At 42.4% G+C, this 108088-nt stretch overlaps 4 protein-coding genes across 10 annotated transcripts; all 4 read left to right on the top strand.

Moving 5' to 3' along the window:
• Window positions 1-23398: 23398 nt before the first annotated feature.
• On the top strand, window positions 23399-44488 carry il23r (interleukin 23 receptor). The gene is made up of 17 exons (XM_035783222.2): window positions 23399-23544; window positions 24953-25033; window positions 26465-26612; window positions 26797-26969; window positions 27175-27298; window positions 27800-27966; window positions 29080-29216; window positions 29376-29586; window positions 29795-29877; window positions 30228-30435; window positions 30586-30786; window positions 34191-34289; window positions 34486-34644; window positions 37343-37471; window positions 37794-37881; window positions 38251-38341; window positions 42842-44488. Exons 2-17 carry the CDS (start codon window positions 24979-24981, stop codon window positions 43448-43450), a joined length of 2682 nt encoding a protein of 893 aa, XP_035639115.1. The 5' UTR covers window positions 23399-23544; window positions 24953-24978; the 3' UTR covers window positions 43451-44488.
• A 197-nt stretch (window positions 44489-44685) lies between these two features.
• On the top strand, window positions 44686-62853 carry il12rb2 (interleukin 12 receptor, beta 2a). Of its 6 annotated transcripts, none has more exons than XR_008061584.1 (17): window positions 44686-44853; window positions 45260-45421; window positions 46012-46269; window positions 46794-46908; window positions 47298-47497; window positions 49654-49802; window positions 50246-50387; window positions 53351-53421; window positions 55554-55755; window positions 56003-56212; window positions 56361-56462; window positions 56560-56715; window positions 56799-56930; window positions 57104-57212; window positions 57368-57455; window positions 57575-59450; window positions 59571-62853. XR_008061584.1 is itself a non-coding variant. In XM_035783229.2 (16 exons), the coding sequence occupies exons 2-16, from the start codon at window positions 45307-45309 to the stop codon at window positions 58067-58069; spliced, it is 2544 nt and encodes an 847-aa protein (XP_035639122.1). In that variant the 5' UTR covers window positions 44686-44853; window positions 45260-45306; the 3' UTR covers window positions 58070-62853. The 6 variants fall into 6 exon arrangements, 1 of the variants encoding a protein (XP_035639122.1); XR_008061576.1 differs by having other exon boundaries at window positions 59541-62853; XR_008061582.1 differs by having other exon boundaries at window positions 59481-62853.
• Window positions 62854-69056: 6203 nt separating this feature from the next.
• Window positions 69057-72812, top strand: LOC118395823 (uncharacterized). Of its 2 annotated transcripts, XM_035789790.1 has the most exons (8): window positions 69058-69292; window positions 70400-70438; window positions 70525-70824; window positions 71007-71300; window positions 71482-71724; window positions 71842-71883; window positions 71994-72081; window positions 72213-72812. In XM_035789790.1, the coding sequence occupies exons 1-8, from the start codon at window positions 69262-69264 to the stop codon at window positions 72376-72378; spliced, it is 1203 nt and encodes a 400-aa protein (XP_035645683.1). In that variant the 5' UTR covers window positions 69058-69261; the 3' UTR covers window positions 72379-72812. The 2 variants fall into 2 exon arrangements, with proteins under 2 accessions (XP_035645693.1, XP_035645683.1); XM_035789800.1 differs by lacking the exon at window positions 71994-72081 and having other exon boundaries at window positions 69057-69292.
• Window positions 72813-79960: 7148 nt separating this feature from the next.
• LOC118391708 (protein-glutamine gamma-glutamyltransferase K-like) lies at window positions 79961-107424 on the top strand. Its single transcript, XM_035783212.1, has 14 exons — window positions 79961-80239; window positions 82617-82906; window positions 83015-83206; window positions 91902-92153; window positions 102997-103115; window positions 103247-103354; window positions 103510-103687; window positions 103795-103933; window positions 104049-104241; window positions 104473-104626; window positions 104758-105042; window positions 105159-105319; window positions 105474-105610; window positions 105773-107424. The coding sequence occupies exons 2-14, from the start codon at window positions 82618-82620 to the stop codon at window positions 105915-105917; spliced, it is 2352 nt and encodes a 783-aa protein (XP_035639105.1). The 5' UTR covers window positions 79961-80239; window position 82617; the 3' UTR covers window positions 105918-107424.
• Window positions 107425-108088: the final 664 nt, after the last annotated feature.

The following is a 108088-nucleotide window of genomic DNA, read 5'->3' as shown; positions in this document are numbered from 1 at the left end:
TGTAATCACACGTGTGTCACACGTGCCGAATACAACAGGTGTCGACCTGACCGAGAAATGTTTCTTTACAAGCCCTTAATAATGCAGTTAAGAACAATAAAAGAGCAACAATAAAATGAGGCTATATACAGGGGGTACTGGTACCAAGTCAATGTGCGGGGGGGGGGGGCAATTTCATTGAACATTTGTTCCACCATCATTAGCGTTGTTGATCTGCAATATAGTAGTACCAGTTCTGGCCCAAAGGTAGAGGTGTACCACATTTACCTTTTGTATGTAGATGTTTCTGGGGGCATTTAATGGTCCTGAAATACTGCTCTGCTTGTCATGGCACATTTCACCATCCAACTGTTACGTAAAAATCAGTCATAGATTAGCCTCTGAACTGGAAAGACAAGCTTTGATGGCTGGATCATGTATAATGGGAGTTAACCATTTCAATATACACACACATTTACAGTATTTGTATTCACTTGACTGACTTGAGTCCTGTTAAAGAGCCCTTTGTGTAAGCATTTTGTGATTGCCCCTGACCAGAGAGAGAACGGACAGCTTTGTTTAGACTGGGTTTTATGTCAGTTATGTAACGATGTTCTAACTCTGTTTAGATAAATGACTGTGAATGAAACAGGGCTGCTCTTCTTGATAACGACAATAATGAAATATTCACAGGTGTTTATGAAAACAAAATACAATTTTTTTTGTTTTTTTGGGGGGGGGCATATTTACTTCAGCAGGAAGGTTACATTCATAAGGCACATAATAAAGATGCCATTGTGATTAGATGCATAAGGCACATTGTATTTTATATACAGTATACAGTATATATTTAGATCTAGAGTGTTCTAACAAACCATGGCATAGATCTGGAAGGGGTTCTAACAAACCGTGGCATAGATCTGGAAGGGGTTCTAACAAACCGTGGCATAGATCTGGAAGGGGTTCTAACAAACCGTGGCATAGATCTGGAAGGGGTTCTAACAAACCGTGTCGTAGATCTGGAAGGGGTTCTAACAAACCGTGTCGTAGATCTGGAAGGGGTTCTAACAAACCGTGTCGTAGATCTGGAAGGGGTTCTAACAAACTGTGTCGTAGATCTGGAAGGGGTTCTAACAAACCGTGTCGTAGATCTGGAAGGGGTTCTAACAAACCATGGCGTAGATCTGGAAGGGGTTCTAACAAACCGTGTCGTAGATCTGGAAGGGGTTCTAACAAACCATGTCGTAGATCTGGAAGGGGTTCTAACAAACCGTGGCATAGATCTGGAAGGGGTTCTAACAAACCGTGTCGTACATCTGGAAGGGGTTCTAACAAACCGTGGCAATGGCCTCCTGGAAACCATCCACACTGGAGTGCTTGTGCTCTCAGCAGAGGGACCAGGGAGGAAGGAGGCCGGCATTCAAAACAAAATGTATAACAGTGTATGAACCACCAAGGGTGTGTGGATCCACTTCAGGACTGTAACAGCTTGACTACCTGTCAAAATTATTACTCCACTCATTTGTTTTTGAAACCACACACTAGATCTTCTCTCCATTCTACCATAGCCAAACCGTTTTCCATAGTAAGAGGGTGGACATTCTCTATCTCAGTGAGGAAGGTGTCAATGTAGTCTCTGGGGTTGCTGGTGTTCATGTCCTGCCTGTGTATTTCCACGTCCTCCCTGATGAGTTCCTCCAGGGCCATATAGTAGCTGAACATGGTGTTGTTGAACATGGATGCAGGGTAGAAGGCTCCACCTGATAAAAGAAAGGGAGGGGATTGACCTGTTTGGTAAATCAGTCTTATGACATCACACATAGATCAGTGCCTCTGCACCTCTTCCCTCTCTTCTGTACCTGTCTCCTTCCTCTCCCCTTGTTCCCCTTTTGCTCTCTTCTTCCTACTTCTCTCCATCTCATCCTGTAGGAAGCACATCTCCTCACAGATGACCCAGGCTAAAGGTTTTCAGGGTGAACAGGGTCGAACCTTCTCTGCTTCCATGGCAGGCTCTTACTCACGAATAGACCTGTAGAGAGGGGGGCATGATGTGACTGACATGGTTTAAACTCCACAAGACTGTCTTGCTAAGCTTAAGTCTAGTCATAACCCACTGGGCACAAACTGGTTTAATCAACGTTATTTCAACGTCATTTGTCAACGTATTGTGACGTGGAATCTACATAAAAAATGCATTGGATTTGAAAAATGTCATGAACATAAACTGTTGTTTTGAGGTTGGAATTCCAACCACAGGATTGTCATCATTGTAACCAATTTTCAACATAGGCAAATCTTGTTTAAAATAGGTTGTATTTGTACCTTTGCAACGTCAGATCTTCAATGTTATGTCCACTATGAGAATAAAACAATAGGCTATGCAGCACCTCCTACTGGAGAGTTGATTTATCTACAGCTATTATTATGGCCTCCCATCCAGGGTTTTAACCAAGCCCAGATCAGATTAGAATCACTGACTACTACCAATGTGCTATTGTGAGAATGATTATTGAGCGATCTCTTAATAACTAAATATAGTCACTGTTGCTATCGAGGGGTAAATGTTACTATTTAGGCCTACAGTATAAAGCATTTGCAAAGTCATCAACAGCTTTTGTTTCAATTCATTCTAGGGTTCAACTAAAAACATACAAAACAAAATGCCTAGGGTTTCAAGCTTCGGTTGATTTCAAATGTAATCTTCAAGTTAATCATTCATATGTTGGATTTACTCCTCAATTACAAGCAAAAATCTAAGTTAAAGAATAGGACTAAATCAAATCAAACTTTATTTAAAAGGCACTTAAAGATTGATTAGATTAGATTTAGTCCTATTCTTAGATTCTTGGTTGAGATGGAGACGTGATTCCAAAATAATAATTATTACTTGTAGACAAACTGGATATTGAATTGTGTTTGGTTGTCAACGCAACCAAATATCAACATTTGAAGGAGATGTATCTTCTGCTTGGATTGTTCCATCTATACCACTGACTTGGTCTGGCTTTAGTTTCGATACAAATAAATAATTGAAATCTAAGTTAAAGAATCAAATCAAACTATAAATGAACTTTACATAAAGTTTCATTTAATTTAGTCATGTTTTTTTCAAGTTTGATTCTTGGTTGAGATGAAGACGTGAATCCAACATGTCAATTATTCAATTGTAGATGAAAAAGAAATAAAGGCAGACTAAGTCAGTAGCACAAAATATATCTCCTTCGAATGTTGATATTTGGTTGCGTTGACAATCAAACACAATTAAATATCCAGTTTGTCTACAACCAAAAATCTAAGAACAGGACTAAATTGAATCGAATCAAACTTGAAATGCACTTTAAATAAAGTTCAATATCACTTTTGCAATACAATAAATAGCCTATTAACTTGTCGACAAGTTAACAAATTATATATTGGATTCACGTCTCCAACTAAACCAAAAATAAAAGTTCAAGAATAGGATTAAGCCAGTAGCTCAGATGAAACAATACAAGCATTAGATATCCTTTAAATGTTGATATTTGGTTGCGTTGTCAACCAAACACAATTCAATATTATTTTTGTAAAACAATAAATAGCCTAAAGTTAAGGCTATCTTACAAACTACACTGAACCAAAATATAAACGCAACATGCAACAATTTCTAAGATTTTACTGAGTTACAGTTCATATAAGGACATCAGTCAATTGAAAGAAATCATGTGGGCCCTAATTTATGGATTTCACATGACTGTGAATACAGATATGCATCTGTTGGTCACAGATGCCACCATTTGCCTCATGCAGTGCTACACATCTCCTTTGCATAGAGTTGATCAGGCTGTTGATTGTGGCCTGTAGATAGTTGTCCCACTCCACTTAAATGGCTGTGGGAAGTGGCTGGCTATTGGCGGAAACTGGAACACACTGTCTTACATGTCGATCCAGAGCATCTAAAACATGCTCAATGGGTGACATCATGGTGAGTATGCAGGTCATGGAAGAACTGGGACATTTTCAGCTTCCAGGAACTGTGTACAGACTCTTGCAACATGGCCGTGCATTATCATACTGAAACATGAGGTGATGGCGGTGGATGAATGACACGACAATGGGCCTCAGGATCTCGTCACGGTATCTCTGTGCATTTAAATTGCCATCAACAAAATGCAATCGTGTTCATTGTCCGTGGCATCTGCCTGCCCATACTATAACACCACCGCCACCACGGGGGCACTGGTCACAAGGTAATCCAGTAATTGTAGTAAACAGTGCCACACTCAGGCAGAAAACTGAATGTTCTATTCTCAGAAAGGCCCATCTTTTCAAAGAAAACCTACTTTAATTATATCTATATTTGAGAAGAATAAGTAGATTTGTTGTGATCACAAGAAAATTCAAATAATTAAGTTAATAGATGACATTCAGTGCTATAAACCTGTCTCCAATATAATCGGATAGTTTACATGTGTGAAAAGGCATCCCGTGGTCTGTTTTGTTAACGAGCTCAATGTACAGTGTGTTCGGAAAGTATTCAGACCCCTTGACTTTTTAACATTTTGTTATGCCTTATTCTAAAATGAATTAAATAAATAAAAATGATCATCTATTCACAATACCCCAGAATGACAAAGTGAGAACATCTTTTTAGAAATGTTTGCAAATGTATTCAAAATAAAAACAGAAATACCTTATTTACATAAGTATTCAGACCCTTTGCTATGAGACTTGAAATTGAGCTCATGTGCATCCTGTTTCCATTGGTCATCCTTGAGATGTTTCTACAACTTAATTGGAGTCCACCTGTGGTAAATTCTATTGACTGGACATGATTTGAAAAGGCACACACCTGTCTATATAAGGTCCCACAGTTGGCAGTGCATGTCAGATCAAAAACCAAGCCATGAGGTCAAAGGAATTGTCTGAGACAGGATTGTGTCGAGGCACAGATCTGGGGAAGGGTACCAAAACATTTCTGCAGCATTGTAGGTCCCCAAGAACACAGTGGCCTCAATCATTATTAAATGGAAGAAGTTTGGGACCACCAACACTCTTCCTAGAGCTGGCAGCTCTGCGAAACTGAGCAATCAGGGGAGAAGGGCCGTGGTCAGGAAGGTGACCAAGAACCCGATGGTCACTCTGACAGAGCTCCAGAGTTCCTCTGTGGAGATGGGAGAACCTTCCAGAAGAACAACCATCTCTGCAGCACTCCACCAATCAGGCCTTTATGGTAGAGTGGCCAGACTGCTTGGAGTTGCCAAAAGGCACCTAAAGGACTCTCAGACCATGAGAAACAAGATTCTCTGGTTTGAATGTCAATCGTCACATCTGGAGGAAACCTGGCACATCCCTACGGTGAAGCATGGTGGTGGCAGCTTCATGCTGTGGGGATATTTTTCAGCGGCAGGAACTGGGAGACTAGTTAGGATCTAGGGAAAGATGAACGGAGCAAAGTACAGAGAGATCCTTGATGAAAACCTGCTCCAGAGCACTCAGGACCTCAGACTGGGGCGAAGGTTCAACTTCCAACAGGACAATGACTAAGCACACATCCAAGACAACGCAGGAGTGGCTTTGGAACAAGTCTCTGAATGTCCTCGAGTGGCCCAGCTAGAGCCCAGACTTGAACTTGATTGAACATCTCTGGAGAGACCTGAAAATAGCTTTGCAGCGACGCTCCCCATTCAACCTGACAGACCTAGAGAGGATCTGCAGAGAAGAATGGGAGAAAATCGCAAAATACAGGTGTGCCAGGCTTGTGGTGCCATACCCAAGAAGACTCGAGGCTGTAATCCCTGCCAAAGGTGCTTCAACAAATTGCTGAGTAAAGGGTTTGAATACTTATGTAAATGTGATATTTCTGTGTTTTATTAAAACATTTTTTGCAAACAATTCTATAAACCTGTTTTTGCTTTGTCATTATGGAGTATTGTGTGTAGATTGATTAAATCCATTTTAGAAAAAGGCTTTGTATTTCAAACACTGGTGGTAACCAGATCAAATCAAATCAAATGTATTTATATAGCCCTTCTTACATCAGCTGATATCTCAAAGTGCTGTACAGAAACCCAGCCTAAAACCCCAAACAGCAAGCAATGCAGGTGTAGAAGATCGATGGCTAGGAAAAACTCCCTAGAAAGGCCAAAACCTAGGAAGAAACCTAGAGAGGAACCAGGCTATGAGGGGTGGCCTCTTCTGGCTGTGCCGGGTGGAGATTCTAAGAGAACATGGCCAAGATGTTCAAATGTTCATAAATGACCAGCACGGTCAAATAATAATAATCACAGTAGTTGTCGAGGATGCAACAGGTCAGCACCTCAGGAGTAAATGTCAGTTGGCTTTTCATAGCCGATCATTGAGAGTATCTCTACCGCTCCTGCTGTCTCTAGAGAGTTGAAAACAGCAGGTCTGGGACAGGTAGCACGTCCGGTGAACAGGTCAGGGTTCCATAGCCGCAGTCAGAACAGTTGAAACTGGAGCAGCAGCACGGCCAGGTGGACTGGGGACAGCAAGGAGTCATCATGTCAAGTTGTCCTGAGGCATGGTCCTAGGGCTCAGGTCCCCCGAGAGAGAGAAAGAGAGAAAGAGAATTAGAGAGAGCATACTTAAATTCACACAGGACACTGGAAAAATACTCCAGATATAACAGACCCTAGCCCCCCGACACATAAACTACTGCAGCATAAATACTGGAGGCTGAGACAGGAGGGGTCAGGAGACACTGTGGCCCCATCCGATGATACCCCCGGACAGGGCCAAACAGGCAGGATATAACCCCACCCACTTTACTTTGCCAAAACACAGCCCCCACACCACTAGAGGAATATCTTCAACCATCAACTTACCATCCTGAGACAAGGCCGAGTATAGCCCACAAAGATCTCCGCCACGGAACAACCCAAGGGGGGGCGCCAACCCAGACAGGAAGACCACGTCAGTGACTCAACCCACTCAAGTGACGCACCCCTCCTAGGGACGGCATGGAAGAGCACCAGTAAGCCAGTGACTTGGCCCCTGTAATGGGGTTAGAAGCAGAGAATCCCAGTGGAGAGAGGGGAACTGGCTAGGCAGAGACAGCAAGGGCGGTTCGGTGCTCCAGTGCCTTTCCGTTCACCTTCACACTCCTGGGCCAGACTACACTCAATCATAGGACTCACTGAAGAGATGAGTCTTCAATAAAGACTTAAAGGTTGAGACCGAGTCTGCGTCTCTGACATGGGTAGGCAGACCGTTCCATAACAATGGAGCTGTATAGGAGAAAGCCCTGCCTCCAGCTGTTTGCTTAGAAATTCTAGGGACAATTAGGAGGCCTGCGTCTTGTGACCGTAGCGTACCGTAGCATACGGCAGGACCAAATCATAAAGATAGGTAGAAGCAAGCCCATGTAATGCTTTGTAGGATAGCAGTAAAACCTTGAAATCAGCCCTTGCCTTAACAGGGAACCAGTGTAGAGAGGCTAGCACTGGAGTAATATGATCAAAGTATTTGGTTCTAGTCAGGATTCTAGCAGCCGTATTTAGCACTAGCTGAAGTTTATTTAGTGCTTTATCCGGGTAGCCGGAAAGTAGAGCATTGCAGTAGTCTATCCTAGAAGTAACAAAAGCATGGATTAATTTTTCTGCATCAATTTTGGACAGAACATTTTTGACCATTGCAATGTTATGCAGATAGAAAAAAAGCTGTCCTTGAAACAATCTTGATATGTTCGTCAAAAGAGAGATCAGGGTCCAGAGTAACACCGAGATCCTTCACAGTTTTATTTGAGACGACTCTACACCCATCAAGATTAATTGTCAGATTCAACAGAAGATCTCTTTGTTTCTTGGGACCTAGAACAAGCATCTCTGTTTTGTCTGAGTTTAAAAGTACAAAGATGATCCCAATAAATTAGGCAGCCTCGTAAACGACGCCCCCCTCTGGTATGTTCTATTGTGAACTGTCTGGGACTCATTGTTTCCCTGTTAACTACTCAAAGATATTTAACTTATTAAGTCAAAGATGTAATTAACTGCAATAAACTGGTCTCAAATGTATTTGCATAACTAGGCTACGCAGAACCACGGTGTACCCATTGTGTAAAATTAGAGTATTTTCTCGCTTTGTGCACAGGGCACAGAGTCATCTAGAATATTATTGTATGCTGTAGCATTAAGATTTCCCTTCACGTGAACTAAGGGCCCTAGCTCGAACCATGATAAACAGCCCCAGACCATTATTCCTCCTCCTGACAGATGGTGAAGCATGATTCATCACTCTAGAGAATGTTCCCACTGTTCCAGAGTCCAATGGTGGCTTGGTTTACACCACTCCAGCCAACATTGTGCATGGTGATCTTAGGCTTGTGTGCAGCTGTTCGACCATAAAAAATGATTTCATTAAGCTCCCAGCAAACAGTTATTGTGCTGAAGTTGCTTCCAGAGGTAGTTTGGAATTCGGCAGTACAGACTATTTTTAAGCGCTATGCCCTTCAGCATTCAGCGGTCCCGTTCTGTGAACTTGTGTGTCCAGACGTTGTTGCTCCTAGATGTTTCCACTTCACAATAACAGCACTTACAGTTGACCGGGGCAGCTCTAGCAGGGCAGAAATTTGATGAACTGACTTGTTGGAAAGGTGGCATCCTATGACAGTGCCACATTGGAAGTCACTGAGCTCTAAGGCCATTCTACTGCCAGTGTTTTTCTAGGCTGATTGCATGGCTGTGTGCTCGATTTTATACACCTGTCAGCAACGGGTGTAGCTGAAATAGCCAAATCCACTAATTTTAAGGGATGTCCACATACTTTTGTATAGACAGTATAGTGCTCATATCGCTGTATTCCAATGGAATATGTCACCACACTGGCATTGTGAAAGGACGCACTCAGAACGCACAGAGCCATCATAGTATTTTGAACGGATTCTTTCATCACTTTGCCATACATCAGGGATGTAAAATGAAAAACCAGGTATACAGACATAAATGAGGGAAGTAGTTTGGGGGTGCAGGCTTGTCCACGGGTAGAAAAAAAACGTTTTGCCCACGCTGCAGACGGCTCTATAGGTCCGCTAATACAGGACTATTAGGCCCAGTGCACTACTTTTGTGAAAAAATAGAGGTGAGCTTGCTGCTCCCTCTCACCTGGCCAGTTGTGAAGCAGCAGTTTACAATCCCCTGTAATGATGTGTATCTTACAGCAATATTGATCCCTTTAGATTCCTTTATTTTATTCCCCACAAAGAGGGTGAGGACGTCTGGGAGCAAACCACCCCTAACAAGTGACCACGCCAGTCAAGGTCTTCACCCTCCACTGCCAGATCCACAATCCCCACTGCTTTCTCTAATGCTGTCTCTACTGATGGTTCAAGCTCACACCACTCCACAAAGGCCTCACTCCTCTTCCACTACCCCCACTGCAGGCCCTGGATCCACTCCCCTCTCAGCCAGTTAATCTAGAGGTGCGGAGGCAGGGGGACACCTAGGCGTCAACAGAGAAGAGGGAGGAGCAGAGGTAAGAGCATTGGAACCAACACTGGAAACAGCACAACAGAGTGAGATGAACCTGAGGACAGATGGCGTACAGTCATTGAAGATTATGTGGAGCCAGTACCACCCAGGTTCAGACCCAAACGACCTGTAGGCCCACAGTTGGACGGTACTCAAACATACCAGCTGTTTCATCTTTACTTCACCACCTCTGTGCTGGGGACACTAATTTGCAATTGTCACAATCGTCGTAAGCATACTCAGACCAAAGAGCAGCGCGATATGGGTTCCACATCTTTTTATTTGTGAAACCCACAAAAACAATAAAGAACAAACTAAACGTGAGTCAATGAAGTGCTCAAAGGCAACTACACAAAAACAAGATCCCACAAAAACCCAGTGGGGAAATGGCTGCCTAAATATGATCCCCAATCAGAGACAACGCTAAACAGCTGCCTCTAATTGGGAACCATAACAGGCCAACATAGAAATAAAACAACCTAGATTACCCACCCTAGTCACAACCCGACCTAACCAAAATAGAGAATAAAAAGGCTCTCTATGGTCAGGTCGTGACAGCAATACCAACAAGTAGGGGGAGAATAACTTGTTAGGGCTAGCTAGCAGAACCCCTCGACAACATCCGCTGAAAAGGCAGAGCGCGAAATTCAATTATTTTTTTTTTTATATTTAACTTTCATACATTCACAAGTGCAATACACCAAATTAAAGCTTAACTTCTTGTTAATCTACCTGTCCGATTTCAAAAAGGCTTTACAGCGAAAGCACACCATATGATTATCACAAGAACACATACAGCCATTTTCCTGCCAAAGAGAGGAGTCACAAAAAGCAGAAATAGAGATAAAATGAATCACTAACCTTTGATGATCTTCATCAGATGGCACTCATAGGACTTCATGTTACACAATACATGTATGTTTTGTTCGATAAAGTTCATATTTATATCCAAAAATCTCAGTTTACATTGGCACGTTATGTTCAGTAATGTTGTGCCTCGAAAACATCCGGCAAATTTGCAGAGAGCCACATCCATTTACAGAAATACTCATCATAAACTTTGATAAAAGATACAAGTGTTAGGGGGGCGGAGCTAGCATGTTGGAGTGAACGGCTGTGCGTGAGAGGCTCCTGCAACTTTTTCGCAAAATAATCTAATTTAACCTACTTTATGGCACTTTTTACAACAAACGTTTCTTTCTAATACAAGATTGTAACTTTTTATATGAAAATGCCAAGTAATAAGCGACCAAACGACAATAAATCCACAGCGGAGGCCTACTCCCCACTAAACCCACTAAATAATTTTGCACGCCCAATTTTTCAGTTTTTGATTTGTTAAAAAAGTTTGAAATATCCAATAAATGTCGTTCCACTTCATGATTGTGTCCCACTTGTTGTTGATTCTTCACAAAAAAATACAGTTTTATATCTTTATGTTTGAAGCCTGAAATGTGGCAAAAGGTCGCAAAGTTCAAGGGGGCCGAATACTTTCGCAAGGCACTGTATGTGTATATTTTAAATCAGTGTAGATTGTTATTCTGGGGTATGAATGTTTGTATGTGTATGTGTGCATATGGATGTATATACATATTCTTTAAATCTATATATGATTTTTTTGTGTGGGTATGTATACGTGCATGTATATGTATGTATATGTGTGTGTGTATGTATATATATGTGTGTGTGTATGTGTATATATATGTGTGTGTGTGTGTGTGTGTGTGTGTGTATATGTGTGTATGTATGTGTGTGTATGTATTTGTATGTATATATATATATATGTATGTATGTGTGTATATGTATGTATGTACGTATGTGTATATATATATATATATATATATAAGTTATATATTTTTATTTATTTTTTATTAAACATATTTTTTTATGGGGGGAACGTTTAATTGAACAAATCCTTGTTCTGATCTCCTGACCCACAGTATGTAAAGGTACGGCTGACTATGTCGGTTGCGGATGGTTTATTTTTTGACCGGCAGTGCTTAGCAATATAATCTTGAGGCTATATCTTGCTTATCTCTGGGATTGACCCAGGATGACGCTTAAATGCGCAATATGTTTAAGTTGCAACTTATTCGGTTTAGGTTTATTAGATGCTAACTGAACACTTAACTCGCTGGAGCCTCCTCAGTTCATATGTTAGTAGAAGTTCTAGGATAGTGAGAGGTGAACGTATAGTTGGGATTTTATTTTTGTTTTACATCTTGTTCGAGGTCGCGCCGTGCTTTTATGGCATCGGCCAGACAATGTGTTTATTATTTTTATTTTTCCCTTTTTTCCCTCCTGTTTGTACATGCCTGTTAAATGTGGGTTGATGGGGGGGTAAGTGTTGGGGAAATTAGGGGAACAGGGTGGGAAGTAAAGGTGCTTGCAGGGGGAGGGGTGGGTTGGATACTGCTCGGGTGTAGGTGCTACATATGCTGATCGTGATGGTTTGGTGCGCTTTCTTACCTTTTTATCAAGTTACATGGTATGCAGGCCACCATAGGAACTACAAACGAGAGGAGGGCGGGGCTTACATTCACTTCCTGGAATGTCAAGGGTTTAAACGAACCAATTAAGAGGGGCAAGGTCCTAGCCCACTTGAAAGCACTCTCGTCTGATATTATATTTTTGCAAGAAACCCATCTGAAGAATAACTCTCATAGCAGACTTAAGTGGAGGTGGGTGGGGCAAGTGTATCACTCTAACTTCTCTGCCAAAACGAGAGGCACAGCGATTCTGGTACGGAAAGGAAATCCCTTTCTACATAAAACCACTATTGCGGATAAAGAGGGTCGGTATGTGATCGCAATAGGAGAAATCCACTCTACCTCAGTAACTCTACTAAATATCTATGGGCCAAACATTGACAACCCCTCTTTTTTCAAAAGAGTCCTTGCCCTGATTCCAGATATCTCCCATACTAACCTGGTCATTGGAGGGGACCTTAACTGTGTGCTAGACCAATATTTGGATAGATCCTCTACCCGGCGAACCCCTACCTCCTATTCAAGCGAATTCTTGAATACCTACATAAAAAATTCTAACTTATTTGATATATGGAGGATCGCTAACCCTACGGGTAGGGAATACTCCTTTTACTCTTATGTTCACAAGGTTTACACTCGAATTGACTACTTTTTTGTTGGATGCTAGACTACTCCCCTATACCTGTAATGTGAGGTATCATGATATTATAATCTCGGACCACAGTCCACTCACCTTCTCCCTGAGATTGGGTGACATTGTACCAAACGAGAGGGTCTGGAGGTTGAATCCTCAGCTCCTCACAGAACCAACATTCTGTGAATATCTTAAAGACCAATTTACATTTTTCTTTGATACCAATGACAAGACAGAGACCTCCCCAGCATTATTGTGGGAAACACTGAAGGCTTATCTGAGAGGCTGTATCATCTCCTTTCAGGCTGCCAGGAGTAGGCAAAACAGAGGAAAACTGGAAGAACTAGAGGGACACATTCACTTACTGGATAGGGAGAATGCTAGCCACCCATCTATGGAGAAACATAAAAAGATGACCTCTTTAAAATTTGAATATAATCAGAGTCTCTCAGCTAAAATTGCTAAATCTTTTCTCTATGCCAAGCAAAAATATTTTGAGTTTGGTGACAAACCACACAAATTACTCGCCAGACAACTTTGAAAAAATGTGAGTGACCGAATGATTCACAGGGTTAAATCTGCATCTGGGGAATTACTCTCTTCCCCCAAAGACATCAATGACAGATTCCGGCAGTTTTATGAGACTCTATATACATCTAAAGCGGATCCTAACCCCTTAATTATGCAAACATTTTTGGAGGACTGTAATCTTCCTGCCCTGAACCAGGAAGATTCTAACTTCCTGAATAAGGAAATATCTCTTGATGAAATTCAAGAAACAATTAAATCTCTAAAGAGTGGCAAGACCCCGGGCCCAGATGGATACCCTGGTGAATTCTATAAAACATTCAGCAACATGCTCTCTCCCTATCTGCACAAAATGTTGATTCAGGCCAATGAGGATGGAGCTCTCCCTTCTACTTTGGACGAAGCGTTCATTACAGTTATACATAAGAAGGGTAGAGATCCAGAAGAGGTAGGGTCATACAGACCAATATCTCTCCTTAATACAGACCAAAAGATTTGAACAAAAACTCTGGCTAACAGGCTTAGCACTTTAATTGGCAAATTGGTCCATTTGGATCAGACCGGCTTTATCCCTAACAGAAACTCATTCTTCAATCTCAGGCGCCTCTTCAATATTATGTATTCTCAGAGGTTACCCAACGTGGACCTTGCCGTCATATCTCTTGATTCCGAAAAGGCCTTTGACCAAGTTGAGTGGCCCTATCTATTCAAGGTCCTACAGAAATGTAATATTGGAGATAGGTTCATAAATTGGATCCAGCTTTTATATAGGAACCCCTGTGCCAGAATACTCACTAACCAATCATTGTCGCCCCGATTTAACCTCAACAGGGGGGCAAGGCAGGGTTGTGCGCTGTCGCCTATGCTCTTCGCCCTAATTATCGAACCGCTCGCTCAGACGATTAGATCTCATGCAGCAATACACGGCTATAATACTAAAGATACTCTAAATAAGATCTCCCTATACGCAGATGACATCCTCCTCTATGTAACAGAACCCCAGGCTAGTATCCCAGCTATTATTGATGTGATCAATTTGTTTTGTACCTTCTCGGGATACAGAATAAATTGGAACAAGAGTGAATTAATGCCCATACGGTCGCAAAATACCTCCTGGCTAGAACATCTCCCATTTAAGTTATCTTCACAAAAATTTACCTACCTAGGAATTGTAGTTACCAAACAATACTCCTTACTATTTAAAGAGAATTTCCCCTCTCTGATACAAAAACTCAAAGCAAACATACTATTTTGGAGAACTCTCCCAATTTCTCTGCTCAGAAGAATTAATGCCATTAAAATGGTCTTCCTCCCACAACTGCTCTACCTATATCAGAACATCCCACTATTCATACCTAAATCCTTTCACAACTGGACTCAATAATCAATCCTTTCATCTGGGATTATAAAACACACAGGATAGGAAAAAACACCTCTGTAAATCCAAGATGGAAGGAGGATTGTCTCTCCCAAATTTTATATTTTATTACTGGGCCGCTAACCTCCGCATTGTTACGTTTCTGTTGGATGACGTACTCCCGGCATACAGCTGGCTTAGTATGGAGCGTGAGGAGTGTCACCCCTTCTCTATTGGCGCTGTGATTTTGTCGCCTGTCAATCTGGAGATGTCACTTTATTGTAACAATCCTATAATACATAGCACAGTCCGAATCTGGAAGCAAATTAAAGTCCACTTTGAGCTTAGACCAATGTCATTCATGCTCCCTGTCGCCAGGAATCCCTCCTTTGACCCTTCTAACCTTGATAACACCTTTGAGCGATGGGGAGAGTTGGCGATAAGTACCATAGGGGATTTATACATAGAAGGGACCTTTGAGTTGCTGAGGGAAACTTCTAATCTTCCCAGAAGTAATTTTTTCAGATACCTACAAATTAGAGACTACGTTAGAAAACACCTCCCAACATTTGGGAATGCTAAAACTTCCATGTTTGACGGATGCATAAAAATATGCCCCACCTCAGATAAACTGATATAGCATCTATATGATGCTTTTCAATCTGTTAGCACACCTTCTACTGATGCCATCAAGGCAAAATGGGAGGAAGAACTAGGGACTGACATCTCGGTGGCAGACTGGGAAGAGAGCTTGGAGTATATCCACACATGCTCCATTAATTCCAGACATCGTCTCATACAATTCAAGGTATTACACAGATTACACTATTCCAAAACTAAACTGCATAGGATATTTCCTGATATTCAGTACACTACTCCACTGCTTTGCCCTATGCTCTAGCTTGCATGGTTATTGGTGTGGAATTTTTAGGATCCTCTCTGAAGTTTTGGAGACTTCAATAGATCCAGACCCGCTTCTGATAATCCTGGGAGTATCTGAGTCCCTAAACGGATTAACCAACCCCCAAAAACAACTAATCTCGTATGGTCTCATCTCGGTAAAAAAACTAATCTTGTTGTTTTGGAAAAGGAGGGAAGCGCCCTCTACCAAATTATGGCTCAGTGAATTGGCAAACACTGTACACTTAGAAAGAATTAGATATATTCTGAACAATAAATGATCAACATTTGATAAAATCTGGCAGCCTTTCGTCTCCTACTTGGACGAGTTGGCGCTGTGAATTTGTACTTATTAACGCACTCTCAATTGTAATATTTTAATCTACCTTTGGGCAGCATGTGCTGGCCCTGCCACCCGAGCAGTTGAGAGGGAGGGGGAATAGGGGATGGGGGGGATAGGGGGGACATCTTCCCTCTTTCTTTCTACGTGTCCTTGTTTTGTATGTCGTGTTTTGTATTATTTGTTCTGCACCCAGAACTCTGGGTCTTGTTGTTCCTGTATGCTCTTTTATGTTTAGATAAGAATTGTATACCTGTCATGTATTTTTTTATTTTTTTTATTTCACCTTTATTTAACCAGGTAGGCTAGTTGAGAACAAGTTCTCATTTGCAACTGCGACCTGGCCAAGATAAAGCATAGCAGTGTGAACAGACAACACAGAGTTACACATGGAGTAAACAATTAGCAAGTCAATAACACAGTAGAAAAAATGGGCAGTCTATATACAATGTGTGCAAAAGGCATGAGAAGGTAGGCGAATAATACAATTTTGCAGATTAACACTGGAGTGATAAATGATCAGATGGGCATGTACAGGTAGAGATATTGGTGTGCAAAAGAGCAGAAAAGTAAATAAATAAAAACAGTATAAAAACAGTATGGGAATGAGGTAGGTGAAAAAGGGTGAGCTATTTACCTATAGACTATGTACAGCTGCAGTGATCGGTTAGCTGCTCGGATAGCTGATGTTTGAAGTTGGTGAGGGAGATAAAAGTCTCCAACTTCAGCGATTTTTGCAATTCGTTCCAGTCACAGGCAGCAGAGTACTGGAACGAAAGGCGGCCAAATGAGGTGTTGGCTTTAGGATGATCAGTGAGATACATCTGCTGGAGCGCGTGCTACGGATGGGTGTTGCCATCGTGACCAGTGAACTGAGATAAGGCGGAGCTTTACCTAGCATGGACTTGTAGATGACCTGGAGCCAGTGGGTCTGGCGACGAATATGTAGTGAGGGCCAGCCGACTAGAGCATACAAGTCGCAGTGGTGGGTGGTATAAGGTGCTTTAGTGACAAAACGGATGGCACTGTGATAGACTGCATCCAGTTTGCTGAGTAGAGTGTTGGAAGCCATTTTGTAGATGACATCGCCGAAGTCGAGGATCGGTAGGATAGTCAGTTTTACTAGGGTAAGCTTGGCAGCGTGAGTGAAGGAGGCTTTGTTGCGGAATAGAAAGCCGACTCTGGATTTGATTTTTGATTGGAGATGTTTATTGTGAGTCTGGACGGAGAGTTTGCAGTCTAGCCAGACACCTAGGTACTTATAGATGTCCACATATTCAAGGTTGGAACCATCCAGGGTGGTGATGCTAGTCGGGCATGCGGGTGCAGGCAGCGATCGGTTGAAAAGCATGCATTTGGTTTTACTCGCGTTTAAGAGCAGTTGGAGGCCACGGAAGGAGTGCTGTATGGCATTGAAGCTCGTTTGGAGGTTTGATAGCACAGTGTCCAATGACGGGCCGAAAGTATATAGAATGGTGTCGTCTGCGTAGAGGTGGATCAGGGAATCGCCCGCAGCAAGAGCAACATCATTGATATATACAGAGAAAAGAGTCGGCCCGAGAATTGAACCCTGTGGCACCCCCATAGAGACTGCCAGAGGACCGGACAGCATGCCCTCTGATTTGACACACTGAACTCTGTCTGCAAAGTAATTGGTGAACCAGGCAAGGCAGTCATCCGAAAAACCGAGGCTGTTGAGTCTGCCGATAAGAATTTGGTGATTGACAGAGTCGAAAGCCTTGGCGAGGTCGATGAAGACGGCTGCACAGTACTGTCTTTTATCGATGGCGGTTATGATATCATTTAGTACCTTGAGTGTGGCTGAGGTGCACCCGTGACCGGCTCGGAAACCAGATTGCACAGCGGAGAAGGTACGGTGGGATTCGAGATGGTTAGTGACCTGTTTGTTGACTTGGCTTTCGAAGACCTTAGATAGGCAGGGCAGGATGGATATAGGTCTATAGCAGTTTGGGTCCAGGGTTTCTCCCCTTTGAAGAGGGGGATGACTGCGGCAGCTTTCAATCCTTGGGGATCTCAGACGATATGAAAGAGAGGTTGAACAGGCTGGTAATAGGGGTTGCGACAATGGCGGCAGATAGTTTCAGAAATAGCGGGTCCAGATTGTCAAGCCCAGCTGATTTGTACGCGTCCAGGTTTTGCAGCTCTTTCAGAACATCTGCTATCTGGATTTGGGTAAAGGAGAACCTGGAGAGGCTTGGGTGAGGAACTACGGGGGGGCGGAGCTGTTGGCCGAGGTTGGAGTAGCCAGGCGGAAGGCATGGCCAGCCGTTGAGAAGTGCTTATTGAAGTTTTCGATAATCATGGATTTATCGGTGGAGACCGTGTTTCCTAGCCTCAGTGCAGTGGGCAGCTGGGAGGAGGTGCTCTTGTTCTCCATGGACTTCACAGTGTCCCAGAACTTTTTGGAGTTGGAGTTACAGGATGCAAACTTCTGCCTGAAGAAGCTGGCCTTAGCTTTCCTGACTGACTGCGTGTATTGGTTCCTGACTTCCCTGAACAGTTGCATATCACGGGGCTATTCGATGCTATTGCAGTCCGCCACAGGATGTTTTTGTGCTGGTCGAGGGCAGTCAGGTCTGGAGTGAACCAAGGGCTGTATCTGTTCTTGGTTCTGCATTTTTTGAACGGAGCATGCTTATCTAAAATGGTGAGGAAGTTACTTTTAAAGAATGACCAGGCATCCTCAACTGACGGGATGAGGTCAATGTCCTTCCAGGATACACGGGCCAGGTCGATTAGAAAGGCCTGCTCACAGAAGTGTTTTAGGGAGCGTTTGACAGTGATGAGGGGTGGTCGTTTGACTGCGGCTCCGTGGCGGATACAGGCGATGAGGCAGTGATCGCTGAGATCCTGGTTGAAGACAGCGGAGGTATATTTGGAGGGCCAGTTGGTCAGGATGACGTCTATGAGGGTGCCCTTGTTTACAGAGTTAGGGTTGTACCTGGTGGGTTCCTTGATGATTTGAGTGAGATTGAGGGCATCTAGCTTAGATTGTAGGACTGCCGGGGTGTTGAGCATATCCCAGTTTAGGTCACCTAACAGAACAAACTCTGAAGCTAGATAGGGGGCGATCAATTCACAAATGGTGTCCAGGGCACAGCTGGGAGCTGACGGGGGTCGGTAGCAGGCGGCAACAGTGAGAGACTTGTTTCTGGAGAGAGTCATTTTCAAAATTAGTAGTTCAAACTGTTTGGGTATGGACCTGGAAAGTATGACATTACTTTGCAGGCTATCTCTGCAGTAGACTGCGACTCTGCCCCCTTTGGCAGTTCTATCTTGACGGAAGATGTTATAGTTGGGTATGGAAATCTCTGAATTTTTGGTGGCCTTCCTGAGCCAGGATTCAGACACGGCAAGGACATCAGGGTTAGCAGAGAGTGCTAAAGCAGTGAGTAAAACAAACTTAGGGAGGAGGCTTCTGATGTTGACATGCATAAAACCAAGACTTTTTCGATCACAGAAGTCAACAAATGAGGGTACCTGGGGACATGCAGGGCCTGGGTTTACCTCCACATCACCCGCGGAACAGAGAAGGAGTAGTATGAGGGTGCGGCTAAAGGCTATCAAAACTGGTCGCCTAGAGCATTGGGGGCAGAGGATAAGAGGAGCAGGTTTCTGGGCATGGTAGAATATATTCAGGGCATAATACGCAGACAGGGGTATGGTGGGGTGCGGGTACAGCGGAGGTAAGCCCAGGCACTGGGTGATGATGAGAGAGGTTGTATCTCTGGACATGCTGGTTGTAATGGGTGAGGTCACCGCATGTGTGGGGGGTGGGACAAAGGAGGTAACAGGGGTATGCAGAGTGGATCTAGGGGCTCCATTGTGAACTAAAACAATGATAACTAACCTGAACAACAGTATACACCTATACAGTATATACCTATACACCATTCTTGTGTGTGTTTAATAAAAATATTTGAAACAAAGATACAAGTGTTATGCACAGAATTATAGATATACTTCTCCTTAATGCAACCGCTGTGTCAGATTTCAAAAAAGCTTTACGGAAAAAGCAAACCATGCAATAATCTGAGTACAGCGCTCAGACACAAAAACAAGCCGTACAGATACCCACCATGTTGTGGAGTCAGTAAAAGTCAGAAATAGCGTTATAAATATTCACTTACCTTTAATGATCTTCATCAGAATGCACTCCCAGGAATCCCAGTTCCACAATAAATGTATGTTTTGTTCGATAAAGTCCATAATTTCTGTCCAAATACCTCCTTTTGTTAGCGCATTTAGTTCACAAATCCAAACTCACGAGGCGCGGATAAGTCCAGGCGAAAGGTTCAAAAAGTTACATTACAGTTCGTAGAAACATGTCAAACGATGTATAGAATCAATCTTTAGGATGTTTTTAACATAAATCTTCAATGATGTTCAATCCGGAGAATTCCTTTGTCTTTAGAAATGCAATGGAACGCAGGTTGCTCTCACGGGCATATGCGTGATCAGCTCATGGCATTCTGCCAGACATCTGGTTGAAACAGCTCTCATTCTCTCCCCCTCCGCCGCCTCAAACAAGGTTCTAAAGACTGTTGACATCTAGTGGAAGCCTTATGAAGTGCAATATGACCCCATAGACACTGTATATTCGATAGGCAATGAGTTAAAAAACTACAAACCTCAGATGTCCCACTTCCTGGTTGGATTTTTTCGCTTTTCGTTTTTGCCTGCCATATATGTTATACTCACAGACATCATACAAACAGTTTTAGAAACGTCAGAGTGTTTTCTATCCAAATCTACTAATATGCATATATTAGCTTCTAGGCCTGAGTAGCAGGCAGTTTACTCTGGGAACGCTTTTCATCCGAACGTGAAAATGCTGCCCCCTATCCCAAACAGGTTTTAAGCAGCAGAGGGGAAACAAGATGCACTGGTAACATGTCACCATGGGTGACATGCTCTCCTACATCTCCCTGGTGATAAACATGGGACTGGCGAAGGTATCAAGACTAGTTGACTAGTGAAAACTGTTTCTTGGCCATCAACTGTACTCTTCACATGAATGACCCACAAAAGGATGAGGAGAATGACAATAAGAAGAGGACTGCAGGGTATGATCCTCTCGCAAGAGTCAAGCCCATTTACATTTATAATTTATATCTGTTTTCCAAATATTTCTTGCAAATAGTTCATCTTAATGTGGGACCAATACCATTTAGGCTTATTCAATGTGTAATAGCAGTGGAATTACGCCATTCTGACAATTTGGAGAGGTTGAAAGGACACTTGGATGCACCCTTTCCATATTATGTCTATATTTGATAAGCTACCCAGGAAAGGGGGGAAAACAGCCCATATTAATATATATAGCCTTAGAAATAAGGTTCATGAAATGAATAACTTGCTAACATCAGATAACCTTCATATATTAGCAATTTCTGAGACTCGGATAATTAATTTGATGATACAGCAGTGGCAATACAAGGTTATAACATCTACAGAAGAGACAGAAATGCTTATGGAGGAGGTGTTGCTGTATACACTACCATTCAAATGTTTGGGGTCACTTAGAAATATCCTTGTTTTTGAAAGAAAAGCAAAATTTTTTGTCCATTAAAATAGCATCAAATTGATCAGTAAAACAGTGTAGACATTGATAATGTTGTGAATGACTATTGTAGCTGTAAATGGCAGCTTTTTTATGGAATATCTACATAGGCGCACCAAGGCCCATTATCAGCAACCATCACTCCTGTGTTCCAATGGCATGTTGTGTTAGCTAATCCAAGTTTATCATTTTAAAAGGCTAATTGATCATTAGAAAACCCTTTTGCAATTATGTTAGCACAGCTGAAAACTGTTGTTCTGATTAAAGAATCAATAAAACTGTCCTTCTTTAGACTAGTTGAGTATCTGGAGCATCAGCATTTGTGGGTTTGATTACAGGCTCAAAATGGCCAGAAACAAATAACTTTCTTCTGAAACCTGTCAGTCTATTCTTGTTCTGAGAAATGAAGGCTAAGAAACTGAAGATCTCGTACAATGCTGTGTACTACTCTCTTCTTAGAACAGTGCAAACGGGCTCTAACCAGAATAGAACTGAGCAAGAGGACAAGTGCATTAGAGTGTCTAGTTTGAGAAACAGATGCCTCACAAGTCCTCAACTGGCAGCTTCATTAAATAGTCCCCGCAAAACACTAGTCTCAACATCAACAGTGAAGAGGCGACTCTGGGATGCTGGCCCGCTAGGCAGAGTTGCAAAGAAAAAAACTTATCTCAGACTGGCCAATAAAAATAAAATATTAAGATGGGCAAAAGAACACAAACACTAGACAGAGGAACTCTGCCTAGAAGGCCAGCATCCCGGAGACGCCTCTTCACTGTTGACGTTGAGACTGCAATGTAGCAGCCACATGGCAAAGTTGCCACATTATGACTAACTGTACAAATCATCCATGGTTTTTGGTAGCTATTGTTAGGTTTGTGCTAATGTTAGCCTTGAGCGTTGAATGTCACAAATGTTTAGGGATAACAAGTATCATTCACTTGATACATGGAGGGACTGTTGTTAATGCTGTAGGTAATGTCTATCACCTTGGGTACGAAGAGCCACACAGAGCCAACCAAAGAGCGGGAAGTCTGTCATATATGAAAATCAGTGCTCTCCCTTTCCATTACAAAGACATGGTTCCCACACCCTGCTGAACACGGGGTTTCGATTAGTTTCAAATACCACCGACACTAACATCTTCACATTATAAAATGACTCCACTGACAACTATAGGGCAAAACATCAGAAACGTCATCACTTATGACCTTTTTAATCTGAACATGGACTGTTTGAAGAGTTTTATCTCAAGTTTTTTGTGATCTGTTCTGGTTGGATTTCCCCTCCAGCCCTTTGATGATGGAGATGGAAACTGACTGGGGTAAAGAAATCAGAAATCTAGAGCAACACGACCAAGCTTCCAGCTCTCACACACGTACACTTTTCATTCACACTCTTCTCAACACACACACATGCTCGTCACAATGGAAGAGGCACATGTATAGCTTCCTAATCAATATCTGTTATATTTGGAAGCCTCACACACACACACACACACACACACACACACACACACACACACACACACACACACACACACACACACACACACACACACACACACACACACACACACACACACACACACACACACACACACACACACACACACACACACACACACACACACACACACACACACACGTATGCTGTAGTAATTACATTTTCGATCTATGGTCTCTGCATTTGGGACACCATGTGTGGAGTATGCACCTCTGATGAGGAGATGGGACTGTGAGTAGTGCATTGGATTTAACTTGACCAGCATGCAGGGTTGGTGGGGTTTTCACTTTTCAATTGATTCCATTGTAGCAAACAAACTAGATCAACGATACCATTAAACACACCATAAAATTGCATAACATGGCAGCACTTAATTATTGCAGCCATACCAACAATGATATGCAGAAATATAGTCTACTTTGTAATCTGCTAACAACACATTTAGTGAAAACAGGTATTGAGGACACCGACCTCTGAGTTAGCTGAGTAAACAGAACCGCTGTGGTTCCTTAAGTGGGGCAAAGTAACATACAACGTTTCTCATAAAATACCTCAGATCTAGGTCATTGCCTCCTTTAAAGAAGTTTCAACACCAAGTATAAGAACAAAGATGACAAAAACATCTTGAAAACAAGTCGTCAGTAGATTACGGTTTAGTAAGACCTGGAATATGCTGAATGTTAATTTTTATTGTACTTTTTGACATAATCCACAGATGTGTTATCAGTCCTCTTCAAAGAAGGGATGTGGACACTTTAACATGCTGGTGAGTAACAGTCATCCAAATGTCTTTATCTTGACATTATACCAATAAAAAAACTAGAGAGATCTGGGCAAATAGAAGACTGAAGGAGGTCGACAGACGAAGTGTCATTGTATTACTATTTCAACATGTTGCTTTCTTATTATGTACTTCATGACTTATCCTAAGGTGACTTTAAGAATGTGTTAGGATTTATGTTCTAAAATCATGTGCATACAAAGGTCAAGTTTAAAAAGGTTACATATCTCATGTGTGCAGTTCATGTGCAGACACTGTGATAAATAAAGTTGAAGTCTGAAGTTTACATACACCTTAGCCAAATACATTTCAACTCAGTTTTTCACAATTCCTGACATTTAATCAGAGTAAAAATTCCCTGTCTTAGGTCTGTCAGGATCACCACTTTATTTTAAGAATGTGAAATGGCAGAATAATAGTACAGAGAATTATTTATTTCAGCTTTGATTTATTTCATCACATTCCCAGTGGGTCAGAAGTTTACATACAGTCTATTAGTATTTGCTAGCATTGCCTTTAAATTGTTTAACTTGGGTCAAATGTTTCGGCTAGCCTTCCACAAGCTTCCCACAATAAGTTGGGTGAAGTTTGGCCCATACCTCCTGACAGAGCTGGGGTAACTGAGTCAGGTTTGTAGACCTCCTTGCTCACACACACTTTTTCAGTTCTGACCACACATTTTCTATAGGATTGAGGTCTTTGTGATGGCCACTCCAATAGCTCCAATACCTTGACTTTGTTGTCCTTAAGCCATTTTTCCACAACTTTGGAAGTATGCTTGGGGTCATTGTCCATTTGAAAGATATAGATAATTTTGTACCTGTTCCTCCAGCATCTTCACAATGTCCTTCACTGTTGTTCAGGGATTGATTTGGAATTGTGATACAGTGAATTATAAGGAAAATAATATGTCTGTAAACAATGCATAAAGTAGATGTCGTAACCGACTTGCCAAAACTATAGTTTGTTAACAAGAAATTTGTGGAGTGGTTGAAAAACTAGGTTTAATGACTCCAACCTCAGTGTATGTAAACTTCCGACTTCAACTGTATATATCTGTCATGTATCCTATTCCACTCACTTAGCTATCACGATTTCAACGAATTCATGTTATCTACTGTATACAGACATTTCTAACAGGAAGAGCATGGCCAGATCTTGTCTCTCTCTTGGCAAAAACATAACTAGTGCTAAAAGTAGCTAAAACATATCAACCAATATGTTCAGTACTCAACATTTCATTGCTCTTATTAATGACATATAATTCTGGCATTGAGATCAGGTTGGTTATTTTTGATATATGAGGCTACAGTTGTGTGTGGCCAATTTGATCTATCATCACAATCAAGATCAAATGTTCAGCTGAAAAGGATTTGTGCCAATGTGTCTGTAGACACGGAGAGCCAGAGAACAGGTGAGATGAGTCTCTTCAGAACCATTTGGAGGACTACCGTCATATTTCTCTTGTACAGATGTAAGTGATTCCTGTATTTTTGTAATATGGAAATAAATAATGTTGTGCATTACATTTTACATTCCAATAAATGTTTAGTTTAACATTGTTTAGTATTGCTTAGCATTCCAGAGTTGGTTTATTCCTCTCTAGAGAGAACTGCCCGTGACATCACAATGCGGTGCATTCGGAAAGTATTCAGACCCCTTGTATTTTTCCATATTTTGTTACATTACAACTTTATTCTAAAGTGATTAAATTGTTTCCCCCCCTCATTAATCTACACAAAATACCCCATAATGAAAAAACATTTTTGAAATGTTTTTCTAATTTAAAAAACAACAACTGACATATCATATTTACATAAGTATTCAGACCCTTTTACTCAGCACTTTGTTGAAGCACTTTTGCCAGTGATTACAGCCTTGAGTCTTTTGGGGTACAAGCTTGGCACACCTGATTTGGGGAATTCTCCCATTCTTCTCTGCAGATCCTCTCAAGCTATGTCAGGTTGGATGGGGAGCGTCGCTGCACAGCTATTTTCAGGTCTTTCCAGAGATGTTTGATCGGGTTCAAGTCCGTGCTCTGGCTGGGCCACTCAAGGACATTCAGAGACTTGTCCCGAAGCCACTCCTGCGTTGTCTTGGCTGTGTGCTTAGGGTCATTGTCCTGTTGGAACCTTCGCCCCAGTCTGAGGTCCTGAGCACTCTGGGGCAGGTTTTCAAAAAGGATCTCTCCGTACTTTGCTCCATTCATCTTTCCCTCGATCCTAACTAGTCTCCCAGTCCCTGCCGCTGAAAAACATGCCCACAGCATGATGATGCCACCACCATGCTTCACCGTAGGAGCGGTGCATTCAGGCCAAAGAGTTCAATCTTGATTTCGTCATACCATTGAATCTTGTTTCTCATGGTCTGAGAGTCCTTTAGGTGCCTTTTGGCAACTCCAAGAGGGCTGTCATGTGCCTTTTACTAAGGAGTGGCTTCAGTCTGGACACTCTACCATAGAGGCCTGATTGGTGGAGTGCTGCACAGATGGTTGTCCTTCTGGAATGTTCTCCCATTTCCACAGAGGAACTCTGGAGCTCTGTCAGAGTGACCATTCAGTTATTGGTCACCTCCCTGACCAAGGCCCTTCTCCTCCGATTGCTCAGTTTGGCTGAGCGGTCAGCTCTAGGAAGAGTGTTGGTGGCTTGGATTTTGCTCTGAAATGCACTGTCAACTGTGGAACCTTATGTAGACAGGTGTGTGCTCAATGTTGAGTCTCATAGCAAAGGTTCTGAATACTTATGTAAACATTTTTTCGGGGGGGGTATTGTGTGTAGATTGATGAGGATAAAATAGTATTTAATACATTTTAGGATAAGGCTGTAACTCAACAAAATGTGGAAAAATCAAGGGGTCTGAATACTTTCCGAATGCACTGTTTGTAACATGTTGTGTTTGTGGACAGGTACATTCCAGGTTCCAGCCAACCCCTTAGGTCCGAGAATGGGTATCATCTGTCAGGGGTCTGTGACTGTAGAACCTGGGTCACTCTTTCGCATGGGTTCCAACCTTACAGTGTACTGCACAACCACAAAGCCCAACTGTGGCCAGAGGTCTGTCTGTCGGTCGATCGGTTGGTAGATAGATAGATAGATAGGTGTCAATCGGTTAGTGTTTGTCTGCCTGCCTGCCTGCCTGCCTATATGTTTGTATATAGAGAGGAAGGAGAGAGACATAATGAAGAGAAGGGAACAGAGAGAGACATTTTGTAGTATTGAAACCTCTTTGTGTTGTCAGTTTATCTGTGGAACTGAATGGGCAGGACCAGACGGCACTAGAGATCTTGAACTGTTCCACTGTCCGGCTGAGACTGACTAACCTCCGCACACCAAACTCCATTCTGGTCTGTAGGCTGCGGCAAACAGACGGACGCATACAGACTGTTTGTGGGGTAGACCTACACACTGGATGTACGTCTACTTTAGATTCTGGATGTTATCTTTGCAGTGTTGTTTCCTCTCTGGCTGGTTGTTGTTGCAGCAAATTAGCATTACTTCTCACTTGACCAATTCTGGACTCTTATGAAATAGTAAAACAAATATTTGAGATGTTATTCAGAGCAATTGCTAGACCATGTAAGGGTGTGATGTATACTATTGCTCTACTTCCCTGCAGACCCTCCTGATGAGCCCAGTGGTATAGCCTGCCAGGCTTCCAGGGACTCAGAGGAGATCACCTGTAGCTGGAGCAGAGGACGGGAAACACACCTGGTCACAACCTACAATGTCTCAGTCAGGAGGTGAGCTGGGTGATGAGCCCTGTGGTGTGGTAAAGTCTGCTCACTGTATTTTCCTCCAACTTGGGCTAGGGTTACCACATCAGAAATATATTGTGAATAGATGTGTAGCTACACTCTTAGACAAAAGGGTTCCAAAAGGGTTATTCAGCTGTCCCCAGAGGATAACCCTTTTTGGTTCCAGGTAAGAAACATTTTTGGTTCCAGGTAGAACCCTCTGAGGAAAGAATTCTACATTGAACCCAAAACGGTTCTACTTGGAACCAAAAGGGTTCAAGCTGGATTCAACACGGGTTCTTCAAATAATTATCTTATGGGGACAGCCAAATAAACTTTTTAGGTTCTAGATAGCACCTTTTTTTCTAACAGTGTAGTATACACAAAATCAACCTTTTATATACGTGGCTTAGGCACTTAAACAGAATAATTAACAGATTCAAGGCAAGGAAAGCTTTTTCCCATTTGTCCTTCTCTGGAAAAGTAATGTGACTTGCTTATCCACAGTGTGAACAGAGCCCAGGTGTTTCACTGTGGGATCCAGGGTACTGGTGTGTTCAGTATTCCACGGTTGGAGCTGGATGAGAATGAACAGTTCCAGCTGAGTATAAGAGCTCACAACCACCTGGGAACATCACTGTCCCAACCCTTCAACTTCTCTGTCAATGATGTAGGTAGGTTCATGTCTCTGAATACATACATACATACATACATACATACATACATACATACATACATACATACATACATACATACATACATACATACATACATACATACATACATACATGTACGTACACACACACGCACGCACACACACACACACACACACACGCACGCACGCACGCACGCACGCACGCACGCACGCACGCACACACACACACACACACACACACACACACACACACACACACACGCACACACGCACACACACACACACATACATACACACATACATACACACATACATACACACATACGCACATACATACACACATACATACATACATACATACATACATACATACATACATACATACATACATACATACATACATACATACATACATACATACATACATACATACATACATGTACGTACACACACACGCACGCACACACACACACACACACACACACGCACGCATGCACGCACGCACGCACGCACGCACACACACACACACACACACACACACACACACACACACACACACACACACACACACACACACATACACACATACACACATACATACACACACACATACATACATACATACATACATACATACATACATACATACATACATACATACATACATACATACATACATACATACATAGAAGTTTTTTTATATCTTCATATATGTTGTTACCATAACGGATGTGCACACGCCACTACCACCACATCGCATCTCACTCTGGTGCTGGGAATAAAACAAATAAAAATCCATTTAAAAAATCCTTGTAAATATATACATAATGTTCTCTCATATCTGAAAACGTTTATGGGTTTTGCATGTGAAGTAATTACTCATCCTGTAACCTGTTCCTTTTAAGGACATCTTGCTGTGAAATCCTCTGATATGGTTTGAGTTTGACATTGTTTTCAAAGGATCGGCTTCCTGCATGTATTGTCTCTATGTGCTGATTAATACCAGAACTGTCAATGTTAATAAACCGTAAATGAACAGGACATTGGGGCATAACAACTATTAAATGATGAGAACATCCCATTAAGCCCATCTAGGTTTGTAATTTACATGATGTGTCTCTTGGCATTGCAGTGATACCAGACACCCCTCAGATCATGAAGCTGGAGTTTTGGAGTGGCTCCAGGGCGGCTGTATTGCACTGGAACTGCTCTGAATACCCCAAACCTTTAAGACCCCACATCAGGCTCAGAACAGGCAATGGCTCCTGGGTGAGTTATATTATATTGTCGTCATCAACATCCCCATTCCTCACCTTGGTTGCATCTAAATGTTCCAATACTGTACATGCACTCTCACAGTTGGACTAATACAAGAATAAAGAGAAGAAGTATGAGTGAATGCAATTATCAGTTGGTGTTTTTGTGCAGCTGGAGCTACACTTGGATCCTAGCAGAGGCCTGGTCAAGGTGGAGGGCCTGAAGCCCATGACGCAGTATGAGTTCCAGATCAGAGTCTGTTTCTCCATAGAGAGGCCAACCTCTACACAGAGGCCCACCCCTGCGCTCAGGCCCTCCTCCACCCAAAGGCCCCTCTGTAGTAGATGGAGCCCATCAGCTAGTAAAACAAGCCCAGGCATAGGTAAGCCCAGAGCCCAGCATGTTTTTTAAATAATGCACGTTTCAGAGAGAGCCTGTTCACACATTACAGTGAGGGTTGGAAGACACTGACAACAGATTATTTTGACAGTGTTGTGGAAGTTGTCTAAATAAAAAGTCTAAATGTAGATATTTTTACTAACCTGTAAAGTGTTGTCATCAGAGTAACTTGTTCTCCTTTATGTTTTCAGCCCCCACTAGAGAGCTGGATGTCTGGAGGGTGTTGGGTATCCCTGGGGTGGATGGGGTTCAGGATGTGACAGTACTATGGAAGGTATCTGCAGAAACACTATCAGTTTTGATTGGTTGGTTAGCACGCTTAGCAACAAAAAGCTGTTCTTTGACCCCAAGAACTTTAAAGAAGATCAAATAGCATACCATGGTGGACTATTGGTGGTAATTATATTGTTTGAGGTTGTGATTTTTCAATGGTGTTCTGTAGAGCTTTAATCCTTAAATTTTGTTTAGATGATAAACTTGGATAATACTACATGGAAAGGATATCTTTATCTATTTATCTCTCTGTCTCACCTCGCTCTGTCTCATCTCTCTGTCTCACCTCTCTCCGTCTCACCTTTCCTCTTTTCTTCCCTCTCTCCATCTGTTCCCCCTCTCTCTCCTCAGCCCCTGTCTCCAGGTGATTATAGTGGTCATGTGTTGAGGTATGAGCTGGTCTACCTGCATGAGGGTCAGAGACAGGAGGAGGTCACGTATCCTGCTGGTGTCACCCAGTGTTCTGTCCAGGTGTCACCTGGGGTTCAGGAGTTGTTTGTAAGGGCTGTCACCTCCTACGGGACATCTCCACCTGCTACCATACAGCTCAAACACACAGGTGAGAAAATATACTTGCTACCATACAGCTCACACACACACAGGTGAGAAGATACACCTGCTACTACACACCTCCCAGACACAGGTTTACTTGTTTTTCACTTAAGTAATTGTGATATGATGAACACCAACCATATTCTTTGTATTACAGGTGTGTCTGGGCCTGTTCTGAGAAGCCTCAGTCCGGCAAACGTAGAAGGAGGGGATGTAGTTGCCCTGTCCTGGTCACGGGATGGATCTAGTGGGGCTGAAGCGGAGGTACTGTTGGGCTTTTTGGTGGAGTGGAAGAGTCAACATCAGGAACTGGGCTGGCAGAGAGTGGCCAGGGAGAGAAACACAACACTCATCACAGGTAAGTACATAAGTCAGAAACACAGACACATTTCTGACCGTGTCTTTGTATACAAACTGCTGCTGATTCTGACAATGCATGTGATGCCGCGCAATGCTCATCATCAACCACAAGAGGTAGCTAGTGGAGAGAATTGACTATTTTGGACTACTGAGATAGACTCATCAAATCAAATCAAATGTTATTAGTTACATGCGCCGAATACAACAGGTGTAGACCTAACTTACAAACCTCTAACCAACAATGCAGTTAAAATGAATAAGAATAAGAAATAAAAGTAACAAGTAATTAAAGAGCAGCAGTAAAATAACAATAGCGAGGCTATATACAGGGAGGTACCAGTAGAGAGTCAATGTGCGGGGGCACCGGTTAGTCAAGGTTATATTGAGGTTATATGTACATGTAGGTAGAGTTTTCAAAGTGACTATGCATAGCATAGATGATAACAACAGAGAGTAGCAGTGGTGTAAAAGAGAGAGGGGGGGTTGGGCAATGCAAATAGCCTGGGTAGCCATTTGATTAGATGTTCAGGAGTCTTATGGCTTGGGGGTAGAAGCTGTTTTGAAGCCTCTTGGACCTAGACGTGGTGCTCTGGTACCGCTTGCCATGCGGTAGCAGAGAGATCAGTCTAAGACTAGGGTGGCTGGAGTCCTTGACAATTTTTAGGGCCTTCCTCTGACACCGCCTGGTATAGATGTCCTGGATGGCAGGAAGCTTGGCCCCAGTGATGTACTGGGCCATACGCACTTTCCCTCGTTAGTGCCTTGCTGTCTGAGGCCGAGCAGTTGCCATACCAGGCAGTGATGCTCTCAATGGTGCAGCTGTAGAACCTTTCGAGGATCTGAGGACCCATGCCAAGTCTTTTCAGTCTCCTGAGGGGAATAGGTTTTGTCGTGCCCTCTTCACGACTGGCTTGGTGTGCTTGGACCATGTTAGTTTGTTGGTGAAGTGGACACCAAGGAACTTGAAGCACTCAACCTGCTCCACTACAGCCCCGTCGATGAGAATGGGGGCATGCTCGGTCCTCTTTTTCCTGTAGTCCACAATTATCTCCTTTGTCTTGAGAGGTTGTTGTCCTGGCACCACATGGCCAGATCTCTGACCACCTCCCTATAGGCCGTCCCGTCGTTTTCAGTGATCAGGCCTACCACTTGTTGTGGCATCGGCAAACTTAATGATGGTGTTGGAGTCGTGCCTGACCGTGCAGTCATGAATGAACAGGGAGTACTGGAGGGGACTGAGCACAGGGGCCCCTGTGTTGAGGATCAGCGTGGCGGATGCGTTGTTACCTACCCTTCCTGACAGGAGTGTCCTGTCAGGAAGTCCAGGATCCAGTTGCAGAGGGGGGTCCCAGGGTCCTTAGCTTATTGATGAGCTTTGAGGGTATGGTGTTGAACGCTGAACTGTAGTCAATGAATAGCATTCTCACATAGGTGTTCCTTTTGTCCAGGTGGGAAAGGGCAGTGTGGAGTGCAATAGGGATTACATCATCTGTGGATCTGTTAGGGTGGTATGCAAATTGGAGTGGGTCTAGGGTTTCTGGGATAGTGGAGTTGATGTGAGCCATGACCAGTCTTTCAAAGCACTTCATGGCTACAGACATGAGTGCTACGGGTCGGATGTAATGATTCTCCTCTTCGTCTGAGGAAGAGTAGTCAAGATTGGACCAACATGCAGCGTGGAAAGTGTCCATGTTAATATTTTAATATAACAGAACACGCAACAAAAATAACAACGAGAATGTAAGAAACGAAACAGTCCTGTCAGGTGAAACAACACAAAACAGAAAACAACTACCCATAAACACAGGTGGGAATAGGCTACCTAAGTATGGTTCTCAATCAGAGACAACGATTGACAGCTGCCTCTGATTGGGAACCATACCAGGCCAAACACAAAGAAGTACAAAACCGAGAACAAAACATAGAATGCCCACCCCAACTCACGCCCTGACCAAACAAAATAGAGACATAAAACAGGAACTTAGGTCAGGACGTGACATCGGTAGTCATTTAGGCAGGTCCTGAATTGACGCTTTACCTATTTGATGATTCATCGGAGGGCATAGTGGGATTTATTATAAGCTTCCGGGTTAGAGTCCCACTCCTTGAAAGTGGCGGTTCTAGCCTTTAGCTCAGTGCAGATGTTGCCTGTAATCCATGGCTTCTGGTTGGGGTATGTACGTTCGGTCACTGTGGGGACAACGGCATTGATACACTTATTGATGAAGCCAGTGACTGATGTGGTGTACTCCTCAATGCCATCTGAAGAATCCCGGAACATATTCCAGTCTGTGCTAGCAAAACAGTCCTGTAGCTTAGCATCTGCATCATCTGACCACTTTTTTATTGACTGAGTCACTGGTGTTTCCTGCTTTAATTTGTGCTTGTAAGCGGGAATCAGGAGGGTAGAATTATGGCCAGATTTGCCAAATGGAGGGCGAGGGAGAGCTTTGTATACGTCTCTGTGTGTGGAGTAAAGGTGATCCAGAGTTTTTTCCCTCTGGTTGCACATTTAATGTGCTGATAGAAATTTGGTAAGACGGATTTAAGTTTCCCTGCATTAAAGTCCTCGGCCACTAGGAGCGTCGTCTCTGGGTGAGTGTTTTCCTGTTTGCTAATGGCAGAATACAGCTCATTGAGTGCGGTCTTAGTGCCAGCATCGGTCTGTGGTTGTATGTAGACAGGTAGATAGTGTGGTAGATATTGTGGTCTACAGCTTATCATGAGATACTCTATCTCAGGCGAGCAGATCCTCGAGACTTTTAGACATCGTGCACCAGCTGTTATTTACAAAAATACATAGTCCGCCGGCCCTTGTCTTACCAGACGCCGCTGTTCTATCCTGCCAGTGCAGCGTATAACCAGCCAGCTGTATGTTGATAATGTCGTCGTTCAGCCACGACTCCGTGAAGCATAAGATATTACAGTTTTTAATGTTCTGTTGGTAGTTTAATCTTCCGCACAGGTCATCAATTTTATTTTCCAAAGATTGCACGTTTGCTAGCAGAATGGAAGGCAGTGGGGGTTTATTCGATCGCCTACGAATTCTCAGAAGGCAGCCCGACCTCCGGCTCCTTTTTCTCCGCCTTCTCTTCACATAAATGACGGGGATCTAGGCCTGTATGTCAGTATGCAGTATGTCATTCATGTTGGGCTCGTCAGACTCGTTAAAGGAACAAATGATTCTGCCAGTTTGTGGTGAGTAATCACTGTTCTGATGTCCAGAAGTTATTTTCAGTCATAAGAGACGGTAGCAGCAACATTATGTACAAAATCAGTTTTAAAAATAAGTTACAAACAACGCAAATAAACAAACAAATGCAATTGGTCAAGAACACGTAAAACGTCAGCCTTCTCTGGCGCCATCTTATTCATGTATTAATATGGTGTGTTTTGTTTCAGGTCTGACACCGGGAGTGAGGTATAATGTGTCTCTGTATGCTGACACTACATGGGGTGTGTCCAACCCCTCATCTGGCCTGGTTTATTCCAGAGAAGATAGTAGGTTTACATGATTAGGAATTTGTGAAGTTATCCCTCATGTAAAATAACACATTGTGTTTTTGTTTGCTACTTTATGGTATTACTTTGCACTGCTGTTTCGTTACTATCCCATTATATAAAGTAAACATAATGAGCTGTGGATTGTTCTTATTCTCCAGTGACAGTGTTCCCTGACTCCCTGTCTGTATTTAAGAACCTGCGTCGGTACCGAAGGTGTCAGTGTTGGCCCGTGAAACCAGTCGGGTTCTGATACAATGGGAGGAGCTACCAGAGGACCAACAGAGAGGCTTCCTAACACACTACAACATCTACCTCAAGACACTGGACTCTGACACACATCAGAATCAGAGGGGTGAGAGGATAGGAGTGTGTGTGTTGTAGTGTATGCATTATCAATATGCATGTGTGTGCATTTTCGGTATGTCTAAGGTGTTCTGCGCATACTCCAGTATTACAATGGAAAAAATATGTCACCTAAAAATGAATCTCGCCCACCAGCCGGCTCTCTCTCTGTCGCCAGCAATTCGTGCCTGGGGACGGGGTTACCTAGAAATCAACCTAGTGTCATTTCTTTGATTCGCATGCCTCACAAACCCACAGCTGAGAGAGCTGACACAGAGCTGAGACAGGGCTTTCCACCCTTTCACCACACAGAGAAAGACAACACCCCTCTCCTTAGTTCCAGTAATCTGTCTCTCTGAATCACACTGAATTAAACTGCACTGTACATCAGATGTAGAGGGATTAGACTGTGATATTATAAAGTACATCTCAAGAATCTTCAGGAAGTATACTCTGGGAGCCAAATGGACCTCCTCTCAGTCAATGGAAGAGAATGGATGTCTTGTTTGTTTGTATTAGTTAGTCTCAGTTAGCTACAGTGTGCAGTTTCAGGACTTGGTGCTTCAGAGAATCAGAAGTTATTCTTAAACACCACAGCAGGATGTGGTTGTGTGCACATGCATATCCGACGCTAAAGTCAGACCTGAGTTGTTACCCAACATGCACCACTCCCGTTTGTGGACCCCTATACTGGTGCGGAAAGCAGCTAGAACAACTACTTTTCACCCTGTCCCTGTAGTGTAATGACTTGGTGTGATGAAAGCTGTGTGCAATACTGTAGTTTAACTGTTGTTGTCCTGGCCTTAACATGTTGTAGGGAATCTACAGAACCAGTCAAATGTTTGGACACACCAACTCATTCAACGGGTTTTCTTCTACATTGTAGAATACGAGGGAAGACATCAAAACTATGAAATAACACATTCATGTCATAACCAAAAAGGTGTTAAATCAATCAAAATACATTTTAGATTTTACATTCTTCAAAGTAGCCATCCTTTGCCTTGATGACAGCTTTGCACACTCTTGGCATTCTCTCAACAAGCTTCACCTGGAATGAGTTCCCACATATGTTGAGCACTTGTTGGCTACTTTTCCTTCACTCTGCGGTTCAACTCATCCCAAACCACATCAATTGGGTTGAGGTCGGGTGATTGGGGAGGCCAGGTCATCTGATTCAGCACTCCATCACTCATCTTCTTGGTAAAATAGCCCATACACAGCTTGAAGGTGTGTTGGGTCATTGTCCTGTTGAAAAACAAATGATAGTCCCACAAAGCGCAAACCAGATGGGATGGCGTATTGCTGCAGAATGTTGTGGTAGCCATGCTGGTTAAGTGTGCCTTGAATTCTAAATAAATCACTGACAATGTCACCAGCAAAGCACCCCCACACCATCACACCTCCTCCTCCATGCTTCACGGTGGGAACCACACATGCCGAGATAATCCGTTCACCTAATCTGCTTCTCAAAAAGACACGGCGGTTGGAACCAAAAATTGTGACTTTTCTTCTTATTGGTGTCCATTAGAAGTGGTTTCTTTGCAGCAATTTGACCATGAAAGCCTGATTCATGCAGTCTCCTCTGAACAGTTGATGTTGAGATGTGTCTGTTACTTGAACTCTTTATGAATTCTTTATCTGGGCTGCAATTTCTTATCTGGGCTGCAATTTCTGAGGATGGTAACTTATTCTCTGCAGCAGAGGTAACTCTGGGTCTTCCTTTCCTGTGGTGGTCCTCATGAGAGCCAGTTTCATCATAGCTCTTGATGGTTTTTGCGACTATACTTGAAGAAACTTTCAAAGTTCTTGAATTTTAGGTGACTACCTCATGAAGCTGGTTGAGAGAATAGTGTGCAAAGCTGTCATCAATGGAAAGGGTGGCTACTTTGGAGAATCTCAAATATATTTTGATTTGTTTAACACTTTCTTGGTTACTACATGTGTTATTTCATAGTTTTGATGTCTTCAGTATTATTCTACAATGTAGAAAATAGTAAAAATAAATAAAAACCCTGGAATCAGTAGTTGTGTCTCAACTTCTGACTGGTACTGTATGTTAGGGGGTCATCTTGTCTGCTCTTTTGTGGATATACATTACATTTACATTTACATTTAAGTCATTTAGCAGACGCTCTTATCCAGAGCGACTTACATTACTTATACTTACCTACACTTTGTGATAAATGCATTTGTAAAAACATTACATTTAATGTCGGAATCAGCAGTTGAAACAATAACAAAGTATTCTCCTGCCGTTTTCAGAAAAAAGCTGAGAAATGGGTCTGGAGAAGTTTAACCAAATTCATAGACAGAGCTATGGATGCAAGGACTGACCATCCATGATATCAAAATTATAGTTATAACCATGTTTTCAGGCTATATAGTGTTTATTTCCATTTACATTGTTTACAAACATTGGAATAAACCAAGCTTATATTTTGGGTTCTGACAGGGTACAACAGTTGAACTGGGACCATGAGGCATTTGCTGCAGAATGTTATATTCCTGAAGTAATACTCTTCAGGAATCAATGGGTACAATAAAAAATAAAATAAAAATGGATGAAGTATCTGCTGATTTCCCCTTTAATTGAGTTGGTGATTGATTGATAGGTTGATTGATTCATTGATTGTGTGCATGGTGAAATGCTATATATCTCTGGTCCGCCGTCTTCTCTCCAGTGACTGTATCAGTGTCCATTACAGTGTCCGGGCCCAGTCAGAGGTGGCTGGAATGTCCTGAGGGGGCCGTGGCCCTCAGAGTGTCTGCCTCCACGGCTGCAGGGGAAGGACCACAGGGGGAGTGGCTACTCTCGCACTCTCCAGTCACTGCAGGTCAGTCACATTCACTACCATGGCCATGTTCCAAACTTACTCACAACAACTCACTCCCTCCCTCAGCTCTGCAGATCAGAAACATTCACAACTAGCCTTGTACGGACATCCTGATCTCGCAAGCTTGCATTCTTATTTGCTAGAATGTAAGCTTGCAAGATCAGGATTGTCGAAGAGGCTAATTCACAACCATGGCCACGTTCCAAACCAATCACGCCTTCTCTTCACTCTGTTCCAAACACATTATGATTGCCTCTCTGATGTCTTAACCTGTTCTTACAGTGTGCTGTCGTTTACTAACATGTACCCTGTTCTTCTCTAGTTGGGTTGGTGGCTGGCATGTCGCTCGTGGCAACCATTGTCATGGTGATAGTGGCGAACCTGATGTGTTGGAGCTGTGTGAGGAAAAGGTACCAAGCTGGTGGCGCTTGCGTTTATAATCCTGTTTCAGCTGTTTATGCTTTAGTTGACATGGTAACAGACAGTGTATACTTTCTGGTACTTACTTTCCAAAGAAGTACTGTACTCTTTCTGTTTTTAAGTTTACCGTGCTATTGAGGTTGACATTTTTGACTGTGGTGAACAATGTGGTTAACACATCTGTTTGCATGTGATATTTACTGCATGCACTGTAATGCACTGTGTTGCCTAAAGAGCTGAGAAAAACTGGTCACAACAACACTATCACATAACAATAGAACCCCAATATAAGACTAAGTGATCAACAGCAAACAAGCAGTAAACAACCCAGCTCATTATGAGACTTCCATTCCCTGCAGGATCAAACAGACATGTTTATCCCTGGGTCCTGTCTGGCTTTCTGAGAACCTCCCCAAGCCTGGAAACAGCAATGCTATCAGACTACTGAAGGTAATCTACTAACAGAAAAATTGTGTCTTCACCTCCCTGTCTACATTTTCAGAATGCTATATGAATGCATCTATATCATTCAGAATGAAATATAAACACATCTAAATCTTTCAGAATGAAATATAAACACATCTATATCATTCAGAATTAAATATAAACACATAAATCTTTCAGAGTGAAATATAAACACATCTATATCATTCAGAATGAAATATAAACACATCTACATCTTTCAGAATGCAATATAAATGCAGTGCAACCTTTGACGTTATTGATCATACATTTTTATTTAAAAAATGCACTTTCTATGGCTTTACATCACCTGACATCACATGGTTGGATAGTTATTTATCCAACAGAAACCAGAGAGTGTTCTTCAAAGGAAGCTTCTCTAACATCAGATATGTACAGTTCGGTGTCCCTCAGGGCAGTTCCTTGGGCCATTACTCTTTTCAATTTTTACAAATGATTTGCCACTGGTCTTACACAAAGCTAAAATAACTATGTTGTGGAGGATTCCACAATCTACATGCCAGCACCTAAAGCTAGTGAGTTTGCAGGAGTTACAGTCAGTATCCGAATGGGTGATTAATAATAAACTGGTCTTAAATACACTGCTCAAAAAATAAAGTGAACACTAAAATAACACATCCTAGATCTGAATTAAATACTTTTTTCTTTACATAGTTGAATGTGCTAACAACAAAATCACACAAATTATCAATGGAAATCAAATTTATCAACCCATGGAGGTCTGGATTTGGAGTCACACTCAAAATTAAAGTGGAAAACCACACTACAGGCTGATCCAACTTTCATGTAATGTCCTTAAAACAAGTCCAAATGAGGCTCAGTAGTGTGTGTGGCCTCCACGTGCCTGTATGACCTCCCTACAATGCCTGGGCATGCTCCTGATGAGGTGGTGGATGGTCTCCTGAGGGATCTCCTCCCTAAACCTGGACTAAAGCATCCGCCAACTCCTGGACAGTCTGTGGTGCAACGTGGCGTTGGTGGTTGGAGCGAGACATGATGTCCCAGATGTGCTCAATTGGATTCAGGTCTGGGGAATGGGCGGGCCAGTCCATAGCATCAATGCCTTCCTCTTGCAGGAACTGCTGACACACTCCAGCCACATGAGGTCTAGCATTGTCTTGCATTAGGAGGAACCCAGGGCCAACCGCACCAGCATATGGTCTCACAAGGGGTCTGAGGATCTCATCTCGGTACCTAATGGCAGTCAGGCTACCTCTGGCGAGCACATGGAGGGCTGTGCGGCCCCCCCAAAGAAATGCCACCCCACACCATGACTGACCCACTGCCAAACCAGTCATGCTGGAGGATGTTGCAGGCAGCAGAATGTTCTCCACGGCGTCTCCAGACTGTCGCGTCTGTCACATGTGCTCAGTGTGAACCTGCTTTGATCTGTGAAGAGCAGTGGCGAATTTCCCAATCTTGGTGTTCTCTGGCAAATGAAAAACATCCTGCTCGGTGTTGGGCTGTAAGCACAACCCCCACCTGTGGACGTCGGGCCCTCATACCACCCTCATGGAGTCTTTTTTTGACCGTTTGAGCAGACACATGCACATTTGTGGCCTGCTGTAGGTCATTTTGCAGGGCTCTGGCAGTGCTCCTCCTGCTCCTCCTTGCACAAAGGCGGAGGTAGCGGTCCTACTGCTGGGTTGTTGCCCTCCTACGGCCTCCTCCACATCTCCTGATGTACTGGCCTGTCTCCTGGTAGCGCCTCCATGCTCTGGACACTACGCTGACAGACACAGCAAACCTTCTTGCCACAGCTCGCATTGATGTGCTATCCTGGATGAGCTGCACTACCTGAGCCACTTGTGTGGGTTGTAGACTCCGTCTCATGCTACCACTAGAGTGAAAGCACCGCCAGCATTCAAAAGTGACCAAAACATTAGCCAGGAAGCATAGGAACTGAGAAGTGGTCTGTGGTCCCCACCTGGAGAACCACTCCTTTATTGGGGGTGTCTTGCTAATTGCCTATAATTTCCACCTGTTGTCTATTCCATTTGCACAACAGCATGTGAAATGTATTGTCAATCAGTGTTGCTTCCTAAGTGGACAGTTTGATTTCACAGAAGTGTGATTGACTTGGAGCTACATTGTGTTGTTTAAGTGTTCCCTTTATTTTTTTTAGCAGTGTACATCTAAAACTTAAAGCATTGTATTTGGTTCAAAACATTCTCTAAGACCTAAACCTCAACTGGAGTTGTACATAAAGGGGGTGACCATTGCGCAAGTTGAGGAAGCTAAACTCCTAGGTATAACATTGGATGGTTAATTATCATGGTCAAGTCATATTGACAAAGTTGTTGTGAAGATGTGGAGGGGAATGTCTGTTAAAAAAATATGTGTTCTGGTTTTTTGACAAATCAATTGTAGTAGTTCTTCAGGCTCTGGTCTTATTACTGTCTGGTAATATGGTCAAGTGCAGCAAAGAAATACCTAGCAAAGCTGTAGCTGGTAAAGCTGCACATGTGCGTCAATCTAATTAACATGATAAACAATTCTCCATCAAAATCTACCAGTTTAAGTTAGAGATATCTGTCTTTTGCATGGGGTTCATCTCAATCCACCACAACCGCCTATGTTGGCCTTCTGCATCTGCGGTGGAAAGTGGCAGAGCAACAGCGCTGTTTGTCAGACCAGGAGACATCCCAAAAATCAGTATCCTCACGAAAATGTCTGTAGCATTCAAACGGTTTGGCCAATCTAAGGAAACATGAGACTCTCACGATGGTGTTGAATGGAAGTATGGAGGTATGGAGGTACAGTACCTTCAGAAAGTATTCAAGCCCCTTGACTTATTCCACATTTTGTTGTGTTACAGGCCTGAATTCAAAATGGATTAAATATATATTTTTTCTCATCCATCTATACACAATACCCCATAATGACAAAGTGAAAACATGTCTAAAAATATATATATATATGTATCTCATTTACGTAAGTATACACGCCCCTGAGTCAATACTTTGTAGAAGCACCTTTGGCGGTGATTACAGCTTTGAGTCGTCTTGGGTATGTCTGTATCAGCTTTGCACATCTGGATTTAGGGATTTCCCTCATCCCTCCTTGCAGATTTTCCAAAGCTATGGAGTGGCGGTGAACAGAAATCTTTAAGTCTTTACACAGATTTTCGAATGGGATTCAAGTCTAGGCTTAGGTTGGGCCACTCAAGGACTTTCACATTCTTGTTCTGAAGCCATTTCAGTGTTGCTTGGCTATATGCTTGGGGTCATTGTCCTGTTGGAACGTAAATCTTCACCTCAGTCTAAGGTCGTTTTCACACTTTACCATAGAGGCCTGACTGGTGGAGTGCTGCAGAGATGGTTGTCCTTCTTGAAGGTTCTCCCATCTCCACAGAATAATTCTAGAGCTCTGTCAGAGTGACCATCGGCCTTTCTCCCCTGATTGCTCAGTTTGGCTGGGCGGTCAGCTCATGAAAGACTCTTGGTGTTCCCAAACTTCTTCCATTTAAGAATGATGGAGGCCACTGTGTTCTAGGGGCTGTTCAATGCTTCAGAAATGTTTTTGAATTGAGGCTTTAACACAACAAAATGTGTAATAAGTCAAGGGGTATGAATACTTTCTGAAGACACGCACAGTTTTATAAAGAGCATTGGAACTCCCTTCTATCTCCAATTACTCAAGTAAACAGCAAAATTACCTTTAAAAACACAGATTAAATAACAACTCATGGAACTGCGGCAACAGTGAGGGGAAACACCTTTTTATTTGTAGTTTATTGTTTATATAAAAAATGTTGTTGTGTTATTTTTTTTTACCCTAATCTCATGATATCCAATTAGTAGTTACAGTCTTGTCCCATCACTGCAACTCCCCTACGGACTCGGGAGAGGCAAAGGTCAAGAGCCATGTGTCCTCTGAAGCATGACCTTGCCAAGCCACACTGCTCGCTCACCCCGGAAGTCAGCCACACCAATGTGTTGGAGGAACAACTTTCAGCTGGCAACCGAGTCAGCTTGCAGGCACCCAGCCCACCACAAGGAGTTGTGTGAGCGCAATGAAATCCCAGCCCGCCAAACCCTCCCCTAACCCAGAGCCAATTGTACGCTACCTCCAGGTTAAGGCTGGCTATGACACAGCCTGGGAATCGAACCAGGGTCTGTAGTGACGCCTCAAACACTGCGATGCAGTGCGTTAGACCTCTGCCCCACTCGGGAGGCCGTTGTTTTTAAGTTGTATTGTTTGTATCTTTTTGTTGTTGTATTGTTTGTATATCATTATATAAAAAAATGTGTGTGACTGTTCTTCTCTGTCAGTGTATCAGTGTTTTGTTACTTGTCATGTTTTGTGTTTCTTGTGGACCCCCAGGAAGAGTAGCTGCTGCTTCTGCAAAAGCGAGTGGGGATCGAAATAAACAAATAGAGCCCTGTCATCTAAACCAGGCCTACTAGCTTTCTAAGGCCTTGACTTCTTCACAATAACCTCTGTGTTTGTATTGTCCTCCTATAGCATGAAGAGCCAGTGGTCCCAGCTTCGTCCTGGTTGTTCACCGTCAGTGACCCACCACTGTCCCCCATTGAGGAGATCCCTCCTGGGGAGAGGGAGGAACTGTACCCCATCATCCACATCGTGCGGCTCCAGGGTGGGGCTAGGGCCGGGGAAGGAGAGGGGACAGGAGAAAGGACAGCAGCACCTCTGGAGAATATCGGATACAAACCCCAGATTACAATCACAGCTCCACGAGACAAGACGGAGAAGAAGGAATACAGGGGACACATTCCCAGCTGTGAGAGAACAGACAGATGCCCTGAGGAGTCTGGAGGACTGCTAGGAGGCTGGTTGTGTGATGTAACAGTAGATTTCTCTGGCATTTCTCCAGGACTGGATCTGAGCTCAATGGGGCGGAACACCTCCCCAAGCCCTCCTAAGATAACAAGCCTCTTCTCTGGGGACATGTGGCTGGATGAGAAGGGGTTGGAGGTGGGCCTTGGTTCTCTGGACTCAGCACAGGGACAGAAAGTGGCTCTGGAGGACCCAGTCGGCTGTCTGGCTAAGACACTGACCACCGGTTACTTCCCCCAGGCTGCTGACCTCAACACCACTACCTACAACCACTGACAGAGACATCTTTAAAGCATTATCTTCTCCATCCTTCAGTGATGAGAGGAAAGGCATTTTTCTGACCAACTGAACAAGAGTTCCAATGAATGGAATTTTATACCATTCTAGCTAAATTTACAGTCATACTAGTGTTTCAGAATGATGAACGGACTGAAAGGACACATACCTCAATGACATAATATACTATAACAGTGGATTTATAACCATTTCTACTCGCTGCTATGTAAAGATTATGGTTCACTATAAAGAGTCTTTCAGATGATAAATGTGTGCGAACCCATTACACCCCTTTGTTTATCTGATTATGCAGGTTTTACCCACCAGCCAAGCTTCTGGGAGAGCACGATGGTTCTCTTTTGATTTGTTGATAAATGTTTCCCTGTCAATCCCTGTTTGTCTATTGATGTATACTGTACCACACAATGGGTTTCGTGCCCAAAGAAGACAGATGTTGAGGACATGTTAAGTTTACAACATAGTTATATTCTGCATCTTAGAAATGAGGGATACAGTATTTGCACGCCGCTGTGTAACATGGTATAATAGTAATGGTATAGTAATGCAGGGTAAACTGACCCTAGATCTGTGCCAGGGCTGTGTTCTCCTCATAGAGCCACCTGCTGTACCAGGCAGTTATAGTGACTTCCTGAAACAGACTTCTCACTTCCTCCCTGAGAGCTTATAAAACTGAGGGTGCATCTCAATAGTTTACGATGCCTCCTCTCACCCCCTTGTCTCCTTGTATCTTCAGCTCCTTTCCTTCATTTGCTCTTATCAAAAATGTCTGGACTAATGAAATCAAATTTCCCAGGAGGCCGCCGCAATATTGCTTTAATTTGTCCTGTGTTTTAAAATAAGTGCAGATGAAGAACAGGAGAGGATTAGAGAAGATATTAGACATCCAGTCTTGTGAGGGGAGAACATCTGTAAAAAGTGTTAATCTCCAAATTCAGTGTGAGAGGGGGATCCCCTACAACTGGCAAATATCACTCACCTGGTATGTCACTATGGTTGCATTTAGAGAGGCAGACCAATTCTGATCTTTTTTCCCCAAAATGGTCTTTTGACCAATCACATCAGCTCTGAAAAATAACTGATGTGGAAATATGTGATGTGATTGGTTAAAAAAGAAAATGGTGTGAAAAAATTATCAGAATTGGGTTGCCTGTGTGCACACAGCCATTTTAGGATTTGGCTCAGATGTGTAGGCTACTTGTTGTGCTCTGTTGAACCCGCAGAGGACATAGCAGAGGAACTGAGATGAGGGTTGGTCTTGTCAAGTGTCAACTGACACACATCTCAACCAAAACAGGCTCACACGCTTTCAGCCAAACCACTGACACACACTGCAATGGACTAAGAAGATATTCAGAAATGTAGAGGAAAAATATCAAATGAGTGTAAGTAAAAACATAGGGAGCCCGTTGTGTATAATTAACGAATGCTGTTTGGTAGGGAATTATCAACTGTATGATGTCGGAGCTGGGTGAGTGGTGCTTTCTGTTTGTATAAAGCCTACATTCACATGGTCTATTTGACTCAATTGCTGCAGTTGATTATTGTAGTACAGGATCAACCATTTGAGTTATCAGAATAATCTCAATCAATAATCTGTTATGGTGTCATAGTGAACATTGAGGAATGTTCGACATGGGAAGATGTGTAGTCATTTCCTTTTTCTTTTCTTCAAAAAATAAACAAATATTGTTGTCAAAAAGATGGTGTATTTAATAAATAAGAAATAGAGTGACATTCTCATGGGGATACATTAAATGACTTGTATATTATACATGTTTATTTCTGTAGTGATACTGAAAGACCCCATGGACCTTCAGCTATGAGACACAAATGGAATGCAGCTCACCACTGGTAGTGAACAACCCAGAGGTCCAATGGCCTATTCACCCCATGGTTGGTGGTCTATCCTCATTGGCATCACTTTGCTGTGTGCCATATGGTCTAGTAGAGGTAAGTGGTCTATTCACCAATCATGTAGGCTACCTACGTAATAAGAATTATGTCAAGAGCACTTGATATTCTTCCTTAGTGATACTTCAAAGCATTTGTCCAAGATAGATTCATAAAATGTCCAAGACTTTCTACCTATCCACAGACTGTGTACTCTGCAAGTCTGCATTTGCCTTGAACTGTTCTCATATGCTGTAGGATTATGCTCGATCTTTTAATAAACACCCTATGAATATGTCTTTAATAGTATGAGTTGATTTCCTCTTGATGTCTCATTTCTCTGTGTGCCAAAAGTCACCAAACCTCAGGACAGACTGTATTGAGCGCAGGCTTTTATTCCAGCCCAGCACAAACACACCTGATTCTACAAATATATAATATATATGGTGTGTTATTGCAGGGCTAGAACAAAAGCCTGCACACCCTGTAGCTCACCAGAACCAGTGCTGGAGACCCTTGTTCTGTTGTGTTTTCTGTTCCGCTTCTATGACAATGCTGCTAAAGCAAGTATTTTTAACTTCCAGTTTACTCCTCTGTCATTCCCCAGTGAGATAGCAAGAGTTTTCTTTGTCGTTTTGTTGTGCCTCCAGCTGATAAGCCATGTACTGCATCATCCAGCATTGGGGACCTGGTCCTTCTGGGCTCCAGCTTCCAGGTGTTCTGTACCTATCAGGCCAGCTGCAGAGCTTCCAAATCAATGCACACCGACAAGAAGAAAATACGGAAAATACAGCCCTACAACTCTACAACTATATTCCTCAACGTGACAAACATAAGTAAAAACACAACGTACACCTGCCTGTGTGAAGGAGAACCTGAGCCTTGTGGACTCGATATTGATACTGGATGTAAGTATGGAACAGTATATACTCTGCAATATAGCACTCCGCAATACCAGAGCACTCTGCAATACAAAACAAGGTGTCAACAGTGACCAGAATAACTATAGGGCTGGGGGTGTGAAACCAAACTGAATGGGACAGATGGAGAAAAACAACTTCTGCCTTTTGACACTCATGAAGGAGAACACCACTCCCTGAATTAGCCAGTCAGATATGCAGTGTGACATCTTTTCATCAAGTAGTCTTTAAGTACAACATGTGGTGGAGGAGTTGCATTATAAAGTCTGCTCTATACCTCTTGGACCATCTAGTCTGACTACTAACTAGTTCAACCCATCTCAGTGTCAGCACTTCTAACAGTTGTGTCAGAGGTGCAAGTTTAAATGATACACATTTAACTCATGTCAGTGGTCTTTAAAGGAACAATACCATCACATGCTGGTTACTGGTCCAAAGCACAATGAGAAAAACACTTTGTACCAGAACACGTCCATTTGTGTTGTTGATGTATTGTCATGGTTACCTTGCAGACACACCTGACCTGCCAGAAAATGTAACCTGTGTCCAGAAAGGTCCATTTGGAGAGGTGATGTGTACATGGAGGAGAGGAAGGGAAACTCACCTGACAACCACTTCAGAGCTCTGGTGAGTTTGGAAGAGAAAGAGAAAGGGACAGACAGTACTATGCCATGCGCCACATCATAGCTTTAATAAGGAGCTGAGGAATCGCAGGGTTGGTGGTCTCTCTCACATGTTGGAGCAGAGCAGCCTTGGTGGTCAAGCATACTTCTGCTACCAACAACCCAATATGGTTTCTATGGCAAGACAACGACATGTTTAAGTAAAAACAGACTTGTCACTGTTATGTTTTGCTCAGTATAGTTTTTTCACCATACAGACTTAAATACGGAGAATTAAAGAAAAAGAGAAAAGAGAGAAAAGGAAAATGCATGAGATAGAAAAGCCAGTTGGTATGGATGAGGTGTACTGTATAGTAAGTTGTGGATTACTTGTATGTGTTTCATGTGTTTCAGGGTGAGAGCTGTGTTTGGTAACAGCACAGCAGGATCTGTATCCTACCCTGGTTCTGGTTCCAGGTCTGATCCTGGTCTATTCTCAGCTAATTTCCCTGTGTCTGGTTCTGTCCAGACGGAATACTCCGTATGGGCCAGCTCCTCCAACAAGCTAGGTTCTGCTGTGTCCACCACCCTCAACTTCACACTCGACCACATTGGTATGGCAGCTGCAAAAAACTAAAAAGAATATAACACTGATTATGCAATTTTGATCATTCTGCACCTATATGAGGAAATGTGCACCTACAGTTGAAGTCGGAAGTTTACATACACCTTAGCCAAATACATTTAAACTCAGTTTTTCACAATTCCTGACATTTAATCCTTGTAAAAAATTCCCTGTCTAAGGTCAGTTAGGATCACCACTTTATTTTAAGAATGTGAAATGTCAGAATAATAGTAGAGAGAATTATTTATTTCAGCTTTTGTTTCTTTCATCACATTCCCAGTGGGTCAGAAGTTTTCATACACTCAATTAGTATTTGGAAGCATTCCCTTTAAATTGTTTAACTTGGGTCAAACAATTCGGACAGCCTTCCACAAGCTTCCAACAATAAGTTGGGTGAATTTTGGTCCATTCCTCCTGACAGAGCTGGTGTAACTGAGTCAGGTTTGTAGGCCTCCTTGCTCGCACACACTTTTTCAGTTCTGCCCACAAATCTTCTATGGGATTGAGGTCAGGGCTTTGTGATGGCCACTCTAATACCTTTACTTTGTTTTCCATAAGCCATTTTGCCACAACTTTGGAAGTATGCTTGGGGTCATTGTCCATTTGGAAGACCCATTTGCGACCAAGCTTGTCTTGAGATGTTGCTTCAATATATCCACATAATTTTCTCTGCTCATGATGCCATCTATTTTGTGAAGTGCACCAGTCCCTCCTGCAGCAAAGCACTCCCACAACATGATGCTGCCACCCCCGTGCTTCACGGTTGGCATGGTGTTCTTCAGCTTGCAAGCCTCCCCTTTTTCCTCCAAACATAACGATGGTCATCATGGCCAAACAGTTCTATTTTTGTTTCATCAGACCAGAGGACATTTCTCCGAAAAATATGATCTTTGTCCCCATGTGCAGTTGCAAACCGTAGTCTGGCTATTTTATGGTAGTGTCTTCTTCCTTGCTGAGTGGCCTTTCAGGTTATGTCGATATAGGACTCGTTTTACTGTGGATATAGATACTTTTGTACCTGTTTCCTCCAGTATCTTCACAAGGTCCTTTGCTGTTGTTCTGGGATTGATTTGCACTTTTCGCACCATAGTACGTTCATCTCTATGAGAAAGAACGCATCTCCTTCCTGAGCGGTATGACGGCTGTGTGGTCCCATGGTATTTATAATTGCGTACTATTGTTTGTACAGATGAACGTGGTACCTTCAAGCGTTTGGAAATTGCTCCCAAGGATGAACCAGACCTATGGAGGTCTACAATTTTTGGCTGATTTCTTTTGATTTTCCCATGATGACAAGCAAAGAGGCACTGAGTTTGAAGGTAGGCCTTGAAATACATCTACAGGTACCCCTCCAATTGACTCAAATGATGTCAATTAGCCTATCAGAAGCTTCTAAAGCCATGACAACTTCTGACCCACTGGAATTGTGATACAGTGAATTTTAAGTGAAATAATCTGTCTGTAAACAATTGTTGGAAAAATTACTTGTGTCATGCACAAAGTAGATGTCCTAACCGACTTGCTAAAACTATAGTTTGTTAACAAGAAATTTGCGGAATGCTTGAAAAACTAGTTTTAATGACTCCAACCTAAGTGTATGCAAACTTCCGACTTCAACTGTATCTATCTATGCATTTAGCAATCCTTGCTTTATTTTAGATTTTTTTTGCATCCCATTACACTTAATATAAAGAAGACTGAAACATAACAGAACCGTTCGACATACAAACACTGAAGTTTTGTCTTTAAAAAAAGAAGAACGTTTATTAATTATGAAAAATATGAATAACATTCCACCACGAGGCCACTTGAGGGCGCTTTGGTCATTTGACTACTAGGCTATGTTATCCACCTAACGTTTGTTTTAGAAATGACCAGTGTAGCAGTTATGATGCATTCTAGATGAGTACTAGATGTTTGTCAGGTTTGGGTGAGTAATATCACTGGTGATATATCACTGGTGCTCTCTACACTCTAACCACAAGCATCCACTACTGTACTCTCTCAGTCCGTACTAACTGTCCTATGTGTATCCCTGTCCATATTGACTGCTCTCTCTCTCTCTCTCTCTCTCTCTCTCTCTCTCTCTCTCTCTCTCTCTCTCTCTCTCTCTCTCTCTCTCTCTTTCTTTCTCTCTCTCTATAGTGCAGCCCTTGCCCCCTGCTGTGTCCCAGGTAGAGTGCTGGTCGCTGGGCTGTAATGTCAGGGTGGAGGGGGCTCAGGGAGCTCAGCTCCTGGAGGTCCAGCAGAGAACCGCCCAGGGACCAGGACCATGGATATTACACCCACACACCGTAAGAACCACTGTCACACAGTCACCCACGCACTGTAAACATCACCTGCCATATAGGGAACTGACTGGGTATTGACCATTATATACATACAATCCAATGCTGCTTTGCTAGATGTTGAGTTGCAGAACCGTTGCAAGACACACCCTCACATGTAAGATTTGTGCTTAAATCACAAGACCTCTCGGCTGAGTCAGAAGCCGAGGCAGATTTGACTGGGGTTTGCAGATCCCTGCCTCCTGCTGTTCCGAGATGCTAGACTGCCAAAGCCAGTCAAGCATCTACATGTCTTCACTTTTTAGTAGTCCTCTCATGCCTTGTCTGCCTTGGCAGCCCCCCACATGCAAGTCTTATGATTGTGTAATGAATGTGTAATAATTGTTTAATAAATGTGTGATACATGTCTTATAAAAGTAATACTGTGTTCTGACTGCTGTGCCTCACAGGCAGGTTCAGTGTGGAACCAGTCCATTCTGTCTCTGCAGCCCTACACGAAGTATGAGTTCCAGGCCAGGGTCAGACTGAGCCATAGGAGAGGCATCTGGAGTGACTGGAGCCAACCCGTCTCTAACTGGACACAGGAGGAGGGTAAGAACACTAATACTGCACTGTGTGGGTGATTTGTTGGTCCTGCAGATGGTCTTTATAGACTGGGCAAAACAGACAGGGTTGGTTTAGATTGTTGACAACATGTTAACTATACTTCATCTCCAATGTTTATTGAAAGCATGAATAAAGTTTCACAATATGCACTTGTTGTCTAACAAAATACACCGAACAAAAATATAAATGCAACATGCAACAATTTCAACAATTTTACTGAGCTACAGTTCATATAAGGAAATCAGTAAATTGAAATACATTTATTAGGACCTAATCTATGGATTCTATATGACTGGGCAGGTGCACAGCCATGGGTGGGCCTGGGAGGGCATAGGCCCACCTACTTTGGAGCCAGGCCCAGCCAATCAGAATGAGCTGTCCATGTGGCTGGTGTCAGACAATCCCGCAGGGGAAGAAGCTGGATGTGGACGTCCTGGCATAGTTACACGTGGTCTGCGGTTGTGAGGCCGGTTGGACTTACTGCCAAAATGTCTAAAACGATTTTGGAGGTGGCTTATGGTAGTGAAATGAACATTAAATTATCTGGCAACAGAATTGATCTCCAAACTTGAGACATCTGTGGCATTGTGCTGTGTGACAAAACTTAACACTTTGGAGTGGCCTTTTATTGTCCCCAGCACAAGGTGAACCTGTGTAATGCTCATGTTGTTTAATCAGCTTCTTGGTATGCCACACCTGTAAAGTGGATGGATTATCTTGGCAAAGGAGAAATGCTCACTAACAGGGATATAAACAAATTTGTGCAATTTATTTTTTAGCAGTAAGCTTTTTTTTGCATATGGAACATTTCTGGGATCTTTTATTGCAGCTCATGAAACATGGGACCAACATTTTACATGCTGTGTGCATATTTTTGTTCAGTGTACATTGTTACAGTTGCTGGCTAGATACATAGAGAGTTTGAGCAATATTAACATAGACGTGACAAGACCCATGTCATGGTATCCAGAACAAGATAAAACTAACAAACGAGCCACTTAAGATTCCCCACATGGCAGTTTCTTGTCATTGTTGCGAGCTTTACGGTCCTCCAGAATCACAACAACACACATCCTTCTGTCCCACTGAAGTGTGCGGATCGTTTTCGTGACATTCTCAGCTAACCCATCTATAGCAGAACCAGGAATGTACAGTTACATACGCCTGGTAACTGGTGTTTTATCATACATCTCTATCAGTAACAGATTCAGTTGACATGTGTCACTTTATTAATGATGCCCTTTGGCATACTGTACTGGTTGGTTGTGACTAAGTTATTGTGCAGTTGTGTGCAGAGTATGATTTGTATTACGCTGAGTTGTATCACAGAGATGTTGTCAGATAAGCTTGTCCCTCTCCATACCTACACATACACCTACACTCACATAGAGCATTGTGAAAAGTGTATCTCAGGTTTAATCTTATCCCAGGCCAGCAGATTTCAGGTGTTTCTGGAAACACCTCATAACATCATCATACTGAGAGGAACAAAAAAGTCTCCTCATGGCCAATACTAAGCAGGATCATATCGTATAATGATTGGTATCACACATTTAGAATTGACCTGTACTGGATCATTTATCATCTGGCAAAATATGGTAACACTTCCTTCATTCAGTGAAGTTACTTCATTAATTTACAGTGAAACAACACTGTTCTTCATTTCATGTGTTGTTTTAACAACCAGTACTTATGTAGAAGTAGAAGATGAGAAAATGATGTCCCTCGGGAGTATTGAGACAGTCTTTGAGAGTGTCTTTGAGAGTGTCTCTGCACCTCTGAGCACTATCAACCACACCATCACCCTGTAGGAGAGATAGTCACAGTGTGGTAGCCTCACTATAACCTCACCTCCCTTCTCTGTCATCACTCATCTGATCTGTAAGCAACATGGCCCACTGCTGTGTGTGTGTGTGTGTGTGTGTGTGTGTGTGTGTGTGTGTGTGTGTGTGTGTGTGTGTGTGTGTGTGTGTGTGTGTGTGTGTGTGTGTGTGTGTGTGTGTGTGTGTGTGTGTGTGTGTGTGTGTGTGTGTGTGTGTGTGTGTGTGTGTGTGTGTGTGTGTGTGTGTGTGTGTGTGTGTGCACCGCAACCAAAATTCCCCCTCTCTCACTTCCTGATCATCAAGGGAGGAGTTTATTTTTCATTGAAGAAAAAGTAAGAAATGGAAAACCATTGAACAACGACACACATTTTGAAACTTAACAAGGTTAGACATGACAGGTCAACATGTATCATATAGGACAGTGAAACATTAAACTCTGAACTCCCCATTTTGTAATTATGAGCTACCCACTAATCTTGATGACATTATTCCGGTGAAATACATGAGAGATACATGAGAGAAATACATGAGACATTGTTTGCTTTTTGGAGGTGGACACCTCGTTTTTGGCATAATTTCTGGGAGATGCCATCACCGCTTTTGGAATAGCAAGAATTTGCCTTAACCCAGATAAACACCTCATGCCAGAGAAACCTTTTAGTGGCACATCTGAATTCTACTTGATGATGCTGTGTTTGTCCTGTCTGCTGACTTACAGGATGCAGATCACATCCGTCTGGAGCTGTATGTCACTTTGGGTGGCAGGGTATTATTTGATGCAAAAACTTAAACAAAAAATTGTTTCCAGGAAATATTAGTCATGTCTGAGACACATCCTTGTTCTTAGAAAAACATAATGAAGGTTGTCAGATGGTTATCAAAACACAAAATAGGCTGAAGGCTGATGGCTGATGGCTGACGGCTGATGGCTATCACAATGACCTTGTACATACAAGCTATGTACTTAATGGATAGAATAGGACTTTATTGATGCCAAACCCCCAGACATCACACAAATACACAGAAAACGTTTTGGGAGTATACATCCTTTTTGGGAGAACACGGGGTCAGCCACAGCTAACTGTTGCAATGAATAAACGGTTTGTATCCTGTGCTCTTTTACAGCACCTGCCAAGGCTCTGGATGTGTGGTACACAACCTCCAACTCTCCCAACTCCATCACTTTATACTGGAAGGTGAGCATTCAAAGAGATGTCTTAATATTGTCAGACTCTCTCTCTCTCTCCCACATGGGGAAAAAAAGACTTTAGTATACTGTAGTATTCACGGTGGTGTTTTTGTGGACATGACTGTTCTGTAGTATTTAGGATGGGACATTGATACCGGTACTCCAATGCTCCAATGCTGTTTTCAAAGCACTACTGATCCAATACAATGCACCGATGCTCATTTCAAAGTATCGTTATCGCTTGATCAATGACGCCCGAAGCTTCGTTTGATCACATGGTTTTTCAAACCGTGGTTTGCAAAATGAGAGATCCCACAGATTACATGACGGTGCTTTCTTCAATTCCAAGTTGCTTTCAAACCCCAACCTCTACTGGAAACCATACTTATAATGTACAGGATTTTGTGATGCTGTGTCACCTGAATGGTAAATAAGCAGGTAGAGTCGGGGACCATAAAACAATGAATGGGGTCGAGTCCTGGTGAAGGCTTATTATTTAGAGAATTGTTTTTATATGACACCACACTCTACACATTATTGTTCAAACAATTTGTTTTATTTAGTATGGTATAAGCGTATGTCTTAAGCATCCTAAATAAAGCGATCATTTCAGTTTTTGACAGCAACTTGTAATGGTAAATTATAGCTAGTAGGCTATTAACACCCGCAATGAAAATCTGTGTCAATGAGATTTTATGAATATTGTGGGAAAAACTTCCATATGGACACCCTCGCTGCCTTATATTGCTAATCAACAAATGTCACTAAGGTGCATTGTGTTAAAAGTTCTAAGTAATGAATTGCTGAAAGCCCCAAATGCTTCAGAAAGCCTTGGTTTCCCATCACTAGTATTTACTGTTGTGTTTTTGTTGTTGTACATATACACTGAGTGTACAAAACATTATGAACACTCGCTCTTTCCATGACATAGACTGACCAGGTGAATCCAGGTGAAAGCTATGATCCCTTATTGATGCCACCTGTTAGATCCACTTCAATCAGTGTAGATGAAGGGGAGGAGACAGGTTCATTAAGGATTTTTAAGGCTTGAGACAATTGAGACATGGATTGTGTATGTGTGCTATTCAGAATGTTGAATGGGCAAGAAGACAAAAGATTTAAGTGCTTTTCAACGAAGTAGTGTCAGGTGCACCGGTTTGTGTTAAGAACTGCAACCCTGCTGGGTTTTTCACGCTCAACAGTTTCCCATGTGTATCAAAAATAGTCCATCGCCAAAAGGACATCCAGCCAACTTGACACAATTTTGGGAAGCATTGGAGTCAACCTGGGCCAGCATCCCTGTGGAACGCTTTCGACACCTTGTAGAGTCCATACCCTGACGAATTGAGGCTGTTTCTGAGGGCAAAAGGCGGGGGGATGCAACTCAATATTAGGAAGGTGTTCTTAATGTTTTGTACACTCAGTGTATATGTTGTTTGTCATAAAATATGGTGTCTCTAGTTCTACCTGAGTAATTAGGACAAAAAATGTTACTTTCTTCCTGTTTCTGTCCTAAACTGTAGCCTTTTGTCACGTGGGTGTGTAAAGTTTTCTTAGCCGCATTAGGTAAAGGGCAAACTCAGACCACTTCTGAGAGGTGACATTCTCCCCCCCCCCTAACCTCACCCCATAGGTGTGAGAGGCTCCCTCCCCAATGATGTGTGAGACTGAAACCTGGGCCAGACACGTGACAGTTTCAGTTTACAAGAAACAGAAAAGACGAGCAGTTTAAAAGAAATGATAGATCCCTTACACACCTCTCATCTCCCAGCAGAGATGCTGCAGGGATAGCATGCCTTCTTAGCTGCTCCTGGGCAATACAATAAAGTTGAATTAAATGTTAAGCTAACACAAGGGTAGGAGCATGTTGATATAGAAACAGTCAGACTCTAGGGTAGAATCTCAATTGCATACTCCTCTCTCGTTGCCTCGTTCTTGAAACCCATTTAATGAGAAAGCCAGAGGTCTCTCTCCTTTGACATTCTCCTCCAATTGAGATTCTCCTTTGCTTTAGGATTCTATGCTGGGAAACAGAAGTGCGATGAAAACACTGATAGCCAATCCTATCACTGCATCATTTGTGATTGTTGCCCATGGAGTGGGCCTGTGTTTTATATGTGGTTCTGAATCTGATTGCAGAGGCTGAGTCACACAGAGGCCAGAGGGAAGATCAGGGGTTACAAGGTGATAGTTCACGACGCCCTGGCAGGGAAATCTGAGAGCAACACCTCCATTAATCATATTTCAGGCCTGTCCTGCTCTCGCTGTGATGTCACTGTCTACGCCCTGAACTCCAGAGGTTCCTCACCCCCTGCCCGTGTCACCATTCCCCTCAGAGCAGGTAAGGCATCTCCATTTCCTCCCCGTTTTCCCCCCTTTTCCTCCATCTTCCTATTCAAGATTCAGACTCTTCAGAAAAGTGAAAACTATAAATGCAAGAATTTGTTCCACTTCTTGGCTTCTTTAATTTAAAAGACAATTAACATTTAAAAATCACATAGACATAAATGTAACATCCAATTGACCGTAGTTGACAGGGAAGGGTGACTGCTCTACTGACAGTGTCATACACTCCTCTCCCTTCACAGCCCAGCCCCCTCAGAATGTGATGTGTACAAGTCACAGTAACCACAGCGTCACCATCTCCTGGCGGAGGCCTGTAACTGCAGGAGCAGCCAGTGGAACAGGGGATGGGGCAGTAAGTGGCTACCTGCTGGAATGGTTCCCTGTTGGCAGACAGGTGGAGAAGCTCAGGTGGAAAAGACTGGGTCCTAATGAAACCCATACTGTCATTAGAGGTACGTGTAGCGGATGGATGGCCAGCTTAGCATTGCATTAGATCTTATTGGATCCCTGAGTGATGACACAGCCAGTTGATCCCTCCTCTTGATCTCATTCCCTCTCTCTCTCGATCTCCACCCCACCCACTGTCTCTCTTGTGTGTAGATAACATTAAGCCGTTTGAGTGCTATGAGGGAGCAGTTTATGCTCTGTATGAGCAGGCAGTGGGCAGGGCCCAGTTTGAAGACTTCTACACCTTGGAATTAGGTAAGGAAACAGGAGATCACCATTTTTCCGAAGGTTTCACAACAATGGAACAGTGCCCGAGTTCGATTCCTATTTGTGGTGTGACTGTGTCCTGTAGTACCTTCCGCGGGTCCGTCTGTCCATCAGCCGGTGGTGGAGGGGGACAAAGTGACTGTTTCCTGGTCAGAGGTCCCTCAGGAACACAGGTGGGGCTGTGTCATCAACTACACCATCTATGTGAAAAACTCAGAGGGAAAAGACGTTGGAAACTACGGTATGGAGAAGAACTATCAAACACAAAGTGCATTGTGTGTGTGTGTGTGTATACTGTGTTCATGACCTGTGGTTTTGTTCTAGTCTGCAGAGCATCAGAGAGGTCCTTCACCATCAGGGACCTTCCCCCTGAGTACTACCGTCTATGGATGACCGCATCGACTGCCTCAGGACAGGGCCCCAGAGCCGGACACTCCTTCATCATCAAACCTCAAAGTGAGTATAACGAGAGAAAGAGTAAAAATAATCTGTTTCTTAGAATAATCTAGCTGAAACACTCTCAGTACTATCATTCCAGTTATGTGAAGTGTTACAATAAATACAGAATGCTTATGTTTATTATACTGTATAATGTTTACACTGTGTGCTTATTATGTGTACCACTGTAGGTTTGCTTTCAGACAGTTGGCTTTATACCATGGTCCTGGTAGGGATCACCTCCTTCCTGGTGTTCTTTGTCTTGCTGTGCCTGTACCAGGTCTCCTCGCTAAGACGACGGTAATACATTAGGAACAGGAACAGCCTCTAGTCCTAATGGGGAGTCACTAGACAGCAATACTCGAAGGAAATGGAAATATTGATTGACCGTGTTATTAACTGTGTGCTCTGTTCCTGACTCACTGTGGTTATTTTCCATGTTCTTTCCTCCTCAGAGTCTCAACACTCGTCCACTGCCTCATGCCAGATATTGTCCCTGATCCTGCCAACAGCAAATGGGCAAAGGAGTGTGCCAAAGAGAAGGTACGTTCACGCAGACGCCCGAGTGCACACATGCAAGCATGCACAAACAAACACAGTCTGAATACTTAATTTGGATCCACAGTGATACATTCGTCTGACCCCTTCCTGTCTTCCCCCAGGGTGAGTTGACCCTACACCTCTACCTCAGTGAGTCTAGTGTCAGTGAAGAGGAGGAGCCAGACACTGTGGAGGTCCAGGAGCTGCCTGAGGGCAGTTGGAGCTCATGGAACCCAGCACAGCGCACTGACATCTCCGGAACTCCAGAGGGTGCTATTCACCCCTCCTTACACCTCCTCTTCATGCCCCAGCAGATCCCTGCGACAGACCCGTCAACAACAGCCTACTTCCAGAGCTCCTACCTCAAGAGCTTCTCCCAGGAGTCAGGCTCCTCAGGCCAGACACAGGATTCCCAGGGAACAGATATGACTGTAGACTACATCTCAACACACGTCCTAGAGGGCAGAGAGGAGAAGGAAGAGGAAGGTCTGGATGTGATGGGATTCTTCTCCTGTCCGCAGAACCCCCTGAGTCCGTTCATGAACCCTTTGGTGTCTTTCGGAGGGAAGCTGACTCTGGATGCGGTCAGGATCGACTGCAGTGAGTTCTTAGACTGATGGGTTAGACTGATAGACATATAAAATAACCCAAGGAGCAGGTTGTGTGAAGACCCTGTGTAATCTTTGATTCTCACTAACCAACAATCATTATAAACAGTTATATTGCATTACAGTACAACAGTACACTATCTATCAGAGATGGGAGACTACAGACCTCGGGGTCTATAGTGGTGTAACACTTTTTCACCATAGCAAACACTAATTGCATTCTAAAATGAAGATGATGATGAGTTGATTTTTGGAGTCAGGTGTTAGCTGGGGCAAAAGTGTGACATCAATCCGGCCCCCGAGGACTGGAGTTGCCCATCCTAGATCTATGTCTTGGATAACACAAAAGATCAATACAATACAACTCACCCGTCACATTTCCCCCAGTTTACAGGGACTGTAAGCAATGAGCTTTTCTGAAATTATATAAAGTTATGTAAAGTGCACCATGAGTGCACCATGAGTTCATATCTGGAAGTGTATTTATTATTTTCACAAAGAGATAGTACTGGAATATGCAGGGTCAGCCTTAGCATAGAGTCCTGGATCCTTGCAGAGAGTACAGGTGCTCTATAGTGTAAATGTAATATTGGGGATTCTTAAAGTTTAATACATTTAATATGGGGGATTATTGTGATGAGAAAAAAGGAGACTGGAGATGCTAGTGAGGTTAGACTTGTATTTGTTATTTGGGGTCTTTGAATCAGTTACATTTCGTTATCAACAAATCAGCCTGCATCTCAAATCGACAGTTAATCAGAGCAGCAAGAAGCAAAAAACACAACCAACCCGCGGTGAGCAAACAGGCATGAATTCTGAGAAGAATAACAGATAGATATTAGGATACAGATTACAGATGGGTCAATGTATTTAGCTTTCAAACATAATTTACAATATTGTTTAACAGTGGTTTGTTATACACAAAAAGATATGTGAACCCTTTGGAATTAGCTGGATTTCTGCATAAAGTCACAGCATTAGACAAACACAGTCTGCTTAAACTAATAACACACAAACAATTATAATGTGGATGTTTTTATTGAACACACCGTGTAAACGTTCACAGTGCAGGTTGGGAAAATGATGTGAACCCTTGGATTTAATAACAGGTTGACCCTCCTTTGGCAGCAATAACCTCAACCAAACGTTTTCTGTAGTTGCGTATCAGACCTGCACAACAGTGAAGAGGAATTTTTGACCATTCCTCTTTACAAAACTGTTTCAGTTTTATAATATTCTTGGGATGTCTGGAGTGAACCGCTCTCTTGAGGTCATGCCACAGCATCTCAATCGGGTTGAGGTCAGGACTGACTGGGCCACTCAGGTTGAGGTCAGGACTGACTGGGCCACTCAGGTTGAGGTCAGGACTGACTGGGCCACTCAGGTTGAGGTTAGGACTGACTGGGCCACTCAGGTTGAGGTCAGGACTGACTGGGCCACTCAGGTTGAGGTCAGAACTGACTGGGCCACTCAGGTTGAGGTCAGGACTGACTGGGCCACTCAGGTTGAGGTCAGGACTGACTGGGCCACTCAGGTTGAGGTCAGGACTGACTGGGCCACTCAGGTTGAGGTCAGGACTGACTGGGCCACTCAGGTTGAGGTCAGGACTGACTGGGCCACTCAGGTTGAGGTTAGGACTGACTGTGCCATTCCAGAAGGCGTATTTTTTTCTGTTCAAGTCAATCTGTTGTTGATTTACTTTTGTATTTTGGGTAGTTGTCCTGTTGCATCACCGAACTTCTGTTGAGCTTCAATTTGCCGACAGACTCCTTCTACTGCAAAATGTCTTGATAAACTTGGGAATACATTTTTTCCGTCGATGATAGCAAGCTGTCTAGGCCCTGAGACGGCATAGCAGTCCCAAACCATGATGCTCCCTCCACCATACTTTACAGTTGGGATGAGGTTTTGATGTTGGTGTGCTGTGCCTTTTTATCTCCACACATAGTGTTGTGTGTTCGTTCCTTCCAAACAACACAACTTTAGTTTAATCCGTCCACAGAATATTTTGCCAGTAGCGCTGTGGAATATCCAGGTGCTCTTTTGAAAACATCAGACGTGCAGAAATATTTTTTGGGGACAGCAGTGGCTTCTTCCATGGTGTCCTCCCATGAACACCATTCTTGTTTAGTGTTTTACGTATTTTAGATTCGTCAACAGAGATGTTAGCGTCTTCCAGAGATTTCTGTAAGTCTTTAGCTGACACTCTAGGATTCTTCTTAACCTCATTGAGCATTCTGCGCTGTGTACTTGCAGTCTTGCAGGACGGCCACTCTTAGGGAGAGTAGCAATAGTGCTGAAATTTCTCAATTTATAGACCATTTGTCTTACTATGGACTGACTTTTAGAGATACTTTTGCAACCCTTTCCAGCTTCTGACATCTTTTGTTTGAGGCATGGTTCACATCAGGCAATGCTTCTTGTGAATAGCATACTCAAATTTTGTGAGTATTTTTTATGGGGCAGGGCAGCTCAAATGAATATCTCCAATCTCGTCTCATTGACTCTACTCCAGGTTAGTTGACTCCTGACTACAATTTGTTTTTTGATGTGTTCAATATGGACGAGACAAATACCAAAATGTGTGTGTTATTAGTTTAAGCACACTGTGTTTGTCTATTGTTGTGACTTAGATGAAGATCAGATCAACTTTTATGTTACATTTATGCAGAAATCCAGGTATTTCCAAAGGGTTCACCTACTTTTTCTTGCCACTATATATAAAATGGATGTATTCGTTAGCAACACACACAAGCATTCACACCATCAAATTAAAATCAATTGTATCTTCAGTTCAAGATCTTTTAAAGACCTCAATATCCAATAATAATCTGCAGTAGCGAGTTTAGCGAGAGAATATAGCCTAATAATGAAATGCACCAGAGTTAGGGAAGGTATATGGCTCTTTAGTTGATGTGAAAGTGGTTTAGGTGCATTGAAGTAAAATCACTTAATTTATGAGAACATTTATACAGAGAAAAGAGTAGAATCAGAGATGAGAAGATAATGAGAACCGCCAGAACTGCCAAAACCGCCAGAAATACTTTATTATTGTTTCATATTTACAATGTGTTACAATCCGAGTGCCGAGTTCACTATGTACATTTACTGATGTTGGTGTGTCAAAATATATATAGTGGGGCAAAAAAAGTATTTAGTCAGCCACCAATTGTGCAAGTTCTCCCACTTAAAAAGATGAGAGAGGCCTGTAATTTCTCATCATAGGTACACTTCAACTATGACAGACAAAATGAGAAAACAAAATCCAGAAAATCACATTGTAGGATTATTAATGAATTTATTTGCAAATGATGGTGGAAAATAAGTAGTGAATGACCTGCAGAGAGCTGGGACCAAAGTAACAAAGCCTACCATCAGCAAGGGCATTGAAGATGAAACGTGACTGGGTCTTTCAGCATGACAATGATCCCAAACACATCGCCCGGGCAACGAAGGAGTGGCTTCGTAAGAAGCATTTCAAGATCCTTGAGTGGCCTAACCAGTCTGCAGATCTCAACCCCATAGAACATCTTTGGAGGGAGTTGAAAGTCCGTGTTGCCCAGCGTCAGCCCCAAAACATCACTGCTCTAGAGGGGATCTGCATGGAGGAATGGGCCAAAATACCAGCAACAGTGTGTGAAAACCTTGTGAAGACTTACAGAAAACGTTTGACCTCTGTCATTGCCAACAAAGGGTATATAACAAATACTGAGATAAACTTTTGTTATTGACCAAATACTTATTTTCCACCATAATTTGCAAATAAATTCATAAAAAATCCTACAATGTGATTTTCTGGATTTTTTTTCTCATTTTGTCTGTCATAGTTGAAGTGTACCTATGATGAAAATTATAGGCCTCTCTCATCTTTTTAAGTGGGAGAACTTGCACAATTGGTGGCTGACTAAATACTTTTTTGCCCCACCCATATATATGTGTGTGTGTGTGTGTGATACCTGTTAGATATTGGTGGCTTCCTGTGATGTACTTTTGTATGTCTGATTGCTGTATAAGTGAGTTAGCTAGCATGATTGAGATGTAATGGGCACATTAGCCCCTGCTAATACAGTGTTACAGATTCATGCTATCAACAGCCATCAATATAATCAAGCCGGAGGGGATGGCTGCTGTTTTATGGGCTACTGACCAATTGTGCTATTTTGTGGGGGGGTTTTCTATTTTTTTTGTAACTTATTTTGCACATAATGTTTCTGCTACCGTCTCTTACGACCGAAAAGAGCTTCTGGATATCAGAACAGCCATTACTCATCTTTTCTTTAATGAGTCTGAAGTGAAGGATTTACTGCTTATGGTAGATAAATTACACGATTATGTTATAATACTGTTTATGCATTGAATAGCTTTGATGAATCATCTATTTAATTGAATCATCTATTTCTGTGGGACTGAGTTGGGCCTCTGGGGCTTGAGCTGATAATTTACCTACAACTGGCATTCCATAGATAAGATGTGGTCGGTGTAACCGAGATTGAGAGAGCCTGGAGGAGTAGAACAAAACCCCGTATTGTTCCTAATCATCCTGTAATTTGGATTTAAACAACACCAGGTGCAGATAACCACCAAATGAACCCAAAGTGGCTTGTGATGCCCCCCAATCTGCATGAGAGGGGTGGAACCAGCCATGACTAAGCATTCTTAGTGTGAGCTATATAAAAACCAGGATTCCTCTGTAAAGGTTAAGCTCTCGGCAACACACTCAAGAGTGTGGGGTCGACAGTTTCATTAGTGCTATAATTAATCGATATGAAATAAAGATGATTATTTGAATAATTGTCCAAGTCTCTCTCAGTGTACATGAATTTCCACGACATGCTGCTCCCGGACCAGGCCCACATCCCCGTCATTCACATGAAGAGGAGACGGAGATACAGAGACCGCAGATCCGAGTGCCTTGTGAGAATTTGTTTGCAAGTGCGTAACCCGCCTCTACCATCCTTCCTATTGGCCAACTTGCAATCACTGGAGAATGAACTGGATGAGCTCCAATCAAGACTATCCTACCATCGGGACATTAAAAACTGTAATATCTTATGTTTCACTGAGTCGTGGCTGAATGATGACATGGATCTGGATTTTCTGTGCATCGGCAAGACAGAACAGCTACTTCCGGTAAGGTGAGTGGTGGTGGTCTGTGTATATTTGTCAATAACAACTGGTACGCAATCTCTAATATAGAGAACCTCATGATAATCTGTAGACCACACTGCCTACCAATCAAGTATTTTCGTAGCTGTCCATTTACCACCACAAACCGATACTGGCAATAAGACATCACTCAACCAACTCTATAAGGCCATTAGCAAATAAGACAATGCTCATTCAGAAGCGGCTGGGACTTTAATGTAGGGAAACTTAAATCCATTTTACCTCATTTCTACCAGCGGGAAAAAAACTCTAGACCACCTTAATCTACACACAGAGATGCGTACAAAGCTCTCCCTTGCCCTCCATTTGGCAAATCTGACAATAATTATATTCTCCTGATTCCTGCTCACAAGCCAAAACTAAAGTAGGAAGTACAAGTGACTTGCTCAATACAGAAGTGGTAGGATGATGCGGATGCTAAGCTACGGGACTGTTTTGCTAGCACAAACTGGAATATGTTCCGGGATTCATCCAATGGCATTGAAGAGTATACCACATCAGTCACAGGCTTCATAAATAAGTGCATCGACGACTTCGTCCCCACATTGACCGTATGTACACATCCCAACCAGAAGCCAAGGATTACATGCAACATCTGCACAGAGCTGAAGGTTAGAGCTGCAGCTTTCAAGGAGCCGGACGCTTATAAGCAATCCCACTATGCCCTCAGATGAAACATCAAACAGGCAAAGCGTCAATACAGGGCTAAGATTGAATCCTACTACACCGGCTCTGACACTCATCGGATGTGGCAGGGCTTGCAAACCATTACAGACTACAAAGGGAAACCAGCCGTGAGTTAATAATAATAATAATAATATATGCCATTTAGCAGACGCTTTTATCCAAAGCGACTTACAGTCATGTGTGCATACATTCTACGTATGGGTGGTCCCGGGAATCGAACCCACTACCCTGGCGTTGCAAGCGCCATGCTCTACCAACTGAGCTACAGAAGGACCACAGTGACAGGAGCCTACCAAACAAGCCAAATGTATTCTATGCTCGCTTCGATGCAAGCAACACTGAAGCATGCATGAGAGCAGTAGCTGTTCCAGATGACTGTGTAAACACGCTCATAAGGCCAACATTCATAAGATCACAGGGCCAGATGGATTGCCAGGATGTGTACTAAGAGCATGCGCAGACCATCTGGCAAGTGTCTTCACAGTCTGTAAAACCTGCATGTTTCAAGCCAAGCAGACCACCATAATCCCTGTGCCCAAGAACGGCAAGGTAACCTGCCTAAACGATTACCACCCCGTAGCACTCACGTCTGTAGCCATGATGTGCTTTGAAAGGCTGATCATGGCTCACATCAACACCATTATACCAGAAACCCTAGACCCACTCCAATTTGCATACCACCCCAACAGATCCACAGATGACGCAATCTCAATTGCACTCCACACTGCCCTTTCACACCTGGACTAAAGGAACGCCTATATGAGAATGCTGTTCATTGTCTACAGCTCAGTGTTCAACACCAAAGTGCCCTCAAAGCTCATCACTAAGCTAAGGACCCTGGGACTAAAAACTTCATTCTGCAACTGCTTCCTGGACTTCCTGGCGGGCTGCCACACTGATCCTCAACACGGGGTCCCTCAGGGGTGTGTGCTTAGTCCCCTCCTGTACTCCCTGTTCATTCACGACTGCATGGCCAAGCACGACTCCAACACCATCATTACGTTTTTCCGACGACACAACGGTGGTAGGCCTGATCACCGACAACGATGAGACAGTGTATAGGGAGGAGGTCAGAGACCTGGCAGTGTGGTGCCAGGACAACAACCTCTCCCTCAATGTGAGCAAGATGAAAGATTTGATTGTGGACTACAGGAAATGGAGGGTCGAGCACGCCCCCATTCACATCGACGGGGCTGTAGTGGAGCGGGTTGAAATACCAAGTTCCTTGGTGTCCACATCACCAACAAACTACCATGGTCAAACACACCAAGACAGTTGTGAAGAGGACATGACAATTCCTATTCTCCCTCAGGAGACTGAAAAGATTTGGCATGGGTCCCCAGATCCTCAAAAAGTTCTACCGCTGAGGGGGAGCTGGTAAGCAGCAACATGCGAAGATGTGTTTTCTTGGTGCTTGTGTCCAGGGCGAACAATTTACTATTAATACTTCACCAACACCTCCCCTACCACGCTAATTTTGTAACATTTAATTAGGAATCAAACCCAACTCAGTAATTGGGCAATTTTTCCAGACATTTTTGGCCTTTTCATCATAAAATTACAGAATTACAGCCACGAGTCACAAACTTACTTCCAAGGATGAGGACCTCGAGGGAACGGTCACATTTTCCGCGTGAGAGAGGGACTCGAGACCGTAGGCGGATTGCGGCCTATCCTGTTCATAGCTAAACTGCTACTGGAAATTCTAGGCCTCGAATACGTCCCCACCCTTGACCGTGCTCATAGAAGCTTACAGTCCGCACCAAAGAATGGGGAGCCGCCCTGACCCATCATAGTCAAATTCCACTACTTTCAGGAGAAGGATATTCTCCTTAAGGCATCACGAGCGGCTCCCATCACACACAACGGCCAGAAGATTCTACTTTACCTGGACTACATGGCGGCAGTCATGAAGAAGAGGTCAGCCTTCAACGTGGTGAGGGGGCTCCTACATCGCTGTCTGGACACCAAGTTTGGCATTCTCTACCCAGCAGTGCTGAAGATCACTACTCCCAGAAGACATTCATGGACCCAACCAGGGCCAAAAAATACATTGTAGCACACCTACATCCACAGGAGGGCAGGCAACATACAACGAACAAGCCATTGTAGGCCCATGCCCCTTACACTACACTAGCCATGCTAACGCGACCAAGGACCAACTAGTGAACTCATGTACCTCCTTTTTTATATCGTTTTTTATTATCCTTCAAATATGCAAATTGAGGTGGTTCCCTCCTGAATCCTTTCCCTTTGTGTCAACTTGATTATGTTCGGCCTGGATAGACCTGAGGTTCGGTTTAACATGGTAGTATTTTGCTCTAGTCTAGGAGAGGTATTTTGTTGTTTTTAGCTGTTTTTCTTTAATTTATATTTTATTACACTGACCTTTCAGCACGCTGGCCATGTGATTGTACTAACACTAATAGCTATGACAATGCCTAATTCATATACTCTAGGCCCCACTTGCTTTATCAGCTGGAACATAAAAGGAATTAACCATGTGGTCAGTCGTAGCTGAGTGTATGCTCATCTTAAGTCTTTAAGTCCAGACATAGTTTTTCTCCAAGAGACCCATCTCTGGTCCAGCGACCATGATAAACTAAAGAAGCTTACAGTCCGCACCAAAGGGGTCGACCAAACATTTCACTCCAACTTTGGTGCTAAAGGCCAGTGGGGCAGCCATCCTTATCAGAAAAGTCCCTGTTTGTCTCCTCCAAAGTCATTTCATATACTAATGGCAGATATATTATAGTGATGGGGAACTTGTTTAGCACACAGGTTGTTTTGGCTAACCTCTATGGTTCTGGCTAACCTCTATGATGCTACATTTTTCTCTGACCTCATTGCAACAATTTAAATTGTGTATTACATCCAAGTCTAGACAAATCCCAAAAAGCCCAACAATGTCATTTCAAAATCAGGTGCAGTAATCAACTCATTTCTGGAATCCTATAATTTTCCTGATCCATGGAGGAGGAGCAATCCCATTGCTAAACAGTACTCCTTTTTTTCTCCAGTCCCACCACTCATACACTAGGGTTGACTTTTCCCTGCTGGACGATATAATTATTCCTTTTGTAACTAATAACCAATATCACAGCATCTTTATCTCAGACCATAGCCCTGTCCAGCTAGATATCCGCTTTCTTTTTTACAGATCAACTGCACCACTGATGTGTCTCATTCTACTGTGTTGGAGTCGTTAAAAGCATTTCTAAGGGGCCAAATTATTTCATACTCAGCATATGACAACAAACAGCGCACTAAATGCTCTTCGGAGCCATCTCAACTCATTCTAGACATGGACAACAGATATGCCTCTTTACTGACTCCTGAACTCTACAAAGAGAGACTGCTACACCAATCGTAATTTGTTAATCTTTCCACTAAACAAATGGAGCAGCTTCTGTTTAAGTTGAGGCAGACATTTTATGAACACGGAGAGAAAGCTGGCAAATTGTTATCTCACCAGCTTTGATAATCTGCTGCTAGCAGCACCATACCTGAAATCTGTGTTGCAACTGATTTCATTTCTACTAATCACAAAGAAATCAGCAATCAATTTCAGCAATTCTACTCTGCTCTTTACTCATCAGAGGCTCTTCCTGACACATCTCAAATGCATGGATTCCTAGACAATCTGGACATCCCCTGTCTCATTTCAGATGAACAAACTAACACGAATAACTCAATAAGTGATGATGAAGCTACTCGGGCAATTCAGTCCATGCAGAGCGGTAAAGCTCCCTGTCTGATGGCTTCCCTATTGATTTTTTAAAGCATTCTTCTCTAAACTATCTCCTATCCTTAGCTCAATGTACAAGTCCTTTCCAGTCAGAAACTGCCCCAGACACTTACCCAGGTGACTATTTTGGTTGTGCTTAAAAAGAAGAAGAATCCTTAGGCCTAGACTGTGGCTCATATCGCCCTATAAGCGTTTTGTGCGGCGATGATAAAATTCTCACTAAGGCCCTTTAGAGACAGTGATGCCAAACTGGATTAAGGGAACACTAAAGGGCGAAATGACTCACAAGGTCTTTATATGCAGACAATCTTCTTTTAAACATCTCTAACCCTGTGGAGACTATTCCCTATCTCTTGGACATGCTACAAGGTTTTGGGACATTCTCTGGATACAAGTTAAACCTAACAACAAGTGTGCTCCTCCCCATTAATCAGTTAGCAGAAGGTATTGGATATCATTTAAGGCTTTGTTTAAACATAACTTCAAAACATTCCTGGAGTGCACTAAGCAGAATTTCATAAGGTGGTCGTCTCTTCCCATTTAATTAGCAGGTCACATTCATCCTGTTAAGATGACTGTACTACCTAGGTTTTTGTACTTATTCCAAATTATTCCTATTTTTCGATGTTCAAACAACTGGACAGCTATATTTCCAACTTAATTTGGAATAAATCAAATCCACGAATGAGAAAGGTATATCTAGAGAGACCTAAGCTGGCAGATGGGCTGGGCCTTCCCATTTTTTACACTACTACTGGTCAGCAAATGTATCTAAATGTGTTTATTGGGTTTCTACATTTGGAAGACGTGTGCGAGCAAGGAGGCCTACAAACCTGACTCAGTTACACCAGCTCTGTCAGGGGGAATGGGCCAAAATTCACCCAACTTGTTGTGGGAAGCTTGTGGAAGGCTACCGGAAACGTTTGACCCAAGTTAAACAATTTAAAGGCAATGCTACCAAATACTAATTGAATGTATGTAAACTTCTGACCCACTGGGAATGTGATGAAAGAAATAAAAGCTGAAATAAATCACTCTCTCTGCTATTTTTCTGACATTTCACATTCTTAAAATAAAGTGGTGATCTTAACTGACCTAAGACAGGGAATGTTTACTAGGATTAAATGTCAGGAATTGTGAAAAACTGAGTTTAAATGTATTTGGCTAAGGTGTATGTAAACTTCCTACTTCAACTGTATGTGACTCATTGTTAGTAGTCGTTGTGACTGTATTGCCATGGCACAGGCGGAAGTGGAGGAAATGTTTGCCCCCTAGTCCCCGGCAAGATGGCCATCTTTAAAGGGGGCTGGGCGATTATTATGATGGGAGGTCCAATAGCTCCTCCTCATCCCCTGTTTCCTGTCTTTCTAGATTTTTACTGTCCCACCCTAAATCCCCATTTAGATTTTACCTCCAAATGAGTGACGTTTTTTCCCCCATTTGAAGACTGCAACCCTTGGACAATTCTGATATGGCAGGTGTAACAGTGAGTTAGCAAGATATCTCTCTGATACTTGTATTTGTATGTCTGTTTGATAGAGTCAGAAAGAGATTTGACAGGGTTTTCATTGTGTACCAGAGTAATTCAACTCGAGATAGAATGAACTCCCTCTCCGTCTATGTCATATTGGGTGAGCTCCTATACATTTTAATTTCCTCATTGACTAATTAGAATTGTCTTAATTGTTCATATACATTTCCAGTGGTGTAAAGTACTTAAATAAAAATACTTAAGTCGTTTTTTGGGGTATCTGTACTTTACTATTTATTTTTTTGACAACTTTTACTTTTACTTGACTACATTCCTAAAGAAAATAATGTACTTTTTACTCCATACTTTTCCCTGACACCCAAAAGTATTTTGAATGCTTTGCAGGACTGGAAAATGGTCCAAATCATGCACTTATCAAGAGAACACATGGTCCCCAATCCCTACTGCTTCTGATCTGGCAAACTCACTAAACACAAATACATCATTTGTAAATGATGTCTGAGTGTTGGAGTCTGCCCCTGGCTATACGTAAATGTCTTAAACAAGAAAATGGTGTCGTCTGCTTTGCTTAATATAGGGAATTTGAAATTATTGATGCTTTTACTTTTGATACTTAAGTATATTTAGAACCAAATACTTCTAGATTTTTACTCAAGTCATATTTTACTGGGTGACTTTTACTTTTACTTGAGTAACTTTCTATTAAGGTATCTATACTTTTACTCAAGTATCACAATTAGATACTTTTTCCACTACTGCGCATTTCAATGGTCAACTATTGTCATTGATAATGTGCATGATGATATAACCCGGGCTGAATTTTGATTAACTACAGGGCACTCTGCATAGGCTACATTTTTAAAATATGTTTAGTGCAGCCTATTTAGTTGAATGTGAGAATGGGGTAAAATGTCACTCTTAAGAGAACATGTTTAGGTGGGTTTATTTGAGTGCTATCTACTCTTGTATTTTTCTTGCCATAAGCTCCATGACCATGATTATAGATTGTGTGGAGTCTTGTTGTGAAGGAAAGGATCAGAAATGGCAGGAAAGGACATGCGTGTACATTCCTCCTACCCCCATGGGGATGATATCCATCTACAGACTCATTAGAGACTGTTTCCCATTCCTCTGCCCCCTGAGTGTATATGCAGTAATGTTGTTACTGCTCTATTTCCTACTCCTGAATAGTAAACAGAGTTAACTTCTGATCACATTGATCAATGATCCTTTTTTTCTTCATCAGGTCTAACAACATTGATGATCCAGACTACAGACTCTAAAGGTAAAACACACACACATACTCATATACACATACTCATATACACATACAGAAATGTCCAAAAATAATGAGCTTCCCTCTTTCTCTAGGGTCTCCCAATATCAGAGTGGTTCTGTCTGTTTGGCCCCCAGGATCAACCATCTACTTAAGGGAATCTGTGGCCCTGAGATGCAGTGTGGAAGCAGGTGCTAACTATTCTTGGACCTATCACTGGTTCAGACACACATCTCACAAACTTGTGACCCCAAACGCTAGACACATGATCAGTGGTGACAGTTACTCCATCACTGGGGTTGCCAAGGCTGACGGTGGTAGCTACTGGTGCCAGGCTGAGCGGAATGGCTCAACCACACCCTTACTCAGTGACCCCGCCCACTTGACTGTGTCAGGTGAGACAACCTTCAGTCTAATCACTGTTCACTGATTGGTTGGATGCAATATGGCTACTGCTATTGGTATCAATGCACACATAACCTCATCAAAGACGAGTAGCCATTTGGTGTTATGGCATTAGTAGAGTGAGTAATCCTGAAAATGTCACCCCCACTTATTGTACCCATCTCTCTCGCAGAGCTGACCCCACCCTCTTTGGCAGTGATCCCCAACAGCCTACAGCACTTCCAAGGGGAGCACTTCTCTCTCCAGTGCCCTGCTGTGTCTGAGAGCAACTCCACAGAGAGTAACTCCACAGACTGGACATTGTGGCAGCTCACTGACTTTGGAGTTAGGTCTGGGTGTCAGACACTAGAGGGCACTGTCAGGAACGAGGTTCCTGGAGCGTGCAGCCTCTCCTCTCTATACAGTGGGTTGTACTGGTGTGAGAGCAGCAAATGGCGCAGCAACACGGTCAAGATCACAGTGAGCTGTGAGCCATATCTGTATCACTGATGTCTGATACATTAGCAGCATTGTGATCATGTGGTTGGGGGGGAAATAATGCCATGTGCCTGTGGAAACCGAGATTATGCATAAGAAAGCAAGTAAGATGCACTATATGTAATGGTCTATGTATCTGTATCTGTAGTGTCTTCTCTTGTGTCTCACAGATGGTTCCATGATCATTGTTGGCCCTGCTCACCCTGTCACAGAGGGAGATCAGGTGACTCTGCATTGCCGGTACTGGTTCCACAAACCTAACCTGACCACCTTCTACAAAGACGGAGTAGAGGTTGTTCTGAACGTCACAGAGATGACCATTGACAATGTGAACGGTGCAGACGAGGGCTTCTACAAGTGTGCTGAACCTGAGGAGAAGTTGGAGAGCCCAGAGAGTTGGCTGTCTGTGAGAAGTAAGACCAAACGGTTGGGCACAACTGCGGCCCAAATATTTTACTGCCTCCCAATACTACTTGAAATACAGATTAACTTCATTTTACGTTGCGTTGCTTTTTATGCCTTTATTTTAGGGAACTCCACCTCAGAAGAGAGAAAGACATTGTCCTCTGAAGGTACAGTGTCTACACATAAAACCCTTCAATCACCTCAACCCCCCTCCTCCAACACACACACGTGCGTGTGCACACTCGACTTATATGGTTTCATGTTTTTCCCCATTCAGGTACCTTGATATGGGTGTTGCTGTTCTGTTGCATTGTGGTTATCCTGTTGCTTATTCCTGTTGTTATGTTACTGGTTAGTCACTACAGGTTAGTAGTTATTACCTTCAACAAATATCTCTGTTTACTAATCACAATAAATGGACATAAAACATAAAAACACTCTGTAGTAAGCAGGAAACTCTGTATGTGTCACTAACCCGTCTGTTATTGGGTTCAAGGTTGCATATGTGGTGCACCCGCAGCTGTTTCTCCTCCAAAGAAGGGCCACCCCCAGGAGAGGCACCCCAGACCAAGCAGGATGTGACTGAGGTACAGTGGGATCTGGGCTGGATGGAGATGGCCAACCTGTTGGACAAGCAGCAGTACCCTGCCACTGCCAGCTAAACTCTACCACTCAAACCAGAGACTAGTGTGCTTAACACTGTACAGAACATACCAGAGGAGGCTGGTGGGAGAAGCTATAGGAGAACAGGCTCATTGTAATGGCATAAGTGAAATAAATGGAACGGAGACACACGTGGTTTCCATATGTTTGATGTGTTTGATACTGTTCCATTTATTCCATTCCAGCCATTACAATGAGCCTGTCCTATAGCTCCTCCCACAAGCCTCCTCTAGTACAAACATATTAATTATCCTTTGTATCTGTTTCTCACTGCTTCTGTTTCTCACAAGAGTTTTTCTTTTATCTGGTCAAATTAAGAAATAAAGAGGATGTACAGTATGAGTTAAAAAACTATTGTGTACAAGCACAATATTTCCATATGTATCATTAAAGTCACTCCATCTTCATGTTACACATGTTGGTGAACTACAAATGAGTATCAGAAATGCTGTTTCTGTACAGTAAATCCCTTCCATTTACTGTAAGGTACCTCTCTACTTATGAATAGGCTTTCACTTGGCTGCTTGAGAATTTGAAAATAGAAACAGGTGTGAAATAGTAATCTTACTGCAGAAAAAAACATTTTCTATTTAATGTGAAATTTGAGGCTTACTGGGAGAAAATTCATTTTCACCGATATCTGCACAGCTCTAGTGTAACAGTATAACTTTAGACCGTCCCCTCGCGTGAACCAGGGAGCCTCTGCACACATCAACAACAGTCACCCACAAAGCATCGTTACCCATCACTCCACAAAAGCCGCGGCCCTTGCAGAGCAAGGGGAACCACTACTTTAAGATCTCAGAGCAAGTGACGTCACCGATTGAAACGCTATTTAGCGGTCACTACTGTTAAAACAGAAGAGTGATGGCAACAGCTGGTGAGTTTTACAATACTTTCAAATGTATTTTACTCACATTATTGTACTATTTTTTAAATTTGTATTTAATTTGCAAAAGCATTGACTAGAGAGTTAAATCTCTCAAATAGTAAATATAAGAATTTACACAACCACAGTTTTGCTTGTTTAAAGGGATGCAACCCTTTTTTTCAATTTTCGCATAAAATTACATACCCAAATCTAACTGCCTGTAGCTCAGGCCTGTAGCTTAAGCAAGGGTAAGCACATTCTTGATGCCATTTGAAAGGAAACACTTTGAAGTTTGTGGAAATGTGAAATTAATGTAGGAGAATATAACACATTAGATCTGGTAAAAGATCATCCAAAGAAAAAAACCTGTGGATTTTTTTTGTACCATAATCTTTGAAATGCAAGAGAAAGGCCAACATGTATTATTACAACCCAAGTGCAATTTAGATTTTGGCTACTAGATGGCAGCAGTGTATGTGCAACGTTTTAGACTGATCCAATTAACCATTTTATATCTGTTAAAAATGTTGTATCAAGACCACCCAAATGTGCCTAATTGGTTTATTAATACATTTTCAAGTTAATAATTGTACACTCTCTTCAAACAATAGCATGGTATTATTTCACTGTAGTAGCTACTGTAAATTGGACAGTGCAGTTAGATGAACAAGAATTTAAGCTTTCTGCCCATATCAGATATGTCTGTGTCCTGGGAAATGTTTTTGTTACTTACAACCTCATGCTAATCGCATTAGCCTATGTTAGTTCAACCATCCCCCAGGGGGGACAACAATCCCGTAGAGGTTTTTAAACAAATGTGGTTTCTACTGACAAATGAGATGTACAAATTTTGGCATATGGGGACGACAAGCAGATAAGAGACAATCCTTACTTAATTTCAATTAAGACATTAATGAGCAAGCAACGACGGACATAGTCAATATAACTATTTGTTCAGCACTTTTGAAATGTACAGCGACAGAATTCAGAACATGGGCTGTTCTTACAGTGTACTCCTGGTACAAGTTAGAACCGTATGATCAAATCAAATCAAATGTATTTATATAGCCCTTCGTACATTAGTTGATATCTCAAAGTGCTGTACAGAACTCCAGCCTAAAGCCCAAACAGCAAGCAATGCAGGTGTAGAAGCATGGTGGCTAGGAAAAGCTCCCTAGAAAGATCGAAACCTAGGAAGAAACCGAGAGAGGAACCAGGCTGTGTGGGGTGGCCAGTCCTCTTCTGGCTGTGCTGGGTGGAGATTATAATAGAACATGGCCAAGATGTTCAAATGTTCCTAAATGACCAGCATGGTCAAAAAATAATAAATAATAATAATCACAGGCAGAACAGTTGAAACTGGAGCAGCAGCACGGCCAGGTGGACTGGAGACAGCAAGGAGTCATCATGTCAGGTAGTCCTGAGGCATGGTCCTAGGGCTCAGGTCCCCATTGAGAGAGAGAAAGAAAGAGAGAAAGAGAGAACGAGAGAGAGCATACTTAAATTCACACAAGACACCGGATAGGACAGGAGAAGTACTCCAGATATAACAAACTGACCCTAGCCCCCCGACACATAAACTACTGCAGCCTAAATACTGGAGGCTGAGACAGGAGGGGTCAGGAGACACTTTGGCCCCATCCGATGACACCCCCGGACAGGGCCAAACAGGAAGGATAAAACCCCACCCACTTTACCAAAGCACAGACCCCAGGAGGGATATCTTCAACCACCAACTTACCATCCTGAGACAAGGCCGAGTATAGCCCACAAAGATCTCTGCCACGGCACAAGCCAAGGGGGGGCGCCAACCCAGACAGGAAGACCACATCAGTGACTCAACCCACTCAAGTGACGCACCCCTCCTAGGGACGGTATGAAAGAGCCCTAATAAGCCAGTGACTCAGCCCCTGTAATAGGGTTAGAGGCAGAGAATCCCAGTGGAAACAGGGGAACCGGCCAGGCAGAGACAGCAAGGGCGGTTCGTTGCTCCAGAGCCTTTCCGTTCACCTTCACACTCCTGGGCCAGACTACACACAATCATATGACCTGAAGAGATGAGTCTTCAGTAAAGACTTAAAGGTTGAGACCGAGTTTGCGTCTCTCACATGGGTAGACAGACCATTCCATAAAAATGGAGCTCTATAGGAGAAAGCCTTGCCTCCAGTTGTTTGCTTAGAAATTCTAGGGACAATTAGGAGGCCTGCGTCTTGTGACCGTAGCGTACGTGTAGGTATGTACTGCAGGACCAAATCAGAGAGATAGGTAGGAGCAAGCCCATGTAATGCTTTGTAGGTTAGCAGTAAAACCTTGAAATCAGCCCTTGCCTTGACAGGAAGCCAGTGTAGGGAGGCTAGCACTTGGTTCTAGTCAGGATTCTAGCAGCCGTATTTAGCACTAACTGAAGTTTATTTAGTGCTTTATCCGGGTAGCCGGAAAGTAGAGCATTGCAGTAGTCTAACAAAAGCATGGATTAATTTTTCTGCATCATTTTTGGACAGAACATTTCTGATTTTTGCAATGTTACATAGATGGAAAAAAGCTGTCCTTGAAATAAGTATTGATATGTTCTTCAAAAGAGAGATCAGGGTCCAGAGTAACACCGAGGTCCTTCACAGTTTTATTTGAGACGACTGTACAACCATTAAGATTAATTGTCAGATTCAACAGAATATCTCTTTGTTTCTTGGGACCTAGAACAAGCATCTCTGTTTTGTCCAAGTTTAAAAGTAGAAGGTTTGCAGCCATCCACTTCCTTATGTCTGAAACACATGCTTCTAGCGAGGGACATTTTGTGGCTTCACCATGTTTCATTGAAATGTACAGCTGTGTGTCATCCGCATAGCAGTGAAAGTTAACATTATGTTTTCGAATGACATCCCCAAGAGGTAAAATATATAGTGAAAACAATAGTGGTCCTAAAACGGAACCTTGAGGAACACCGAAATGTACAGTTGATTTGTCAGAGGACAAACCATTCACAGAGACAAACTGATATCTTTCCGACAGATAAGATCTAAACCAGGCCAGAACTTGTCAGTGTAAACCAATTTGGGTTTCCAATCTCTCCAAAAGAATGTGGTGATCGGTGGTATCAAAAGCAGCACTGAGGTCTAGGAGCACGAGGACAGATGCAGAGCCTCGGTCTGATGCCATTAAAAGGTCATTTACCACCTTCACAAGTGCAATATCAGTGCTATGATGGGGTCTAAAAGCAGACTGAAGCATTTCGTATACATTGTTTGTCTTCAGGAAGGCAGTGAGTTGCCGTGAACAGCCATTTCAAAAATGTTTGAGAGGAATGGAAGATTCGATATAGGCAGATAGTTTTTTATATTTTCTGGGTCAAGGTTAGGCTTTTTCAAGGGAGGCTTTATTACTGCCACATTTAGTGAGTTTGGTACACATAGGATACATAAATGGGGCATATAAACAGACAATGAAAGCTCTTACAATATTCAATGATTACATTTTTCTAAAACAGGTTATAGGCTATTTGTGCACCCCCAAGTTAGAACACTAATAGGTGAAAATAGACCACATTGAACGCCGTTTGGGTCTTTATGTGTCAAAAAAGAAACGCGTCATATAGTAAATAACACAATTATATTATAGAATGTTGTATGTGCTGAATTTGTACGTGCAAACCAAGCACCACAAATACTATCAGTAGCACTGTCAAAGCTGTACAAAAAAAGTAGCCAAACAAGCACACACCCGGCCACGAACGATGTGTTTACAATACCGCGTTTGTGAAAATAGTCCCAATTATTTGGGGGAGGCACAGTTTACTACACAATATCCACTTAGTATTACTTTCTTCGCTACAGTATACATTTCTCCCTTGCATATTACATAATTTATGCAGCAGCATACAAGGCATTTTTGGACTCATCTTTTGAAGGTGGCGTAGCGGTCCTTTGTGGGCAAATTTTGTCAACAAACTTTGTCATCAAAGTCTGGCATTCCCTGGATTTATGATGGGTACTCGGGGAATAAAACAGCCACTACATTGAATAGCAGGGTAACGTTAGTGGTTTCTTGCTATGCTTGCAGTTAGCCACTGATTCCTTCCAAACGAGTCATTGTTGTGTAATCTTTATGTACAAATGCCGAGCACCGACACGTTTTATCTATAGTTTCTCTTCATTCTTCTTCATGTGACAAGGACTAGAAAGGATTTGCCAGTAGATTGTCGACAACTGATGATGACTGCTATCTAAGACTTTGAGTCATTCTATCTGAGTTATTCTATTTGATGTCATTCTGTCTGTGGCAAGAGCAGGTATTCTCAATGTTTTGTATACTCATACTATACTTGGCATGTAGGTTTCTCACTTATGGGTGGCACAGTATCCCTGCAGGCCAACTCCTGACGGATATCCTCGCGCAGGCTGCTACGGTAGTGGTCGATAAGGGCCCTGTCATTCCATCCCGCTCCTGCGGCCAGGGTCCGAAATTCCAGGGTGAACTCCTGGGCACTCCTCGTCCCCTGCCTCAGCTGGAAAATACGTTCCGTGTAGTCGTCCAACGCCGCATTCTTCTCACGCGGTGTTAGCCCACTCCAGAGCTCTCCCTGAGAGGCACGAAATCATTCTCTCTACTATTATTTCACATTCTTAAAATAAAGTGGTGATCCTAACTGACCTAATACAGGGAATATTTACTAGGATTAAATGTCAGGAATAGTGAAAAACTGAGTTTAAGTGTATTTGGCTAAATTGTATGTAAACTTCCGACTTCAATGTATTATTTCATATTTTGTTTTATGTGTGACATAAGTGCCTTAATGTGTTTGGACCCCAGGAAGAGTAGGATTGTACAATCTCCCCAAGTTGGAAGAAGTGTCCTAGAAGACCAACAGTCTCCTTGCCTTTCTCTTTTGCCTTTCTTTTGCCTTTCTCTTTCTCTATTGTGGTAATACATTGCAATCTTTTTAATACTGTTAGAGTTGTTGTCATTTTCTTTTAACTTAATATGCATCAATATCTAAAATCTCTGACATTCAACACCTGACTTACTGCCTGAAGCTGACCGGCATTGATGTTAGTGGCAACCCTGTCACTCAGATTGCCAACATCCAATCTGAGTTGTCCAAGCTTCTGCCCTGTCACTGACCTCCTGATCTGATTGGGCAAACGGCAGGGCACATTCTATGTTTCCCTTAGACACAGATCTAGGATAAGCTTATCCTACCCCCCAAATCCTTATTCATAACTATTCTAAACAGAAAACTGACATTAGATCAGTGTCTAGGGGCAACCCCCCTATTCCCGACATACTCCCATCAGCAGAATATGTTTGTGTGTGTCTATGTTTGTGGGCATGCATGTATGTGAGAAGCAGAGGGGTGGTTTTTTAAGTGTTTTGTGTCTCTTTTCCACCATTTATTCCACTTGTGTGGGGACATGGATTTACAGTTAACCCCACTATTGTGTAAATTAACAATTTGGGTAAATATACATATACTGGCACAATCCACAACTGTTAAAGTTAAGTGATAAAATAAAGTGTGTGGTTAATCTATGTAGGGTTGAATTCTAGTGACACGCTGTATTCATTCTGAGTCATTAGGACATTCTGGCAATGATTGCCTATAAGTTTGCGTTTCATCTCCGTGGTACGTGAACCTGGGTCCTAAGAGCCATTCCACTAAATCTATTAATTCATGATAAATACTTACCCTCACTGTTGACATACAGAAATTAATTTAATTGACATTTCTACAAAATAATTTGAGATGAATGTTGAGAAATGTGAAGCATCAAGTTATGAGATATCTCACTATCATGTGATAAGGGCTATATTTGAGATAAAAATGTATTATGTTTAAACTCAAAGAGACCCATAGGGATCTTACATCACAATTGTATGTCTCAGATATGTTCAACTTTTACATGTACAGTATGTATCCCCATGAATTCTCTCAGAATGCACAGCCAGAGCTAACTGTTTTATAATATAAAATACAACAGGTCTTAACAATGTCTTAACTCATTTTCAAACTGCAGTGGTTACATATCATGTCCGAAAATGACTGCTCAGTGTTTGAAGTGTAACATTCATCTGTGTTTGGATGGGTTTGTTTGAACTTCATCTCAGGCAACTTTAAACTTGGGGTCACAAGATTTATGGAAAATCCAACTCTGAGGGGCTCACATGGATGCGAGCGTGACATCACAAGTGAACATCTGAGATGTGTTTGGGGGGAGTCAAATTTGGAACCATTTGTCTTGACTGGTGTTCAGACAGCACAGTGGTAGAGAGACATGTTGCATAGAAGCCTGCCTGATTAAATGACTGCATTCATGTGAACAGTCTCATGACATATCCCCTGTGTGTGTCAGATGCCTTTTCCTCCCTTTATCCTCTTTTTATCATTGTCATCTGGTTGTCTGGAGTGTTCACTGTTTTCTTCTGTGTTGAAATGTGTGTAGCCATTCACTTCGGTGTCAGGCTTGCTTAAAGTATCAGATTGTCTATTACTTTTAGAAAGTTAAAAGGGAAAGTCCTCGGTGGGCTGAGAGTTTAGTTTGAAGGTTCGACACAAGTTAGGCTATTCGTGGTTTAGATTTTGACATTGAATAGATAGTTTGACATGTGCACACACAATGCGACAGTAAGCAACTAAGCGGAACACACGCAACTGCACTGATTCTATTATGGGAAATGGGATGGGCCAATTTGTGGAAAGTGCCCAGACTGACTGACTTCATACTGTATCAATGGACTAGGGGAGGAGAATGAAGAGGCAAGGAATGTTTTTCTACTGTCTATCTCATAATCTTGAGCTTAAAAGTTCTCTCAAAGAGGATACTAAGTAGTTCAACACAGTGTGAAGACTGCACAATCTGTGAAGAAGAGAGGACACAAACAGCATACCACGGCAATATTAATTTGACCTGCGCACAGGACTGTTTAGTCAGCGGCTGCCAGTGGGGATTCAACAAACACTAACCCATCGGAGAACTCAACACATAGATTACAAAGTAAGTGAATATCTGTAAATGTCTGACAGTTAAAATCATGATTCATGAATTCAATTAATTCTCATCCAGATAGCCTGCTGTTTTTAAACTTAGTGGCATTTGACACATTGTGAAATACAATTCACTATGTCTTTGTTCACACCATGAGTCACAGATCATCTCATCCATTTTGAGGAAAAGGATGGGAGATGAAACTATGTCTTTGGTCGGGGTTCACCTGTGATTGGCTTCTGGCAAAGTAACATGCACCGTGAACTAATTTGTTTGGCCAATCAATTAGTGGCTTTATCAGCAGTCTATACAAGTTGTTCAGTGTCAGATAGATTCCCAATGTTATAACAAAGGTATTTGTCCACATTGAAGAACATTGTAATTTAAAGAATAGAAAAACAGATTTTCACAGAACAGAAAGGGTGACTAAGGAAAAGGACAAAAAAAACAGTATGACACGGTGTGGTAATTAGCTCGATTATTGTCTGTGCTTATTGTATGATATAGTGCTTACTGTGTGTCATTATAGTGAATTGGTCTGTTATTTTGTGACCTGCCTTGCTATTTTTAATTGCTTGTTTTCTGCAGTATTATGTCAGAAAGGTAATAACAAAGAAACAAATAATTCAAAAATAAAATGTTATTGGTCGTGCACAGATTTTGCAGATGTTATCGCAGGTGCAGCGAAATGCTTATGTTTCTAGCTCCAACAGTGCAGTAATACCTAAAAATACAAAACAATACACACAAATCCCAAAAAGAAAGCAATTAAGAAAGTTCAGAACAAGCAATAGCAAAGTCTGGAATATAAATATACATGTATATATACAGTATATATAGCACTTGTAGGCAAGAGTTCACTCACATGCATACCTCACCAGCCTACAATACTTGACTTACAGTATGACTATCTCAATCTCTCTCTTCAGTCCCACCCTCATCATATAAATACATACATCTACTACACTAGACACTACTGCACATCTACCACCTACTGTAGCTGGATCCAAGCCTGAGGGCAAACCCTATCAACAGTGATTGCTCTACAGTACTGTATGTAATCAAGTCAACCAGTGAGGGTTCATGCTTCAACGGTCTACTCCTTTCTTTGTATCAGTCAAAGTCTAGCCATGCCTAACCAACAGACATCTGAAACATGCTCACAGCCACAGGCAAAACATTCACTCCTGGCAGATTAGATGGTGAGCATATTCTTTCAGCTCTGGATAAGTGAAAATGATTCCTCAATTTCATTGGGGTGTGGTTTCTGGCCCTCCCTTGTTTCACAAAATGTCATAAAAAAATATTTAGCTGCAGTGACTCAAGCTCTGAGGTACACTCCTCCACACTTAGCGGCAATTCATTCGTTGTACATTTTCCGTCTGTCCACTGTATGTAATAATATTGCACTTACAAGCTAGATACAATACAGAGCAGGTCTACTGGACATGGCTAAATGCCACCCAGCAAGCTGGACATTCACCCATTCTCAAATGGAACACATTCCCATTCCGTACAATCCTGCCCTCAACCCATTCATATTTTTGGCACTGGGGCAGGTGGTGTACTTCTTACCCTATCATTGTGTATATGTATGAGCATGTGTCCGTATGTCTTTAATGGTTTGTGTGTGTGTGTACATATTATGTGTTTGAATGTACAGTATGTGTACATATCCATGTACATACTGCTCGTGTCAGGATTCAAGTTATCTTTGCAGTAGTTAGGTATTTCCATTTTTAGTTAGATTTCCTATATCCCACTTTTCCATCTCAGCAGTTGCTCAATTTCTATTACGAATTCAAAATCAGTGTAATGTTTTCTCACTCTCCCTTTCCCAGTTGTTTCTCAGTCTAAGGGCAGAGGTGTTAAGTGCATTAGTAATGAAGAAGAAGCATTCCTTTCTTTCTCTGCCTATAATTTATCTTCCATTTCTCCACTCCTTTCTTTGATTGTCCTCATTGGCACGTAGGTAAGGAATGAGCCGGCCCTCTTCCAGTGTTACCCCGTTGAGACTGTGATCTGTCACTATGTAGCAACAGTTAGTGAGAGGCAAGAATGCAGACAGAGTGTGGGAAAGACTTTAAGAGGGACTAAAGAAGTGACTGGATAGGCCTCTACAAAGAGGATTATGACAAAGTTGGATAAGAATGAAAGAGTTAGATGAAGGAGCAATGGGACAGGAAAACAACATACACACATGATAAGGAGATGCTAGTTAGCTTTCATGCACTCATGAGAGCACAACATTTGATTTGTGATGCAAATTGACCAATTATAACGACATCTGTTCAAAAGTTATCGGATGGATCTGGATTGATGATAGAATACTAAGCACAAGCAAAATGACAACAATACATGCTCCTCTGTTTTTTTTAATTCTCAGGATGCCTGTGGAAATGCTGTCAGTCAGACATTCTCTGTCTAATGTGGGTAGGTTCCCATCAGTCACATTGGGATGGGGGCAGGATGAGCCAGAGAAGGAGGAACCAGAGGAGGAGAACACAGAGGAGGGGGCGTGTCGACAATGGTTGCGTAAGATCTGTCCTTGCTGCTGTCAAAGACTGAGCGATGACTATGACATCACAGATATGGTCGTGACTGGGATCCCGGATGTCGACAACAATGTAGGGATGAATGGCGACAAGCCAGTCACTGGTGGAAGTGAGCTCGAAGGTAATTTACTCTTTTAAAACTATTATTATTACTATGCTAGACGTTGTGGCATTTGTGACAAAATGGTTGACATTAAAATGGCCTTCTTTCATTATATCCCTGTCTCAGAGCTGTTGTTGACAGTGCGGTCCATAGACCTGATGAAAACCAAGACGGGTCTGAACCGCCTGGAGCATCACACAGACCGTTACTATGGTGATGACCTCATCATCCGCAGGGGGAATACCTTCATGATGTGGCTTGACCTCTCACGACCTTACTACCCCAAAACAGACAGACTCCACCTGGAGCTTAAGACAGGTCAGTGAGACATTCTGCAGAATCATGATAGGCTACTATGACTCAATGGCCTCGTCGTCCCCTTTCTGGGAATCCCTAGGGCTAATAAGTGCACATGATAACAGCAAGCCCTTTATAATCAATCATGCAAACTCTGAGAGTAACTTTAAGTGGTTGTGTGTTTACGGGTATGAGCGTGTGTTTCTTTGTGTGTGCTTGTGTCTCTGAAGCCCTGTGCCTCCACTATGTTTTGGTGGTTATCGCCATGGTAACTGATTCATCCATGTGGTTGGTGGCAAGTCTCCAGTGTTTTAGAGGAGAATATCTCACAGTCCTGCTCAAATCTCCTCTTTCCACTGAGGACTAATGCCTACCATAAACAGCTTTAATAACCACCAACCAGCTCACCAACTCAATTCACAATGCCCTTTCAGCTTCTTGATTGTAAACTTTATCTTAGAGTATGAGTATGTACCATACTGTATGAGGAGATCTTAAGCTTGCTGGGTGGTAGCCAGTGTATTAATAGACAGGCAGCAAATCACCATCTACGCCATGCTGGTATTTATAGAACAGCAACATGCAGGACAGATACTGTATGGAGCTTTAGAATGAGTATACTGTGGGTGGACTGTAGGTGTGTGTGTGTGTGTGTGTGTGTGTGTGTGTGTGTGTGTGTGTGTGTGTGTGTGTGTGTGTGTGTGTGTGTGTGTGTGTGTGTGTGTGTGTGTGTGTGTGTGTGTGTGTGTGTGTGTGTGTGTGTGTGTGCGTGTGTGTGTTTGAGGAAGATATAGTTTCGCTACTTGTTTTTTCAAGCACACCCTATTGTGGCAGGACAGCACATTTGGTTCCTTGGAAGTTTTGGGAACGTACAGAATGTTTTTGGTTTCACATTGGTTGTGGGAACAAAGCCACACGTTTCCTGACTGGTAAAACTGCATGTTTTTTAAACGTTCTGAGAACAAAAGTGAAAGTCTTGCCTGTCCTGGGAATGTTTATTTTAATAGGTTGCAGGGAGGTTTTACTCTGGTTCCTTGAACGTTTTCTATAAGGGCACAAGGCCAGAACCAGACACGGGAGGCAGATGTTCTTTGATATGTATTATATTCCAAAAGGGTAGGCAAGAGAATGGTCGTGGACAGGCAAAAGGTCAAAACCAGTTCAGATTCCAGGAGGTACAGTGTGGCAGGCGGGCTCGAGGTCAGGGCAGGCAGGCAGGTACAGAGTCCAGAAAGAGGCAAGGGTCAATACCGGGAGGACTGGCAAAAGAAAATAGAAAAAGCAGGAGCACGAGAAAAACACGCTGGTTGACTTGAACAGACAAGACAATGTGGCACAGTGTCAGAGTCGTGTGTATAGGTGGCAGGGAAGTCAGGCACAGGAGAGTACAACGAGTGTAATGGAGTGGACAACCACTAAACATGCCTAAATGTACTGCCCAACCCGATAGCAAACAGCCACTGACATAAAACAATCGACAAAGACATGAGGGGAAACAGAGGGTTAAATACACAACAGGTAATGAATGGGATTGAAACCAGGTGTGTAGGAACACAAGACAAAACCAATGGAAAATGAAAAATGGATCCTAGAAGACCGGTGTTTGTCAACAGATACCTGGAGGTGGTCTTGAGAAGACGTCAACGCCAGCACCGCCCCGAACTAGGAGAGACTTCGTGAAACCGCCGAGCTCTTTTCCAGGTAAGCCGACAGCGGCGGACGAACATCTGGACTGAAGGTATGTTCACATGGGCTGATACCCCCATGGAGCATTCGAAGGGGGAGAGTCCAGTAGCCAAGCAGGGGAGAGTGTTCCTGGCATATTCCACCAGGATCAGTTACTGACTCCAGGTGATGCGATTACTGGCAACAAGACACCAGAGTGCCGTCTCCATATCTTGATTGGCTCGCTCCAACTGGCCGTTAGATTGGGGATGAAACCCAGATGACAGGCTGGCTCACGAACCGATAAGAGTGCAGAACGCCTTTCCAGATTTGGGACGAGACCTAAGGACCCCGGTCCGAGACAATGTCAACCGGGAGTCCATGGATTCGGAAGATGTGCTGCACCATAAGCTGGGCCGTCTTCTTGGCTGAAGGTAACTTCGGGAAGAAGGATGAAATGGTCGGCCTTGGAGAATCTGTCAACCACCGTGAGGATGGTGGTGTTCCCATCTGACGGAGGAAGCCCAGTGACAAAATCCAGGGAAATATGGGACCAGGGGCGATGAGGGACAGGGAGTGGCTGTAGGAGGCCAGGCGGAGCTTGCCACAGAGTCTTGCTTTGCGCATATACCATGCATGCGGTGACGAAGGTCGAGACATAAGGAACCATGATGGGCCACCAGACGCATTGATGAAGTTCGACGAGTGCCAGGATGACAAGTAAGCCTAGAAAGGTGAGGCCAAACTGAATCGGGAACAAACAGCCGGTTACCCCCCCCCCCCCTCCGGCTTCACGTTTTTTGACCCTGAGCGGTAGAAGATGGTGAAATTGAACCTGGTAAATAACAGAGCACAACGAGCTTGCCTTGGGTTGAGGCGCTTGGCAGTGCGGAGGTATTCTAAATTCTTATGATCTGTCCATACCGGAAATGGATGTGTCTCCACCTCCCATCTTTCAGCCAGTGTCTCCACCCAGGGTAGTGGGTTCTCCAGAGCCATCTTAACTGCTAGATAGTTCCCGATTTCCAACGTCATAACTCCTCTCCGAAGAGTTGAGACATGAAGGCACAGGGATGAAGCTTTTGGTCTTGGACGGATCGCTGGGAAACAACGGCCTGTCGATCCTGTCGATCCCGCTGCGGTGAGGGAGCCCGATGATCTGGTGGGGCATGACTTGGGATGGAAACCTGCCGAGCCAGCCAGGGCGTGGAAGCCCGACGAGCTGGCTTAGGCACCCCCGGTTCCATCGGCGGCGGAATCCACTCCGTCAACAACAAAACCAAAAAAACTCCTAGGCCGGCTGGGCGAACAAGACCTGACGATCCGGCTGAGGCCCGACTGGGGATGGGCGCCTTCCGAGCCAACCTGGGCAAGGAAACCTCTTGAGCAGGCTAGGGTGTGGAAGCCCGACGAGCTGGCTAAGCACCCCCGGTTCCATCGGCAGCGACCCAGGACTGACATCATCACCAACCGGAACGCCAGTACTCCCTGATGCTTTGTGTGTTGGCTGCTGCATTCTGTCACAAGGATGACACTGGAGAGGCGAATCAGATACGGGGAGTCAAACATTTAATAGGGAACAAGACAGGAACAGCGTCAGCACACGGGTAACACAGACATATCACAATCAATGCAGCAGCGGGAACAGAGCTGGGGAACTGACAAATATAGGGGAGTTAATAAAACAGGTGATTGAGTGAGTCCAGGTGAGTCCAATATCGCTGATGCGCGTGACCAGGGAAGGCAGGTGTGCGTAAATGATGGTGGCAGGAGTGTGTAGTGCAGGGCAGCCTGGCACCCTAGAGCGCCGGGGGGAAGAGCGGGAGCAGGCGTGACAGCAAGTATAACTGATCAAATGATGAAAGACAAGCATTGTAATTTTGTGGACGAGGTGAAAAAGTATTGTTGTCTATTAACAATGACAAGCCACCGAGGTCTGTCAACTTGGATGGAAAATTACTGAGGATAATAGCGAACTATATTACCACTCCTAGTTGCCATATCTTCAATTTAAGCCCACTAGAAAGCGTGTGCACTCAGGCCTGGAGGGAAGCGAAAGTTAATCCCTTACTTAAGAATAGTAAAGCCCCCTTTACTGGCTCAAATAGTCGACCAATCAGCTTGTTACCAACCCTTTAGTAAACTTTTGGAAAAAATGGTTTTACCAGATACAATGCTATTTTACAGTACAAAAAATGGACAATAGACTTTCAGCACGCTTATAGGAAAGGACATTGAACAAGCACAGCACTTACACAAATTACTGTTGATTGACTGAGAGAAATGTACGAAAAAAAGATTGTGGGCGCTGTTTTGTTATTGTTATTATTTTGACATTATTGTTCATAGTCTTTTGCTGGAAAAATGGATGTGTTATGGCTTTACACCCCCTGCTATATTGTGGATAAAGATTTACCTGCCTAACACACCACAAGAGGGTGTTCGGAAGCCTTTTCAACAAAATCCAGGTAGAATCAGATATTTCCAGGGCAGCTGTCTAGATCCCTTACTTTTTTTTTACTAACGACATGCTACTGGCTTTGAGTAAAGCCAGTGTGTCTATGTATGCGCATGACTCAACACTATACACGTCAGCTACCACAGCGACTGAAATGACTGCAACACTTAACAAAGAGCTGCAGTTAATTTCAGAATGCATGGCAAGGAATAAGTTAGTCCTAAATATAATAAAAAAACAAAGCATTGTATTTGGGACAAATCATTAACTAAACCCTAAATCTCAACTACATTTTGTAATGAATAATGTGGAAATTGAGCAAGTTGATGTGACTAAACTGCTTGGAGTAACCCTGGATTGCAAACTGTCATGGTCAAAACATATTGATACAACAGTAGCTAGGATGGGGAGAAGTCTGTCCATAATAAAGCACAGCTCTGTATTCGTAACAGCACAATCAACAAGGCAGGTCCTACAGGCCATAGTTTTGTCGTACCTGGTCTACTGTTCAGTCCTGTGGTCAGGTGCCACAAAGAGCGACTTAGGAAAATAGCAATTGGCTCAGAACAGGGTAGCACGGCTGGCTCTTGGATTTACACAGAGGGCTAACAATAATAATACGCATGTCAATCTCTCCTGGCTCAAAATTGAGGAGAGATTGACTTAATGTACTACTTGTATTTGTGAGAGGTGTTGAATGCACAGAGCTGTCTGTTTGAACAACTGGCACACATTTTGGACACCCATGTATACCTGCTAGACATGCCACCAGAGGTCTCTTCACAGTCCCCAAGTCCAGAACAGACTATGGGAGGTGCACAGTACTACATAGAGCCATGAGTACATGAACTCTATTCCACATCAAGTAACCCATGCAAGCAGTAAAAATTTGATTTAAAAATATACCTTTACGGAACAGCGGGGACTGTGAAGGCACAGACACATGCATACAAACATATGTACAATACACACACGTACACATGGATTTTGTATTGTAGATATGTGGTAGTAGAGTAGGGGCCTGAGGGCACACACTTAATATGTTGTGAAATCTATTGTTAATGTATAACTGCCTTAGTTTTGCCGCACCCCATGAAGAGTAGCTGCTGCCTAATGGTGATCTGTAACAAATAGAAATACCCCATAATGAAAAAAATGTTTTTTAGACTGAAATATTACATTTAAATAAGTATTCAGACGCTTTACTCAGTACTTTGTTGAAGCACACCTTTGGCAGCGATTACAGCCTCGAGTCTTCTTGGGTATGACACTACCAGCTTGGCACACCTATATTTGGGGAGTCTTCTCTGCATATCCTCTCAAGCTGTCAGGTTGGATGGGAAGTGTCACTGTACAGCTATTTTCAGGTCTCTCCAGAGAAGTTCGATTGGGTTCAAGTCAAAGCTGGGAAGGTTCTCCCATCTCCACAGAGAAACTCTCGGGCTCTGTCAGAGTGACCATTGGGTTCTTGGCTTGGTTTTTGCTCTGACATGTACTGCCAACTGTGGGACCTTATATAGACAGGTGTGTGCCGTTCTAAATCATGTCCAATCAATTGAATATACCACAGGTGGAGTCCAATCAAGGTGTAGAAACATCTCAAGGTCGATCAATGGAAACAGGATGAACCTGAGCTCAATGTCGAGTCTCATAGCAAAGGGTCTGAATACTTATTATTATTATTATTTTTTTCATAAATTTGCCAACATTTCTAAAAAAAAAACATTTTCGCTTCGTCATTATGGGGTATTGTGTGTAGATTGATGAGGCTAAAAAAACGATGTAATCAATTTTATTACAAGGCTGTAACGTAACAAAAATTGTGGGAAAAGGAAGGGGTCTGAATACTTTCCAAATGAAACTGTACAAAGCTGTTTGTTTCAGTCTACTCCTGGGGTGTCTAAATCATTCCGTGGAGTGCCTAGTGCAGGGTTTCCTAAACTCGGTCCTGAGGATCCCAAAGGGTGCACGTTTTGGTTTTGGCCCTAGCACTACACAGCTGATTCAAATAATCAACTAGTCATCAAGATTTGATTATTTTTTATCAGCTGTGTAATGCTAGGGCCAAAACCAAAACGTGCACCCTTTGGGATCCTCAGGACCGAGTTTAGGAAACGCTGGCCTAGTGTCTGCTGGTTTTGGGGTTTTCCTTTCAATTAGGACCTAGACATCCAGGTGGGGGGACCCCATTTCAAAAAAACATGCACTCATTAAGATCAGGTGTGGCCAATTAGTGGGTGTGGCCAACACACCTGAACACACTTAACACGATAGAGGATAGAGAGAGTTTTGTTGATGCTGAGAACAGAATGTTTGTTTTAAAATAACATAAGTTTTCTTGTGGTTTTATGGACAGTTTCCTTAACGTTCTTGGAACAATTTGAGAACATGGCTTTAAATAGAACCATGAAGAAACCTGTAGGAAACATGATGAAGTACTGACATTCCTACAGAAGAACGTTGTTTCTTTATGTTCTTTGAACAATTTCAAAGCATGACTATTAATAGAACAATGAGGAAACCTGTAGGAAATGTTATGCTGAAGTACTGAAATGCCCACAGAAGAACATTGTTTCTTAACATTCTCTGATTTATTTGATTTCAGAGAACTGTTTAAATGTAGCCATGTTTGAACTTTTAGAAAACATTCTGTTAAAGTAATAAAACACCATGAATATTCCGTTTTTTTGTGAAGTTCCTTAACTGTGCTGAGAATGTTCCAAAGCCAAGCAACTGTCCTTTACCATTCCCAGAAAGTAGTTGTGGGAAGGGTTGTTGCCTTACAACCTGGAATTAACATGGATTTTTGGGGGGGTTCGTATAATTTGATTTACACAACATGCCTATCACTTTGAAGATGCAAAATATGTTTTATTGTGAAACAAACAAGAGATAACTTGAGCGTGCATAACTATTCACCCCCCAAAGACAATACTTTGTAGAGCCACCTTTTGCAGCAATTACAGCTGCAAGTCTTTTTGGTATGTCTATATAACCTTGGCACATCTAGTCACTGGAAGTTTTTCCCATTCAAGGCAAAACTGCTCCAGCTCCTTCAAGTTGGATGGGTTCCACTGGTGTACAGCAATGTTTATGTCATACCACAGATTTCCAATTGGATTGAGGTCGTCTGGGCTTTGACTAGGCCATTCCAATACATGTAAATGTTTCCCCTTAAACCACTTGAGTGTTGCTTTAGCAGTATGCTTAGGGTCATTGTCCTGCCGGAAGGTGAACCTCCGTGCCAGTCTCGATTCTCTAGAAGACTGAAACAAGTTTCCCTCAAGAATTTGCCTGTATTTAGCACCATCCACCATTCCTTCAATTCTGACCAGTTTCCCAGTCCCTGCCAATGAGAAACATCCCCACAGCATTGATGCTGCCACCACCATGCTTCACTGTGGGGAGGGTGTTCCCGGGGTGATGTGAGGTGTTGGATTTGCACCAGACATAGTGGGGGTTTTTATGGCCAAAAATATACATTTTAGTCTCATCTGACCAGAGTACCTTCTTCCATATGTTTGGGGAGTCTCCCACATGCCTTTTGGCGAACACCAAACGTGTTTTCTTATTTTTTTCTTTAAGCAATGGCTTTTTTTCTGGAGGAGTGTACGGCTTAAAGTAGTCCTATGGAGAGATACTCCAACCTCTGCTGTGGAGCTTTGCAGCTCCTTCAGGGTTATCTTTGGTCTCTTTGTTGCCTCTCTGATTAATGCCCTCCTTGCCTGTTCTGTGAGTTTTGGTGGGCGGTCCTCTCTTGGCAGGTTTGTTGTGGTGCCATATTCTTTCCATTTTTTAATAATGGATTTAATGGTGCTCTGAGGGATGTTCAAAGTTTCTGATATTTTTTATAACCCAACCCTGATCTGTACTTCTCTAAAACTTTGTCCCTGGCCTGTTTGGAGAGATCCTTGCACTTCATGGTGCCGCTTAGTGGTGTTGCACACTCTAGGGCCTTTTAGAACAGGTGTGTATATATACTGACATCATGTGACAGATCATGTGACACTTAGATTGCACACAGGTGGACTTTATTTTAACTAATTATGTCACTTATGAAGGTAATTGGTTGCACCAGATCTTAATTAGGGGCTTCATAGCAATGGGGGTGAATACATATGTGCGCACCACTTTTCAATATATATATTTTTTTAAACGTGTTTTTCATTTTTTTATTTCACTTCACCAATTTTGACTATTTTGTGTATTGTCCATTATATGAAATCAAACTAAAAATCCATTTAAATTACAGGTTGTAATGCAACAAAATAGGAAAAACGCCAAGGGGGATGAACACTTTTGCAAGGCACTGTAGAACTCCTTTGGGAGGGAATACATTGATGGGGTTTATAACTAAGTACAGGAAATGAGCTAACGTGTGTCTGTGAAAAGTTTTATTACGATATGAAACTCTTGTTTTTGGCAGCTTTGCCCAAACAAATTTCAAGATAGCAACAAATGACAGCAACTTCATGTCATTTTTTGCAAAAAGTGATCAATTCAGTTAAAATAGTAAGAGATATTGCACCACAGAATTACACCACATTTTGTTCTTATCCCACTGAGTAATATGTCTGTGTGTTTATGGGACAGGATCCCTGCCTACAGTGGCAAAGGGCACCCATGTCATCATCCCATTGGTTGAGGAGCTGGAGGATGACCGTTGGGAGGCCAAGATCGTGAAACAGGACGGCAACAGGATCAAGCTGTCTGTTAACTCCCAGCCCACTGCCATGATTGGCCGATACCAGCTCACTGTGGCAACGCATAGCCCGAAGGGCAAGGCCACATCTACACATGACCCAGGGAATGACATCCGCATGCTGTTTAACCCTTGGTGTGACGGTGAGAGAGAGAGATTAAATTAGTTAATACAAAGAGAGCTTATCCCTGTTCTCAGCCCACTGACTCTTAAAAATAATACTCACACCCAACATAATAGATCTCTGGGTGGTATAATGAAACATAATCTAACCGGTCAGGTAAGCCATATATTTGTGTAATAAAGGAAATATGCGTCATTCAGAAGATCTAGTCTTACACCCTTCTGTAAACTCAGAGACTCTCCATAGTCCACTCCACCCTTATTTCAGGCTGATGTTAAAGGAATTAAATTGCTCTATGTTTTAATACCCAATTAAAATTAAACACTCTGTCAATTCATAAGGATTTGTAAGACCCTTATTCTATAATAATGGACAGAGCCCAGTCTTAAAGTCAAACAGCAGAGTTTATTCACGAGAGTACTGAATACGATACAGTTTACCACAGGTTATAAACTGAAAATTATGTCATTAGTTTCAGCACCAACCAGTGCCATCTCCGTTCCAGTACAAAGGCTGTATCTCAAGCCTTCCCACATCTGTCTCCCTACCAATTTAATATAATTTACGGCTGAGCCAAGGTTTTCCGGTGTAGATAAGCATTCTAGCCAGTCTGAAGATTTAGTTCATTCATTCCTACCAAGGAACAGACCGTCATTGTTCTAATCTTTGATTCATTCACACACATTATATTCAGTACTAAGATTAAGAAAGAAAATTCATACATATACAGTAACATAATAGTATTCTGATTAGTACAAATACAGTAACATAATAGTATTCTGATTAGTACATCCTGATTGAAATGTAAACATACATTCAGCACTCCACGGGTCAGAACCTGGAATCCGCTGGTACCTCACCATCTATTGTCATCGATTTCTCCAGAGTCCTGGAAATAAGGCCTCATACACACGGAATTAGACAACAGCCCCATAAAACTAAAACAGTCACACAGGTGAATGTAGCCCATAATACAGTGATCATAATATTTGTTCCATTTTCCGAACATACTATCAAACCAATTAGTCAGAGAAGTATCCACCCCAGAGTTTTCTGTCAAACCGTGAGCCAGGGTGGTCAAACCAGCTGAGGCTTCAGGCACTGATTCGTCCGGAGCTGTGTTATTTGGGATGTAAGCACAAACATGGTCCCGATAATCACGCATACTTCTCCCTTTTCAGCCAATAACATATCTAATGCAATTCTATTCTGCCAAGCCATCAGGCTGGTTGCTTCAGTCTGTTCTGCAAAACCTTTAATAGCATCTATGGTATAATTGTTAAAGCGCTGTTGATTATAATAAATATAATTAATCCAGTCCACGTTCTTAATGAGAGTAGACCACCCGGAAATGCTTAACTCTAATCCTGCTAGGATCCGATTTTGCTTTAAACTCACCTGGTACCCCGTGGAACCCCAATGTTATCAATGTATACTTTGTCATCAAGAGACCCAGATGGAGTAGCTCTTTTCTCCCATTTGGCTAAACTTAATGTCTTGGTGTTGAATGAGTGTGAGAGGCATTCCCAAATGTACAAGGGAGCATAATCCTGTCCAATCTGCCTGGTAAAACCTCGCCCTGACATCATTTCCCAAGAGTACTGTACCGGGCCAAACGGTAATAATCTCCTCCGGTCACTGTAAAGCACATATGTCAGAGTCAAGGCCCGCGGGCCACATCCGGCCCGCGAGAAGGTTTTTTACGGCCCCTGGGATGATCTTGATTTATTATTAGAACCGGCCCGCAGACCGCAGCAAGCCGGCAGCCCGCAGATCTTTTACACGCACCAATACTACATTTCCCACAATGCAACGGTGACGCACCGAGCAGTAGGCTGCTTCATTTCAATATTTATTGGCACAGCAGTTGTCAGCATCACAGTAAAATTAACTTTCAGATACCCATCAAAAATGGCAAAACGGAAGGTGGACACTGAGAACCGGGGTTTCAAACAAGGTGGGAGTCGGAGTATTTGTTCACGGAGGTAGCTGGAAAACCTGTGTGTCTTCTGTGTGGAGAAAGTGTGGCGGTACTGAAAGAGTATAATCTGAGACGACATTATGAAACGAAACACGCGGACAAAAACAAGAATATGGACATGGAACAAAGGCTACAAAAGGCAGAGGAATTAAAACGAGGCCTCAAATCTCGACAGGCTCTGTTCAAAAAAGCCAAATCACAAGGCCAGGCTGCTGTCAAGGCCAGTTTTATTTTGGCAGAAGAGATCGCTAAATCAGCCCGGCCATTTACGGAGGGGGATTTCATCAAAAACTGCATGATTAAAGTTTGTGACGAAGTTTGCCCAGAAAAAAGGCAACTCTTTTTAAATGTGAGTCTGAGCAGAAACACCATTGCCGAGAGAGTAGACCAGTTGTCCATCAATCTAAAAGAGCAGCTTGTGAAAAAGGGAAAAGATTTCATTGCATATTCCTTGGCTGTGGATGAGAGCACCGACATTTCTGACATTGCCCAGTTGTCAATTTTCATCCGCGGAGTGGACTCCAGCCTAAGCGTGACAGAGGAGTTTTTGGCTTTACGTCCTATGCATGGCACAACTACGGGGCATGATTTGTATGAAGAGGTGTCAAGATGTGTAAATGAGATGGAGCTGCCTTGGGAAAAACTCGTGGGTTTGACAACCGACGGAGCACCTGCGATGTGTGGACACAGGAGCGGACTGGTGGCGAAGATACGGGAAAAGATGCAAGAGGAAAACGCGACAGGTGAGCTGACAGCTTATCATTGTATCATACACCAGGAAGCGTTGTGCGGTAAAGCCTTGAAAATGGAGCATGTAATGAGCATCATCACGCGCACAGTTAACTTTATCAGAGCCAAAGGTTTGAATCACCGCCAGTTCAAGGCATTTCTGACGGAGTTAGAAACGGAGCATGGTGATTTGCCTTATCACACAGAGGTGCGATGGCTAAGCCAGGGAAAGGTGCTTCAAAGATGTTTCGAGCTTCGTGAGGAGATTTGTCTGTTCTTGGACAGCAAAGGGAAAGACACAACACAACTCCGAGACGAAATGTTTCTGTGTGAAATGGCTTTTCTGTGTGACATTACGAGTCATCTGAATGCAATGAACTTGCAGCTGCAGGGTCGGGATCGTGTCATCTCTGATATGTACAGTACAGTGAAGGCATTTAAAACCAAACTGACTCTGTGGGAGACGAGATGCGGAAAGAAAATTTGAGCCACTTTCCCAGCTGCCAGACCATGAAAGAGAAGCTCTCTACCAGTGCGTTCCCGAGCGCACAGTTGGCTGATAAAATAGGTATGCTTGCCGCTGACTTTCGACACCGATTTGCTGACTTTGAAGCACAAAAAGCAGGTTGGAACTGCTCGGTAACCCATTTGCTGTTGACGTGGAAAGCTCACCACCAAACCTCCAAATGGAGTTGATTGACCTCCAATGCAATGATGCACTGAGGGCAAAATATGCGGCAGTGGGTGCTGCGGAGTTCGCCCGTTTCCTCCCCCGACACAATGCCCCAGCTGCGCATCCAGGCTGCTCAAACGTTGTCTATGTTTGGCAGCACATACCTGTGTGAACAACTGTTTTCTTTGATGAACTTGAACAAAACATCACACAGAAGTCGACTTACTGCTGAACACCTCCACTCAATTCTGAGGATTTCCTCAGCTCAGAGCCTTACCCCGAACATTGATGAACTTGTGGAAAAGATGGGACACCACCAAGTATCACCCTCAACCTCAAACAAGTGAACATTACTGTGCAATCACATATTTAGAGTTTTTACTCAGTTCAAGTTTAAAAGTTAAAGTTTAATATTTGTTTTCACTGCATGTTACTTCTCCTTAAACAAAGTGTTGTTTTTGATTAATAGATTTTTGCACTTTATTTTATTGTATTTCAATCCAATTATATTTTTAAAATATTTCAGTTGAGTGGATGATAGAAAATTGCTATTATTGTTTTTTTCTTTGAAGTAAATTTAGCCCACTTTTGCTAAAATAGAAAATATAGGCTACTGATGGTGCCTTGAATACCGGTTTCTTTCATTTAATGTTCATGTTATGGGGATTTTTATATAAAGGAAATTTGTCTTTTGTGTCTGTTGAAAATTAAAGATTACTGACAGAGCCATAAGAAAATATTGCTTTATTTATCTGATCATATTGGAATATATTTGTTAGGTTTTCAGTAGGTTCAATTAGGTTCACTAGACTATATGCGTCATTTAAAAAAATTTTTCAATGAACATTCGAACAGTCCGGCCCTCGGCTTGTAGCTAAATTTTTTATTTGGCCCTCCGTCCATTTGACTTTGACACCCCTGCTGTAAAGGGAGGAACCTGTGGATATAAATCGTGCAAGTCAATGCAACTGTCATTATCTGGCATTCCTGCTTTCGTGAACAGCTTTACCATACTGGCCTAAACTCCTCTACCCAGAACCGTACTAGGGTGTATATCAAGACCTGGTCATATCCATCATACCACAACCCTAGATCCTCCTTCATTTCTGTTTAAAGGGTTAGGCGTATCTTTATGCAATACATCCCTCTCTCCGGATTACAATCAAAAACTCTAACCTTCACTATACTCCACCTTCTTCCATATTGAGTGAGTGGATTCATATAGCCCTCTCTCTCAAATGAGCTATGACCTGTGTCCACGATCAATATGGGAACCTGCACCGATATATGCCATAATGGCTCAGAGTCCTAGACTGCCATGTAGTTGGAGACCCCATTTGGTCTACATAATACTCCATTGAGAGATCCTTCCCAACCTCTACTCTAACTTCCTGTCTACCCAGATCTAGGGATCTCTTATGCTTGTTTTGGAACAAAATCCTCATCGTCTAAACCATGGGTCAAATTACCACTCTCCGCATACTCAAGTAGGACATGCTATATCAGGAATATGGCACCCACGATAAGACAGCTCAGACGAACAGCTTCCATGTGAAGCCCCACCCTCTCCCCGAGAGCACTATTGTAAAGTGACTGTTCTACTGGATGTCATAAGGTGAATGCACCAATTTGTAAGTCGCTCTGGATAAGAGCATCTGCTAAATGACTTAAATGTAAATGTAAATGTAAACACATCACTAGCAAGAGCCAGACACACCTGCACTTCTATGAACAAAAACAGGGTAATAGGACAGGGAGGATTACTTCATTCGAGAGATGGCCCCGAATTCTGTTAATTCCAGTTCTCCTCTCGAACACTGTTTATTGTTCGACAGTGTGAATGTGTCTTACACTCCCGCCGTGCGATATGAATCCGGGTAGCACTTTCAGCTAGCTGTCACCAGGAGTCCTTGGTATGGTCCCCCAACAAGCCTCTGGGACTGGATTGAGTGACTTCACCTGTAGTTCACCTGTAATGCATAAAATCCTGAACATACAGGCTTGGTTAACAAACAGTTTCTCATATGTTTTATCTGATTATATCTTTAACTTCTATGCCTATTTATTAGCTAATTTTTTAAAATTTGAATTATTAGTTTCTTATCCAATAGGCCACTAACTTACCCACCCCCTTTTTGATACCTGGCTCTGCCCAGGTAACAACCTTATATTCCTAAATAATGACGTAGGATTAGTAAATTATAATATTGTAAAACAGAATCCTGAAACACTTTCTCTTCAGTGATTCAAACAATAATTCTAAACCCAAACTAAAACTCCATTATAATTAATTTACCCTAAAATTAGTAACCCAACTGACCACAATTCATTATACAAATGGCTCTCCCCCGGGGCTGATCAGACCCCAAAAGACAGCCATGATAAGGTCAATAGGTCATACCACCCTTTTATAGTCATGTTTCATACTACCTTAGACATATTAAAGAACCCCTTAAAATAAAAAATGCACTTGTGTAATTAAAACTCATAAAATAAAAACTCATAAAGTTCCATATGTGAGCGTGCCTCTTTAAAATACCTTTGCACTAAAACAAATAGTCCTAACAAATGTTTTATGTGTATATATTTGCAAACCTTAATGGATAATCAAAACTTCCAGGCCTTTTTCAATTTGGTCGTTTATGGCCGCTATCTCCCCACTCTCCCCAAGATTATAATCCCAGGAAACATCTAAAAGTGAGACACCTAAACCTCAATTTTCCCAGAAGAACACAACACGCCTAACTAGCATTCACTATGCTACTTCGATTCAGAAACTCAAAAGTGAACTATAAACTAAACCTAATGATAATTCCCCTTGACTAAAATTATTAATCATACATTTTAAACAACGTCTATGTATATGTTTACTTAAATTAACATGCTACCCTTAGATACAATTAACCTGATAACATTATTATCCAATGTATTACTTTTTCCCTCTGCCGCAAATGTCGTACATTTCTCAGTGTAAGAAATCCGTAATTTAATCCCAGATATTTAATAAAAATGCAATCGCATTCTCCCATGGCTCCTTCAATTTACATATTTTAGATAACTTCCATCTGTCCCGAATAAGGAATCCTACTTAAACACACCAGAATACAATGTTTAACTAAGTTAAATCAAACCCTAAAATTGACCATAACCAGTAACCAAATAAACAAACCACTTTTATCAGCAAAAAAACAAACTATACAAAAGCTCACTACTATAATGCTTCAGATGACAAAATTACTCAGAGACTCACGTTTACATCTGCTAGTTCCTCAAGAAAAAAACAACTTGCCCCTGTTACAGATGTCTACGTATCAGGGCAAAAGCTCAAATAACCAAATCTAACCTAGCTAATTTCCCGAAACATATGCCATTGTGTTTTTCTATAGAGGTTGCTTTTTCACATTAATACCTAACATTGTTCCACATAATGGAAACAGTGCTCAAATTCACTGGTGTTACATAAACAATCAAACCAGGAATCAATAACCATCAGAATCCATTATCACGATGTTTTACGATTGACATCCAGTCTCCCTTTCTCATAGCCTAATACAGTCCAAATAAACGCCACAAATCTATGATGCCCACCTAACGAATCAGCTGCTAGTTTTTAGCATCTTTCCTGACGACTCACAAACTACTTTTACAAATGTATTTGGACATTTTTATCAATTTCTGAAAAGTGACTCAAAACAATAATGCACGCATTTTCCTTCTAAAAGACAAACAATTTTCTCCGTTACCCCTAGTCACAACATAATTTCCGTGGCGACAAAAGTGCCTTGCGAGTGATGTCATCAAAAAGCGCTCAACCTCGACCCAATCCGTAACGACTTTCAATGAATTGTAAATAATTGTTGTTCGATAAACCAAACCTAATTTATCACATCTGTTCAAATCTTGAATTATAATTTACAACACCAACCAATATCTCTAAATTCGCTAATTTTATAAAAACATTTCGATAGGCATAAATCGTTATTGTCTCTTCGTTATTATTTAGAATTCATTTTGATTTAAGTAACTGTCTCGTCTTTGACTTAGTATTTTAATTACGACTCTATTCCCAATACGTTATTCACTTGTCTAATTAAAACTCCTAATAATCCATGTGAGTGTACCCCTTTAAGATATATTGTCTCTGGTAACAGGGAAATCCCCTTAACCCAAACGTTTACTACAACAACGAAACCTAATAATTATGATAATCCCTTCACGTCATTCGTTTTAAATCCTCGAAGTTTCATGTAACTCATTCAGTCTATCTTCAAATTGTCGTCCCAAAATATTTTATACACTGCCATACACTCAAACCACTGTGATAAACATGCACGGTCCCTTTAAGATAAGAAATTTACTTGTTCCCCGTAATGAAAACAGATAGTGTTTTTAGAATACGTTAAATTCTTGTTCGAATTGACTGGCGTTACCTAACCAAAAATCAATACTGGGAAAACAATCACAACTTTTTACGATTAAACTATTCTTACCTATCTTACCTAAGTGTCGCACTATATAGCCCCATTGAATGCCTAGCAGTTCTGTTACTAGCTGTAGCATCTTTTCAGACTATCCTTACGATATTTAGCCCCTTTAAAAAAAAATGTATTTGGAACTTTTAGCCACTTTTGAAAAGTAACTCTAAGCTATAATGCACACAATTTCCCTCTAAATGCCACAACCCATTTTCTCTGTTTAAATTTATCGTATGTCCGTCGATTCATAAAAATATAACATTCTGGTTATCGTATCTCTCCGTTATTCCCTACATTTAACTTTAGGTGACTTTCTCTTCTATAATACATTTATTTAAATGCGACTCCCATCTCAATACATTATTCTAGCAGATCATTTTGGGCAAAATAGAGTATTACAACTAAAATTTCTCGCCATTATTTTTAATTACTTATTTTTTCATTTCAATCTAAAACGCATATTAAACGTTCAGTTCATACGTTTTACAAACACTAGCGACCTTATTTTTTTCAGGCAAAACATACAAATACATGAATTACAATCTAAAATCAATTTTCGTTAACCGCCTCAGCTGGGAACCGAACCGTGGACTGCAGTTTGTAAGACTGCTACGCTCACCACTATACCACCCTCACTATGGAACTGACTGAGATTCTCCTCAAATAGACCCATTTTCTCTGTTTAAATTTGTAACTCCGGCCTCTGGACAACAGGAAATAGCCCTAATTTAACGACCCAAAGCTTTCCCTCAGTTAGGATTCTCCTTAATCTCGCTCTCTTTGTATCTGACCCTTCTTTTTTTACCCGATTGTCACCTCTGACCTTCCCTCAGTTAAATTACAACATTGGTGACGACGTTTGCAGTGAGTGTTACACTCCGGGCGAAATGTCCAATTTCGTTACAATTAAAACATTTTATATTTCTCTTTGACTCACCTTATCCACTTTTCTCGACTTTATTCCCTTTTCTAACTCTATTATACTTCCCTCGGCTTCAGCAGGGTTCACATATATGGATGGTAATTTCGCAGGTAGCTCCTGCAGCCGTATTCTTACAACCACTATTTCATCGACTGGATTACCTCTGTATTCTTGGTATAATCGAGAAGGATATAGTTTGTTACCCTCACCTCCACCCAATTGGTTAACTTTTTCATCTGCGGGAGCAGAGGGCAGCGCCTCTTGACTCTTGTTCGATTTAACATTTTCTGCGCCCCCAACTCTCTGTTTTGCTTCTGAAAGCCAAACTCTGGCTGTGTATAACCCCTGTTTATTCTGCTTTTTCACATTTTTTCCACATTCCTTATGTATCTGTTTTTTAAGTGATTCCAGCTTTTCTACTTTTAGACGGCCATCAAAATCATATTTCTTTCTCCATCTTAGACCGAAATCAATGTTTCTCTTGTCTCTCTGTTCCATATAACGCTCGTCTCCCGTTAGTTCTGACACTTCCTTTGAGGAATTTCTATCCATCCTTACCGTTACTAGTAGCTATGGTATTTAATCACTTATCTATGCCTTTCTATATTTAATTTTACATTCTATGTGCGTGTATTTCTATGAATATGCAATTTACCTTTACTTAGTTACTTTAGTTGCTTTTCTGTCTGACTATGTGGGTGTCTCTTTAAAGATAATCAGTATGTATTTCTCCTTCCCGGAAACCTCATCTATAGATTACTTTTGATCGGACATTACATTTCACTGGTAGGATATTCTCCTTGGGACTTTATATATATATCTATCTGCTACTTCTTGATAGTCAGACTACTTCCCATATACAGATAGACTACTCAGGTTCAAACTTTATTTAGGTATGTTTTTTTAATTAATGGCTATCCTATTTGTACGGAACAAGCGTCCTAATTCCCCAATGCGTACTATATCTCTCCTTAATAACCTTCCGGCTTGCAAAACCAGGATTTATTAAGCTCTAGTTTATTTATGGTAGTGCACCTTACCACAGGTCAATTTCAGGCCTGTTTCCTTCCTATCGATTTTGGTTAAAACCCAAGGTAGAAACCCGTTGTATTTGTTCAGAATATTCAAGCACCTATCATTGATTAAATCCAATCTCCTTTATAAAATTTAATAAAAAATATCCCAAATAATCCCTCCCAAATTTGAGAATAAAGGCTACTGACCTGCTGCCGACTGGGAAAAGCACTGTTCATTTGATCTAGTCACCGTCCCTGTCTTCTGGGGTGTATACCGGCCTGTTTGTTTAACCTCAATTCAGAGGCCAGGTCTTAACTAACGTGCAAGACTTTTCCGGCGTACGTCCTCCAGATGGCAGGGACGGATATTTAGATCCGGCTCGAAGGACCAATTTATTAGAGCAATTTAATTCCTTTATGTTTTAATACCCAATTAAAATTAAACACTGTCAATTCATAAGGATTTGTAAGACCCTTATTCTATAATAATGGACAGAGCCCAGTCTTAAAGTCAAACAGCAGAGTTTATTCACGAGAGTACTGAATACGATACAGTTTACCACAGGTTATAAACTGAAAATTATGTCATTAGTTTCAGCACCAACCAGTGCCATCTCCGTTCCAGTACAAAGGCTGTATCTCAAGCCTTCCCACATCTGTCTCCCTACCAATTTAATATAATTTACGGCTGAGCCAAGGTTTTCCGGTGTAGATAAGCATTCTAGCCAGTCTGAAGATTTAGTTAATTCATTCCTACCAAGGAACAGACCGTCATTGTTCTAATCTTTGATTCATTCACACACATTATATTCAGTACTAAGATTAAGACAGGAAATTCATACATATACAGTAACATAATAGTATTCTGATTAGTACATATACAGTAACATAATAGTATTCTGATTAGTACATATACAGTAACATAATAGTATTCGGATTAGTACATCCTGATTGAAATGTATACATAATTAGTCATCATTGATAAAAATTCCCTTAACCGCAGATGACATGATGGAATTGTTTTATTTTTGAATAACTGAATCTGACCGCTCTCTCTCTTCATCAGATGACACGGTGTACATGGACGATGAGGATGAGAAGAATGAGTATGTCCTGAATGACGTCGGCAGGCTTTACTATGGCACAGAGAACCAGATTGGTGCAAGAACATGGAACTATGGACAGGTGAAGGAACATAAAGATTGTCAGTCAGGTGATGGGAAAATGTGGCCTGAGTAAGTCAGACCCAACTAACTTATTTCTATCATTGTCAATGCTTCTCTCTCTCCTTCCATCTCTACCTCTCTATTTCTCAGTTTGATGAGGGGATCCTGGATGCCTGTCTGTATGTTTTGGAGAAGAGTGTAACCCCCCCCTCAGGCTGGGGAGACCCTGTCAATGTAGTCCGAGTCATTTCAGCCATGGTGAGTTCGCCTCACAAACACAAGGTGTCTTAAAAACCTCACACTATTACCTCTAACATCACTTCTAAGTCCAATCAATGTCCACCCAAACTGGCACCTCCTTATTCCAACTCTAAACTGAATCCAATGTGAACCTGTAATCTTCTTCATCCCAGATCAACTCCCCGGATGATTGTGGGGTCGTGGAGGGTAATTGGTCAGGGAAGTATGTGGGAGGGACTTCCCCTACAGCCTGGAGTGGCAGTGTGGACATCCTGAAGAAGTACCAGAAGGACGGAGGCATACCAGTCAGATATGGCCAGTGTTGGGTCTTCTCTGGGGTCACTACCACAGGTTAGTTACTGTATGTGTGTGTTTGTACATGATCAAATCAAATTACTTTTATGAGAGGGTGCTAGGTTGATATGCATTGACCCCTATCCTCTCACCATCTCTTTCAGTATTGAGGTGTTTGGGCATTCCCTCCCGTAGTGTGTCCAACTTCAACTCTGCCCATGACACAGATGTCTCCCTGACAACAGACGTGTACTTCAACGAGAATTTGGAGTCTATCGATCACCTCAACACTGACTCCATCTGGTTAGTAGAATACAGTGTATCATCTTAGTCATGTCATCACACACCACTCTTACAATATGGATTTACTAGATTCCATCTAAATTATAACCCATCCCTCCATCATTTCTGTCTTTAGGAACTTCCACGTGTGGAACGACTGTTGGATGGCTCGTCCAGACTTGCCACCAGGTCATGGTGGCTGGCAGGCGGTAGACTCCACCCCCCAGGAGACCAGCCAGGGCACCTTCCGCTGTGGCCCTGCCTCCATCACCGCCATCCGCAATGGACAAGTGTTCCTCAAACATGACTCACCCTTCATCTTTGCCGAGGTCAGTCTAGTCTAGTGTGTCTTCCTCTTTCTTCCTTTGTCTTACCTGAGATGTAATTATCACACCTTTCTCTGCTTGACCTCAACTTTCCATGCTAACAGGGTACGTTTCACAAATAATCTTCTGTCTATCTCAGATGCACAGTGATGACCTCACATGCCCCTGTCAGTCTCAGCTGTCCTCCATCTCGACTATCTCTACCTTTCTCTTCCTGCTGTACCTGTCCTGTAGGTGAACAGTGATAAGATATACTGGCAGAGGAACCTGGATGGCACCTTCACCCAGATCCACAGTGAGAAGAATGCAGTGGGCCACTGTATCAGCACCAAGGCTGTGGGCTCAGATGAACGCAATGATATCACACACCTTTACAAGCACCCAGAAGGTAGCTTCACATAGCTGTGCAAACACTGACATGCATTGTTTTATTACACACATATACAAGCAGACTCCTGTACAAGGCAAGCACCCAGAAGGTAAAATGCATTAATTCCCACTTTATTGTCATTCTATCAGGCACAGAAGAGGAACGCATTGCTGTGGAGACTGCCAGTCGCTATGGTTCCAAACCAGATACCTACTCCTCTCCAATCGCTGAGGATATATCAATAGAGGTGACCATGGATGGGGAGGGGCCACGCATGGGGGGAGATGCAGAACTGAACATTGTCATGCGAAATGCTAGTTCTCTACCACGCACTATCAACCTCCACAGCCAGGTGGCAGTCATGTACTACACTGGCGTGCTCAAGGCCACCGTCAAGAAGGACGAAATGCCTGTGGAGCTGCTAGCCAATGAAGGTGAGCCAATGAATATATTGTATTACACATCAGTGACGTTCAGTCAGACAGTGTTATGTATTGCATGCCCAGGTGTTTCTGATCCCTAGTCCTGTCCTGTCCCCCTCTCCTAACAGTAAAGACCCTGGAGTGGATCCTTGAGTACCAGCACTATCAGGACCAGCTAGTGGACCAGGCTGCTCTGATGCTGACCCTCTCAGTCCGGGTCACTGAGACACAGCAGGTCCTTGCCACTCAGTTCAGCTTCCGCCTCCGCACCCCTGACCTCATCATTAAGGTGAGACAAAACTACACAGACTGAATTAATCCTATCTACAGAATTTTTCTTTCTGTATATAATCTGTCTTTCTCTGTGTCTGATATTGTCTACTGATAATATGATTCAGAGATGTTCTGTAGTGGTAACAGTTTACTATACTTTTCCCTCCTAGCCGGTAGGGGAGGCTGTGGTGGGGAAAAAGATGGCGGCTGAGATTTTCTTCACTAACCCTCTGCCACGCACACTGAAGGGAGTGGTGTTCCATGTGGAGGGGCTGGGCCTGCAGAGTGTTCGACAGATCGCTGTTGGGTGAGAAACAATTATAATTCTGTTCATTATCTGCAGCTTCATCTAAGCACGGCTTTAGTCCTTATGACTCTGAAGGTGCACAATGTGTGATGTATGTTGTCACTGTCCTTTTATGTTCTGAACAAGCACAGGTCTGAGTGTCTCTCTCATCTCCTCTCTCAGTGACGTGGCCAGTCACTCCTCTGTGACTCTGACGGAACACTTTGTTCCTACTCTGCCTGGATCCAGGAAACTGGTGGCTTCTCTGGACTGTAAGCAGCTCACACAAGTTCACGGCGTCGCCAACATTGATGTCAAGGAGAAATGAGCCTTTGGACACCATAGACCCCTTTTGGTCTGCTTTACTATTGAGGCATAATCACTGTGGATGACAGAAGACGTCACCACCCTCTCCTCTTCCATACCAGAGCACTGATGTTGCTGTTGAGTTCATTATGATGTTTTAAAGTACAGTCTAGGTTTGAGACACAGGAAAACCAAACACCATGCAAGACAAACCTTTTCAATCATCATATGTTCCCACTTGAGGATTCCTGTCCCTTATATTGTTTTTTCATCCCTTCCACTCAATATCAGATTGGACCTGTATATAATGTGCCTTGGAAAGTGCCTAAGCATATGTTTGCAGTCTTTACAAGATTGGTATTACAACTTGTATAATTGCATGACATTTCAAAATGTATCTTACCTACTGAACAGAGCACAAGCTACAGTATATGACACATGGGAACAATAATGTTTGTTTAGTATGCTGTACAGTAAAGCACAAATACTGTGTACAGTGGTTTGTTATGTTGCCAGAGCATTGTATATCTATGACAAAATCAGCTTTTTCTCAGATATTATTTTCTAATACTTATTAGAAGGGGTGTGTTACCTTACACTCTACATTTGAATAATGCTATGGTGTTATTAACTCGTAAAATATTGTTGATTTTAAGAGATCAGTTCTTTTAAACATACAGGTAACTGCCAAAATAAAGGAAACACTTGAGTAAATGAGGAATACATTGTATATTGAAAGCAGGTGAATCCACACAGGTGTGGTTCCTAAGCAATTGACATCCCGTTATGCTTAGGGTCATGTATAAAAATTCTGGGCAGGCCAATTTGCCCATTATTTTCCTACCATGGTTATGCCCTCATAGGATGACAATGCCCCCATCCACAGGACACGAGTGGGCACTGAATGGTTTGTTGAGCATGAAAATTATGTAAACCATATGCTATCACCGTCTCAGTGACCAGATTTCAACCCAACACTTCTGGGAGATTCTGGAGCAGTGCCTGAGAGCGTTCTCCACCACCATCAACAAAACACCAAATTATGGAATTTCTTGTTAAAGATTGGTGTCGCATCCCTCCGATAGAGTTCCAGACACTTGTAGAATCTATGCCAACGCACATTGAAGCTGTTCTGACAGCTCGTGGTGGCATCCTATTAAAACAGTTTATGTTGGTGTTTCCTTTATTTTGGCAGTTACCTGTATATCCACCTGTATTTATGCACGACAGTGGTACTGTCTAAAAGTAATTCTATGTGAAATTGATGAACATGAGTGTATTATGAAGTCAAGTTAACGATGCTCCAGCCCAGGTTTTGTAGTAAAATCAGCTAGCTTTTCTAAATGGCAGCTTTGGCACTTAACAAAATTAACAACCCTGAAGTGTCACAAACTGCTGTAATGGCAGCTACATCACAAACAGTAGTCTGCAACTGCTTTAACGGTTTGAAAACAGAAAAGATATTGTATTTATGTGATATTTACATTTTATACTGTATTATACCATGTAAGTAAATTATTTCACTTCAATATTTTGCCCTTATTCTGTATGTGTGAGAGAGCGAGCGAGAGGATAGGATGAACTTTGTCCCCGAGGGGGAAATTATCTTAGGCACACAGTGCAAGAGAGAGAAAGTGTTATAGTGACAGAAACAGGTCTACACAAGTACAATATTTGGTTGGGCAACCTCTCCCCTCCACCTTGCTGCAAAACATAAATTATTAGTGACCCTCCTTTTGACAGTTAATTTCTACACATTTTGCTATGGGGCATAGAGAAAATGTTGCAGTTTTTACACATGTTTTCTGCAATTCTACATATTTTGCCATTGGGTGGTGTGAACATTTTGTAACATATTTCATGCAATTCTACTAATTTTGCAATGGGGCAGAGATAAAAAATATTTTAAAAACAATCTGTTTTAAAGCTAAGTTCCTGCAATTTCACATATTTTACCATGACTTATGCCATGCTAATATGATATTGGAGTGAGAGTCAGTAACAAAATTAATGGGGGCCACCTGGAGGTCAGGGCCCTTGGCACGTGCCCCGTCAATATTCGGCCTCGATTACTACAAGTTTAGATAGCTGGCTAGACTAACTACGAATAAAAGAAATTGTAAGATGACATGGATAATTGAGTGACTGTCAGTGACTGACATAACAAGAAAAACTGCTGAACGATGCACAACC

The sequence above is a fragment of the Oncorhynchus keta genome, chromosome 1 (assembly GCF_023373465.1).
Source record: "Oncorhynchus keta strain PuntledgeMale-10-30-2019 chromosome 1, Oket_V2, whole genome shotgun sequence".
Classification (NCBI taxonomy): Eukaryota; Metazoa; Chordata; class Actinopteri; order Salmoniformes; family Salmonidae; genus Oncorhynchus; species Oncorhynchus keta.
The sequence above is the reverse complement of the archived record's forward strand: the minus strand, read 5'-3'. Positions and strand labels throughout refer to the sequence as shown.

Excerpts from the sequence above, each read along its gene's own strand:
- LOC118391708 (XM_035783212.1), top strand. The coding sequence starts at position 82,618 with ATGCCTGTGGAAATGCTGTCAGTCAGACATTCTCTGTCTAATGTGGGT. Across the intron at positions 92,154-102,996 it reads GTTTAACCCTTGGTGTGACG|ATGACACGGTGTACATGGAC; the intron begins GTGAGAGAGAGA and ends TCTCTTCATCAG. Across the intron at positions 103,355-103,509 it reads TCCGAGTCATTTCAGCCATG|ATCAACTCCCCGGATGATTG; the intron begins GTGAGTTCGCCT and ends TCTTCATCCCAG.
- il23r (XM_035783222.2), top strand. The coding sequence starts at position 24,979 with ATGAGTCTCTTCAGAACCATTTGGAGGACTACCGTCATATTTCTCTTG. Across the intron at positions 26,970-27,174 it reads GGTAGACCTACACACTGGAT|ACCCTCCTGATGAGCCCAGT; the intron begins GTACGTCTACTT and ends ACTTCCCTGCAG. Across the intron at positions 38,342-42,841 it reads ATGCTATCAGACTACTGAAG|CATGAAGAGCCAGTGGTCCC; the intron begins GTAATCTACTAA and ends GTCCTCCTATAG.
- LOC118395823 (XM_035789790.1), top strand. The coding sequence starts at position 69,262 with ATGAACTCCCTCTCCGTCTATGTCATATTGG. Across the intron at positions 71,725-71,841 it reads GAGTTGGCTGTCTGTGAGAA|GGAACTCCACCTCAGAAGAG; the intron begins GTAAGACCAAAC and ends CCTTTATTTTAG. Across the intron at positions 72,082-72,212 it reads TTACTGGTTAGTCACTACAG|GTTGCATATGTGGTGCACCC; the intron begins GTTAGTAGTTAT and ends ATTGGGTTCAAG.
- il12rb2 (XM_035783229.2), top strand. The coding sequence starts at position 45,307 with ATGCAGCTCACCACTGGTAGTGAACAACCCAGAGGTCCAATGGCCTAT. Across the intron at positions 56,213-56,360 it reads AACCCATACTGTCATTAGAG|ATAACATTAAGCCGTTTGAG; the intron begins GTACGTGTAGCG and ends TCTTGTGTGTAG. Across the intron at positions 56,931-57,103 it reads CTTCATCATCAAACCTCAAA|GTTTGCTTTCAGACAGTTGG; the intron begins GTGAGTATAACG and ends GTACCACTGTAG.